A 131,318-nucleotide genomic window follows, 5' to 3' on the forward strand; every position below is an offset into this window, starting at 1 on the left:
GAAAAAGTATTTTAATTCTGCATCATATCTTAGTGAATTTAGCTTGTTTCCCATCTTTCTTTTCCCCATCATCTGTGGGTACAAACAACTACTTGTATTTAATACAACTCTCAAAACAAATTCTGAACACTGTTAGTTGCTTTTCCAAGTGGTTTGTTTTCAAGGATAAAACTATGAATTGCAGAATATGAAAACCCACAGCAACATGTCAGTAGTATTTTCTGTCAATACAATGTTTTGTTGTTGCAATCAGGGGGATGAGTTACTGTTAACAATAGGAATCTTATTAATGGGACAGAAGAGTTTGCATTAAGGTAGAGCCCATATACATGGAGCTATATGTTCCTACATGTGATTTCATGACAAAAGACACATTAATTTAAACAGAAAAGTGTGAAAGGGAAAGTAAGGGAGGAGATTCATTCCTTTCCTTTTCATTGCCTGACAGATGTCTGTCAGCAACCTGTTCCCTTTCTGATGACCATCTTCCCATTACACTCAACTTGATCAGTGAAACAAATACAAATCCTGATATGTTCAATTTAGATTCACGTGATCTAAAGCACTTCACAGAAGCCACTGAAATCCCAGCTTGTAGCTAGCCTATTTAAAGTTGGACATGCATGTCAGAGCGCCGATATTTTAAATACACCATAAATAGAGAACATTAACTACTGGTAGCCTGTATGCATTAGTACAGTAGCTGCCATATAGAGAAAACAGGGTTTTGTTCTAATATGGACAACAGATCTTTCAAAGAGGAGTGCAGCAGATCCTGTAATAAACAATTCTTACCTGATTATTGGGATGCGCCTTGCTGCCTCTTGTACAATCTGACCAGGTCAGATTAAACGGTTTTGTTCCCATTTAATTCTGAGAGGGATTTTTTAGGACCGTCACAATGTGACACAAGCACGGAGCAAGACTGAACCCCTCCATTAGAATATCCCGAGCCAGGAAGTTCTGCCTACATGTCTGCAGAACATTCCCAGCTCAAAGACAGCACTGTTTTTTCTCTTGGGGAGTATCTGAGCTCAGATGTGGTGTTTTGTAAATGCAGCAATAAACCCAGTTACAAAGTGGCTCCAAACCTATGTGGTCACATTTACATTGTGTTGCATGTGAGCTGCTCTAACCTGCTGGGTCTATGCCAGGTAAGGGATCTGTGGACACTGGCTTGTAGGTGGAACGTTTTTTTTTTGTCTTTCCTCCACAATAGAAAGAAGGCTGCAGCCAAATACCGTGTGCTACCAAGGAAGGTTTTTCTACTGTGATGAGTCGAAATCACTATTGAGTAACTGGAGGTTTTAGGTCACGTGTTCCATCAAGCATCTTTTTTCAAACACAGGAAACATACTGTGATAGCAGCTTTATTTGTTAAGTAAAAGTTTTCTAAAAAGGAACAGAGTAGTGCAGCTACAAACACCCCTGTAACTCCCATCCCATTGTCTGACCTAAAAAGACTTGAAAAGGAGAATCAGGGTTCTAGGAACACACCTCACTAGCCATTATGGTTTGTATCAGGCTCAGGTTACTCTCTCATGCAAAAAAGCAACTGGGGCCACACAGCCCAAGTGCACAAAGGAGAAGAGACAGAAAGGCAAGTTTTGTAGTGACACTACCATTTTAAATAGACGGTTTTCCCATATCTGTAAATTAATTACAGAGTTTGTAATCTATGCTCATGTAGCTTCACAGTGTAGAGACCACGCAGAGTTCAGAATCAAAGCCGTTAAAATCCCCCATCCACAGCGGAAGGTGGTGAGATGGACTAGCTGGCTCGGCTGCAAGAAACAAAACGTCTTTCTAGTCAGCAGGTTCTCTTCTTCATAGGCCTATATTGGACATAATTAGAATAATTTCTGAACAGCACTTCCTATATCAGAAACATCATCATATCTGCAAAACCCTCCATCATATCTGTAAACATCCTAGGAAGAAATTAATTATTCTCTGCTATCAGTTTTTGTAGTGTTCACTGAAGTTTTTGAGGCAGCTTTTATTCAGTCCTTGTTCATGACCACCTGGGTAAAATTAGAGGTTGGGGAAAAGGGGAATGAACGACATGAAGTCCTTGTTCAACAAAAAGAAGTGTGATCTTTCTATATGTAACTTGTAACACACACACACGCACACACACACATATTTATAAATATGTTCGTCTTTTTTATTTATCCATTTCCCTAACAATTTTGAGTCATACATAAACAATTTTATTCATTTAGTATTTCATCTCTTTGAAGCTTATTTCCACTTCAGCAATGTCTAGGTATCAAAACAAGAGTTCCAATGGCATTCAGACAAACATCCTGGCCAGAGATAATATAATTTAGCATTTGGGTATTAGCCAGCAGAAGTGAGAGGGCTAGGTAGCAGCAAGGCTACGACTGCCTTTATTGGTACTCACAGCGCTTCCCTGCAGGCAGTCACGACTTTATCCAATCTCAGGCAGTAATTTGTTTTCTCTGTGGGCTTCTACAATGGCCGGTCTGACCGAATCACACAATAATCTACCGCAGGGTTCCGAGTGATGGCATTTGTTAATTTGAAATGCCTTCAAAAATACGTAAGGACCTCACAGATCAATGCTGTAATAGCTATATACTGTTCATGCCTGAGTTGAACGTTTTAGGAAATTAATCTTAAACAAACTGTAACCACAGTTGTGGCTGGATGGTCTGCTAATGTTGTGAACAAATTATAGTTGCCTGTGTCGTGGCATTCATTATAGGTGAATGAGAACTGATTGTTTGTAGGGGAAAACTTTGGAGAAGCTGGCTTTGGAAGGGAAGAAACTGTGTAGTTTTCATTTAAGGTTTAGATCTGGATCAGTTGAGGCTTAGGGATCAGTGCTGAGATCTTGCAAGCTCAGCTCTTTGTACAGTTGCTTTCACTGCTTAAGCAAATTTACGCATTTGCCTCTTTTTTTTTTTTTCCCCCTCCTCAAAATTTTGGCTTTATTCAGATAGGAGGTGGTAAATACATGCGTTCCAGCTTGGGCTTCATGACTTGCTCCACATGAAGCAAACACAAACCTCTCCAAACATGCTCAGAGCAACCTGATGTGGTTGGAGATGTCCCTGCTCCTTGCGGGGGGGTTGGACTCGATGGCCTTTAAAGGTCCCTTCCAACCCAAACCTCTGCCGCCTTTCACTTCACTCGTCGGGGCGATACAGTCTCGGCGAGCCACGCTTTAGCCGAAACTGGACGTGCCCGCCCTGGACCTGGGGTGCTTCCTCTGAGCTACCCGCCCGCCCCCCATCCTCGATGTCCCAGTTCCAGCAGCTTCATCCCGCGCTGGCTGCGTTAGGGCTTGAGCACACACTGGGAGGCGCGGCCCACTGCGGGCTTCGGCGGGGCGGGGCCGGGGCCTGGCCTGGGCCGAGGGCCGAAACTGGCGGCGGTGGCGGAGCTCTCTGCTCGGGCTCCCGTGAGGGAACGGGCGCTCCCTCCAGCCCCCGCCGGCCTGCGCGAAGGCGAGCTCGGCTTGCGCAGTCGAGCCCGAGGCACGTAGTCTCCAGGCGGCCCCCCCCCCCCCCCCCCGGCCGTGTGCGAGGCCTGTAACGCTCCGGTGGGTGGCGGCGGGGCTGCTCGCCCGCTGCCGGGGCGCTGGCAGGGCCCGGGGCCGAGCGGCCGAAGCTTCCCCCGGCTCGGCCGGCCGGTCAGTGACGGCCCGGGCGCCCCCGCCGCGCAGGGAGGAGAGCGCGGCCTGGCTGGCCTGGGCCGGGCCGCTGGTGGGAGAGGGCCCGTCGGAAGGGGCAGGCACCGCTGCCGGGATGAGCGCTCCCCGCCCTGTCCTGCGTTTCACAGCACCCGTTCCAAAAGCCCGCTGCATCCCCTGCTTGGGGGACGGGGGGCCAGGGCTGAGGGAGACCCCGGGGCCCGGGCTCGGTGCCATCCCGGGCAGCCAGGAACCGTGAAGAGGAGAGGTGGCAGGGGAGCAGTCAGGCGCAGTCACCGGCATGCGAAACAGCCAGGCTGCGAGTACCCAGCGGTGGGCTTGCAAGTGGTGGTAATAACGCCTAACAGTAACTTTCGTACAAAACAGGGTGGGTTTGCCGCCGGCTGTGGGCGAGCTGCACCATGGGGCGGTTACGGTTATGCCATTCCTCTGTGTGTTTTCTGTGAAATTGCCATAGCCTCCAGGAAACATGAGGCTGCCAACTGTCATTGCTAGCCAACAGAGAACCCCACGGGCACCCTGCTTACTTCCCCACCGGGAATTCGGGAGTTACAGGCAGCAGCAGCATCTGTGAGCTGTACGCACTTTGATTGCCCCCCATCTTCGGACTCCGACTATTCTTGTGTTAGCTGTTGGGCCTCATAAAAGTCAGCTTTTTGTACACGTGCTTAACGATATGTGAGAAATACTTTTAATTTCAGTATTGCTAATATTAAAAATACTTTCTCCTGAGAAGAGACACAGGACTGCCATTTGTGTGTTAGACCGCAACAGTAGTGGTATCTATTGATACTGAACAGATGTTGGGGAATTAAAAATAGAATTGGTGTTATATATTGCCAGCCTCTTTCATTCACCCACTGGAGCTGGTCAAGGGGCCACACAATCTCGTAAAAATTTGCATGATATTTTCTCTTTTGTAAGCCAAACTGGAAATGGAGAAAAGTAAAGAAGAGAGGCAGTGTGAAGGGGCAGGGAAAACACCAACAGCTGAAACAGAAAGTTAAGAAAGAATACAGAGCTCCAGATTTATTTTTTATTTTCCACATAGGTAGATTATTTAAATGTGAGGCAAACTCCAGCTCGTAGGACCAACCCTGAAATGCAGCTGAATTTACAAAACCTGGTCTCTGTCTCTCCCTTCATCAGTAATCCGTTCATTCCCTCAGCTCCTATCTATCTCATTTGTTTAGGAAAACAGATTAAATAAATAAAGCTGGTATGGAAACTTAGCTTAAAAATTGCTCAAACAGTAGACACTGGAATGTGTGATCCTGATTCTCCATCATAATAATAGTAGTAGTAGCAGTATTGTTATGATGATGATGATATTATTACTGCACCCCCTAGGAGCACTAAGTTGGGATGCTGGATGTTATTCAAACACAAAAGAACAGCCCGGCTGCTGTCTGAAAGTAGGCAGCCCTGGGAACACAAAGAAACAATGGCTAATGCCACCCCAAAACCAGTGGTCCTAGAGAGGAGTTTGAGTGCAACAGCTGACTCAAGATGAGGGCAGAGATGAAGATCTCTGAGGGAGGTCATGGCTGAGCGTGTTGATGCTGACTGATACGTCAAGGGCAACAACAGCAGAGGGCTAGGGGTCTGCTTACTTAGAAACTTTAGTCACAGCATCTTGAGAATCGCACTGAGAAGGCAGACAGGAGAAATTTTAAGAGCATCAGCAAGGGTATAAAATACTTTTCAGTTACAGATGGAAGAGAAGAAGGGCTGGTAATTATATTAGCGAGAAATTGTTTTGGTTTGTCTTTTAAAAGATGATCGTATTCTTGAGTTGGGTGGAAAACAAGACAGATGAGGTGAGAGGTTGCCTTTGCAGCTTGTGTGGTATTTACAAGATATGCAAAGGCCAGTCCTGGACAACCTTTCCCACTGACACTTTCCTCGGTGGCAGTAAATACCTGCTTAGCACGTAAGGCAGCAGTTTGCTAGCTCGCCGTGGCAGTATTTTCTCTGCTGATACAGCTTCCTTGTGCGGTTACAAAATGCAAAATCTGTCCCCTTTAGCTGGCAATGAACAATGTTTTCATCCACTGCTAGGGCAAGAAGGGAAAGGCCCAGCATCTTCAAATTAAGTGGCTGTGGACGTTAGCTAAATAAGGAGGGAACACCTGTTACTTCTGAAGGGGAAGTGGCCATCTTAATGGGTTACAGCTTAGTCTTTGCAAAGGACTTGAAAGTAACAGGAGGACTTTCATCATTTTCTTGGTTTGGGGGCTAGTTTCTGTTGCTCACGTAAATGCAAGGGTACCTGTTAAATCGTCCTAACAGTAAGTTGCCTGTATCTATCACCACATGACTAAGTCTGAGAAATGCAGGGGTGTTTTTGCAGCATAACAGTTGGAGGATGCTGGTTTTCCTATCCAGCCTCACAAGCCGGGACTCATATAGTGGCTCTCATCATCTCCCTCCCTGATTATTACTGTTCCCTTTCTGTTGGCCTCAAGATCCCCTCCCCAAATGTTGCTACAGAGATCTTCTCTCTAATCTGTCACTGATACTTGTGTCCTGCTAACTTACAGCTAACCACCCCACCACCCTGGAAGGATTTAGGGCGTACAAGTACCCACAGAATGAATCAGTGCATAAAGGGCTTACATAGCCTGCAAGAAGACAATATCCTATCAACAAGGAACACTGGCAAATGCCTTGAACATACCAAGGTATTGGCCCTGTAATGCGAGGCTGAGGCCAGCGCTCGTATCACTGTGGTTGTCCTGGAGGAGAGCTGTTATTCAGAGTGGTTGCTTGGGGAAAAGCTGCTGGTACGCCCCAGGCAGTGACGTGAGGGCACACAGAGTATGAACCTGCAGTCCCCGAATGGTCACTCCATTCTTTGCAATGGCTTTTATAGATGTACCAGCCGACTGTCTGACAGATTAAAGCAAATAAAGACATTGGGGCATTTATTAAATTAGCAACAACGACGACTAACTTGAGGCCAGATTCCTTGGCTATGTTTGCAACGTAGGCTTTACTGCCTGCCTCAGAGGGTGTGAAATGGCAGGGAAAGGGCTCACTTCCAGCTGCAGCAATAACTGTGGCAGAGACTATAACCTTTAGAGGTTTCCTGTAAAGGGAATGCAAAGTAATATTGGGCAACTGAGCATCAGTTAGTCCTCTGTAAGCAATATTTCATTGCAACTCATGCTGCTGTCGTTTACACGCTGTTTTTATCATTATTTGTTTTGGCTTGTAGTGTTAGGTCTTTGCTATTGACTGCTTAATTTATGCACGTGAGACGGACAGCAGTGACGGACAATGATCCATATATTTACTCAACCGCTTGCAGCCCTATTACAGTGAGAGAATTGTTAACAGATGAGAGGAACTTTTGCAATTTTGAGGCAGAAGGTAGCTGTTGACAGTCTATAGGGCTCTTTTTCTGTCTCCTTAGGGGGATTGGCTCTAGAAGTGTTTTCACACAGTCAGTTTGTCAGTCTTTGCTGGTTATTTCCTTGCTGCTGTCTGAGTAAGGTTCAGGTGTCAGAGGGCTTGTGTGAATTAGCAAACCTGAAAACGAGCTTGAGCTAGCATTGGTTGTCACAGCTGAAAGGGAAGTATGAGACAAAGAGAGAGAGGGCGATAAAACCACAGCAGCAACTGTCTTCATTAGCTGTTCATGGGAACTTGCCCAGCCTTGGGATATAATATATCCTGCAAGGATATTCACTTGTGCTCTGGCTGCATGGGATTGCAGGGTAGAAATCTCTTTGGTCTGGAACGGTGGAGAGTCTGTGATATGAAACCGGGCTCTTGCTGTGCCAAAATGCCCTGCTGCTAACACTGGTATTGACAGCTATATTTTTGGCCTGTGAACTGCAAAAAGATGATGACAGTTGCCCTGTCCCAGTTCTTTCCTATGCCGTTTCTGCACCCAGGAACATTCCACCTGAATTTTCTCAGTGCTCTCCATCATTCAAAGAGAAACCTTACAGAGCTGCAGTGCAGTCCCTGGACTTTTGCATGGTCCAGTCTAGCTCACAGGAGTGTAAAAAGACAAAAACAGCATAAGAAGCCTCTACGCTTTGCTTCAAAGGTGACTTGACCAAAGATGTCTCTGCAGTCCATTTGTTCTGAAGGCCATAAAACTCATGGTGAATGGTATTTGCATATTTTCCGGTCTTAACACCAGTTGACCTAGAAGTACAAACCAAAATCAACCAAAACCTTATTTTCAGGGCACTTTGCTTTGTAAACTGTTGCCAGAATGATAAAGCATCAGTTCCAAGGGAGAGAGATGACCTGACTCGCCCTTGGCTGGCCTTCCCCTCCCTCCCTTCCTCCCTCTATGATAACGTTCAGCAGGGTGGTTGGGTGTTTGAGGGGGAGTGAGTTTTTTTGGCCATTTTCCTCATTTCTGAACAACAGAAATGAATGTAGGGTCAACTATGTTTTAGAAGAAAAAAGTGCGTAACACCCACACATACTGAAATACTAGAACAGAGTAACTCATAAATTTTCTTCATTGTAGAGTTTAAAATAAAAATCATTAAGCAGGGGGAGAGACTATTATGAGGCAGGACCAAAATAGTCTGTTTGAGCAATGCAGATGTGGCTACAGCCCTGCTCTATTTGCAGTGGCAGGGGAAGCTGCAGCTGAATCATGTTACGTGAGATGCGTGCTGCACTGCTTGAGCTCAGAGTGAAGCCCTTGTGCCTCTGCCTGCACTTGCAGCAGGCACAAGCACTTGCAAAATTGTCGAAAAGATGGTGGGAACTGGAGATTTTCGGGAAACTTGCAGAGCTGGGGAGCAGGAAGGAGTTGGGGAGTGCAGGGGCAACAGAGGGAATTGGTAGAAGAGGATGAAAGCAGAGAAACTGGTGGTAGCTGAGTGGGCAGAGATGTGCAAGTTAGCCAGGCAGAAGGGTACCGGCGGAAAGGGAGGGAATGGGGTTAGTGGAAAGCACTCGTAAGCTTTCAGCAAGTCTTTCAACACTTTGCCACTCTACTGTAATTAATTTTACTGCTAGTCTGGGCTGGTTTGTGTGCAGTGAATGTAAATGAGACCAGCAGGTTGTTAGGGTCTGTATGAAATGCAAAAATGAACGTGTGGCTCGTAACAAATAACCAGTCTGGCTTGTGTCTGTGGAACTGACGCTGTTGTACACAGTCAGACATGAGGCTCTTGATCCTGCCAACGCTTAAAACCATTAACATCTTAATGTATGCTCCTAACTTCCTATGTGCGTATATACCTATGTGTTTGAGGTGTCAGGGCTTACACCTGGCTATGAATTCTACAAAGAACTCATTGAAAGATGAAAAAATAAAACCAATCAATCAACAGTAATTTGCTAAGAACACTCCAAAATAGAGCAGGATCTTGAGAAAAAGTGCCATAATGACACCCTGACATTAGTTCTTGTTTGTTCAAAAGTACCATGTGTTTCATAGGCAGCTTTTTGTTTGTTTTTCTGTTTCTAATTTGGTTTAACCCACCATTTGAGGACTTGCTGTGAATCCTGATTTAGGATCTGCCGACAACGCCGATTTGTCACCAATGAGTGGAATGCAGCTCACTTAAAAAAGAGAAGCAGCAATATCTTTTATTGAGGTAGAATAATAACTTGACAGAGTTCAATACATTAAATGGAATTTAATAAGGCTTAAAGTTTTACTAAGGTTCAATAAGTTTGATGGCAAGGTTCACCTTCTTAATTACTGCATGGAAGAAACATACAAAGGAAAATTGAGTTAGAATCAAGTTAGAATGATTCACACAGAGGCCGGAGACAGGGGGTAAGGAGGATCCTCCCATTGAGTCACGAGGTTCAGAGTGGACCCCCTTGCTTTCTAAACTCTTTATGGAGCCTAGATGCAGCTGGATCCAGTCTTAGTCTCAGACTTGGGCAATGGTTATGTCTAATGGAATTATCTATACAAAGTTTGTAATAATTAATATTGAGTAGCTACATGGATTATTAATGTTTCATTAGTGTTAATTCAGTCCCTTACCGAAGAGTTGCCATTGGTAAAAGGTCTCTCTGCTTCAAGGAGTGACCCTGAGAGGTGTCCCAGCTCAAGGGAAGATCATTGCCAGGCTGCTTAGCAGGGAGAGCCCAAAGAAGGCTCACTTAGGCTGACCTATTTATGGAACAAAGTGGTTGGCTTGTAGTCACATTACATGGAATGGAAAAGGTATGCATGAGACTCCTTGTCCCCACAACTAACTTTGTTCTTTGATGAATGAGTCTTGGAAAAGCCATTTGCTGTTCATACATTAATCGCATGATCAATGTTCCAAGCTCATATGCGTCATTGTTCCCTGTGTCACTCTGCTCCTTTGTGGGTTTTCAGAGAACAGGTTGAAATTAGAGGAGTTCTTGACCCGGCTGTGGCTCAGGCCTGTACCTCCTTTGGAGCCTGCACCAAACTACTGCTGGTTCAGTTAAGGGGTCATGTAGATCTATTTCAGGACTGAAAGGCAGAAAGTCCCCACCCAGCAGAGAAAGTCTTACAAGACTGAAAAGAGGAAGACCTATTTTGCAACCAGGGTGGTTTCCCCCAGCACATACATCATGGTGAACAGGCAGAGTAGCATTTTTATTGTAGGTTAAAATTTACGAAAACTTGGATTCCGTTTGCCTGTGCGCATACTTTGCAAGTATGTACCAGGGAAGGAAGGAGGACTAGATGAGACCTGGTACATATCAAGGTCTTACTTGAATATATTATCTGGATATGACCAGGTGCCATGCCCCTTCCAGAGCCCTCTTCCAGTTTCTGAAATCAAGATGAGGCCAATGGAAACCAGAGCTGCCTGGCACCTCAAAGGATCAGGGTCCTTAACTATAAGACTAACTACAGTGGACTGGAAATCAAGGCAATTGGTGAATTAACTAACTGCTTAATTCAGGTAACTACATATGGGAAGACAGAGAAAATATATAAGAAGGGAAGGAAGACATGCTGAGCTCAGTCACTTTGAATTGAATTCCTAACTGCTTCCCTTAGTTGAAGCAGTCATTTTGGTAATCCAGCAACAACTGGCCTTTCTTGCCGTCAGCCGAGCGTTTTTCATTTGAATAGGGAATTTATGGAACTGAATGGAAGGACAGATCAGACGTCGGTCCACTTTGTAAACTCAGGTACAGCGTAAGTTCAATAGTGCAAGTCACACAGACTGCGCTCCTGTCTTTACTGTTGGTGTCAGGAGTGCGAAGACATTCTTATCTCTTCTAGAGTCGTCTCTGCATATTAAGCTAGGACCAAAGGTTATTGTTAAAGGACAGCCCTAATGGGAGAGCTGCCTATAGTGTTCAGATCCAGCTGGAAGTGGGAATGGTTCTAGTGGGTGCCCGGAAACCTCGGTGAGCGTGGGTGGTGGCAGAGCTGTGCCAGAGCAAGCACGAAAGCTCATTTACTTTGGCATCCGGCAAATCAGGAGCTTAGTAAAGATGGGAGGAAGAGTTTTGTGGTGACAATTGGCCCTCATCAATGAAACATAGAGTCCCCTCAAGTCCTACCTTCAACCATTCGCTTCCATCCCCCGCTGTCTGCAGAAGCAACCTTGAGATGTCCCTGCCTTTCAGAAAACCTTGCTGGTGCTACCGCAGCAGAGTCGTGGTGCCAGATAGCATTGCCTGAACTGCTGAGTACCATGTGCAGTTTCCCAAACACAGATGAGGAGCCACCTTTTGTTTCCAGGGCAGGTGCTTTGAAGCCAGCAATTTGACAGCAAAATAATTGATTTATTGTGAAAGTGACCCCTTGCCCTGCCCCCCAAGAGAGAAAATCCCCAAATACACAGAAGGAGGAAAATTTTCAGCGAGAGGCCCAGCTGATAGCAATGGTCAGATTGCAAGCAGTGGCATTTGGACACAGAACAGGACTGTCCTTTAAGCTCACCTGTAGCCTGCTGCCCAAGCCGCCTTCTCCGGGTGAATGAGGAGCACTGTGTGCCCGGCATAGGAAGCTGTGGTGGTGTCACAGCCACAATTTTCTAAGAATTTAACACAGGCTTCGGTTTTATATCTAATGTAAGTGTTGTAAAAGATATTTTATTAAGAAGAGGTCTGTGTCTAAGGTGGCTCACCAGTTAAACCACTGATTTGAGGAACTTCTATAGACCAGGCAAGTATTTGGAGGAAGGACTTTACTCCTTTACCACCCAAGAAGACAGCAGCATTGACTTAAAACAGTACCACTGACACCCCTCTGTGCTTTGCCGAAGAGTAGGGAGGACTCAGGCTATGTAATTTCTTATATTTGTATTCAGCGCTATCCATTTCACTCATGTATCCTAGATTTTTTTAAAAACTTCTTATTTAGACCATGACTGATAATGCATGGCTTGCTATTTTAGCAGGATTTTATACAACAAACCTTTGAAAGAGACTGAGAAGCTCTCACCTGCTTATTCTTTTTTAAGTTTTAGGAAGGCAGTGGTTTAATAATAAGCACAGAATTCCTTCGTCTGAGTTCGAGGTGACAAACAACCCCTGGTACAAGTGTGCAGCAGGTCAGGGAGTCTCCTTACAACTGACTGAGTAAGGAAAGATCCCTGGAGGTTTAAGAACAAACATGGCAAAGTAAAAAACACACCCTCCAAGACTCTTTACGTGATAAATATGCTGTCTTCATTAGGCCCCTTGCAATTCCTCTTCGCACACTTTCTGAGAGCATAGAAGTCTATCATATTTCTGTTAAAATCAAAGCAAATTATTTCAGTGCTCTCTGCACAGGATGAGAGCCTTATTATTATGTTTCAGTAGCATTTTTTTTTTATTCCATAGAAAAAGCTTATTTAATTCTGCCTCAGCTCTATTCTGATTTAATAGGTGTGTTTCAAACAGAATTATTTGGATTTATATATGGCCCTTCTGAGGGAAAGAACTGAAAAATTCCCCACCAGGAGCTGATCTTCGGTAGCATTCACTGACTGTGGCTTCCTCCCCTTCAGATGTTGACGTGATTCATTGTGTGATTTAACAGTTCACAGAAACTTATATTAATAAATATAAACTGGTAAGCTGTCCTTCTGAAGTAGCATAGAGTGCTTGGATAACATTTAAAAATCATGTGAATGGAGAACACATCCTGTCTGGCAAGCTGAGGTGTACAATATGCTACATCCAACCAGATGGCTACACAAACTTGTCTGAAGTCGCAGGAGGAGGCCACCACTTTCTTCTGTGACTATAAGAACCTGTCAGCGAGGTCTTGTGCTGTGTGGGAGCTCTTACGGGGCTTGGCTGCGGAGTTCAAAAGGCAGTAAGCAAGTGACTGGGCTGAACAGGAGACACATGGTATACTAAACTGTAGCTTTTCCAAGGCTTTTTGAACTTGTTTTTTCTTTTTTTTTTTCTGCGCTGCTGGTTTTAATGCTTTTTTCCCCCTCTGCTACTGATTTTAAAAGTTTTGGTTCTTTTTTTTTTTTTTTTAAGAACCTATTACCTGTAATGTACATACAGAAGTACTGTGCTGTGTATGGGTGTCTTGTACACATCAGAAACTCTATTCATAGCTATTCCAGGTACTGCCCACATGATCTTTGCTTTCTCAGAGCAGTTTCTCCATCAAAGAGGAACAGCTGAACAATAGGGCCAAAAGCACTGTATCCATATGAGGATGCTTCAGAAAGTACCCACTAAATCATTTAGCAACAAGTTTTTTCAGTCTTGAAAATCAGAAATGGCAGTCTTGAAAACACAAAACCTCTTCTTGTTTGGATCCCTGCACCATGAATTTGAGGACATGAAACTGAGAGTGCTTGAAGCGGTTGAGCGATGGCTCATGTGTCAGGTGCGGGGCTTGGTTTGACTCTGCCCTTGTCATCCTCCCCACAGATGGAGTGGCGGTGGCGCTTAGAAATCCAGGTGGTTCCTTTACAGTTTTCCACTTTCATAAAGAGGAACGGCTGCTTTTCAGCTGCCTGCGCTATCTTCTGGATGAGATGTTTATGCTTGTATTCAGAAGCCTGAAAGATGCTGGTGCACAAAGATTTCTACTCGTAAGGAACAATCTTTCCCAGTCACCTTTCCCTAACCCCACCTCATTCCAGAGACTGGCTGTAGCAAGGATAAGCTGTCTCCTAACAGCAAGCCTTATACTAGAATGCTTTATTGTTTAATAGCATTAAGCTTTATCAGTGTGAATTGACTCCCAAATGCACATGGCTGCCTATACCCTTCAGAAGTCATTATGATGAACAGGGGGATAAAAGCAGTTAATTGAGGGGAAATCCCCTCACACAGACAAGGAAAATAATTCTCTGCTAAATTGCCAGCATGCAGAGGGCAGTGCACACTTCCCTAAGGTAAAACTTGACTCTTTTACTCTACCACAGTGCCAAAATAATTCCCAAGAAGCAAAGGGATTTGTGTTAGTGTAGCTGAGATTAGAAGCTGGGCTGTCCTTTCCAGACTCCAAAAGGAAAAAGAGATCCAGTCTTTAAACTTTGTATTGAATGACTCCCACGTGCTTGGGAGTTAGAAATTTTCCTTGTTAAAAATGAAGTGTACTCCTCGTGGATCAGCTTCTGAGTTGCTGATGCTCTGCTTGTTGAGTGTGTCAGCTAGGCCCTCAGGTCCACAGAGAAAAACACCTATTCTGGAGCTGTTAAGAAAATGAAAATACGGTCAGGACCTAGGTATGGAGCAGCTGGATGTTCTTCATGTAAATCAGTCTCATGTTCTGTAGGTGCAAGTGTTTTTTTTTTTTTCTTAAATATAGGAACTAAAGTAGAACTGGAGATCTACCCCTTAAAACTTGTAACCCATTAAAACTTACAAGGCACTTACTGCTGCTTCTAAAATGAATGGTGGGCTACATCTCAGCTCAGCAGAAGTCAGTAAAAACAGGTATACTGACGTCAGTGGAATCAAGGAAATAGAGCTTCAAAGAGCTTATGGCACAAATTCTTGAAATGAACTGTTCTGTTTTTTCCTACTAATTTTCAGTTCTCAGCTAAAGGTCATCTATATTCAGGTTTTGTTTTCTGAAGCAGAAAGTATTTTTGGAGTTATTTAGACATCACCTGATATTCCTATCTATTTCAGCTGGAATGATGGAGTATGTGTTTTCTAAAACTTCTGCTAGTAATTAAACACTCCATGAAGTACTTCACCAAAAGGGGATTATTATTTTTTAAGTTGTAGGTTGAAACAATTTGTTCAAGACCATAGATCGTGTCCATGGCTGGAATAAGAATAGAAAATACTGGGAGATTGTTAGAAAAAAAAATTGCTGCTCAAACTTTATCCGTCAAAGGAACAAGATTGTACTATTATGGCTTTCAGATAGAGGAAGTCCAATTTGTATAGATTTACCCAGGATGCTGCCCTGCAATAGTTTTGAACTCATTTTCCCAGTTAGGTCTTCCATACAGAGTTTTCTGTTTAAGGCCTGTAATCACATCTTTCTCTTCTTCGTGATGCATTACGAAGTGAGTGGCCTGTGGGAAATGAAACACAAAGGACAACGTAAAGACAAAGTTAGATATGACAGCATTATGTCCTGTTAAAAAAAAAAACAAAAACAACCAAAAGTCAATACAGACTGAATTATTTCCAAACCGAGAAAGTGGAATTTATGGTGTTTAGCAAGGAAAGCTAACATTGGTAAAGTCCTGACTATCAGTGTCTGCCTCCCCCTTTTCCCCAGACTGGGCATTCTCAAGAGTTAAAGCTATGAAGCATCGAATACAGCAATTAAACACATTTATTTTGCAATGAACTGGTTTAATCTAAGAACTGTGAAACAAAGCTGTAAATTAAAACAAGACTTTCCCTTCAGGTACAATAATACAACTCCCTTGGCCTTAATTAAGTTCTGCCAATTTGATCTCTGGAACGTTTGATCCATATGAGGAGTTCTTTGTTCACCCTCCCTGTGTAATGTACTCCTTGACCAGCTAAGCTAAGTAGAGCCAGGAGGAGGAGATAATGTGCTTAAGGGCATAAGTTCAGGACTTGCAGAGTTCTGCAGCACTTTTATATGCCAGGCAACTTTCTCCACAAGCAAGAATTGTGTGACTTTTCTTCTGTCCTTCCTGTTTTTCCATCACCTATGTGATAACTTCCTACCTACTCCAACCCCTCCCTGTCCGTGTAGCTGAGCTACAGCAATTCAGGCACATGGAGAATTTCGCAGCAGTGATATATAAGTGAAATAAAACATCAGTAAATGTAATAAAGTGAGCACCTTTCCTGACTCAATCATACATTATCAAGTGGCTCATGGAAGAGCTCCTGCTTTGTATCCCTACACTGACCTACATGCATGGGATCAGACAGAGAACTGAGGAGAGTCCTGAAACATGCTGCCATTGCTCAAACCTCACGCATTAGCTTCTCCAATCTCAAATACTGTTAGAGATACTTGCATGGTCAGCTGTGGTTGCTGCTGTGAGGAAAGACTGCTTCCCGGAGTGCACAGCCGGAGTAAACCAGAGAGGAACTTAGAATGCACAGTAGCAGCTGATCCCTTGTAACCTCTGATGGGTAATACCTGTCTGCATTTGAAACCTCTGAGAGCCAGATGGAGGCCAAGGATAAGCACCCTTTGAACATTTATCAAAACGTAACATGCTGACATCAACTTCGGTGCATATGGAAGTGGTATTTTCCACTGTGTTGTTACCTGAGATTCATCCCAGCCTGTAAGGTAGATGTTATAGCTGAGAAACTCTGCGTTATTCCTCTCCTGCATTTGAGTCTCCAGAGATTGCAAGAGGTCAGCAAACCATTCAAAGGCGTGAGTGTCCCTGCAAAGCCAGTAAAAATAGATCTGGAAGAGACAAGAGCGAGCTGTCAGGGGACAAAAGCACTTATGGTTTCTGGTTTTACGTGTGCTGACAGAATGAGGATTGTGGAGTTCTTGTAGAAATTTCCCATGTCACTTCAGTAGATGGGTAGGCTGGTATCAAAGCTATTCAGGAGTTTTGATGCTGAGAGGGTTGTGAAGCAGAATGAGTGACCGCAAGAACAAGGAAACATCTTTCTATTTCTTTTCCACCAGCGGGTTACATTTTTATTTCATGATGTTTCCCTACTTACCTCCCTGTAAAAGAGTTTGTTAGGACATAAATTAATGATTTAGAGGTAGACTGTATGTCCCTGTCTGCTGACGGGCAAAGTAAATTAAAGCAGGTAACAAAACCAGTTCTGTTCTCTGAATATGACTGTAACTGCGGAGTGACCCTGTGCGTCTGCACAGGGAGTTTCCAGGGGCAGGAGACAAGAGGAGGATGGTAGCAGTGCTTTTCCACTGATGTGAAGTTCTTCTCTCTGTGTTTAGGGAAGGAATGCAATATTTGCATGGGCTATACTAGTGCCTTTGACTTTGCGTTTCTCATGCAGATTGAACACTGCAAGTGGAAATCCCCAGGGCCACAGTCAGGATTTGCTCGTAGGCTGTTTCTCTTTTCATTATGTTTTTGCTTCTGACCCTCCCACTTCCCAGCCCACTGGTCTTGTGAAGTAATTGGACTCTTCTCTTAGGACTCATGCAAGTCTGGAGCCAAAGCACCTTCGCTGAGCCTGTTCGAATTTGGGCTGTTGGCCCTTGAACAATTACATGGGCTCTGGGCAAAAGGACACGCACCTTCTTGAGTTTTAGGTTGGTCGCATCGTGGCAGTATTTGTACCAGACAGACTTGAGTACAGATGCAAAGGGGGTGACCCCTATTCCAGCTCCAACAAGCATAACAGTTTCATATCTGAATACGTCTTCACTTGCTGTTCCAAAGGGGCCGTCCACAGCTATCCTGAAATTGAAAGTACACTTAACAAATTGATAGTGAATATTAAATAGTGCCATTTAAAATAACAATAAAAAGGTAAGGTATTTGTCTGCTACCATGCACATTTGGGCTGAATACTAGTCAGCAAACAAAGAGGTGAGGTTGATAGGACGAAAATGGAAAGAGCCATCTAAGGCCCACATCTATGATGGAAGTAGTTAAGGATTTTATCACAGGTACCACCAAAGTGGTGGAGCAAAATTTAAACTGTTGGAGGTGTCGGTTGACTTTACCATGGAGACTCTTTGTACATACTTGGGCAACTTCCATGCATCCTGGAATTCTTGCTTATCGCATCCGCAGGCATTAAACAAGCCCTCTGTCCAGTCCCCTACAATACGGACGTGAATGCTAAAGTAATCCTCTTCTGGAGCAGAGGTTAATGTAAATGGATGCCATTCCAGTTTAGACACTGCTGGGCATTTGACAAAAATGTATTGCCCGACCTCCATCTTGAAGCCCTTCTTCATCATCTGGAGCTCAATTGTCTTGAAGGGATGAATGACCACCTACAGTGAGAGGGACAAGGGGAAAAAAGGGAAAAGAAAAAGTCTGTCTGCACTGTTCACTGGATGTATCTACAGCCTTCATCACTAACATCATCCTCTGCTATGTGAGCAAGGAAAGCAGGTGAAACTTTGTTCCCAGCAGAAGTGGGAGTGAGGCACAGCACCTGACAGCCAGATGAAAGACTGCAGAAGATGCTGAATTTTTGGTTGAGGTATTTTTTCACACCAGGTTTGTAGTTACTCCAAAACGGACAGGTCAGACGGGCACGCCTTGTAACACATCACCAGATCTATGTATGCACATTGTTAATTCCAGATGCACCTTACACAGTGGCAGAGAGTACAGTGTTAATGAATTTGACTGTACATATAGGAGCAAAACCATAGGGCTATCATACAGAGAGAGAATTGGATAGAAGGTACCACTGGAAATGGATATTTTCATGTTATAGCTGGGTGGGAGCTATAATATGGGCATTTGCATTCGTCCTACCTTTAGCCATGAATAAATATAAGCAATATTCTAGAAGCAAGGCTAGTATTTCCATCACTATGATTTTTTAATCCTTAAGTGTCTGCCAAGGTTATTTTCAGTTTTCAGAAGAGATTTGCAAACGAGAGAATAAAATCTCTCTATCTATTAATGTAGGTATTAATAATAGTGCTTAGGGTTGTGGAAGAAATTTTCTGCCAACAGAGAATTAAGCAGACACATGGTGTAGAAATGGCTCAGAGATATTTCTGTATGATTACCAAAAATCACACTAGTGCATAGGAGCCTTCCAACATGTCAGCATTGTGCCAGGGCACAGTAGAGACGTCTAATGTCACCCCCTAGATCCTGCTACGATGGAAACAGGGCATGTCCACAAGATGCAGCACAGTGCCATATGAGGAAATTACGTTGTGAAAGGCCAGGGTAGTTTTTATACATTCGAGCTTAGTGCCATGTTAATTTGGCTGTCAGACTTTCAGAACCGGTGTTAATATCTCTGCAACACACCACGGCGAATGGAAGCTCAGCATTAGCTTGGGCTGCACAAAATAGGCACCCCCTAACTCTCCTTTTCAGGAGTAATTTGTTCTGCTGAAAAATCAGGATTCCTAAATGTCTGGGTAATTTTGAAAACAAAGATTTGGTACCTTAAATACTCTGAAGGCCGTGGAATTTCTGCATTGTGGAATTTTTCACTCAATGCAGAGAAAATTAATTTATCTTTCCTGAGATTCAGTCCTGTGCCTTAACTAACTTCCTCCTCTTGCTCTCTTTTAGAGACAGGCTACATTTAGATGTTAGAGGTTGGCATTATGTTTGCATGATAGCAGCCAGAGCATTCCTGAGAGGCCTTGCACTGATAACTTCATCTGTCACGTAGGAGCCCTTGGCTTTGCTGTACCACTTGGAAAAACTGGTAAACTTTCGCCCAGTATTAAGCATAGCATCAACACATACCTTTGTGATAACAACCTTCTGCTGTGACCTCCAAAACCGCACCAGCCTCTCACACAGGTACAAAAACATGGGACCTACTACCCACTTCCATGTCTGTAAGCAGAATAAAATTAGAAGTCAGATGATGAAGATGGCAACTTAAGATTAAATTGAGTCCTGGAAATACCATGAGCAGACATGAAATGCAAGTAATGTAGGGAAGCCTTAAGAGATAGAACACCTCCAAAATTCCTTCTGAAAGAAAGAAAGAAAATTTCCTTCTCTGTTGAGAGTTGCAGATGGCTTTTTAGTTGCTACTAGACTTACAGCAAGGTATTTTCCTATGAGTGGTTTTGTTTCTGTCTAAGAATTAAGGGAACTAGTTGAAATGTGGAGAAAAGCTCTGAATGCATTACTGACTCAGGTCTGTATGAGTGCCGGAAGAGATGTGGTTTCTGTTAACAGATCAGTCAGAAATGTGAACAAATAACCAGCCTGGTTAGTCAGTGAAAGCTGAAGCTTCAGTGTCGCCTTTCCAGAGGCATTCATTTTCTGTTAATGATCATTAGTCCATTAATAATGTGAAACTAATTATTATGTGCATTATAGTATTTTCTAGAAATCCCCACAAGCCACAAAATACATTTTGGGTAAACAGTTCTCAGACATGATTTGCACTTTTGCTTCACCTGTTAATTGTGCTCATCTTACAGCACACTGGAAATGGGTTGTCTGTCTGCTGTAGTCCATTTCTGGTTATGATCCATTGTGTTGAAATCTATTGCTTTATGTAAAGAAAGCTGCCATTGAAGAGCACTGGAGGTTACGTAGATGCTTTTCTACAGGAAATGCATATGTTATTTAACCAAAAGAGTGTAAACTCAAGACAACTGTTCTTACCATAGGAGGATTCCCTGAAAACTGGGGGATTGGGCAAGCCCCCTTCTTTCCCCAGTGAGTGAAGTTCTTGTAGCAAATCTCTGGATCATGTTCATCCAAACTCTCAGCTGTCTGCCCTCGTACAATACGCCTGGAAAAAAAGAAATTAATCATTAAGGCAATTAAATGAAAATGAAGGTATCTGTCCCTTATTGTTATTGTATTTATGTAGTACTCCATGTGGAGTTGTGAACTTCTGCAGTGCTACAGCTTTGATACAGCTTTACTGCTCTAAAAACCCCACAAAATTGCTATTAAAATGATAAAAATGAGGAGGAAAGTTTGTAGGGGAAAATACTGACTACAAGATCAGGTGAGGAACTGAGAGGTATGTCCGTTACCATTTCTAGGAATTGGTCACCATAGGAAAGCTTATTCTTTTCAGAGTTATCCTATATTTTTATTCATTAAAAAAACCCCAAACAATCAAACAAACAAAAAAAAGCTGGAGTAGGCAAGCTAATCAATTTCCCAGTGACCAGCATAGAAATTATTTCTGTTGTTGATCTTGGAAATTTGGAGAGCCCTTTCCAACGTACATGCTTCCTTTGATGCTTCCTCTCCCTTTAAAGCTGTGGAGTAGCTGTTCAGTTGGTGGGAATGAACACAGACCGTTCTGACACAAGGCAGCTATGCCAGCTATACCAGCTTATGTCAGCTGATTCTCTGGCGTCTATATTCTTGCTTGGTTAGGGTTTGTCATTGTTGATATTTGTTTTGTTATAGAGAAGCCTGACTGCTACAGTTGAGCTGTATTTCCAGTAGCAGAGCTAGCACTGAAAGGCAGTTTCACTTTAGAGTGGGAAAAATGTAGTCTGATCTTGTTCACTTATGCGTGAGAGTCCCAAAACTGATGGTAATTGGTAGAATGAGGGTCATAGTAGAGAAATTCAGATTAAGATTTTCCCTAGAAACGGTCTGATTTTAATCAGGCTGTTCAGTTTTATAGCAATATAATTCTGTTGATATCTTCTTCCCATGACTTCTCTTCCTGCTTCTCTAGCTCATTTTCCATGAACTAAAATATGTTTCTGATGTTTCAAAAAAATGTGGTATCCAAGTCATACGTACGCCTAGCTTTGCCTGACAGATTTATCAGTGGATTATTAGAAAGCCTGTGCAGTCTTGAAAGTTAAAAAGATTGCACTGCTCATAAATATTACTAATGAACCTCTTCCTCATTAAAGGTTTGATTAACATCCTGTGTGAAAAATAAAGGGAAGGAATGACACTGTCCCAGGAGCATCACGAGTTGCAATTTGCAGGGACATCACCAGTTGCAGTTTACTTCCCCACTAGTGACAACGAGTTCAGCTGAGCTGCCCTCAGGGATGAGTTACGGGAACAGGAGGAGCCCATTTCCTGTCCGCACCCCATTGCTTAAGAGAAAGTGGGCCTGTAGGTTTTTGCTTTGCCCGGTGCTCTGTTCAAGGTTTGGCAGTGTCAGTACTCTGGACAAGAGAAAGAAAAGACTTGTTTTCCCTTACTCCTGAGTGTAGATGCTCTTCTGGTAGTGGAATTAAGCTTTCAGTAGTATAGCCTTCTAATTACTTCATTTTTTGCCTGGAAGTTTTACTTTCACTTCCAAGGCAGGGTGATCTGAATCTCTGTACTCTCTCCTCTTTACATCTGTTATGATGGGATCTTTGGGGCATTTATCTGTGACACGTATCTCATGCACAAAGACCATCAGTGCTATGGAAGGGCTGTGACAGCTTGTAACGGACAAGAATCTGCCCCTTTGATTCTATTCATTATCTTTGGTTCAGTTTTCTGTATATACATGTATGTATGTATGTACGTATGTATATGTATGTATGACATACAGCCTTCTGTCTCCTGAAATAAAGGGACGTCTATGCCTCTCTTTAACATGTTACTTTGCCAGATCATACTCTTTCCATAACATCCATCTTTGTACACCTAAGATGCCCTCCTTGAGTGTAAAAAGCCTGTCCAATATTTTTTTGTGTATTACTATATTCTCTAAACTCAAAATGTCATTCATGCCTCTAAGGTCAAATAAGCGAGGCCACTGAGTTCACAGCCAGAAAACATCCTTCCCTCTACAGAAAATAATATTCCTGTGTTTATCATCTCCTTCAAAAGGATAGCTGAGGTTCTCTGACAACCACTTTCAACCCCACTGCTGTCCAAACTCTTGCATTTTCAGTACAGTACAATTAAAATGGTGGAAATATACTGAACATCCCAGTAAATAAGAAGTCAACTTTTATGAAATACATGTGTCTCACTGACCTATAGAAAGAGCAATGCCTGCTTTCTGATAGCATTGTGTAGTATGGGAAGTTTGGACATTTTGTTAGCAACTATACAATATTTGTTGCAGGAAACATGAACCACGTTCTTTTCCTTCAACAGATTTTGCTCAATCCTTCTCCTTCTTGTTTTGGAAGTTGGAATGGACAAATATGCGGGTGGCAATTCTCATCTGCCTTCTATTTTTGTTCTTCCTGTTGTTCTCTCATTTCTGTCTTTTTTTTCTGGCAGTACTGGACTGAGAGGAAGTTTTTTTAAATTGTCATTTTTACTGGGCATTTTTAAAGCATACTTTCTAGCACACCTAGAATTTCCTTTAAAATGGACAATATGGTGTAATTATGAACTATGAAATGTGGTTTGGGTACTTTAGCCTTTTTTTTTCTTTATGAATCAGTTCTGAGGTTTTATAAAATGGAACTAAAGTTAATTTTTCTAAGTGCTCAAATAGTGTTTGTGCAGAGCTAAAATTGTTTAATTAGGGTTTTCAGCTGTTTTAGAAGAAGATAGGGAATGAACCAAGAATGGAAAAAGATGTTTGGCATTTGGAATTTATAAAAACTTACAATTGCCTGTATTTGAGCTGCAACAGCTAAAAATCTATTCTGAAATGCTGCTGATACTAGAAGTTCATTCAAGTTTGAAAGATAAGTCTGGGTTATTACAGTTTTCATTTACCCAACAAAATCGTATACTCTATATCATTTTTATGCTGAGGGCTCCTTACATGCATGTGCATGATGTGATTCCTTTTAGGAGAAAAAGATAAATTAACAATAAGAACAGGAATCTTGGAAAAGTGCTTTCCATTTAAAATATCAGAAGAAGTTGAGTATCGCTGAGCTTAAGTATGCCAGAGTCTCATAAAGCCTCATGCCTGTGAGTAGCTTGTTGCATATATCAGTCTCTTGGCTCTCAGAGCCTGTATTGGCCCCTCATTATCATAAAAAAATAACTGCTGCTTACTAAGTCCCTATACTTATCTGTGTAGAGGGCTTTACATTAAGATCCCGTAGTTATCACATATTGTATCATAAGTGGAAGTACTCACCCAGCACCATGGATGACAAGGCCAATAAAGAAGATGACAAAGAGATGATGGGTGTACCAGAATACTTCGAAATACGACCTTCGGATGGTTTTGGTGGATGATGTGATGATTAGTATGAGGGCCAGCGTGATGATAACACCAGTGAGACCAGCCAGGTACGTGAAAGCCACGTAGAGCCCTCCCACAGGATTCTGTGAAATAATTGCACACATTGGTCTAAGGAAGGGGTTGCATCGAAGCAGAGCCAGGTGTGTCTCACTCGACAAATCCTTTACCTTGTAAGACTTTAAGTAATCCTCTGTGAATTGTGTGCCAACAATGCCAAAATCCCACTCCATTTTTGTTGCACTGCAGACTTACCTTTACTACAGTAAGTGGAAGTAGAGAGAAAGGGTTTTCCACCGGTTCCCACACCGAACGTTGTTTCTTACTCTGCCACTGCGCAGCAGTACAGGCTTGGGGAAGGGGAACACATCTGCACAGCTCTGTTGTTAAGAGCTGGAGTCCTACATGCGTATTTCGGGAGCTAAATGAAAGCTCTCCTTTTCAGTGGCATTGTGCAGCTGTGAGTCTCGTAACTTATACAGAGATTGCACACTCAGTGCTTCTGAGGAATGGGGAAGTTCCTTATTTTTGAGGTTTTTTTAACCAGAGCATAAGTAGCTCAAGTTCAAAACTTTTGCCTTCATGTCTGAGTATCTTTCTGTGTGCCATGTCTACCTTAGTCAGAAGATGGCTTTACAGGGTATTTGTTTTCACATGATGTTTTAAAACTACTTTGAAATCCTCAGGTGAAAAACTTTAAAGTACTACCAAAATCCAGCAACAGTATTACTGACAAATATAGAAGAATGATTATATAAGGTTTTGCTGCAGAGGGGCCCAAACCCAGATTGTGCACACCAGAAACAGGCACTCTGCATGAATAGTCTTTTATGATCATCTAAACAAATACAATAATGACTCTTCACAGTCTGATGTCGCTTACCCCGATAGTTTTTCTAAAAAAGTTGATATAGCTTTCATTTGGGTTATCACCAAGGCTAGAAAGCACGGCTGCCAGAGTTCCCTTCTCTTCAACACGGGCTTGCACACTCCACTCTACGTTGAATAAGTGTGCGATGGTGTGAATTGCTAGGAGTGACGGGAAAGAAATATTCAGAGTTAAGCACAAGAGGAATACTCTGTGGTTTTAGGTAACATTTGAAACTTCGTAACATTTGTCAACTGCAGCTTTAAGACCTTTGCCACTCTTACCCTCTTCATCTCAATTTCAGGCCACTGATGTGTTTTACTGTTAAAGCTTTACCATCTGAAGTTTACATCTTTTGGGGTGGGGGAAGGAAAGAAGTAAAGGCTTTCAACAATTCAAGTAGTAGTACCTTAATACATGGGAAACTGAAGCATGGGGTGACTTAAATTATTCATAAGGATCATCCGGATTTCTGTAGAAGAGCCAAGAAGTGAATCTGGATCTCTTTGGTATCACATTTGCTAGAACTGCTTTGTTCTCTGTATTGCTAATAATCACCAATAATGTCCTTGCTGAGCTGGATGTGTCCATAAACCTGCTACAGCTGAGGTGTTTCACACCACTTCCACTACACATTATTGCAAGGGGAAGTCGTACAATGCTTTTCAAAAATTTTCCCCTTTTGTATCACCAGCTACGTATTCACCTTCAAAACAGGGCCTGATGGGTACAGATCTAACACCCCCAAATAATCCGTCTCCGCTGCAGACTTCCTCTGTGGCCTTGTATTAACTGCATCGCCCTGCTCGTTTTCTATGAAGTGGTGGTGAGATTTCAGCCACAGCTCAGAAAGGGAACCTGCTCAGGTCAAGTGCTCTACTGATACGAACACTGTTCTAGGATGTATGATTTGTAAAGGTACTTGCATTGAGAAGTGACAAATTTGATGAAAAGAAAAGAAACGGTAGAAAACTGTTAGTTTAGGAAATGAGAGATAAAATATGAAAACATTTCCGTGGCCTGTCCAAGCTTTTTATACCTTTTTCTTTCATAATTTCTATTATTTGTTTCAGAGATGCCAGCTAAGAAATAAGTCTAAACAAGAATTAAAGCCAGGGTATCAGGTTCTCAGGGCGTTGCTACACCTATATTAACCAGTATCATAAATGGTGCTGATGGTTCAAGAGGAAAGTATTCTTTCTTATTTATCTTTTGCTCTCTGCCAGTTGCAGAATAATATTTGGAAATTGATTTAAACCTTGGCATACACTGACTCCTTTAGGTTAATGACATCAGATTTTTGCCCGTTTCTGGAACTTGAATCCCACCTAGATTCTGTGTAAGATGCCTGAGAAAGCAATAAACAAAGAAACACTCGAGTACCAACCAGTATGAAGGGCAATCATCCATGCCACCATTTTGTGAAAGGTGAGGTTCCTGTCCAGTTGTCGTCTGACACGGGTGGAGCAGCACTTTGGATTTGAAGAAAAAAAGTATGTGAAGACTATTTGTGATGTCTATGCATACTTATTTAAATGCAGTGACAAAACCAGAGGCCCTGAGCACAACCATTGGTGGCATTGCTAGTAAAAATCTAGAATTCCTAAATGTAGATAAAAATATTTCCCCCCATACTTCAGAATACTGGAATAACAGATTATGTTTTAACATGTTCCATTGAAACAAAGTATTTGATGATGAGAAAAATCTTAACATCTATTATAACAAAAATATGTATCTATCTTATATGTGTTAAATTACACATTATAAACAGAAGGAGGGATCACAGTCTGCCATGGTAAGGTGACTGCTTTGATAGGGTCCCAAGTTGCCACCTAGCATCAGGATCCTGTTGTGGTTCACACGGTAGAAATGGACTGGAAAGTTTGAGTAAAACCATCTCAGGGAGCTCCTACCCCAAATGTGCTCATCACTTAGGGTTGGTAATATGAAGTGATTCCTTCCCCAAAATACTGGATGTGCGTGCTGGATGTTCACTTATAATTTCTTGTTGGAGTTTCCCGAAGAGAAATAGAAAGAAAAAAATCTCTGCTGATACAAACTGAAGAAGCTGGTTCTTAAGAAAAACAGAATTATATTTTCATTAAGAATGATGACAAGTTCCTAACAGGCCCCATCTAAATTGTGCTGTAGTCAGTGGGAGTTTTCCTGTAACTTCAAGTTCCTCTAAAGCTAGCATTTGCTGTCTCCATGCAGTAGAAAGCACAATTATCCTGTATTGTATCTTTGTGTAGCTTTTGCTGACTGGAAAAAGGAAGAAAACTCTATGCAAACAAACACAAACATTTCTTCACAACAACCATGTAGATGTTTCTACACACAAAAATTAAGAGAGATTGAAATATCTTCTCAAGTGTTTGCCGGGCATTAACTTTGTAGATGGCAAGGAAAAGTAACGTATCTTCTCAGCTAATAGGGTGGAGCTGATCATCGAACCATCCAGGAGTGAAACAGAGAAGGGATGATGAAACACCAGAAGAATTTAATTTCTGATTTGTTGTTTACTTAATGGATATATAGCAGCACTGGCCTTGGTCTTCTATACCAGTCTTTTTCTAACTATCCCATGAATATTAACTGTACAGATAAACCGATGAGCAGGAAGCAGTTCTCTCCTTGGGTTATCCTCCAGTTGTGACATTGATTAAAGGGAAAACTCTAACACTCTGGAGCTATTGCAATGACTTCAGTAGACTACAACAACAGCCAGGAGAAATTTGGCCTTCTCTGTATCGTGTATCTTGAGACACAATTAAAAAGATTGTAGAATAAACTGTAGCATAGCAAGGAAGTGCCATCTCTGCTTGACTGCCTTGCAAAAACCACTTGATCATTCTGTTTAAGAAGCAAAAGGCCAAGCAACAGCAAAATGCTGTAGCGAGGTTCGGTAGTGAGGCTCCTTCACAACAGTGATGAATCCAGCAATAAAGGGCACGCAAAGACAATACAGTTGTTCCTTCAATTAATAACAAATAACTTTTTGTAGCATATGATTTCTGGATGGCAGGATGTAGAGGGCAAGAGTTTCCAGCGCATTCCTATTGAACAGTGGGTTTGAATAATTCTCCCCTCCCTTTAACCCCAATGACATTACTGTTGGAAAGGTCACTACCCTTTCAATGAGTTATCTGACATTTTAAAATCCTGATTTTTCTTAAGAGGTTCTCACAGGTGTTACTTGCAGTGCTCATTAGAGACAAAAGCAGCATGAGCATAAGCAGCTGTCCCCCTGCGCTGAGGCCACCACGGTCCTGATGCTACCACTGGCACGCTGGGCTGTGTGTGTTTCGCTTAGGATATAAAGTTACCTCCTTCTGGAGGTATAGCTTTATTGCAAAAAGCAACAGAAGTTAAACAAACACCAGCTGTCTGAAAGTCCTGGTTTTTTTCCCCTCTCTCCCCTCTCTGCCCATCCTTCGGTTCCTTGTACAGCCTAGCACTGACAGCAAGAGAGCGGGCTGCAGGCAGGCAGCAGAAGCGGATTTGTAGCTCTCTGCATGGTTCTCACTTGCAAACTGGTCGTAGCCTGAGCGACTCTACCACAGCGCCCAAGGCAGAAGGACTTACTCTCTAGCATGAATACTGAGATAAGAGGGACAGCTTCATCAAGATCCTGGTTAGAAAAGTGAAGCTGTAGATGTTAGGAGATGAACAATTTGGGACAAGTAGATAAAGTCCTGGCTGGAGTACAATTCTCAACCCTCGGAATTGGTTTTTAGCCTTCCCGTAACGTCTACAAAAATGTTTTCAGCTCTTTCGTTCCTTTGACCTCAGAAGACCTGTGCCCAACCTGCTTTCAGCTTGACTCCTGTGGAATCTATTTCAGACCTCATGAAGGCCTTGTATGACCAAGAGCTCATCCGTATTTTCCAGTTGCATTCATCCAATAGCAACATTAATTTTTGCTAAATTTATGTTCATTATTGACTTCTGCAGTCTGGGGAGTCAGCTCTGAATTTTAGAAAGGTACTAGCTGATTTTTCTCAGGGCAGAGGAAGAACAACTTTAACCCTACAGTTTTACTTACTGTTCTTTTCCCCCTTACCTGGATGGAGGGTACAGCTGTCTGCTTTTCTAGCATCCCAGAATCTGAAGGGGTACAGCACATGACTGAAAGCCTGATCTGTGTAGTACCAACTTTATATTTCTAACAGTTATGCCTTAAAGAGGCAATTTAGGAGCTTAATGTGGCAGACACATCTTGTTTGTGTGTGACAATCAGCCACACTGATTGTCAGAATAATTGTACTGGATGGATGTACAACCTGGGTTGTCTCTGATTATTTTTGTATTACTTTGTATCCCACTCTTTCCCCGTGAAGGACTCCTGAAACACCGCATCTGTTACATTGCTTCCTCTTTTGCTCTGCTGTTTCAGGCACTGCAGGCTGCCTCATTTGAGTGAAAGATTTACAAAAGATTTACAAAAGAAAATAAACTTCTGTGAACTGGTGGTGTTGACCATGTATATGTTAAAGAGGCTAGAAAGAAAGAATGAATCATTATATATTTGGAAAGACAGTTCATGAGCTTGAGGAGACTACTGCTTTTTCACTGCACCATGGTATGCGTTGCCTGCATTATTTCTGCTGTAACAGCCAGAGATCTGGATTTCAGCGGTGTGGTACAGTCAGTGCTATCACAGGAAGCCTCTCCAGCTGTCACCTAGAGTCAGTTGTCCTTTTCAGAGTGGTGTTTCCTGGTGCTGTATATAACATTTGCATTTAGGAGCTAGAAATGGTCAAAAGGCTAGCGGACTATTTCATCCTGAGATGGAAATGCAACTCGAACAAGAAATAATGTAATTTATGAACCAGCTGACCAGAAGTCCCCTTCTGAAAGTCTGTGAAAGACTGCATTTACTTTAAGAATGGAACATGCAAAGACAGAAGACATGGTCTCGTATCTCCTGCTATAAATGGGTATTGTATCCATGACGAACAAAGTAAATGTGTGCAAGCACCACCTATGGCTGCTGCCAGCCAGAGGAAGGACTTTGCATCCAGGGCAGCATCAAGCCCAGGAGGCAAGCAAAAAGGGAAGACACAAAGGAGGCTAATTCAAGGCTAAACCTCTCAACAGGGCTCTAGATGCACCATTGGCATATAAATTTCAGTCTTACTCATAGCAAAACTCCAGGATTATCTATTTCTTAAAAGAGGACATCCCCAAAGTACAGTATGTTTGGGGAACTTGGATAAAGTTGCTTGGTGTATTTGCAAGCTTGCTTGGGTTATTATCTTTCATAAAGTCTGAAATTCTTTCTTCATCTTACCGCACTTGATCCTCTGAGGAAGGAGAGCAAGTTTCGACATACTGGCAGCAGAATCAGCATGCAGTTGAAGTTCAGACAAGCTGCAGGGGCCCTTGCCAGAGCCAGAGCACGCTGTAATTGGAGAGATACCATTATTAAATTAATTACCTACAGCATTATCCAGGACACGGATAGGCACAGATTTCATTTATGCATTATATCACAACTTTTCGTGAGTGTGAGATCTAGAGTTAATTAACAATGTCCACATTTTAAATTAGTCATGCTCTGGCCAAGTCAGAAGTTGTATGCACAGAACATATTCTTCCAGAGGCACACCTTCTATTTCCAGTTTTGAAATGGTCAGGTTGTATGAAAAGCTCCCCGTCATGTCTGACAATCAATGGCCAAGCACAGATGCGAGTCTAAGCCCTTATTGGAGTTTTCTGTCCCAAGTCTATAAAGAAAGTCTCACTGCTTTTGTTTCAGTTGCCTGGGGGGTTATGGTAGACGGAAGAACAGCTTATGAGGGAAGTGGTTTTCTGTTGTTAGTAAGGGCAGTCTAGGGAAATTTGTTGCCTCATCTTTTAGGAGTATGTTCCCTCAACGTAGCTCTTCACAGCCTGAATGTTTTGAGATTTTGACAAAGACTGTTTGAAAGAAGGGAATAATTAACATATTAATCCAAACACACTGAAGGGAAGGAAGAGAGAATGGTTGCTCTCCTTGCGTTGATTGGGATCCTTTCAGGTTTCAAATCACAGTAATTGACTCGGGGGTACACTGAGATCTAGCTATCCAGGCACAAGTCTCTGTGACTTCAAAGGCAACAGCACCATGATTGCAAAGGACAGAATTTGATCCACAGATCTGAATCTGTATGCAGAACGGGATTTCATTCTTTGTTGGATTAAACCATGGCTTTGCAAACCTTTTACAAAGTGCCAAAGTTCTGTAATTTGAAGCTTAGACTGATTTTTTGTGTCTCTGATCAGGTATTTAAAATATGTGAACAAATGAATTTTTTCTGTCAATTGGTCATGACTCACGGTAGCTTTGGTAGCAAGTTTGTGGTAGGACACAAAATGCTGCATTAACCAGTTGGGTTATATTGAACAGCCCAGGGTGCAGGATCACTTCACTACTTGACTACTATTCACACGCTTGATGATTGCTTTTCATAGCTAATAGGTTTGAAACTATTCATGCTATGAAAAGTAATTGCCTGAGGAAATGATCACACAATAGTTCAATGGGAATATTTTATTAGTCTTTTACTTAATAAAGCACTCATGATGCATGTTCACTTTAATTACCAGAACCATAATAGTTACCTGAAAACATTGTTAGAATGGGTTCTCTCTATTTTGCTTACTAGCTTGCTATTGAGAAGCACTAGACATCTGTCTGCATTCAGTTATCTGCACACGACTTTTAACCCCAACATGAACCTGCTGCTCCAGCCGTTTGATCCTGTTTCAATCAAATAAAACTCGGGAAAAAATGCTATGTGCTCAGTCTATGCCAAGATAATACAAGTTTTGTACTTACGCCAAGGAGCACTCTGGTGTAGAAGAATTTTGGTGGGATATCATATGCAAGATAGTACCACCAAAAGAGGAAGACATTTAACCCCAGCCACACAAACTGAAAGATAAATGAACGTGAATCTTTAGTGTGTTATTAGAGATCATGCATCTGAATTTACACAGTTCAGGCAATGGTCAATTAGTTCATTGTGGTCCTCTTTGCACAAAGAGTCATACTCTTGTATGTCATGGCTCTGATATGTGCACATAGGAGTACAGGAGTGGCAATAAACCAAAATACAGCAATGGGTAGCTGAAACTGTTGCATACCTCAAAGGGTTTAGATGTGTAGAAGTGATGCTTAGGGACATGGTTTAGTGGTGAACTTGGCAGTGTTAGGTTTACAGTTGGACTCGATGATCTTGAAGGCCTTTTCCAACCTAAATGATTCTACGATTATATAAGGACCATCATATTACAGGTGTTTAGCTAAGTCTGTGAGTCTAGTTGAACCTCCAAACATCGTTAGGGCTTCTTCCAAATGGTGGTTCCTCAGACATATTAACGTATGTAAGAGGAGAACTTAGGATCTGTGCCAAAGGACAGAAAGATTGAGATTTAAATATGGATGGCCTCAATTACACCTAAGCCTTAATGTCTTCTTGACTAGGAGGCTCTGAAAGTCTGAAATCAGCCAACAGGAAATATTCAACACAGGCACTTTGGCAGTGTTTAGCTGTAGCACGGTATTCTCTCACACTTGCGTCTCCTACTGTGCAAGTTTTGTTAGGGAAAGAGAAGTTGTTAGCCTTTCTCAAAGCTAACTAAGGCAGCTACAAGCCTGTCCTGCCACAGAGATCATGGTGAATCTGGCCAATTGCCCTTCTGGAGCTGGTTGGCTGCTTTCACATCCCATAGTGAAACCAATCTATATCTGTGCACCCTCAGTCTAAGCAGATTTACTAGGTGGTTCATGAAAACAGAGGAGAGAAAAATCTGAGAACTGGGAAAAAACCCAGACTCTTGTTGTAAGGATGCCAGAAACTGTGACATTACAGTCTCTCACCCCTCCTAACCCATCCGTCTTGCTAGTTCTTTGGCCTGGTTGATACTGTAAAAAATCTGGGATTAGTTTAGATCTTGAAAATGTCTTACCCTTGTGGCATAAATACAGGGAAATAAAGGGATTTCCATCAGGGTAAGGCAGTATATGGGAAATCCCCCAAACCTCATTAAAAAACTAAGCTTGTCTCAGGATTAAATGCTTAGGATATGTATTTAAAGCGAGAGTGTGCCACTCCCATGTATGGTAGCCTGACAGCATGCCCAGAAGACCAAGAAGCTTGGCATGATTCTTGATGGTCTCTCACCGTTCTTCCTGGTGTCGATCCATGCGGAACCCATGGAGCGTTTGAAAAACACTGACACCCTCTGGCAACTTGGGCTGAGTTGCAGAGTTAGCAGCCATCCGTGCTCTTTAGCTAGGGCCAGAGAAGGCAGCATTGGCTGGGGTTAAGGCTGCCATGTTTCTGTTTTATTGGGGAAAATAAATAGAAATTGTGGCTGTGCTGTTTCTATCAAGCGCTGGATCACCCTGTACCTAGTCAGTGTGGAGTAAAGCTGTAGAGGACAACGCAGAACACTTTGGTGAGGCTTTCAGTGAACTGTCCTTTTAGCTGATTACTTATCAGAGACTTATTTAGTTTCCTTCCCTATTAGCTGAGATTATGTTAGCTTTGAGACTCTAAAACCAAAATCCTTATTTGAACAAAATAAGGGCCTCTTACTTAATTCTTTCAATATTTTAGTACTGGTGGAAAAAAATATGCCAGAATTCACCTCTTGGCAGTTTCAACTTCCTCAAGTCTCTGAAGGTGACAGCAAACACAGTTACTCCTTTTCAAAGCCCTAAAGTTCCAGGGTTATGTTCCTAAACCAGAGCTAGGCATCTAGAATGTACAGGTAATATGTAAGTATCAACTGTTCATAGCAGCAGAAATACCTTTCTGAAGAAAGATGTTCACATTTCACTCACCACAAATATGGAAGTTCTATCTCTTTTTTTTCATCCTCTCACTACTTACATATACTGACCACATTTACCAACAATCCCTTAACTGGTATTACATTTCAGTGTTGCATATGTTTTTATTTAGTTATCTATATAAAATAGTTTACCTATAGCTCTTGTATCACACTGCGAAATGAAAAAAAAAGAAAACACTGAAATCTGCCTCAGCTTTCTCCGAGGAGAAGCCCTGCCTTACTCTTTAGCCCTTTAAATGTGACTGGGATTTTCAGTACTTTTAAATCTTGCTCAGAATGAATTTAACCTATTTTCACAGCTATTCTATACAAGTTGTCTACAAAATCAGTTCAAATACTAGTTTTCTTAATGAAGGATTCATGAATCTCTGCTCTAAATTCTGGAATCTGACTCTAATACAAATTTTATACCATCAAGACACTGTGCTTTCAGTTACACCCACTTTTGTTTATAAAAGTGCAAGAAAAGCTGCTTGTCGTAATTGCTTTCTCTGTTGAAGCACACATGGTTAAGTGAGATGTAATGATGTTATTTGTTTTCTTTAAGTCACTGCTGCATCCAAAAACCCCAGATACTTAAATATTCTAACAAAGCAAATGAAAGTTACCATACAATCATTTCTTAGTCAACAATGGAGCCTACAGTAATCGAGATACCGGACAGAGCTCCTTAAAAATTATTCTCTGGAAGCATTTCACTGCACTTGCTGCCCTGGCTTCTAAATAACCAGATGCATCCTTCACTGGTACAGTGAGATCTGCTCAGTACAACTTTCTGTAAAACTCTTTACTAGACATAAATCACGATAAAAATTGTACTTACAACGACAAAGATGGACAGTCCTTCATTCTCCACCCAGTTACCCATGACTGCCTGAGACGAGCGTGCACAACGGCCCCGTTCTTTCTGGGACGGCGTCTATGTCTTCTCTGACAAGGAAGTGAGAGCAGAAGCTTGCAGCAACCTGTTTCCTTTCTCATTCATTTAGGAAATAAGTTAACCATTGAATCATGTCCATAGTTCTGTTTCAGACACGTTTCTACCATCTTTACATATACCTTTTCGTAATTCAAATATATATATAAACTGATGAAAGAGACTATTTTTTCCTTATGATACACAGGATAAAATAAATAACATAACTGGTCAGATTTTCTGCTAAAACTATTGCCACTTTGTATAATTTCAATGTTTAAATGTAATGCAGAAGGCACAGAAGAGTTCTCTCTTCCCAGCCTTGTCTTTTTTTAATCACCTCAGGTCTGAGTTGCCATTCTTGCTGATCCTCTTTGATAAATAATCACTAGGATTATTTCTTGTCCCGTAATCCAATGTCCACTAGTGTAATCTAACACTCTTCTTGTCTGGTACACGCAAGCCTTGCCTGGCAGCAAGTCCTCTCTTCTTGGGCCAAAACTGAGGACATGTGTCGCTAGATGGGCTGTTTTTTTGTATTTTGCACTCTCGCAGAGTCCCCAGCCTCAGGAACCATGTCACTATATAAGAAAAAAATTAAAGACAGCATTTTGCTTTTCTGATTGGAGAGAAAAATATGGGAAATTGCCCAAAGTATTTTAGAGCTTACAAGCCAGAGGATATTTATCCCAAGTTTATTTAAAAAAAAATAAAATAAGGGAGTGTAATGATTTCTGAATGTTTTGCCTCTGTAGTATCACAATTCCCAAATGTACAATAAAGAGTGCAAAATGGTAGCTTGGAAGAAGCTTTGGGATTAAGAAGGACCATCCTCTGGCAAGGTCCAGGCCCTGGGGAGGAGGAAGGTGTCCAGACATGCCTCCCTCTGGCTCGTTCTCCCATGTCTTCCACCCAGGAATACAGATCTCCTCCCAAAGTGACCGACACACATTTGTCTCCTTTCCAAAGAGGGGAAGTGTATGTAGGTACCATGTTCTTTAAAGATCTTGTTAGACTTTAGGAAGTAGCAGAAGGGCAGTTTGAGTGGTGGGGTCTCTGCCAGAGCTGTGACACCCTGTTGGACCCTGCAGAATTTCAGGGTTCTGAAAAGCCCAAGCGAGCTGTGTGACTGAAGTTTGCTCTCCAGAGTAAATGCTGATCTGATCTGTGACTGAAAGCAAGATGCTGAACAGCTAATGAGAGCAAGAGGTGGAGAGGTGGGATAAAACCTGTGTGACTCATAGCCATCAGAGAAGAGACTCAGCACAGTCTACCTTAGGCTGGACTCACTTAGAAACAAGCTTTCTTAGGGCCTGATTCTGGCAGTGATGAGACATTTGGTGACGATGTAAAGATGAGGATGAGGGGAGCCAGGGTAAATATCTGTGTTCTGGCTAGCAGCACTCTTCCTACCTCTACTTCCAACATACGACTGCCTTCATTAAATTTCTCTTGGAATATGGCCTCTGTGAGGTGACATAACTGGGACATGATCAAAGATCCATTGCAAAAAAAAGGTTATATATTTCTATATTTTTCTGAAACAAATAGACAAACAAGCTATCTGACTGGTACAGGTGACTTGTGCATTATTATTCCCTCTTGAGACGTACAGAAGTAATGGCTCACACGTAGCCCAGGGACAAAGAGCCGTCCTTCACCTCCTCATGCAGGCAAGACTGGCAGTGCTTTTATCATCTTCCTCCACAGAAGCCTCCCAAGCTTCAGTAACGGAAAACCAAAATGAAGTCTCCAAAACCTGTTAAATGGGCTTTGTAGCAACCTCATTTGACAGGCTCTGTGATGGGCCAGGCTCTCAGGTGGTAATGAGTTGCTTTGATGGCTGTTCCCAGTGGGTGTCAGCAGACATATGTACCGCCCCATATTTCTGTTAATGGAGATAGCCTTTGGGAGCTAGAGTAGTTGGGGAAGGAAAGGAGGGGGGAAGTTCTGATTTGTGGATGTCTATCCTTGCTATGAAGACAAGCCTGTTCTCCCTGCCCATAAATGGCAGTGCTCTCGTGGGCTTTTTCTTCCCCTCGGTTTAGACTGAGTTACTTACAGCTTCTCTGGGGTGAGCAAGTGCAGGCATCCAAGATGCTCTAAGCTTTGGCAGCCCTGCCTTGCTTGGAAGCTCCTCAGGCACCAGAGCCACTGAAACAGGGATTTACTGGCACAGGAGGCTTCTGGCAGGCCACAAACCTGGTAGGGGCTGATCTTAGATCAGCAGTCACAGAGTCTGACATCCTCTTAACAGCCTGAATGCAGGCATGAATCAGAATTTATTTCAGCTGCTCCCAGCCTAGCAGTTATCAAACACACATAGCTGATCTCACTGCCTGAACTCAAAAGAAAGGGTCAAGGTGTTGGACCCTTCCACAGCTGGTGAGTTCTGGTGCTCCCAGACTTTTGTGAGTTTTCCCATTAATTTAAGCTGTGACGGGACAACACACAGCAAACTTTGCCTGGGTGCTGCAGGTGATGGGTGTGAGTAGAGCTGGTATCAAAACCACCCACGCGTCACCCCTGATTTCATTCTGGTGCTTGCACCTTCTGAATGAGTGAAACATCTTTACTATAGTATTACAAAGACTTGCCTGTTTTGTACTTTGGTCTAGTTTGAAAAATACATCCTGTACAAGAAAAGGCAACATTGGCAGCTGTGTATTAATTACGTAGGAGTGTGTGAAACTGGAGTATGAAAAAAATTAAACACTATCTCATTCAGTTTCTAAAATTTCTTTCGAGCTAGCTGATTACGCACAGCATTTTTCACCTTTTTTTTTTTTTGCACTGGAAAGTTCAGTGAACAGTGATCCTTTTGCAGCATGACAGTTTTGCAGAAGTATTCGGGTCTCAGGGTTCTTAATTTCCTTGCAATTTTACCCCTTGCTTAGGAATTAATTTAGTTCCTCTCTTGCTCTGTGCAATAGTGTTCTGTGTATTCCTGCAGAAATTTAATGCCAGACAGTTGCAATAGGTCTGGGTGTTTCAAAGCTGCCTCCTAAAACTGACAATGTAAAATTCTGCAAGTATAAACCCCAAAAGACAGAGTGATAGGAAGAACAGAGTGAAAGAGACCCAGCTCCTGCATTGCTGAGAATTTTGCTGACCTGAGGTTGCTGAGCTCCTTCCCGTGTAGCAGGAGGAAAGCCAAGGAGAGACTTCGATTAGCCTCTTTTATTTTGTAGGCTGAAATCTTTATTTTGAATGCTGTGCTTGTTTACCAACCTCCCCTTGATTCTACACCAAAGAGGAAGAAGCAGACGAAAGACTTGTCAAGCTCCCTTTCCTGAAGGGACTGCCTTCACACGGAGCCTGAAGCTGCCACTGCATGCACTTGCCTTCACTCTTGGGAATGACATACTCTGAAACTTCAGCTCCTTGTTTTGTTTACAAAATAAGTGATTGCATGCTGAGACGAGGACAGAAAAGTGGATAGATGTGAGCCAGGGAAAAACATCAGTGAGACTCCAGTAAGGATGGCAGATCCTTCTATGTCTTTGCTTTACACTGTGACACTCAGTGTAGTTCCCTGCTCCGGTACTTCCTCACGCTGCCTTTTGCAACAATCATGAGAACCCCATGTGCTGTATTCAAAAAATCCATGTATGATCCAGATGCTATTTGCCATATTAGTCTTGGCTTGAAGTCAAACGGCACTGTCACAAAACAGTCCAGAATGGCTGCGCAGCACTTGAAAGTGTTACAGGAAAGAAGAGCCACCACCAGCAATGTACTCTTAAGTACAGATAAAAATTTTGTTACATTAAGCTGGCAGTAGTTTCCAGGTAGAGCTGGAGTAAAGTTAGGATGCTGTAATCTCCCATGCATAAAGGCAGAGGTCAAAATAACCTGGCTTCATGTAGGTCTGAGGGAGAGAGAACCCAGCTGGCAGCCTTTCGGCAGGGTACCAGGCTCTATGATCGCTAGTCTGGCTCTGGGACTGGAACACAGCTGTCATCTTTTTGCTTCTCTTCCCATGGCTTCAGTTCCGCTTTCCTTACACATACCTGTGGCAGCCCAGGGTAACTCTTCTCTGTCTGGAGAGAGGGACTTCACGGGAAGCTGTGGACCAGCAGTCTTCCACTCAAGAAAACACCTTAGAAGATGTGAGAGGGAGTGCAGTTTTCTCCTATGCTCTTCTGCATCGCACAGAAGACATTCAGCCCAGCCCAAACAGACTGGAACTCCATCAGAGGAGATGCAGTGGGGGAAGCTGGTGGCTCAGCAGCCTGGGGCTGCATGGGGAGCTGGGAGCGGTGGTGGTCCAGGCCCAGCGCCTGCAGCTGCAACCGCAGATTGTTCATGGGGTACAGGTACAGCTGAAGGAGATGGAGGAGACGTGCCCGTTCTGTCCCAGACCTTCCCACTCTATGCACCTGCCCTTGGGTCCCCTTTTCTATCACGTCCCTGTTAAAAAATCTCTTTCCTGCTTTTCCCCTCTCTCTTTCAGTGCTGGGCTGTCAAATCCTATTTCTAATTAGCAGCTCACAATCAGAGTCTGGGAAAGGACCTCCAGAGATCAATTAGCCCACCTCCGTGCTGCCAAATAGGATCCACCAGAGCTGTATCACTCCTGACACCCGTTAGCATCACCACTTCTACAACTGGAAATAAGTGAGGTGCCTCACAGCCTGCCGTAGCTGTGCTTCAGGAGCTCATCACTGAGAACGTACTGCGAGAAGATGAGTCCATTTAAAAACGCATGAGAGGAGAGGTCTGCTCAGATGGTGTTAGCCAGGGCCAGGCACTGGGGAGTGAGATCTCTGTGGGCCTGCGTGTGTCGCCTGTTGCACTGGTCCCTGGACTGATTCTGGCTGTGACCCTCCCGTGCTTTTGTTTGGGGAGATACCTTGTTCCACTCCCCAAGGGATCCTGGCATAGCATGCAGGGTGGCAGGCAGCGGTAAAGGATGAGGCAGGTTTTCCTTAGGTGTCTGTGGGGGCACTTTTTCCTTCATTAGGTTAGATGCAGTACTTTTAAAGACACTAGGGAGCCTAGAAAATTTTTCTAAAAGGCCTGTAAAAGCTGAGGAAGAAAACAAGCCCGCTGTCAGTAAATGTAAGTTTACATGTTGTATTAAATGTTAATTTACCATTAGCACTTCCACAGAGAAATATTTCAGGTGATGATAAGACAGAAACAAGAATGAAAGTCACTGGTGTGAAACTTAGGTAAAATTATCAGCACAATGTCAATTGACTGTCTACCATGGCCTACAATCTCCAGACAATGGCTTTTTTTTTTTTTTTCTCTTTTAACTAAAAATGCCACTTTCCCACTGTTTCCCCCAGGATCCCAGCTTTCACTCACGTGGCCCACTCCTGATTTTTGCAGCTACGTACTCCCTGACGGATCTAAAAATCGAGCAGAGCTGGCTCATCACAAGCCTTCTGGCGTTAAAGAGAGGCAAGCTGCATCGTGCTAGGATTTCCCTATTGCCCAACATCTATCGCCTATCTCTCATCTTTGGCTTTGAAAAACAATTTCTGAAAGTGGGTCTGTCCATTTACTGCGTTCGCTCAGCGGCTAGAGTTGGACCCATGACTTGACTGCCTGCGTGTTACGATATTATACAGGGAGGCAGCCTGGGAGCACACACATGCACACAAAAGCCATCACTTCACAGAAGGGTCTGCAGCCTCAGGTCCAAGGTAAATGTGCACCATGCCCCAGTACAGCTTTATCTGTTGGCTGGCAGGGTGTCTTAGTGTCTGCGTTACAGCAGTGGAAGAAATGGCATCAGTGTGACTACACAGCCATGGAAGTATTCCGGCATCCCTGTGCACACCCAGGTGTGGACACCATTGTGCCTACACTCTAACTACACAATGGTCTTACCTAACTTGCTGCAGTTTGCCTTATAAAATAGCAAGGAGTGATGTGATTTTTTTTTTTTTGCTGATTTTTCTCTCTCCCAGTCCTCAGCATGGAGGTGACGGGGTGACCCAGTTCAGTTAGCAGATGCCAGTCCATGACCAGACACCTGACAGAGAAAGCCTCTGGCTCAGTCCTGTTTGTACCGAGAATTTTTAGTTTCCAGCAATATCACTAGGAGAAAGGCTGAGGAATGATGTCATGTTTCATGCACATGCCTAAATAAGATAACATGACACAGTTTGAACTGTGGCACCAAAGCGCAGGCTTCTGCTTAAAGCTTTTGCTTAAAAATTATCCTTCAGCTCAACTACTAAAATGTCCTTCATCCCTGTGCCAAGACTCAGCGGGAAGCCTATATGCTGCTAAATCATACTTAAACTGCCTCTTAATATAGAATCACACTGCTCCAGCCATACAACCACTGGATTTACACGTTTCCCTTCGCTTACTTGTCGTGATAAAGCTTTTGTACTTCTGGATTTGCCCTGATAACTGTGACACTTGTCTGAGAGTAGCTTGCAAAGCCTTACCTGGCTTAAGTTACACTCAAGAGAAGCTCGGAGGCATCCATCCATCTCTTTGGAAAACTTAATGAAGACACAAATGACACATAACCTGGGCTTTGAACTGGGGAGACTTTCTTCCAGGCTGAATTCCCAGTGGAGTAGTAGCTACTGAAGCCTCCTGTTGCGAGACTGTTTACAGCACTTTATAGATACACACGTACCTTCCTCCTGTAATACATTTTTAGCACTTCCAGAGAAACCGCTATCAAAAATGAAATTAAAAGGAGTGGATTAGGTTGGGGAATACAATTTCCACAATATTATTTATTCATTCTCTTTCTAGCTTTTATGACCTTTGAATATAAGATTTGATGGCTTAATGATATTCTGGTACTTCCATTGCTCAGGCTTTCATGGGAATAGCAATAGGCTACTGAGATACCTCAGTTATTTTGCAGTTGGGTTTAGAGATCCTTCTCTCACATAGTTTTCTGCCAAAGCTAAAAGAGCTGTGTCCACCTTGATAAAAATCAGCTTTTGACTGCTAATTACAGTGACCTACGACACTTTCTTTTGTGTTCTGAGACACAACCCCACCTCATTGAGACATCTGCTACCTAACAGGAAGGGTCTGCCAAATCATGCTTCAATCCTTTGCCATATTTTTTTTCATACAAATATGATCTTACACATACTAAAATTGCATTTAGTTTTCTAGTACACTGGAATTTCTTGTGAGTGAGTGATACACTTAAGACCAGAGATAGTTTGTGGTTTTTAATTTTAGATCTCCCATTAGTAAATCTTCCCTTTCCCTTGCCGTATTTTTTTTTCTTTCCTTGCTTGAAGCGACAACTGCTCATTTGCTGTTGTAATCTGGAAAGGAGAGTGATGTATGGTTTATTAAGATAGCAGCTCCAACACATAAGCCCTTGACTGCCATAGGACAAGTGATTTATAGGTGTTCAGTAATGGATTCCTCCTTGAGGCCCTTGGGGCTTTCCATTTCATTTTGTTCCAGTGGTGAATGACGCTGAAGAGTCACGTGTAATTGGCAGTGGAGTCGTTTGATAAGTTAGTGGTACAGCACTCTTTAGCCTTCCCTGAATTTGCCTTAGTAGCAGTCTTTATGGCACAACATCAACATCATTACTGAGGTCCATACTTCACGGCAAGGCAGAAGTAATTTTTCACTTCTTACATTCCTTGCCTGTTCCCACCTGATAACCTGTCTCCCCTGCAATGTTTTCCCTTTCCTCTTCCTCTGAAGCAATTTGGTTCATTTCTGATGTACACAGCCAAATCACCATGAATAAAACTTGTCGTGTGCGATGTTTTAGGTTTCTCCAATCGATTGTATTTTATCTTTCTGTAAAGAACAGATACTCATTTTTCAGGGCCTCACATCTTGTCAGCTGATGAAGAAAACATCATCCAAGCAGGAACCAGCCAGCTACTGCATGGTGTTAAAAACTCTCTAATATATTGCACTAGTCATCATTTTTCTTTATATGCCTAAAGAAGGTGGAATCAGCTAAGCAAACTGCACCTACAGTGTCAGTGGTAATATTTCTGTTCTGACTATTAGCACAGAAGTAACCTATTTGTGCTGAGATGCAGAATTAAAACTAATGCGTATACGGCAACACAATGTATATAATTAAGACTATGCTGGTATTACAACAAACCACAAAGAAAGACAATTTTTTTAAAGAAGTGAGGCTATGTCTAGATCAAGTAGACCTTCTTAGTTTCTGAGGCTGCGTATGCTGCCTGGCAATACCCAGGCTCCTTACTGGGGCTCACACCACGCGCCTTAGAAAGCACCTGTGGATAAATCTAGGTGCACCCTTAATGTAACATCTTTCTGAGTTGCCCCATACATTTCTACAGGTTTGCAATGACATCGTATTTTTTTCATAAAATATTTCGTTTTCTCATGTTTAGCCTTTTTTCTCCTTGTTGCTTAAAAAACAAGAAGGAAAGGGCCAGGCGGTGGAGAAAGCCCACAATAATCCACAAACACAATGAAAAAAAATGTTCAAGAAACACCTAATTACTCTGCGGTTGTAATGCTCCCTTTCTTTCCTTGTAGTTCCAAAGTTGACGCTATTCCTTTTGGAAAGTCTCCTTCCCATTCTTTTTTTTTTTTTTTTTTTTTAATGACACTTGCATGCTTTTGAGTTACTAAGTTTGAGTTACACTATTATTAACATTTGCAATGTGCCAATGAAGAATCATTGCACTCCATGAGTTCTGCCTTTTTCACAGCCGTGCAACCTTGGTTCTGAAGAGCAGCCCTACTGAAAAATGCAGCCGAGCGTTTCACTGTGCCTTGTTTCTTCACTTCTGTTTAAAATAACGACCATGAAGCAGCAGAGAGGAAGGAGGAGGAGGAGCTAGGACATGTATTCTAAAGAACATAACGGGTGTTACGAGAGCCACCAACTGCAAAATTAAAGCAATGGCAAGCATCTCTCTTTTCTGTTAGCTGCGGAGTTTAGTGCACATCTCACTACAACACAGATTTACAAGAACTGCAAATCCATGCACAGAGACAACAAAATGCAACACTAGTACCACATCTGTAAGGTGCTGTGCTACTGTTTTGATATTTAGCTCCCACTCAAGAAGCCAGACATGAATTAATCTTCATCTTGACTATCTCTGGCATTGCTCTCCATTTGAATCCACCCCTGATCATTTTCCTGAAAGTATCTGTGGCTGATTAAAGCTCTGTACTGACAGGGCACATTAATCAGATGAAAAGAATAGCTGATGAAAAAACTTTCAGAAGTTAGTATCTGTAACATTTATTCCCTGTCACTTCGTTTGCTCTGTCAAAGGAGGAACTTAAACAATTATGAATGTGAGGGCACAAAACGTGTTTAAGACGGGCTGTTTCTAGTTCATTAAATCAAGTCTCACCTTCAGGGCCAAAAAGTTACAATGGTTACGTTACTCCAGAAAAATCTCAGTAAGCAAAATCCAACTAATTAGCATCTGTCCCCTGCTTAGAGGTGTTTACTCATTAATGCTAATCTGTGATTAGAAGCCTTTACACACAGCAGCATTCACATCTGAATTTCACACCTGAAAGGCAAAATTTTCATACCTGAATACAGACATTCATCATTTCTTTAAAATTCAATTTCAGTGGCAAGGAGTCTTCCTTATGAGAAATCCAGAAAAGGATAAAACTGTTCTTTTTTTTTCCCAGGATATAAAATTGTCATTTGTTCAAGGGAGAGATTCAGTAAACTTGCACATTGTCATTTTGAAGCACTTACCTTTCATTTTAACTTTAGTTTTGGGGTGAACCCAAGAGACCTAACAGCTTTATTATACTTACTTTTCTTGGTCAGTAAGAAATAACATAATCCTTAACACCTTTCATTTTTCAAGTCTTCCATCTCCAGTGAATCAAACTTACCATCTCTGCCAAATTACTACATACTCATGTTTCTGTGATGATTCCTGAGGGACTAGAGGCAGTTACCTCAACTGCATTTTAAAATACAGGATTATAAATATGCACTATGATGTCGGGCTTGCAAATATCTCAGTTCAAAATTCTGTTTTCTTTGGTACGTAAGCCCTTCATACAGACAGGAAGTAACAGAAAATGGTTTGTTGTTTTAGACTTGATATTATCAGCTGCTATGGGGAAAAATATAGGAACGACTGGTGAATTTAAAAAAAAAAAAAGAAAAAATAAAAATTATATTACAGTTTACCAACCCCAAATATTCACCAATTCTGAGCTAGGCTGCAAATGTCACCAGACTGGCTTGCAAATAATCTCTCTTTTAAAAAGAGGGTTCGTTTGAGTTGTCATGCATTTTTCAGGTCTAAGAAAACCCTGTATTTTATTAGAATGGTTAGAAACTTACTTTAAATAAGTTGTTCTGCAATCAATGGAACAACACAGAAAGTATAATGTCCTGTAGAGTCCATACTGCATCCTTTAAACTGAAGTGACTCCTATTACCCTCCGTGACTTCATGATCTTCTCCTCCTCTTACCCTCTGTATCTCTTCATCCCCACAACTTCTAGTCCTCTTTCATGCTAAGGGCAAGAGGTAGCAGGTATGTGGATCACTGAGTGATACACAGGTTTGTAACACCTAAAGTGTTCCGACTGCTTGGCTTGCTAAGTGATCAGCAAGAAGGTTGAAGTAGATCGCTCACGCTGAAACCCTTCTTATCAGTAGGATCATTTAATCAATTTTCATCTTTTCCTCCCGGCAGCTGACAGACTTCACAAATCTTGTATAAACCTGTTTTATTTCCTCAGATATCTGCCCTCAGAAAGATTTAGTTTTAATGTGTTCAATGAGTTTGCTGTGTATTGGGGAGAACAGGGCTGACAGAGAAACAGTGTGGTTACATCAGTTTTTCTTTAAGGAACCATGCTGGAAACAGATGTTATCAACATTATGCCTCAATCTGAAATTTTTCATTGATGTTTTAATCCACATTTGATTAAAAAAACATATGCTGGATACTCATTTAAAAATCATCTCTTGAGACTAAAAAGAACGTATGTAAGAAAGCATTAATTACTTTCTATGTTTTAGGGTGTGCAGCTCTTACTAGCAGATAGAGGTGTCCACCACCAGCAGGACTTCTAAAATCCTTTCTCACTGCTCCTCATGTAAGTGATGTGCACACATTACAACTTCTTACAATGTATCTATTTACACCTATAGTTATAAAATACGTGCCTCCACAATAGTCCTCAGCATGGATTTTGCCCGCTATTCCCAAGGTCAGAGACAACAAGCACATGGTAAATCCAGATGAACATGAAAGAAGTGTGCAGAAAAAAGTTGAAAGACCATTTATGAGGTAATGATTTCATTCGGATTTCCAATGTAAACCAACTAAATATTCTCTTCCTGACAATAAATAAATTACACTGATCTTGTTCTGCAGAATACTGGTCTCAAACTGCCTGCCTCCCACAAAGTTTTCTGTGGAGACCCCAACCAGCCGAACAGCATTGGAAGCACTGGTTGGAGGTAAGGAATTCCCAAATCAATCACAGATCATTCTTCTGACAGGTCTGCTTGAAAACACATCTGCTGCTGCAGAGTAACAGATGAGGGTATGCTACATACCTTTACCTTGGATTTCTGAAAGCAGCAGGCTAAGAACTGATACCACAACTTAAGGGAGTGTTTCAAGATTTTAATTTGTGTTGTTTTACAAGTATAAAAGAAAGCCTGTGTATCAGATCTTGCATACTCTTATACAAGTGAATGATCCTTAGTGAGCAGTCCTTTGTGTGACTCAGGACTACTCAAGTGAGTACAGTTTTTAACAGTAGCCCTATACCCTTCCATTGAATACATACACCTCTAACATTCACAGAGTAAAACCACAATAAACCTGCAGCAAGAGATCACTCATTCACACATATACACCCTTTGTAGCTAATGCTATCCCCTCAGTGCAGCCACTGGGTGTACTGCTAACAACACTGTCTAGTCTGTCATTACCCTGAGAAAAGCTGCCTCTCCTAGCATTATAGCACACACCAGAAAAATAAGCTTGTCCTTTAAAACATTGGTCTTAACAGAGTATCTTTGTCTTTATGACTCCCTCTCGTACCTTCTTTCTACCAGCAATGGCAGCACAGCTAGATCAAAACATACACAGAGCAGCAATACTGTCCGTTAATCTGCACTCCATGCTGCGGCGACATGAGGCAGTGCAAAAGTAACGGCCCTCACGCTGACGGAGTCTCTAAACTGTATTTGGTTAATCTGCACAACTAAGGCAAAACCATATGACAGTAACATAACCCATACAGACCTTTCTTTTCTTTTTTTTCCTCCCCCTCATAACAGTGATTTGAATATTCAGTTCCTTACGCATGCACTTCAGGAGACTGGTATAAAAACAGCAAGTAGTGTGACACACTCTCTAAAAATATGCATATACAGTTGTCTTCATCATTGGTATGTGAAATTAAATGGTACTCACTATGCACACACACTGGACTCATTGCTGCATAATCCTCCTACTGTTGACTTCACTGTAGCACAAACACTTCACTGGCTGGAGTTTGTGAAGCTTCCACTGTTTTCAAAAGGCAAAATCACAACTGCACCATTGCTTACAGTGTCCAAAGTCTGCCTTAAGGATTTGAGAACTCTCTCTTTAGATATGGAGTACTTCTACATATAAAGCCACTCCCCCTCCCCTACCCCGAGACTAACATTTCAGATCTAGATACATCTGTAGATAGGCAACAACCATAACTCCCTGATTATTCATGAGTATTCAACTATAAATCCAGATACTCAGTTTTAGCTAAGAACACCTGAAAATCTGGCCCTGTGTGCTGGACCCTCCAGGTTTGGAAGCAAGGGCTACATTCTCAATTGCTCCTTTATCTCACTACTGAAAAAAAAACCCCAAACCTGGAATAGTCTTCTACATCTAGAAAAAGACAAAGAAATACTATACTGTACTTCTACATGCAGAATTACAGAGAAATACTGTAGTGTCTTCAAGGAATTACTTCACTATTCTACGCTCCTCAGAGAGAAAAATTAGAACTAAAGTGTTCAGTGTCTTCCCCAGATATGTGAGGTTTGCCATGGCAAACTCAGGCCAAAAATTCCCTTTACCACCCACCAATAATTTAATGAGATTTACATACACATACCACACACCGACACATATTAAGCAAAATAAAAAGCATAACTCCATTATAAAACTGAAGTATGAAGACATTCATTTACAGTGCAGTAAAGAAAAAAAACAACTTAGCTCTTTACAGCACCACATGTGACACATTTCGTTACAAATGAGCTGTGGCCTGAACTTGAGACACTTCTGATACAATGATGCTGATGTCATCCCTGCTGGAGAACTTCACATGCTCCACGAGGATAAGATGGAGGAGGTTAAGCTTAGGACTCTAGGAGATGCTTTGGGTCATGAATTATTTGTTTCCACTAGCAGCCATAATGTGTAACACTCAAAAGAAATGCAAGGTGCTAAGCAAATAAAGTGCAAAAAGATTTCACTTAATTTTGAAAATATAGTTGGTTTCCTGTATTTCCACTAAATTCTTGGATGTTCATCTGCTAAAGCTTTCTCAGCAACGTGCAAAATACAGAAACATTTTTATTTGTGGTGATATACTGCATAGAAGAAAAAGTCTACGACTTCCATTTCCTCTTTCAGATTTAAAGCCTGTGACACTCCTGAGGTAAAGAAGTCACAGGGTTTTGAACTACTGATATTAAACTAACCATAACATGTTACAGCCTCAAAAAGAGGGACTCAGTGTCTTCTGTCCCTATATAACAAGTCACTGAGTTGCCTCCTTAGTGTACTACCAGCCACCTGACAATCAGGGTACTGCTCATTTCTTAACTTCAACCATCTAAAAGGGAGATGGAGAGTTAAAATTAATTGTCAAGGCATCTGGTTAACACTGAGTGACAGGTCTCCAGAGAATGACTCATATCACTTGCCTCAGAGGACATTTTAAGATGGGTTGAATAACTCCCTGGAGATGTGCTCGGGAGAGCACCTACATGGCTAGTTCACACTACCTGCCCAACTTCTAGATATTTAAAATTCTATAAAGTGAACACCATCCTAATAGCAGAACATCACAAACCAAGTATTAGATAAATGATAATGTCAGAAAAATGAGCTATTCCAGCACAGCACAATTAGTGTGTTAAATTTAATTCCCTTACTAACAAGCAGCAAATATGTTGGGTAAAACAGTGCAAAGCCAATAACCCCTCTGCCCGTCCTCAGTAACAGTCACATTTCAGCATTAGTGCTGGCTAATTGGCTGTTTCTTGGCAACCTAGACTACAGTGCAGTGCAGAAGTTCAATTCTGATACCACAGAGAGAAGTATTATCTTATTACACTGATTAGAGTGTAAAAAAGTCTGCAATTTGATCAAAGCAGACGACAGCTACAGTCAATATATCGTCAAGGTTTATGCTGTTTCCATGCTAGGGTGGCATGCCACAATGACATCCTATCTCAAATACAATGCATTTCCTTCCATCCTCAGATTTCCTGAGTAAGATGAGCATCAGGCCAGTTTTTGAAGGATGTCTCCTATAACGATTTAAAAATAAGCAGGTGATAATAAACCTCATGTGCAAAAACCTCTGAAATAGAAGTCTACAAACAAAGACTGCTCTCCGTACACAAACACACAGATACACGTACTCATACACTAAGTTTTCCACAAAGGTAGGCTTGTCAGTCGTCATGCAGAGCTACACCTGTCAGGAAGAAGTCCCATCCACAAGACACAGTGTCCAAGATACACCACATTTCCAACAGGTGATCTGCCACCTCCCAAAGGCACCTACTTCCTTCCAGTTGTACTAGGCATTGGAAGAAACACTTTGATGAGGATTCCCTTTTTGAGAATCTATTGTCTTGCTACTGCCCCATGCTTCATCAGTATTTTCAGAAGATTTCACCTCTGCCTTGTCCGTCAGAATGATGGATTTGGAAGGCTTGCAAACAAAGCAGAGGAACTTGAAACAGGACAGCAAACCTTCGGAAACGCTGGATGAGAAAAGCTTTTTGCACGGGTGGCAGAACTGGTAGAACACCAACATGAAGAGGACGGCCATGCAGTAACCTATTAGGAGCTGCAGTACCAACAATGGGGCGCAGACGTACAGGTAGATATCGGTTTTATAGATGTACCACATCAGCAGGAGGAATGCGTTCTCGATGAATCGCAGCATGTAATACACGGTCAGTCGGTACCAATTTTGGGATTTGTTAATTAAGTCAGGATCATTGAGCTTCACCTGCACTGCCGACCAGCAGAACATGTTAATGCCAGCATACAGGAAGGTAAGAAGGCACAAGACAATGGTAGTGCCGACCCTGCTCAATGCCTTCTCTATGTTCTCAGGAAACGGGGACTTGCTTTGCCAAAAGAGAATCCATGGGTAGAAGAAAAAACCAAAGAAATTCACTAGCACAACGGGGAGAATCCAGATTTGAAGGACCGAACTGAAAAGGACCAACACCGTAACCCGCGTAGCAATCTCAAAGCTCCTCCACAGGAATATACAGAGGTAGGCAGCTGGTTTCACGCTGACATCATAATCATCATACTTAATCTTAATAGCCAGGATGTTGCAGCGTAAGGCGCCATATACAATTGACAGGAGTGAAAGGACCATAAAAATACCTACAAAGAGAAAAGACAAATCAGGACCTTTAGCTTAGCAGAAGTTGAAGACATTGCATCACAGTAGTGCACATGTAGTTGTCTTCACAGCACTCCCGGGGTTTCCCAGCAGGGTGTAATGCTAAAAAAAGGCATTCCACTTCTGAGTTCTTACTCTAACCCTACCTCCTATTTTGGTCCCCATTTGTTACTTTTCCAAGTAGCTAGAAAGAAGAAAAGGTTTCATGGCATTTAAATTCTGCAGAAAGTGAAGACAGAGGCCAGTTGTTACCTGGCTTCCTCTCCAGATGCACAACAGGGGAAAAGCTTTCGGACACCGCAGAAGGGAGTCGTGTCTTGCCACATTAAGTAGGTACAAATGTACAAGAACTGTGGATGCATAGAATAACCAGTTACTGAGAAGTACCTCGATGTTCAGGAGTGCTAACTGCCCATGGTTTTGTTAGTATTTGCATACTTTCTTCACAATTTTTACCCACTTCAGTAGGGCCTGTTTGACAGGACTAGGGGTAATGGCTTCAAAATAGAGGGAGATAGATTCAGACTGGATATAAGGAAGAAATTTTTAACAAAGCCGGTGGTGGAACACTGACACAGGTTGCTCAGAGAGGTGGTGGACGCCCCATCCCTGGAAACATTCAAGGCCAGGTTGGATGAGGCTCTGGGCAACCTGATCTGGTTGGAGATGTCCCTTCTTCTTGCAGGGGGGTTGGACTAGATGACCTTTGAAGGTCCCTTCCAACCCTAACCATCCTGTGATTCTATGATTTCATGACTCTGGTTTAATACAGTAGTCCAGTCCTGCTCCTTTCCCAAAAGCTCAGTACTGTCACCAAACCTTCAGTTCAAACATCACTTTTAAGTCTGTGAGAAAGATGGTTTGAAGCAACCACAAAGGGAAATGTGGGAGGGTGACATTATTGTTGCTTTTACTCATCCTGGGCAGGCAAAAAAGTGAAAATTTGAAAGGCAGAGTATCTTCCCCTGAACAGTTCGAAATCCCATAACAGTCCTTATAAAGTGGCATTTCTCCCTTCCTACTCCCAGAAGGCTGTAGTTTTCTTACAAATCACAGAGTCATTTAGGGAGGCACTGTTACTTTGTTGGTTTTTTTAATTATGTCTTAAGTTTTTTCAAGACCTGGTCCTTCCCACTTCAGAAATTGCTAAGAGAGTTAATTTTGCTGTAGATGAGCTACATCACAAATACTGAAATCTTACATTCAGCTGCAGAATCATAAGTTATCTATTATATAAAATACAGTTTTCTAAACTGATAATCAGAACCCTTGAAAAATAAGGGCACTTATTTTGTTACTTAGGGCAAGACATCTAGATACAACTTTTTTTTTTGCCTTAAGATATAATTTCAACACTTAGAAACAACTATTAATACTCAATATATGTTGTTCAAACAATGAGAGAAGTATTCTGTGGTCAGAGCTTAACTAGTTGAGGAGGAGCAACTGTAGAAGCATCTTAAGACACCTAGTAAGACCACATGCAAAGTCCAGTCATGGACATTAGGAAAGTGACACTGCAAACACTAGTAAGTTGAAAAAAACCAACCAAACAAACAAAAAACAACCCCAAAAACCTCATAAAACCAAAACTTCTGTTCTTGAAGATGAGAGTCACTGCTACATTTTTTTTTAAAGTACCTTTTTCAGCAGAATAATTTTATTTTTAAATGGTAGGAAATCCACCTTTTGAGATTATTTTATCACTGCAAGCAACACTTGAAAAAGATAACTTGAATGCTGTTAATGGCACAAAAACTTTAAACTTACAAAAAGATTACTCTTTAATGGAAGCAGATGTTCCACATTCAATACTACACACTGAGAACTGTCCCTTTTTCAAAGGTAAGGGGCCAAGTCACACATCTCCCATCTCCAGCTGGCTGTTTTTGTAATTAAGGCTAACTCAGGTTTTTTTGGCACCTCCTGGCCTTGTGCTTCTCCAGGTCGTACTACCTAAGTGAAGAGGGCCTGACAGCATTTCTGTACATTTCAGACTAAACAGTCACCGAAGCTTTATGTCTTTCATCACTAACCTAGAAGCTTTGTCCTGCCTTTGCAAGTTTCTTTAGTTCTCTTGATCTTATGTTCTTGGTAGATGGTGAAATGACAGTTTTGGACAATGCCAGACACTGGCAAGAATCTGACCATCCAGAAGAAAACATTCAGGGAAATTAATGAATGCCATGAAATACACAAGAAAGATGCAGCACGGCTGCGGTTGACAAAGTGCTAGGGAAGGATGCATTCTCTTTTCAGAGCTGTTGAATTCAATCCTGGAAGCAATAATGAGTTTCAATCTGATCTGAAAGGGACAAACCATGCTGTGCAGTATGATGGTAAACAGTTTTAGGTTCATAGGTGATATTGACCTCATTACCACTGATCAAGCAGAATTTACACAGAATAACAGACAGGGTAGCGTAGGAATCCAGAAAAACAAGAGACTGATGAAGAGACAACACAAAAACCATGGAAATCAAAATATAAGAAGAAGAGAGTGATAATTGTAACAGAGACAACTGGAAAAGAACGTGCACTTTGGAGGACCAGTGTCAAAGAACAGGGAAGCTGAAGACATCTGAAGTGTGGAAGAAGAGCTGGACTGACTGTTAAATTAGTTTGATGACATTTTAAGATCAAAAGGTTGAAGTCATGTCCCTATGTATGATAATCCCTGTGTACACATAACAGACCACGCTGAAACTGTGCTATGCATCATTCCTGTTTACTCTGGAGGCTGAATAATACTGGTGGACAAAAGGCACTACTGCAGAAATAAGCTGGCTAAAGAGACTGCAGAAAGTTTCAATATTTCAGAAAGTAAAATACACACAAGATTAATATGGTTAGGACTCTTGTTTCTGATGAATGAGCTCTAACAGACATTGCCACTGTTCCGATGTCACTGATTGAGGGAAAAAAAAAAAAAACAAACACACCACTTTTTTTTTTCCTTTTATTTTCTGTATTTTAGAACTACACCTGCTATGGAGATGGCTCCTGGGAGACACAAGATGACTACTGCATTTGCTGGTGAGTTCACTGAACTTCCTGGTGAGCCAGCTAATCTCTGGTTGTTTAACTTCACCCACAGAAGGTCAATTATCAGTCTGTGATTCAGAATTTATCTCAGCAGTGACTGAGAAAAGTCAGAAGTAACAGGGCATTACAAATCACTATTAAATATCCAGTTCTCTAATAAGTGCTCAGCACTTCTCCTTGGCAATCACAACCAGTAGGAGAAGAAATATATAAGAAAGGTGACCTTTCTCAAGCAAATGCCATCTGCAGGAAAGTTATTGGAAATTTTGCTAATTGCACCGCTTAGCAAAAGATTCTCATCCCATGTCACAGATGTCATGGTTGTCTGAAGAGCATACCCTAGCTGTGAAGCACTCAGAAACTGTCGGGAGCAATGTCTTTCAAGTAACTGCTGCTGTGACCTTAAACAAGTAATTTTGTATAAAGACCATAACCTGTTGTAATAACCTTACGTGCTGACTCACCCTTTGGTATGCTAAAATTTTCCATTCCTTGAGTTGAGGGGAGATCCTTGACGTTTTTATAAAGGCTTCTCCAAAAATCTTAGTTCCTTACCTTGGTACACTGCCCACCACGGCACCAGAACTGAAGAAAGTGTTCAGATTCATAACGCGTCACCCTAGCCTCAGCATCCCTAGCTGTGAAAATCCCTTGGCCTCTCAGGGCCTAGGAGATACAACAAGAGCTGTTTTGTATTTCAGTGGAAATACTCCTCCAGTTCATAGAGGTGCATAAGTCCTTTCTTACACTGAAAAGATGGTTGTCCTACAACAAGCTGCAGTAGGTTCTTCATTTAACAGCCAGCCAGCAAATAAAGGCTTTATTTTTTTTTAAAGGAGCTGGAGCACATCATGGAACAAGAAGCGGAGTGCCACGGTAAGGGAGATGTGTGCTGGTAAGTATACACGGTGCAGCACTGCTTGATGAAGGCTTAACAGCTTGGGTCCAGAGATGAGATGGCCACATTTGCACACCAGCTTATTGAGTCCTGCCTTTTGATTCCAAATTCAGAGTCTGGCACAAGTAAAGGCAGTTCACGTCCTCAGTCCATATTTGAAACTGCATTCCTGAAAGTACACCTTCCTTAATGCAGGATGGCAAAACAGGCTCTGCAGTGTACTCCAAGGAATCTTTCAGAAAGCTTGCTCAAAAACCAAAATGGAACAGAGGTAAAAGGTTTTTTTCCTCTTCATGAAGACAGCTCAGTCACTCCAGCTGCCCCTCTCTCATGCCATAATGGCCACTTTATCAAATTAGTGTTTTTATAGCAACCCAAGTATGCTATAGGAAGTGTTATAGTCTAAAACATGATGAGATAAGCTTGAGAGCAAGATAAGCTGGAGAGCAACATCACCATCAAAAGCTGTCAGGGAGATGAAACCCATTGCAATATGTTTGGTTCTTGTACAGGGCAGCTGGTACACCTGACTGCTGACCCTTCCCCTCTCCCTCCCACAAAAACGCAGAGGTGATAAAAACAGCTCTACCTACTTCTGGCAGCCGTGATCTCCTGCTGCAGGACACAGATGTAGAGCTGGAGCGTGAGCTGGGGTGCTGAGCCAAGGAATGCCTGGATCACAGACGCCCTGCTGAACGCAGACCTGTGCGTACACAGCTTGCCTTCAGCCTGTCCCACTTCTTTCTCAATTTCTTCTGAGTACCCATCCTTGGGCATCTGCCTCTTCTTTGTGATGCTGACATAGGGCTCTTCAACTCTGCCAGCACGGAAGTAAATGTAAAAGACTTCCACACACCTACAAGCAAATCAGTAAATAGAGTAACAGGAAAAAAAATGGAAGAAAAGCATAGGTCTCCCCACTCCTTAGTATTTTGAAACCATCACATACTAAGTCCTAAGTCATCTGTTCATAGAACACAGCCTACACATTTTCTCTTCCTGGTAGATTTGGAATATGACAGATTTCAGTCTTTAAAATATGAACTACATATGACTAGAGGGCAAGAATCTGGCAGTGCCCTTTGGGCTGCTTGTAGTATTTGGACATAGGAGGCAGTTTAATGTCTCCTATGAGCTGCCCTTGCTCTCTGCTGTCCTATTTAAGTTCTTAAACTACTCAGGCACTACCATGTTCATAAGCTGCCACCACAGACCCAAGTTGGAAGTGTTTCTTCAGATTCTCATGTCTTTCTCTTCTTGTTATCCATAGACTGGACATGGCAATAAAACCACTTTTCATACCTTTGCCTTAAACAAAACATCTCAAAACACTGGAGAGAAGCTCAGGGTACGAGCAGGTGCACACGCCTCAGAAATAGCTGGACTGTAACCTTTGCTTTACCAAGCAACAGAAATAGGAGCTTTACTCCCTATGTTTGCTTATGTTTATTACACTGTTCAAGCAATATTAAACACAATCTTGCAAAAATATTCTTACGAAGAAGACACACTGTTTCCAGTTGTTGCAGCTCTTCATACTTGAAAAACAGGGGGAACTAAACCCTCTTGCGTATGTAGGTCTAAGTTACCACAGACTAACTTCCAAGGAACCAAGTGGTGCCAGCACATGCACGTCTATTCACAAATTACATATTGTTGTGCTACTTGCTGCCTCTACCTATGCACAGAGAATAATCCATACATTTGGAAGGAAACAGAAAAGGACTGAAGGGGTTGGCAGCAGCAAATGCTGCAGCAACAAGCACAATCTAGCTCCTTGAGTATTAAAGAAGATAATACAGCCTCAGATAGATTGCTGAAAGGAAAGGAAAGTTTCTGAAACTTCCTTCCAACAACTACGTTTAGACTGGCAAAAACTTTAGAAAAAACTATTCCAAGAGAGTTGCTTGGGTACGAAGGTGTCAAGGGTGGGCTTGGGCATCAAGCAGGACCCAAAACACACAAGTCAGCCTTGTTTGGGAAGTAAAAACAAGCAAGACTCTACTGAGGTACAGGTGAAGTCACAAGCTGAAGGTGAAGGGAGAGGAAAGAAAAACTCTATTTCTGTCATATTGGATAGGGTCCTAAAAATACAGAGCATGCTCTGGACCAGGCCATGTGCAGCAGGATAAATGGCATTGACTACTGAAAAACAAAAACCCCCAAAAGCCCAAACTAAGCACGGACACAACCTGTCTTCTCTTTTATGCCTAACACTGGTACAGGCTTCAAGAAGAAAAACAATTGTAGTGTGAGCAGCAGAACTTATGAGGGCTGGTTTCAAGCCCAGAGGGAAACTTTGGGGAGAGAAACGCCCACTACAAGGGTGACCTGTGATACCAGCTCTGGCCTCATCTCCCATGACCTGACACGCATGGCATCTTCTTCTTACTAGGCATCATACTCTGATGAGGACTAAGCTGCCTTCTTTCCTTCCATAGCACCTGCTGGGGTTCATCTCCTCCACCCGGTTGCCTCTGCAGGTAATGCTTGCTGGAATGCAGCATCTCCAACTCTCAGACAGGTCAGATTTGGCCGATGAGTTTTTGTAATGTACAAATAAGGCTCATCTTCTTTTAAAAGTACCTCACAATTACAAAGCACAGAGCTGCGCTTGTCTTAGACTTTGAACTCCTGTTTCCTGTTCAGCTTGACTTTTTTTCAACAATTGACAAGTCAAAGTCTATCACAGCCTTTTAGGGGAAAGCTCACAGATTGAACTGTAAAGCAGCACTGTTAAAAATTCAAACAAAAGCATACTAATTTTTATTTTAATAAACTTAACTTTATTTTTTCGTGTAACTGGACCACTAGCAAGTTTCAATTGCTCTAGATGGAGAGCAGTTTTAGGATCCTGTAGTACTATCCTTGATTCACCAGGCTTCAGCTACCATTATCGCTAAAGCTATTTGAAGCGCCTGATGTGCTGGAGGCTCCATTCACAGTGGTGACCTTCTGTTTTCCCCTTGTTAATCTTTTCAGTCCCTACCAGTCTTGTTTCATGTGAAAGAATCCACAGAGTCAAAAATAAAGTGTGAAAAATTAATAAAGCATAGTAGCTTGTGAAGCCAACAGAGATTCTGAAACCAACAAATTGATTTTATTCCAAAAGAAAAATCCCAGAACATTTTTGTCTCTCTTAGTATCCACAGGCATCTATTCCTCCTGAGCTGAGGGCAAGTCTGAAACTATTATGGAAAATGAGATCTCAGCATCAGCCTCTGAACTCTTGCCACGTGTGATTAGAAGCAGATATAGTCTACGGACCCATCTACAAATATGCAGTAATCCCATAAAAGATATAAGATTCATAAGACTACTGATTATAGCAAACATTGTAGTCAACAAAATGTTGAGTTTTGGAGCAAACATTTGATTTGTATTTATTAGCTAGGTATGAAGAAGCAGTATATTGTTTGCGATGGGAAATTTTATGTCCATACAGAAAAGCGAACACAATGTGAAATGGTCTGATGAGCAAACCTTAGAGCCAAAGGGGATGTTTACCAGTAAACAGAGTAATAAAAACAATACGTGCAAGCACTCAGATTACATCAGTAATGATGCCCATCTTTTCCTAAGCCCTGCTGATCCCATGCAAGAGTGTCTCCGGAGATCATGCCTTCTAGGGCAAGTAATAAATGCACTCAAGACTCTGTCTGGTGCCACTGCCCAAGAAACTGCTTCAAACAGGAGCAGACTGGCAGCTGATACACTAGAAAGAAAGAGCACCAATCTAAATGTTTGAGTAAGGGAGTGTAAGGGGGCACAGGCACTTGAAGAACCATTCAGGTGAGAAGGGTTCAGAATAGTGACCAAGAATCAATTCAAATCACACAACCCGTGCCAGGTTATGACTTTGTCGACGAAGTACATTCTGAAGAGCTGGAAATCTTGTCTTTAAATGAACTGGTTTGTTCTTTTTTAGTATGAAAGACAACAAAGAGATAATGCAAGAAGGAGATTGCTTTCATGCAGCTTTCCTCCGTAGTTACAAACTACTACAGAACAGGGAATTCCCCAGAAGCCCCAGTTGCTCACTGCTCATCGCTGCTCCGCTCCAGAGGAACAGGAGTGAGAGATCCCAACTTCTGCACAATCCCTTTCCTGCAATGCAGTGATGTTTAGGGCCCTTTGAAGAGATCCATCAACAGCAGAAGGCACGCAGCTGGCCATTTTCACTGTATGTAAAGCAATGACCAGATGAGCTCTGAAGGAACTAAAATTACCCTGAAGAAAAAAATGTCAGATCTACTCTCTACAGTGAAATTTAAGAGCTGAGAAAGAGATGGTGCTAGTTTCTCCTCTGCTGCCAAACCTTGGCAGAGGGAAGAGCCGTTCTTTTTCAAGGATCTGATGGTGCCTACAAAGAGTGATTCAGCAGCAACACATTCATCTTCTACGCAGTTAGTAGGAGGAACAATCCTATCCTTCTATGTCTGCCGAGAGTGAGCACCTCATTCTCTCTTTTAATCATGGATGTGGGGGATTTAAATACAGGCAAGATAATGGTGGTGTGAAGAGGGAGCAGGCAATGAAAACAGGGAACTTCCCACAGCCAACAAGCGCTCCAAGAGCTACCTGAGACCTATCCAGAAATGCTCACTGCAAATGTACAAGCAGATTTCTCTAATGACTCCATTTTCCATAATTCCTTTTCTTTAGAGAAGTGTGCAAAAGAATTATCAGTCCTGCAGATTTACCTACCTGCGTCAGGCAAAGATTTGTTCCTCACTCATTGTTCTACCTTCCATCGGCACTTACTTTGTGTTCATCGCATCATGGACACCTAACACATCTGCTCAAGAATAAAGGAAAAAAAAAAGCCTGAAGAGGGTCTAGGCATATTCTTCCCATCTGGAAAAGATGGGGATGCATGAAAAGTTGTAAAGTTTAGAGCTAGCAGAATCTCCTACAGTAAGGTCTGCCGATGGAAGTCCTACAAGGAAGAGAGGTTTTTAGACCTGTGCTATTCTGAACTATAAAGCAAGTCACTAGGAAAGAGAGGTTACCCATGAGAGACAATGCTTCTGCACAATGACTGCTACCTGCACCGTTAGAGCTTATTAGATTAGATTTCAAACTGCAGAATTAGGTACTCAAAATATTAATCACTGATAATTTCAGCCTATAGGTGTTTTGTTTTGGGGTTTTTGTTGGGTTTTTGTTGGGTTTTTGGGGTTTTTTGTGGTTTTTGTTTTTTTTTTTTACTTCCTGCAGCTCACAGAATCTAACTTTGTCTGTAATAGCAGCTCAGCAGCTGCTGTCAGTTTGATGCAAAGTTCCTACTGGAACTGGTATCAGAAGGAAGCACTACCAAAATGACACCAGTCCCTTCTGGATGTGTCATTTCAGTACTGTCTTCAGTAACTCAGATGGGAGGGAACCACCGCATCCAGCAGACTTACCGTACAATACCACCAACATCCCCTGCTCGTGACAGTTCCAGTCAGTTTGTCGGAAATCTGCACTCCTCACTTCAGCTTCTGACCTACTCATTGCTTGCAGAATAGAAAAAGGCAAGCAAGTTAAGAGTGGCTTCTCTGGCACCCTTCATGAAGGGCTATTTGCACTTTGATTGAATCCCTAAGTGTGGAGCAGTACACTAGCAAAGATACACCCAGTTATTATTTATTGGAATTGTACCAGCACCTAAAAATCTCAAGATAGTCTCAGTGCTACAGGTGCCATCCAAATGATGAGGGAACAACGAGACAGTTCTTGGCTCAGGAGCAGCCAATAATGAGCCAAAAAGCTCATCATGGTCTTCTCTAATGAAAAGAAAAATGTATTATATCTCTCATTGACACTGGCTATCCTCTTAAGTAATTTTTGCATTATAATTTCCTTTATGTGTTAAAATAATCTCCTTTTACAAAAAAAAAAAAAAAAAAAAAAAAAAAAAAAAAAAAAAGAGAAAGTATCCAAACATATTTTCTAAGCATCCAGACAAATCAGTGTGCTCACAAGGAGTGGCACTGACCTGAAATGCTGCAGGAGTATCCCACGGTGCCTAGAAACCTGCAGTCACTTTGTTCCAGCCAACCCTCTGCAAAGTCTCTGGCATGCTTACATCCTGGGGATCAGAGCCAGACCACTGAGGGAGGCAGGAATTTTAATCTACAAATTGCTCCAAATTTAGAGAAACCCTTAGGGAGTGGGAGAAGGAATCAAAAGAGGGTGCTCTCCCGGCAGAGCAAAAGTCCTCCTCAGGAAGAGGGATGCTTCCTAATTTTAGTGCTTCCAGTGGCAGCAGCAGGACAGCAAGTGCCTCCTGAACAGGTGGAGTGTGGGTGTTTGGGGAAGGTGGTGGCATCCAAGAAGGTTTTATAAGAGAATGTACTTTTTCCCTGTCACACAGAGGACTCAAAATAGGCAGGATCATTTGGTTTACAAAGCTAAATACCCTCCTTCCCTGCCAAGATATTTCCAAACCATTCCCCAAAATTTAAACTTAACTTTTTAAGGGAAAAGGATGGGGAGAAAAATGTCTAGCTCTTAAGACGATGAAGAAAATTCACACAACGTACATGGACTGTCTGTAAAGCAGTGCACGGATATTTGAGTATGAGTCCGAACAGAGAAATACTAACTACCCTGTATCATGTCACAAACCCAACAGAGATGGTTAAAAAGCTAGCGTTAGCTTTTTTTTAAAGCCAGTAGAAGCAGACTGCCCTCTGCTGAAACATGCCATCTCACACAGCCTAAAGGCTCTAACATTTCATTCTGATGCCACAAGCAGACAGAGCCTGGGGCTGCTCTACTGTCTATGTGTCCCACTTCACCTAATTGGACCCAGCCCTCCCTCAAAGGCCCTGGGCTGTGCCAGTGATATGTACGAGAGACGGAACACAGGGATGGAGTGAGGCTTCATACTGGGGAAGCAGATGACTAACAGCAGCAGGAATCTGGCGCAAAGGAGGAGAGGTTTGCCTGAAAGGATGGGACAAAATGGCTCCAGGACAATGGGCCCTTTCAGCTTACTATGGTTAAAGCCACAGTGAAATGATGATACAGCCAAAAAATACTTTGTCTTCTAGCTGTCACCTCAGACTTGTGTGTATTCCAGTCCACACAGGACAGTAAGCCTCCTGTGCAAAGTAGAGCAAGGTAAGGTATTTCATGTGCTGAAAACACTTCAACTTTTACAGTGCAGATCGCTTCCCATCAGGTGTAGATTGGTTTTCTCTTCTGACAGATACAACAATGTCTACTGGCAATGGACAGGAAGGCAAGGAAGATATTAAAGGTCTCTTTTTCTCTATCTCAGACCGATCACTTCGCCTTCCCACACTTTTGTATTGTACCCTACAAGTAGACACATTTACCTGAATCTAAAGAGAGGTTGTTTCCTCTGAAACTTTTCCTCTTAAATTTGCATAATCCCTCCCTTTAGTAGGAAATAAGTTTTTCAGGTGGCATGAAAGTATCACCCTCTTTTTATTAGTAATTATAATTCCAGTTATCTTGGGTCAAGAGAGAAGTTAACATTTATCACTTTGTATTGTCTAACTGATGCCACGGGGACCGCGGCACAGGCATGCTGCAGCACTTCGAGAACATCTTCAAACCTCCTGGAAACACTAAGTTCGTAAATCTTTGAGAAAGGCAGGAGTGCAGAGCTGGCGACACACTTACACACTGCAGCATCACGGAGAGGAGAGGAGCGGGCTTCTCTATGCCCGCTAGTTTACAGCGGGAACTGCAGCTGGGAGCATGCCAACACAGAAAAAAAAGTGTGTTCTGCGCAAGATGAGACTTGTGTTGTAAAAAGATAAACTTGAGATTGAGAAAATAAAAGTGAAATCATATTTGGTGGTTAAGGTCAAAACAGAAGTCTATGTCTCTTTCAGATAATTAGAAAGAAAATCCTCTAATTTGTTGTTGGTGGTTATAACCTTTGTTGCTTCTTCACAGCTTGCAGCTTGACAGGACAATCTTTCCTTGTCTGACCTCAAGAAATTGATTTAGAATGACAAAAAAGTAATGAACATGATTTTTATTTTTGATAGTTGCTTTCTCTTTGGTTCCACTCTTATTTTCCAAAGAATGTGGAAGTATTTTGTTCTTAGCTTTTAGAAAAATCAGAGCTCTTCAAAAACTTAACTGTTAAGCCGTAATGTAAATCTCTAAAATATTACCAAAACAAACAAACAAAAAATCCAGACATGGTTACAGAGGAATTCAATGTTTTTGAAGTGCAAGATGTTTTGTAGCATCCAAACTGTTCGCCCTTATTAGCATGAACACATCTTCCTTTCCACACTGTCCAGGAATTTCAAAAAGTTGGGGGTACATCTCCTAGACCCTACTACAGAGACACTTTCTTTAATTCCCTTTCCAATAAAGATTTGCATGTAAATTTAAAATGAAAGCCCCAGCAAATATTTTGTCACGGGGTTGTACCACCTCTGTAAGTTTTCATCTCTTTGGTTTGTTTGTTTGTTTGTTTGTTTTTCCCTAAGGACAGAAGCTGAAAAATCTCCAAAGCAATTCGGGGCAAGAAGCTCCGTTTTGGCAAGAAGAGAGAGGCTAAAGCACCGCTAGCACTTCCAATACGCACAGCTGGGATGTGTACTAACTGTCTTAAACCGAGTTAAGTCCTCCTTTCTCTCTTGGCAGTAACCTCCGAGTAAAGCGTGACGGATAAACCAGCAGCGAGCCGGCACGACCGTTTGCCAAAAGGCACAGGGGCAGAAAACTAATCGGCCGCAGAGAGCGGGAGCGGGGCCCGCCCGCCACCTGCCCCTCGGGAGGGGCCTACCCCGCCCTCTCCAGCGCCGGCCGCCCGCCGAAGGTCAGCGAGCACCGCGCCCGTCGCTCTGCTTCTGCCCGGGGACCTCTACCAAGGAAATTATTCCTCCCGCGGCCTTTCAGAAACAAGGCTGGGAAGGCTCAGGTCGCGGCTCACACCGGTGCGGAGCCGCAGCGGCACCCGCCCGGCAGCGGGTACGGCACAAAGGCCGGCGCTTGGGTCGCTCCGGGCGCCCCTGCGGGCAGCGAGGCCGCTCCCCGGGCTCCCCCGGGCCGAGGCGGGAAGGAAGGGGGAGCGGAGCGGGACCGGGAGTCACTCACCGACCTGACGAGCGGCCCCAGCTGCAGGAGGTGCAGCAGCAGCACCAGCGGGCGGTCGCGGCTGACGTCGCGGTGGATGAAGACCAGGCTGAGCTGCACCAGGGCGCAGGGCAGGAGGGCGAAGAGCAGCGTCAGCCACTGCCACATGCGGTCCCCCGCCGCGCGGTACGCCCCGCTCAGGCACAGGGCGGCCACCGTCTCGGCCACGAAAAGGACGAGGGAGACGAGGACGGAGCCCGGGAATTTCATCGCCGCCTGCCGCCCTCCCGCGGGGCGCGTTTTCGCCGCGCCGCACCGCACCGCAGCCGCCCCACGCCCCGGCCCGCCCAGCAGCCGCTGAGGCGAGGGGTGGCGCGGTGCCCGCTAGGGGGCGCCGCTGTCGCCCTCCGCCCGCGGCCTCCGCCCGGGAAGGGCCGGGGGTCGGCGGGACTCCGAGATGGCGGCCCCGGGGCGGGGGAGCTGGGCGCTGCTGGGGCTTGGTCCTGGCAGCGGCGGGGCTGGGGCGTAGGTGGAGGAACCGTCCTCGGTGGTGGCGGAGGGGGAACGCCCCCTCATCACCTCTCCTGTGGCCGTAAGATACATAACGGAGCCAAAGTGGGGGTGGGCATCGGTCGGTGGAAAGGTGGGGCTGCTCTTCAGGGGGACCTCGGCAGGAAGGAGGCAAGGGCAAGGTCCTGCACCTGGGTGAAAACAACCCCGTGCAGCAAAAAAAAAAGGCTGAGGGACAGCTGATTGGAAGAAAAAACGCGGGAAAGGAGCTGTGATGTAACACTGCTTAGGAGCTCTGTAGGTGAAAAGGTCACCCTCCCCTAATGCCCCCAGTTCAGGGACCTCCTCACCGAATCAGCCAGCCTGCTCTTGCCACTTTGTCAGGTGGAGGTCACCCTTGCTTGTCAGGCCTTTTCCCTCAAATGGAATCACCAAACCCAAAGCCCCTCTGTGACACCAGCTGTTGGCCAGCAGCATTCACCTGCTGTCCCTGGGCTTTCCCCTTCACCAGCAGGAGCCGGGAGACCACTCCCACGCCTTCCTCCCTGCTCCCTGGGAGCATTCTGGATATGCGTAAGGTCACCCTGGCGGTATTGCTGATGCCTGCATGGACAAGCAGCTAAAAGATGATAGTCCGAGGGCAAGACAAGCTTTTGCAGTCTCTCCACAACATCCTGCATCTGATCACCTGGCAAGAACAAAAAAAAAAAAGCTCCTGACGTACCGAGTCAGGCTGGCAGATGGTGTCTGTCTCCTGCACAGGGGGAGTCTCCAACCACCACCACTTGTCTCCTCCTCTTGGTGCAGATACTTGGTTTGTGCTCAGCTGGCTCTGATGCCTCCCCTGATCTGGTTTCTCCTTGCCTGTTCCCAGGTTGTTCCAGATCTGTGTGTGGAGGTTAGCTACAGACCTGAAACCTACCAGGAGCACAGCAGGGAGGCAAGATACAGAGTCTGAGATGCTACTAGCCTATTGATGGGATAACACTAACAGCTACTTCTGCATGTCTGCTACTATTCTTTAACACAACTTAAGTTGTCACCACATTTAAACAAAAATGCCAACAACACTTTGTTTGGGCCATTTCTTGAACTGCAGCATGGGCAAATCTGGAGTCCCATCGCTTAGCTCTAGTTGAGCTCAGCTCATGATGGCAAAGATGGAAAGGTGAATTTAATGCTGTAATGCTCCTCACTGGGAATGGAGGGGTCTTTCTGGAAAGAGAACAAGCCATGTGTACTGAGATTTAAGCAGGCTGAAAATAAACAGCTAAGTGGGTAACTTTAACCTAAAGGCCAAAAGCAACTTGTCTTCTCCTGTCTCATGGGAAACTCCCATGAGGTGGTGTGGAGTGGTAATCATTATGAGCACCCTAGATGTTTTACCTAATTCTCAGATGAATGATTTTACTTTTGATAACGTACCACTGAAAAGCTTTTGGAGCCCCGAGCTGTGACTGCTCTGGAAGGAGGAGTTGCCAGCACTATGAAAGAGAGCTACAGAAATAAGCAATCCAATACAAAATCATACTGCTCAAGGTTGGGCTTTTATTTAAGGCAAAATATAATCACAGCTTTAATATTCATAATATGGATATACACAGGGTTTGTTCTGCCACTATGAAGCTTAGTATTATCACTGCTTTTAAAAAGCTATAAAATCTAGTTTCTATTATAATCTACAATACAAAACTAATACAATAAGCACATTCTGAAAGATCACAGTGTTTAAAACATTAGAAGAGCACGGGTCCTGCTTTTAAACAATAAGGTGCATTTTTAAAGAATCAAACCAATCTTGATTCTATAGGGCCTGTACCATATTATGGCTGCTAATGGCTGTTACACTGAGAAACCAATCTAGGGTGCGGCATGTACTCAAGAAATGAACACTGTATGTTGGAATATATTGAATAATCAAGTGTCACCAACACAAGCTAGACATGAAATAATGCCATGTAAGTTCCCTGTACTTTCTGTTGGTATTGGCATTCATGTATATTGCAGACATACTGAGGGAAATGGGACTAAAACTGCTACCAAATAAGGCCCTGCACGTGCAAACACCCATACCTTCCTCTTACTAGATGAACAAGCCTTACTAATTCCATAGGACTTGTGAATAAGAAAGTTTGCAGGCTTGGGGCCCAGAATGATGCAGTTTTGCCCCTATTTCACACCTGTGGAAGGACCTAACCTTGCATGCCTGAAATCAAGTGGAGATTCACCACTGAGATCAGCAGGTGGCATATCAGGCCCTTAAAATGAGCACAGGAGGACAAATCAGTGGCAAAATCAGACCATTGTTAGAGGAAATCTTTCTTCTCTCATGTGTGGTCATGGTAATGAAGACAGAAATAGAGTTCAGTTTCTGGCCAGACAGCCTTTCTCTTCTATATGAAGTAGAAAGAAATGTTTGAATTGGATTTGTTTTCTATTCACTATGGAATATAATTGACTTCAGGACTTCATGTAAAATTTTCTGGGGAGTATGCATGTATAGTCGTGCAGTACTGTTGCTGAGTATCACTGCATTATAAAGTATCTTTTATTCAAATGTCATTATACCACCAGGCAAAATGAGTTTTTAATTAATTTTCTGCCATTTGAGTTGGTATTGCTGTACTTGACCTAAATGCCTCCACCTTCTCTTTGAGTCATGCAATGAACAAAGTCAAGGGACTCCCTTCTAAGTATTAAAAATAAATATAGCCTTATGTATTTTCAAGCAGATTGCTATTTATAAATTGACTTTTTTTTTTCTGAGCAGGATTTACAATTTTAAAAATACAGAGTACAGGACCAACGGCGACATCAGTGTCAGGAGGTTTAATAACTCAATGGCATGTTGAAAAGTTTGTGCATGTTGGCCTCTTAGATCTATTTTTTTAAACTGCCTAAGCATTGATTGATAGTATACATCACTTCTGTTCCATTAAATTACAGGGGTAGGTAGGCAGTAGGTTCAGCTACAGGCAACTCCTTCACAGGCAGACTTTTATCAGCATACGATGACTTTGCTGTAATGGCAATGAAGCGCTGTTCAAGGCAGCTGAAACCTGTACAGTGCGCAATGCACCACTATCTGTGCAATGAAGCAAACGGTGCTGTTCTCTTGGCAAATGCCTATTCACATCCCTAAATTGCTGTATTGTTTTGTGAGCCCTGAGCATTTTTGGCTTATGGCTTTGAAGTATGTTGTTCCCTCAATAATGTGATTTTTGGTCATTTTCTTATTTCTTTTCAATTTAGCTTTCTGCTGCTTACTACTTAGTCCAGGAACATATTTATAGAAACTCAAATGTCTTCTCAGAGCAATCTAGACTGTGCTGTTAGCCAGCAATTGCTCACCAGTGTAGTTCTTCACAGGAAGATTACTCTTTAAAATCTACAGGGCAATTCTCATTCCTGATATACTAATCTTCCTACAGATTAGAATATGCACTTATACCAGTGAATATTCAAGGTATGTAGGAGATGACCGCACCTGAGATTTACTTGGCAGACCTCAGAGACACACTCTGTCCATGGATCTTATGGGTCCAAGTAACAAGGATATACTCTCAACATGCATGCGTATACTAAAATAGGTCTGTGGTTGCATAAAACATGCAGTATGTTGGCAGATGCTGTAACTGTATGTGCAGATAACTATGTAAGTACAAAAATTTGATTGCATATGAAAGTTTCCACTTGCACATATTCACCTGTATGTTTCTGCATGCATTAGATACCTACATTGAATTTTTCCCACATTATTTTAAAAACTAATTGGTATTCATAATTATTGTTAGAACATCAAAGTGGCATTACTTAATTTCACAGAGTAGCAAAAACAGTGACTACTTCACTTGCATTCCTTTGTGCATATTTCCCAGAACTATTTAAATGTGTATTTTGGGATGTTTAGCCATTTCACTTGTTTTTGATTGTCTTCATAGAGTTGAGATACTAGAGAGGTGAACATGCTCCCTAGAAAGTCTCTCTTTGTTTTATTTAAAGATGTAAAACATCAGTGACAGCTGTTACACAGTACAATGATTTTACCTTAGCAGGTGGGAAATGGCAGAGCCAGTGAGAAGAGACCACCTGGGAGCGTAAAATAATGTAATGGAAGTAAGTGGAACACCCCTCTTAAGCAAAATTAATCAATCTTATTTTCAAGAACAAAAGACCTGGGCTGCTGCTTCAGCCTTCTGAAGTTATTCATAGGTTGGGGAAGAAAAGCAGTGAAACTGAAGGAAACAACGATGCAAACAAAGCAGCTACTGAAAGCAGTGGCACAGAACGAATACGTTATCATGCTGAGAAGTTGTGAGTAGCAGAAGAAAATTAAGATAGGTTTGTTAGAAATGTACTGTTGATGAAACATATTGCATCTGACTCTATGAATCCTGAGATCACTAAATCTGGACATTACAGATCTAGTTTCCCTCAAAATTATTCCATGACAGTAATCTATGGATGACCTACCAAAAGTCACGAGTAGTATACAGCTCCTTAAACTGATTTGTAGTCTACAGCTTTACTCACAAACAGCACTACACAAACACAGGTACATCACAAATAAGCACCAACACCCACACAATGCATCCTCTTTGCTTTAACAGCATAATCAGAAATACTATTATATCACTTCAATTCCTATTGCCTACACTTTAGAAACTAAACACAGTCAAGAAACTAATGTGCAAACGTGACGTAGTAACTTGTGGTTTACACTTTGAAAGAGGCTTCTCGAGTTTCTGGTAACACAGTCTTGTCACAGCACCATGGCAGAATCTGTTCAGGAATACACTTTTTCAGTCTATTAGGGCCTGATTTGGGAGCAGGAGGAGACAGAATCCTGTTGAGAATGTCCAGCAAAGGCTGCATGATCGATTTCTCGCAGCAGGAAGTAGGGAACACAAAGGACCTTATATTTTTATTACACTGGAAAGTGCTGACGGCTCTGCTCGGGTTGCTTTCCTGACAATGTCTTAAAAGTGACAAATAAAGGTTGTAACAGGATATATAGTAGAAAGGAAAAAAAGCAGATAGACAATTAAAAGGAGGAAAAAGATGAAAAAACCCTGCTCATTTAATGACTGGCATTTTCAGAAGAGCCCTGGGGTATATTTACACTGTGTTCAGAAGCTGTGACCACAGCACATCCAGTAGCCACCTTAACGCAGCTAGGTCAGGTAAGAAAAGCCACAAAGCCCTAAGAATGAGCTCAAACTGCCATGTCTGATGAAACAGATGAATAATTATGTTCCAAGATTTTACAAGATGTATCCCATGAGACTGGATGTTTATGTTACTGTTACTGATCTTAACTGTCAGTAAACAAAGTTTGCGTGCTGCCCTTTCCCCTGTCAGTGCCGAACTAGCGTAGCTGGCAGAGAGATGTTTGGGACCTAGACTTTGAAAAATGGGTAGTTGTGTGGGTTTTCTCATTGTTGAATGGAGTAACTCTTACTCAGATAACTACTTACTTTCTTACAGGATTAGTATCAAATGAAGCAAAACATGTGGCTTCATATATGGAGAAGGGTTGCAGAGTTGTTTTGTGCGTGCTGTTGAGCACAACACAGTCTCCTCTGAATGTAAATCAGAAGGTATTAATTCTACAGAGACACAGAGGGAAAACCACTAGAAAACTGACACTGAGTTCTTAATGTATATTTTCTGCCATTTATGCAGAATTACATTAAAAGACAGATGCAAACATGACTGTTGGAAGTTAAGCGTATAAAATGGAGTAATTTTATCTACTGCTACTATGGTAAATTTTAACATACATGTAGGATAGGTTACAATATCAGCATTCATAATTTGGTCAGGATCTAAGTTACTGTACTGTTTTATTGTGCTCTACATTTATTGAGGTTTTGGCAAAGTTTTTCTTCTTCAAGCATCTCCTGAGAAATAACTAACTGGAAACAATTAAATGTTGCAGCCCACTGATAATTAAAAAGTAGGTAGGCACTGGGGACAAAATCAAAAGGTCATGATTACTGTTCTGATATGCGTAGATTCTGTTAAGGCTTAAGTTTGGAGCTGTTTGGGGGTTTCTGATGGTGTAGTTATCAAAACACTATGTGGTTTTGGTTTATGTTTGCATCTCTAAATAAAATGATTGGCCATAAATGTAGGATTGCAACAGCTTCAGTCTAGATCATGGCAGAACCTATTTAGCTGTCTTACAATAAGACAAAATCCAGCTACAGTAGCTACCTAAATGCTATGGCACAAATGTTGTTACCTACATGTTTTAGCTGAGTGACATTACCCTACAATAAAGATTGAGACTGAAAAGCTATTGACCACAAGGAAAAAGTGGGTGGCCCAAGTTTTACCTTCCTTAACCAGTTGTTTAAAAAGATTCCCATTATGATCTACATGAGCCACCCGTACTACAGGAAGTAGCTAGATAAAAATCCTAATGGACTCAGGATCTTCACTACTGACAACTGACTTTGCTCTGATCTAACAGGAGCATTTCAACATGGGTGGGCAGAGCACGCGCACATCTGCGCTGACTTTTTGATTTAGCCTCACATGTATATCTCTCTATGAAATACATCCTCCTATATGTACATGTTTCACTGCTCTGAGTAACAAATAATGGCTTTCTTAAAAGACCTTTTATCCCACAAATAACAAACACAGAGCAACTATATATTGAATTTTAACATTTCCATTCACCAAAAAATCCCTAAATTCTTGACAAACTGATACAGAACTGCATTGCTTTATTCACCAATGAAATATGGTTACTTCTGTGGTTAAGTAATTCATTAGAGTTGCACAGTGCAAGACAAAATAGCATTTTGAATTCCTAATGTACAGCTCATAACAATGCAAGCCATCTCACTAAAATAACAGTGGCAAGAGTAGCAATGGGATTACTACATTAAAGTGCAGAAGGATTGCAAGATCTGGCTCCAACTTACAGCCTGATCAAGGCCCACTGAAATTAAATGGGAACTTTAATCCATTAGGCATTAAAAATAAAGAAATTTTAATCTCCTCCAGCTGAGAATGGAGGAAGAGGGACTGCATTGTTTGGCAGTGCATGTAGGTCAGCTTTTTCACCCTAACTGCAATTTTTGACGTTCTGGTCTTCCCAATCTGTCTTTAAAGCTGATTGCATTACATGATTCCAATGTAAATAAAAATAAATAAATAGTAAATATATTTTAAATACAGATACTGATTTTATATTTTTTTTTAGTACAAATCTATGTTTTGCATTTTCTTTAGCTTTCAAGTACCATGTCATATATATAATACATACAAAACAGCATATAATTGCAGCCTTAAGTGCTAGTGCAACTAGGGTTGAGCAACCCATTTATTTCAATAGCTACAAATCATTTGGGCATACACATTATTTTGTTAACCAAGAAAAGAAGTATTTTTGAGTTGTGTTATCAGGTTTTTCTTAAGATCAGTATGCCATCCAACGTTTGCAGGGTTTGTAGTGAAGAATTCACCACGGAAAATAGATTTTCCGTTCTCTGACATATGTATGTTCTTGTTCAGAAATGCTGCTATAGGTAATTAATTTTTAAAGGAAGCTTTTGTATCACTGAACAATACTTATCCAGTAATGCTGTACCGTGAAGAAAGCATCTGCCTGCTGTATCTTTGTTAAAGAACTTTTTGATCCAAGTCTTCTCCATGGCTCCACTCATCTTCCCTGTGACAGGGAAAGCATTGACAAAAAGTGACACGGTTACAGTAAATCAGTAAGGAGACCAGCTCCTCGCCACAGACAGAGCTCTGAAAGGAAGGGTCAAATTCAGTTCTCATTTACAGACACGAACCCTGCTAGCTGAAATGAACCATTGAAACTGCAGGCTGAATATACAGCTATTTACATAACTATCATTATATGCATATGAAGGTGAAAGAGCTCCAAGACACAGGTATTTCTAATACACGTTACTAGAACTAGTAGATATGGTTTAGGTAAAAAAATCCCAGATTTTGCCTTTGTGCATTGTAGTGACACGTCTATGACACCCTCCCCGGTAAGTGCATCGCTGCACGAAGACCTGTTTTTTCAGGTGTCTTTTTAAAACCTACTGGATGCATCACTGTTTCTTCTTTGCATGTCCCTGTAATTCTAGCCTGCCTTTTTTTTTTTTTTTCCTGTGTAACCACCAAATTAAAAGTTTGATAATGCCCCTTTCTCTCTCACTTGAATAATTAGATTTTGCTTCTTATTACAGCTAAATATCTACCCCATTGGATTAAATCTCTTCCCCTTTTTTTTTTTTTCACGGGACCATTTTTTTTTGACCACTCACTTCCCTCCCAAAGCCCCAGTGTATTTTCTTTTTCACCTGACTCCCAGCTGCATTAAGGCTAGCATTAGTGGTACCACTGGCTTGTTTTGGAAATAGCCTCTCTTGACAAATAAGTGAAACCGCAGGCACCCTCTCCCATTACCACCAGGAAGTGGCCCTGGAGAATGTTACTCTCTAGACAAAGACACTGAAGAGAGGAAACTCGGCTTCGTTGGGTTGCAGCAAGTCAGTCAGGAAACACACTGTTCCCGAGAAACCTTCATACAGACTATACACACTTTCTAATGCCCGGGAACCAGCCTTAAATTCTTCTGTAAATAAGAACTCTGCAAACCTAAGAGAAAAAAAAAATAGTTTGTTATTATTTTATGTCCCTCTGTGTCTACTTACTTGTTGTTTGAAAGCATCATTCTAATAACATTCAACAATTAGAAAAAGCAGAATGTTCATTATTTAACCTTCTCTGCAGATTTTACACTCTCTGATTTTCAGATGAAAGTGAGGTCCACTAGATCTAGAAGAGGCAAACCTTCACAATCTGTATGTGCATCATGCTTGTTTAAGAGCTATAAACTTTTTCTGACTTCTGTAAGACATATCATTAAAAATACCTTTTATTAACTTTTATCTTGGTTGTTATTTTAGCAGGATGCAAACAATGTTTCACATTGATGCAACAAGTTCTGTAATGCTGAAATAACTATGAAAATAAAATATTCTCATTTCAAAGCAAATGACTGAAAATAAGTCATCCTAATTACTATACCACTTCCCCTCACTACTCTATGCTGTAAGGAAAATAGTAACAAACATTGAATACTACCTTTTTAAACATGTACAGTAAATTACAGAAACATAATTAAAGATAATTGTGATGCTGTGGCAGTATTTTCAGTGGACCATACTCGCTTGCATCAGGACAAAACGGAATTAACCCCATTAGCTAAGCCGAACAGCACAATGTCAAACTGGCTAAAACTGGGAAGGATAAATTTAAAAACTGTAAAATAACAGCAAAGCAGGTCTATAGTTATTTTCCACTTTGATTAGTAAGGGGCGTTAAATGCTCTGAAAATCAGAACAAATCACATTTTGCTCTGCTCCTGAACTCGAGTGTGCAGCTTGACTGGTTTCTGACCTCATATCAGGATGAGACCTGGATGCACGCCGTTCTTCCCCATCCACCCCGCTTCTTTCTGAAGGAGGGCAGGCTCTCAGGCAGGGTGGGGGAGAGGGAGCCCAGGAGAACCTGATGCTTCTCCCACCGCAGGCAGCCTGGAAGCAGGACTGCAGGGCTCCCCGCAGAGGGCGGCTGCCCCACAACTTGGAGCTAGAATTGCACCTGAGGCTTAAACGCCAGGCTACATCTGAGGGTGATGATCACAGACTCCGAGCAGCTTTATAAATGTTCTTGAGACTTTCCGGCATTACCCAGAATCCAGAAAGGTGGGGATGCTAACCTTTGTGCCCTGTATATGTATTTTGAGTTTCCAGTGAGCCTATACAGCAGCAGGAACACATAAGCACTACCAGCCACTCCATGGCATATTCCAGGTCCCTTCTTCAACAGGCCTTTCTGCCAAGTTAGCTCTCCACAGCGGATGCAAGTGTCCAGATATTGAGGCTTCTTGGAAACCAGGTAAGCTTTGGCAAACAGATATGCAATGCCTAGAAAAATAGCAGGGAGATTGTCTTTTGTCATAAGCAGGCCAAAGGTTAAAGATTAATACACTAAAAAACTGCAGTCTCATGCTCTACACGTCAACATTACTTATCTATGTGCTACATATGGAGGGGAGAGTATCTGGTATGCTAAAAAGCTTATGGTAAGATGTACTCCCGATCCACTCCCTGTGACACCACCACTTTCAGTTTTTTTCAATGCATTATTGAATTCCAGGGTTTACTCTAACATCTCTGTAATTCCCAGTCCTTCAGCAGTCACATTTTTGCCTTTAAAACAGTAAACTGTTAGCATTGTCGTCTACCAGTTTCAAATCCCCATTCACCTCACCTATTTACACTGACAGAAACACAAAGCTGGGAAAGATAATTTCTTACATTGGCAACAGATAGCATTTTTTACTGAATGAGAAAAAGGAACTTGCCCTCTTTTCAGTGGGGCCCATGCTGCTTTTTTCTACTTATGAAGAGTTATGCATGGTGCAGCTTAAACTTTGATTCAGATGAGGGGATTAAAAAGCTATTCTGAAGGCTTTCCCAAAACTCACAGATGGGTCTGTATCTGTGTGCTTTCACATACTATTTCTCAGTCCAGCTCTTTGAGGTCTTGTCATGAAAGAGAGCAAAAGCAGAAAATATAAAGTCCAGGAACACCAGAATTCTTTCAGCTGTGATCACCTACGCGTTTAAGGCACGAAATATGCCTATCCTTCCAGCTGCTTCAGCAATAAATAAAACACTTCTAACTGGAAGAAAAAGCCTAAATAGTTTGCTTGCACCTCGTAAAATGTCAAAATTGGTCAAATTTAACCTGACAGTATCTTCCACATGGAATCACCTAGCATGGAAAAGCAATGTGATCAGCATCTTGCTATTCATAGCATCAGTGGGAAAAGAACCTGGAGCTCCATGACACCAGTGTACCAGCTCGTTCTCCCGCTCGATTGTCTCTCCCAGCTCAGGAGGCCAGTTGCTGTTCTGCTCTTGGTCCATAAGAAAATCAACGCTCTGCCACACAAGCTCCTGATCTGCTGGCTGCAGGTACTCATAATAGGAAAGCAACATCTGAAGGATTGATGAAAGCCCATGTGCTGCACCTGTAAAGAAGAGAAACAGTCAAATCAGAGATTAGCTTTAGGTCCTACCTCCATCTCGTGGCAACTTTCCCTTGGGACTGATTTCCTTGTCAAGTACATGGCTCTTTCATCTTCTTTATGCATATTAGAATAGTGCTTGGAATAAAAGCTTTTAAGGTGCACGACACTATGATTTGTTACTACTTCTGTCATTTCCAGTTCCCCCAGCTATGCAAAAATATGTATGATTTTTTTCATTTCTTATTCTGATATGAGTGAAACTCAGTATGTGAAATTACACTGAACCTAAACTGAATACAGTGGCAAGATGTTATTCTTTTTGACACACTACTGAATCTGGACCATTATTCTGAAGTCTTTGTTGAACTTAAATTGAAACTGGACCATAAATGATATTCCCAGTTACTGACTGACAGTATCGGTCAGCTAAAACCTGAATTTCAGTGCAAGAATTGTCTGTACCTGCCAGGGTCTGTGGAGCAGCACCAATCAGTGACTTCTGCCTCTGCTCCCCTGCCACAGAACTCACTAACATCTACAAACCAATCTCTCACTTTCTGCAGTGTGATATTGTGCCTTGAGACCCGACTAGGGACCTCTCAATGACCTTTCACCACTGCTTCAGATGAGCTCCAGATAAGCTGCTTGCGATGGGCAGGAGTGGCACTGCTTGAGTGGCACTGCTACAGCCAAAAATGCTCTGCAAGTCCCTGCGTGGCAACAGCAGCTTACAAATAACATTCCCTGACAATTCTCCCTGGTGACCTTCTCCAGACAGGCATGCGCACCACACCTCTCACTGCCTCCACCTGGCAAAGGCAGATTTACCAGGGCAGAAAGGAGAGGAGGGAATGAAGCTGCTGCTTGCTGCTCCCCTTGTGCATTCCCCAGTGCTAGGCTGCATTAGTCCTTCCCTCCAGCTCCTCAGTCCTGCTTAGCAGTTTTAGGAGGTTGGATGGTCCCAACTCAGTTAGGAGAAACCACCCCCTCCCCGTAAGTTTTATGTATTTTATTTCTGAACCATCTACTGGCTCAGCATCTACACACAGCATCACTTTCAAAGTAGCTGGTGTGTTTTACTCACCAAGATACTCTGTTCCATAGTAGGAATACATGAGTGGGAATGGTTTCCGTTTCTTCGCTGCATACTGCTTTCCTGATTCTAGTATGGCCAGGCAAATTGATTTTATTTGGGCTGGGGTCAGCACCTAAATAGAAACATCAAAACAAACATCAAGTCTATTAAAATAATTTTATTTTTTAGACATTTTTCAGGACTCTTTTTTTTTTTTTGCTGGTGCACAAGACAAAGTATCGCCTTTAATCTTACGAGCATGCTGTAATGTACAGCATTATTAAGAGTTCCTTACATCAAACAGTCAATTTACATAATGCTTCTCAAAAATAGAGTTTCATCCCATCTCAGGAAAGTGCATGTCAAATCTTTAGCTGCACAGATGAGGTGAAAAGAGGCCCACTAAGAGCTCCTGCCTTTCCTTCCCAGAGATCCATCACTCTGATGGAAGCTGACAAGCACCAGGCAAGCCACAGAACAACAGCCTTCAGACTGGAGGAAGAGATATTATGAGAAGACTACAGACCTAGAGAAGAAGTAAATGTTACAGGCTTTATTGGGACATACTAGGCTAGACAGATTTTTCTCAGACAATATAAAAAAGAGGAAGGAAGAAAAAGTGTACTAAATTTCAGTGCAAATCAATAAAACATACGTGGGTTCAGAAACATCTTAGCAAAAGAATCAAGCCTTCTTACTTCAAGAAAATGCTAAGAAAAATGAAGTGCAATGCAGGTCTCTATGAAGAGAGGCTAGCTATGTTTATGGGACTTTATCATGATGAACAGGTCAACACTGGCTTTAATGCAGTCCTAAGAAATTACTCTTAGTGGTGTCAAAAGTAAGTAAGGTTAAAAAATCATGTATTTCACCAGACACGAACTTTTCTAAGTTACTGACCTCAAGCATTCAGTGAGAAATCGGTTTTACAGATTTTAACTACAGCTCTAATGACATGCAATTCACTGCAATCATCAGCCATTTCCTCTGTGTCAGCCACACCTGTACGTTACTGACCAATACCTAGGTTATTAGTGTAATTCGGCTGAAGCAGTGTTTTGGGTCTAGGGGAAAGCCTGTATGGCAGCTGTACTTTGCAAAAGTGTATTTCAACTTACAAAAAGAGAACTGAGAAAGAAAAAAGGAAAAATGAGGCAGAAAAAAAGAAAAGGGTTATAGAAACAGCCTTGACAAGATAAATAGTAATGCTAGAACTAACTGGAATAGGAGATAATATTGTTAAAATATTTCTGAACATATTTGGTTTTGCTATAATTTGTATTATCATAGCATTTTCAGTTACTTCTTCAAGTTTAAAAAACACTGTTAGCATTAAGTATGGAGGCAACATCTGTTATAAACTATAGTCTCTCATTTGGTATGTAAAAGATGCTATGGATAATTAATGTCACTTAGAACTTGACTGAAAACTAAGGGCTGAAAAATGTTTTTTGTCTATCTTACCTTGCTCCCTGATAACAAGGCATTTTATTACAGCTGCTCCAAATGACTATGATATTTGTACAATCTGGAGAACAACCTACTTTTGATCTTGATTAGTGTTCTTTAATGTTACTGCAGAATAAGTAAATAAGCTGTTAACATCTGGAGACTTCACTCATTTCCAGTCATTTTTAAATGACTTGTTTTAGCTTCACTGAATTTAGAGAAACGGTTTAAATCCTAAGCAAATGAGATCAGAGACATGGCGAGACACACAGCATTTTCTCCAGAGCTCTCATTCCACCGTCTTGCAGTTTAGTCCTAGTCCTCCAAATCCTGTACTTTGTAAAAGGATTAGTAAAGTAACCCTTTAAAAATAAAGGTGAAGGATAAGATTTCCTAGTTGTAATTCTGGAAGGCAAAGGCACTCTGATTAGAAGAATCATTATCAGTTCATTTTCTGTATGTAATGTTTCCTTTACTTAATATATCAACTGGCTTTCAATACAAATGATGTTTTGCTAAGCTTATTTTTAAGTTCAGCTTGTTTAGTTTTTAAATTGAATTAATGTCTATTTTAAAATGCTGATTGTGTATTTTAAACGGATTTAAACTTCTACCCAAATCCAGCCTTTCACAATGTTGCACAAAAAAGTAACAGCTAGCAAGAAATGCATTGCTCATCATTTTTTAATATAAAGTAAGTGTAAAAAGTCAAACAGTTGAGCACTATGATCACGTAAGTTTATACATAGTATATCCTTTTGGCTGGCATAATGAAATACGCTAATTAATATAATTTCTTTTTCAGAACGCAAAAAGAGCCCACATACAAAGCCAGATGAATAATGATTATTTAAAATGATTATTAGAATGCATGACAGAAATCAACCCATCCTGACCTACTTCCACATTAACACAGAAAATATAAAAGAAAATAACCCGTATATCTTGAAAGCAACCTTCGCTCTGGCCATTCGGACTGACCTGTATGCTTAAGGCAGGTAGAAGATGTGTCCTAACTAACAGCTAAACATGAACATTTTTGTGCTGACTCCAAATATCTCTTACCAAGTGCCTTAGTCCACAGCTGCTGCCCGTTTTCCAAAACACTTAAATACGAAGGATTTGGGTTTGTTCCTTGTTCTAGGAAATGGCCGGCTGTAACAGAGACCCTCACTTACCATCATTATTAGTGGGCTCCCAAAGGCTGAATGACCAGGGATCACATTGAAGATCTCCATCAGCTTGCTACCTTTTATTTCAACCAAATCTGTGTTAAAACCTCTTCAGATTTCTTTCATCTCACCAAGAAATAAAATCTGTGGCTAGTCTCTCTACACTCCCTCACAATATCTTTAATAAAACAGCTAAAAACTTGCAATCAAAACAACAATCATAAAACACATTAATCATAACCGCAGCTGGTGTAGTCATGGTTCTACAAAGTTCAATTTCATTTCAGGGTGGTCGCAATGCCTCCTTGCCCCTGGGAATTACTGAAGCAATAAGTTTAATTAGGGATGGCAAAGAAATCATCCCAAAGGCTTTGAAAAGATAAATTGCATATTGATATCATGTCCCCTGGTGAAAGCTGTCAGATGCTTTGATGAAGAAGAAAGCCACTATGAGAATAAGCTACGCAGAAAAAAATCTCATGCTTGAGGAAGCTACATTTTTTGAGAAACTTCTTGAACGTCATTTAATATGAGCTGGCTACACAGTAGGTAAAACTTTTCTTTATCATGTCACTATTTAGTCAAAATACTACTGCCACTCAGAGAGATATTGCTGGTGGTTTAGTACTTCAGCTAACTCTTTTTCTATTTTTAAAGACACTACCACTTATCCTATCACATTAGAAGTGTTCATTTTAGTCTCCTCTCTCAAAGTTTGGAATACATGCATTCCACATCTCCCCTGCACTTTCCATATCAATTGTCAGTGGAGATCTTTGTTTTCTGTTTTAAACCATTTTACGGTGATGCTGTGTACTGTTAAATAACTGTTCCGCTCACACCGGTGACAGCTACGTTCCCTTACATCTTTTACTTTAAGCGCAACACTTAAGCAGCTCTATACTACTTAGTATTTGTACTACTCCCTGTGCCTCGGAGCCCTTCTTACAAGAAAAAAGCCACTGTGATTGTTTCTAAAGTCTCTCCATTTTTCTCTTGTGCCACCGCGGACAATATGCCTTCTCCCATTAAGGCACTCCACAAATTTGTTCATTATTTAAGGCAGGTACTTTATCCAGTAAATCCCTGTTAAAAGTTTTGTTGTTAGCAGTCTTTCTCAACCTGAGGTGGTTTAGTGGGAAGTAAATAATTTCACAACTCCTTTTAATCTACTCAAAGAGATTTTGTAAGGTATTGGTTATGACAATGTTAGGCCCTAGACACGTGTTTCAAAAACTGTAGACAGAAATCTTGACCCTGAGGATTAGGTAGAAAGAAGCAAGACTAGCTCTTCTTTGCTTCTAACTACAACAACATTTTCAGCACTTCATCGTTCCTCTGAATGCTTGCTACAAGCCCCTTGGCTCATGATTTGCCTTTTGAAAATGACTGCTACATAAAATTGCATACTGTATTGAGTATATTTGAGGACTGTAAGCCTTAAATTATTTTTAAAGATCTGTACGTATTTCTTAGAGCTCTTTCCTGTATGTAAGTAACAGAAGGCATTACTGAATGCCAAGTAGCATTACCTTTTCATAGATGCATCAGTACTTTTAGGAGGTAACAGCTACACTTAAATTATTGTGGAAAAAGCCTTCCTCTATGCATATTAAAAAAATTAATATGCATCTAACACATCAAACCTCTCTCTGTCAGACTTTTAAAAAGCCATTTACATTAATTTGATCACACACTTTTTCTGATGCTGTAGGAAGTGTCAAAAATAAACTGAAAAAAAATGGGTCAGTCTAGAAAAAACCCATCAGGAGCTTTGCCATTGGTCTCCTCTGCTGGAAGCCCAGCAGAGGGAGCTTGTGATTTAGTTATAATACTCAAAAATGCTGTAAAAAAAAAAAGATATAATGTATGTGTTCAGCAGGACAGCTGACTCAAGCGGAAAGATGCTGGAGCCAACTTGGTAATTTAATGATACCTTACTGCACTGCGTGATGTTTAAGTTCACTCCTTAAGCTGATCTTTTTCTACCAAAGACACAGGCTGGGATAGTTCTGGGACCCTTCCATGCACTGACATGGTCTTTTTTCTTTTTTTCTCTTTCAGAGGATGCTAGCACCCGAAGCCATGGAAGAGTAGCAGGTACAAAGACAGAGGGGTTTGCTTCCCTTTAGTGTTACTTCAGTTTGATTCATGTACTTCTCCTGCCGCGCAGTGGGAAACCCAGCTCCAAGTGCACAGCAGTCTCCTTTCCTTACAAGCAGTGTCAAGAACATCCTTCTTTAAATAAAAAAAAATTTAAATCTCCTGAAAACTTTTTCAAGGCATCAGATTAGCTTCTGAAGCACTACTGATACTGTTGCTAATGCAGGATATTTCATGCTGTAACAGCATCGTGAACAGTACTTTCTAGAGAGCACACTTTCCCAAATTTCTCATATTAACACATGACAGTGTGTATAGACTCAGCACAAACACTAATACGGTTGTGTCACACTGTAAATTCCTTGTCATATTGGAAAATGGTACTTGACTGCAACCTGGAGTAAAGCAGACCACTACAGATCCCATTGGTATTTCTTGTTTTTAACATGTAATTTCAGGGGGTTTTGTTTTTAACATGTAAATTTGGGGGTTTTTGAGACTTGCTCTTTGCTTCAGCAGCATTCAAACAGCAATGTCAGTCCTGTCCTGTTTTGTGGGTCACTAATCATGAGTCCAGTCAGAAACGGAAGGTTGCATTTATTCCTGATGAATCAGATTGTTGGTAAAGAAGACAATACAACACTTTTGTTATTGCTAACAGAGTAAAAGATTTCCACAGATCTCGCTTGCCAGGACTGAGTAGCACTAAACCCATCAAATTCTGCTGTTAAACCTGTCCATCAGAAAGGGAAAATTTCAGACATGGCTGCAGATGAAGTGTTGCAGAAAAAGGATGGAGCACAACTGTTACTGTAGCTAGGAGGGTGTCTTGAGAGCAGCTGGTGCCGCTACACAGTTTGTCAAATGCAATGAGTTTATGGCAGCTGCAAATGAGTCAGAGATTAGCACTGCACGGATACTGCTTTCATTCTATCTATGCTCCCTGCACAGGTAGGAGGAAGATTATTAATGTAAAAACCTCTTCATCAGTAGGAAATCCTTTGACTCTGTTTAGTCTCAGTCAGAATGTACATCAGTACACGAGTCCTGCAGTTACCTTGTGCCAAAACTGCAGCACAGAGCTGTCGTATCCTGACGGGAGATCTCTCCTTCTGCACTCTAGATATGTGTCCCTGACAACTCTGCATAATGATGATAAACGCCTTCCAAGCTGGGCACCTGGCACTCTGGTTTGAGTAACAGGCAGCCCAATGTGTTGTGACTGTGCTGCCCCGGGATCCCATCTCATTTTTAACACCAGTAAGCAAGCAACATCTGCTCTGCCCATGTATTTTGGATCAGCTTACTTCCCCTTAACAGCGGGTCTGCTGATTCATTGGAAGTGGATCCATGCCTTCATCTGTTCCACAGGCCCTTCTTGTTGTAGCAAAGTGGCCTCAGTGCTTGAATGGGTTGATGCACGCAACCTACGTGAAGGCATAAAATACATTCTTCCAGCTCCAGAGCAGCAGGAAATAGGACTAATTTCTGCCTTTGCAAAAGATGAAAACTTTGTAACATGGATGAAAGACCTTCCCCAAATATTGCACTGACCATAGCAGTGCCTTTAGTCTGAACTCAAAAATGATACAAGCCAAGTTTAATTGGGCACCACCATTTGCTACTGGGAACTTAGGCAGACTCTCCTTGGAAAAATGAATTTATTAGTGTTTGTACACATCTGCAGGTCAGCATGAGATGGGCGGAACTTGATCCTGAGTCAGTCAGTAAAGGCTAATATTTTCACAGGGAAGCTGACCTAAGCTTAGAGTTCTACAAATGAGAATGGCTACTGTATCTAGAAACCAAAGAAAGTTGATAAGCACTATTTTAAGATGTCCTGAAGGTCTCCAGAAAGAACTGGACACTTCCATTCCTTCTTTCTTTTACTTCATCTGGAAGGGAGAGCACTCAGCACCTGAAAGCGCACTGATCTAATAAAATGTAACGTATTTACTTCTGAGGAGTATAATTGTGCAGAGATAAATGTTCATGCTAGGACCTCTTATGATTATGAATCATATTGCTGCCTGAAGACATAGTTAATTTTGAAGGTACCACTACAGATAGAAGTTAAATCACGCACTGGAAAGCACTGTTGCAAAACGTAAGAGGAAACGAGGACACCTCTGGTTCATCTCCAAAATTTAAGCTCTGAGAAACTTAGTCTAGTTTTCTATGGGAAACCGATGAAGTTCCTTCAAACTGATGCTTGGTTAAGAAAGACAAAGGGACAAGAGCACTGTGCATCACTTCGTGCATCTGACTTAACAAAACCTTACTCCTGCAGTGACCTCTCTCAGCAGAGGCTATGTTCTTGGTGGCTGGTGAGCTCTCGTACTCCTTTTCTGGGCTGGGAAGGGCCAGCTGGGTGATACATTGCAAAAGGTGCCACAAAACAGAGATGAGTTGGCGTAATTGGCCCTGGGACAGCCAGAAAGGGGCTAAAGAGAGAAAGAGAGATAAAAGACTGAAAGAGCTCCTGGGCCACGCAGACCATGTTAACTGTGTCTGAAGAGAATGGTCAACATCCAAATTCAGTGTGGTACTGGCCTGGAGAAAACAGTCAGCAGTTTGCATACAGCACATTTGGATAACTAAATGTTTTTCTACCGTACCCTTCGCTGAGGCATCTCTCTGACCAAATAACTGTGCAGAATCCGCATAGTCACAGAACCTTCTATTGGTTTCCAGCTCATCACAAGTACCATTTTTATGTTGCAATTGTATATAAAATAAAAGCTTCACTTGTTTCTACAACAGTAATAGTGTTGTTCATGTGAGATCACCAAAAAAGACAAATAAAACTAAAAGATAACACTGAAAGCAACTATGTAATACAATAAATAAGAAATGTAGGACAGGGACAGAGAAAGATTAATTGCTAGGTTCTTGACAATATCTCCAAGACTGTTCATAGTTCAATTCATCTTAAGTAATACCGTCATCTTAATCACTTAGAGTGACGGAAAAGGTAAAGAGCCTTTTCAGTCTCATGCACTATTTATTTTTTTCCATTTGTCAAAGTCATTTAGCCTATTAAATCATTCCTGTGGCTTTTAATATCAAAGTCCTCTTTGACCTAAATGGGTCTTGACTTGGGGGGTGTTACCTCTGGCAAGTATTCTGTAGGAAATGCTGGAAGTTCTACTAGTTAGTGTAATTTTTAACAGATATAAAAATGCAATAATATGACCCCTAGGAATGGAGTCCAGTAATTCACTTAGCAACCAGGTCAATAAACTGGGGTTTCTATGTCATGTAATTATTCTTGTAAATTCTTGTTATTCCATGTCTTGCCAATAATACTATGGGGCCGGCTCACAGTTTATTGAGATCAATAACAATTTTGTCTGAGGTAGTAGCCTTTAAAGATGGAGACTACAGGAATATAGCTTACTTGACAGAGTAAAATGCTGACCTTGCTCGCAGAAGTTGAGCAGAGAAACCTAATAGACACAACTAAGCAAACATCTAACTCTTCAAGGACTGATCCTACTCTCATTTTAGTCAGTTTGAAGGGAAGTGACCAGTAGATACATTCTTGTTCTTCGCTCTACACCAATGCGGAGTGCATTACTTATATGCAATAAAAATATTTGGGTTTTTTAAATAATTTTTGTCTTCAATTCAAGGCTGCGTACACTCTATGCTTCTACTGAATAAAGCTGCATTTATAAGCAGTAGTTCTCGCTGGAACTCCTAGAAGAATTTTGCCTCATGCTAACAAATATTCTCAAGGAGATTGTTCCTCGTCACAAGCTGGGCAGCATACCGTCTTCCATATCTAAATGAAAGAGGATTAAAAATTTCAGTCAAGGTATGAGTCACCACTCCCCTGCAGCTAGAATTCCAAATAATGTTTTCTATTTTGTGTTGAGGCAGAGCTTTACACTCTTGATGTAAAGCTTCTTTCCTACTGCAAAATACATTTTTTGAGGAACTAAAAACCTAGCAATAAAATGAAATACTGCTGTTTATACACCCAGCATCAAAATGTACTGGACAGAACTATCTGATCTTGCCCTATATTCAGTTTGACAGGAATTAATTTGTCTTTCAATTTGTCTTTCTGCTAGGTCATGGTTCACAGATGCAGCTGTGACTGTAGGACACAGGTCAAATTTCCACTGTTTTCCAGGAGGAAATGTTTCAGTAAGGATTACAGGTTTGGGCCTGGAGTACACCTGTCAAAAACATTTTATCACTTTTCAACTAATCTAGCATTACAATGTAAGCAATTGCACATCCTTTTACTTACACACGTGAAGTGGGTTGCTGGGTATTAGAACTTATTTGTTCCTCCATTTTTTGGCCTCCTCAGAGTTTTGTTTAGTATTGTTCACATGGCTGCAACTCAAAAAATATGCTGAGTACATTTGAAACACAGGAAGATAGAGACTTCATTCTATATGTTATTAAGCAGTCTTACATTTTTTCCCTCTTCATGTTGAAGATACTGAACTCCTGACCTTTCATCATCATCCAGTCCTCTTATCTTCCTCATGCAACAATTCCCAGTCCACCTCTAATGCCTTTAGGCTCGTTTTCCAAGCCACACTGGGAATTCCACTCCTCCCTCTACACAAGTGAGCATAATTCATTCACAGGCTTAGCAAACTCAGTAAGAAAACAGATATGCCTCCTCAAAGCCTTATGGCAGAAGTGTCAGAACCAAAACAAAAATGATGGGAGAGGAGAATGGCTGAGAAGAGAAGCCGAGCCAGAGCATCCATTTCACACTCAAATCCAGACTATTTCCCTCTCAACTCAGAAACAATTGTATTGAATGCTAATGACTCCTGCTACAGAAAGCAGCATTTGGAAAACTATCCAGAAAAGACTTTATAGCTTGTTACGGTGCTAAACTTGCAGAGATGAACTACAGAAGCATAGTAAAGCAAAATACTATTCTTTTCCTCATCTGTTTCAAATTATGGTTCAAGAAAGAGAATATGGTTGCTGCCAGTGATAGAGGCTCCCAACCACAATGCTTTCAATGTTGTGGGTTTTTTTTCCCTGTTTAAAAACAATAAAAGCTTGGTTTTACATATTAAGATGCTATGTAAGGATGCATGGAATCCTCTGATGGTGGCTGTGTAATACATGCACAGTTGTAACAGTACAGTACCTTAGAGGAGTCCTTGACCTTCTCAAAATCTTACACTCATGGAAGAGAAGGACCTAGACTATAGGTGACAACTTGCATAGTGCTGTAAACAGCTCAGTGAGAATCTCTCCTTAGTGTACTGCAGCATTGTAGCAAGCAAACCAAAAATGTTAGGATGCATGAGTAATACTGAAATGGTTATTAAAAAGCTACTTTAGTTGTCATTGCTTTGTTCTTTCTTCTGATATTTCTCCAGGTCTGTTTTCCCATTATCAAAACAAAATAAAATAGAAAAAATCAAGCAGAAACAGATATTTTGGAGACAAGCAAGAGATTCTCCTAAGAAGTGCAGCTAAAAAAACCTCTGGACAGGAGGTAATTAATGTGATAAAGAACACAAAAAGTCCATGCTGTGCTGTATGTAACTCAGTTCGAAAACCGTTACTCAAAGCTGTTCTGCCATTATTGTGTCTCTGCCATGCAGGAACAGTTTCTTTCCATGCTTACACTTCAGGTGACAAGAAAACAGAGTGACTTTGGAGCCCGGAGTTTGGAGCACTTCCCTCCAGGCTCTACTCTGAAGAACATTTGAGTGTTTTATAGGGGTAATTTCAATCAGAGCTGCAGTAAGAGAGACTTGCTGTAGCCATCAGCACACTTGGCTTAGAGGCATCAGCTTAAATTCTTGCACTGTGTCAGAAAAAGAAGGGATGTGAATTTGAATTACCAGGTTAGTGATGAAATCTCAAGGTTCCTGCATATAAAAAGGAAGAGACTATTACCCCCACGTGGACTGTAATTTGCTCAGAGCCCAATTTGGTCTTAAAACCAGTAAGGGTGACAAGAGGTGAACACATTTTGTCCTTGCTAATGGGAAAAGACACGATGCTTAGTTCACTTTAACTCCACAGCAGGCTAGACCTTGCCTGGGGCTTTGTGAGAAGAGCACCTCTAGCAAACCAGGAGAGACTGGAAGAGGGAGAGAGGAGCTGGGTGGGATGTGCTCCCCAGCTGCAGTTCTACAGCCTCCTTTGGAGGAGGTAGAAATGAGTTACAGCAGGTGAGAGGGAGTGCAGACTGCTACTACTGTGGGAAGGCAACTGGAAGGAGTTGCATAAACACCCTGGAGAAAAGAGAACACTATAAATCTGTACCAGAGCTCTATGGATGGTGAGTGATGCAGCTGTTGGCTTATGACTTTTGGCGTGGCTTACGTGCCCCACAACACAGCACTCTCGGGTTTTGCATGCCTATCAAAAGACGCTCAGCAGACTTCAAGGGCATAAACTAGATACCTTGGACAGTTAGGCACATCCAATCTTAATCAGCAGGGGGGAAAGTTTTGGCTAAAAAACTTTGGGATCTTGGCATTCAGAGTGGGGTTTAGGCAATAATGGAAAGGCCTGAAGAATCATAGAGTGAATCCATAATATCTCTGTTGGGTGACACAGCCACGTTGGCAGTCCAAAATTTCATTGACTTTCTGGATGCCATGTTGTGTTTAATTCTATCAGGACTGGTTATGACTTTTCACTTACAGTAGCTGTTCATTCCCATGCAGAATAAATGCAAAGAAACATAACGTTAATTTACATTAAAGTAAGCACAGGACTCTGAGGTGCTATCGTGTTAAATCCAGATGTACAAGCAACGATGCAGCACATGTGCAGACAACATGCTAACACTCACGCAAATTAAGTAAACGAGTAACTCAAGCCCTGTCATGTTCAGCTTACTTGAATCTCAGTTTTTTCCTAGCAAAGAGGATAAGTACTATAGATAATTCTCCCCAGATACATGTACTCGTACTGTTAAAAATAAACTTTATTTTAGCTCATTTTGAGCTGTTTTCATACTTTCCCTCTGCCTGTGTATGGTATTTGGCACCTGTCTCAGTTTAAAAGCCAAAGCAATTCTTATCCAGTGAGCTGCCTCTTCTGGATCATTAATGATGATAATACATAAGGCCAGTTCCTACATCAGTCCTTTATTAGGAGTTATGATTGGCTTTGCTTGTGGTCTTTCAGCCAATTCCAAATCCACAATGTTCCCATCCCAGCCAGCATGAATTAAGTTTTCAGGGAAGATTAACTTTGACACTGCATCAAAAACCCTATTCAAATGTAAACAGGGTATTGGCTACTGCTCTTTCATCAGCCACTAATTTTATAATTCTGTTATTTGCAACAAGTGATCTTGTTTGTCTCGCAAGCCTTCTTTATTCTTCTCAGTCATGCTACTTTATATGCAAAGTTCTATTACGCAAATATTATGAGGCATGTGACATCCAGAAGCACGTCTAAATATTTGCTGCTAAGGAACAGCGTGGCTACCCATGAAATTAGTTAAATGAGGTAAACGACACAACAGCATCATTCACAGGCTAACAGAAGCATAAATTAGTCACTTTAAAGTAGCACCAGCATTGCTTTCAAGCAAGGGTAATTCTAGAGAACTGGCATGATGCTGGCATCATGTCACTTTTACTTTGCGTGATGATCTGCAATTTGTGCCATGCCAATAAACCACTGAATGAAGTATCAACTTAAGCTCCAAGAAGAATGCTGAAAACGTACCGCAGGAAAACCAAAGGTGATCGAGTCCTCTGAGTCATCTGAATTTTACTCTACTCTTAGACTGTGGTAGCAGTCTGATGTAGTAAAAATCCTAATGATCTGTGTGTGGCTCCTAGATCCTCCCAGGCACATTGACAAATGTGACAAAGACAGTTCTGAAGCAAAAGACAGTAACAAGTTTCCAGTGGCACATAGTGCTATTAGCATTGCCCAGAAATAAGCCCACAACTCCAATACAGCTTAAGTCGTACTTCAGATACAGACAGTCACTTATAATTCAGTACTGCCACATTTCAAAGGCAGAGTAAGAGTCATGGGATTAATTTGAGATAGTGTGGGATACTGTACTCTTTAAAATGTAGCTTACTTGTTAAGTAATGGGATCACTGTCTGTACTTTCCTCCTGGTTAAAAGATTGCCACTTGGTACTATAATAAAATTAGGAAAGGGTTACCAATCTTCCCTTTGCGCAACTTATTCTCAGTTGTGACTGTGTATAAACCAAGCATGCTTTGGGAAAAACAGACTGCTGTGCCAGAAGGCACAGTTCAGATTACTCTAAAAGAGTTCAAGCCTCACGCAGAAAGGAGGAAGAGAAGTAAGAGCCACACAACAAATTATACTACTACCACTAATAATAAACAAACATTCACTGCACTTAGCCATTACTTTGCATTTGAAGATCTCAAAGCGCTATATATTACCTAATGGGAATTACTGTTACCTCATGCTAAAGATTACATCTGGGAGCACTCAACGCCATGCTTCTCTTTTGCTGGATTTGTCATTTTACACGACTGTTCTCTGCAGCCCTACAGGAGGAACTGTGCAAAGTGAGACAGGAAGGCCCAGCCAGCTATTTCTGGACCTACAGATGACAAAATGTGTTTTCCAAGCCAAGCTTGTTAAGTTAAACTATATGTATCTGAAATTCTTTGCCAGATGCCTTTCCTACCTGTGCTGTGTGCTTAATATTCTGATGCCTTTGGAGTAAAGCAGCTTCACTTCAAGGGCCCAGAAGGACATGGAAGTCCTCTGATGTCTGTCTTGCAAAATTTGAAAAACATCTCATAATTCATTTATCAAGGAACAAAGAAAGTTGTGGGTAACAGGAGTCTCATGCATACCTTTCCTGTCACATGTAATTTGACTGTGAGCCAGCCACTTTATCCCATAAATACGACAGCCTAAGCGAGCCTTCTTTCAGTGCTCACCGCTAGGTAGCCTGGCTGCACGGCGGTGATCTCCCCTTGAGCTGGGACACCTCTCAAAGTTGCTCCTCCAGGCAGAGAGACCTTTCACCAACGGCAAATCTTTGGTAAGCAACTGATCTCACACATAATCCTGTACTGTGATAACTTCAATTTTGGATTGGTAACTTTGACTGCATGCTGACTTGATGCTAACGAAATATTATCTAAACTTTGCATTTATAATCCTTTAGACATAAACCGCTAAGTTTGGATCCAGCTGCAGCCAGACTCCTCTCTGAGAAGTTTAGAAAGCAAGGGGGGCCATTCTGAACCTCATGACTTAATGGGAGGGTCCTCCTTAACCTTTGCATCTCTGGTCTCTCTGTGAATCATTCTAAGCTGAGTGTAACTCATTTTCCTTTGTATGTTTTTCCAGGCAGTAACTGACAGAGTGAACCTTGCTGTTGAACTGTGTTAAGTTGCACTTTTGCAACACCATTGATAGTGGTTCTTTAAGCAATTTAAATCACTCCTTTCATGTCAAACTGGCGTAGTTGGCAGGATCCTAAATCAAGATTCGCAACAAACTGGCAGAGTCGGCAGGATGACGAGTAGTATCACTAATTACTTACAGAAGCATGGAAAAGTCTGAGTCCCAGATTCTCAGAAGAATGCGCTTGTGATAATTGCCATGATTGGGAAGGTGTGGAAGAACAGCTAAAGGTGGCCAGAGGGCATACAAAAGATGGAAAAGGGAAAGGAACTATTTGCAAAGTGCTAGACACTTGTTTAGAAGCTGCTTATCACGATAGGAAGAATAACAATAAAAGGGACTAGGACCTAAAAGAAGAAATAGAAGGCAAAAAGGCAGTTGAATTAATACTATCTTTGGAAACTGAGCAGCTGCAGAAACAGTTACAGAAAGAAAAGGAGAAAAGACAAAAGTTGGAAGAAAAGATCGAGAGGATGCTCTTGTGGGCCTTGCATTCCCCTAACCCCATGCAAATTAGGAAACTAATAGTGTCCTCAGAGGATCAAGATGGTGATATTTAGGGTGATCCTGATGACTATGATGAGGAAAAAGATGACCCCTTGTTCCCCTCAGCCAAGCACTATATAAAGCAGAATACATTCTGACTCCAATTGGCCCACAATGACAACTGGTGAAACTTGTAATAGATACGGGAGCACAAATTTCAATACTAACACAATAGGATGCTGAGAAGCTGCGTGTGTGACCCAGACAGCAGAGAGTTAAAGTAACTTGAATAAACAGAGCAAGTGTTATTTGCCAAACCGTGAAAGTCAATTTATGGCTCCCAGGGAGAAGTGCATGTGGTCTACTTGCTTTGTGATTAAAAAGCACAATGAAAATATTTTAAGTTTTGATGTTTTAAGCAGACGAAAGTGGCACTTGCCAGATGGCAGTGTGTGGCTCCTCAGTACCAGTACGAACCCCAACCCTGGCAGAAACTGTGAGGCTACAGTGCGTGTACTCCACGCAGCCCCTGCACTCACAGATTCTAAGATTACTAATGTCTCGCAGTATCTGACTTCTGCTGTGGTATGAACTGGAATCTCTGACGTAACAGCAAATTTGGAGTAATGGCATGTTGTTTCAGAACCCACTCTCCATACAATTCACCTGTCTTGCAACTCTGAAAGCCATATGGGAGACGGTGTCTGACAATCGGTTACCAGCACTTAAATGCCAACACAGCTCCACTGACGGCTGCAGCACCTAATAGCACAACATTAGCAGCCACACTACAAGCAGCCGCGCGTCCACAGACGGCAGCGCTAGATGCCAGAGATATGTTCTTTATGGTCCCCTTGCAGGAAGAAATTTGCTTTTACTTGGGAAGGTATATAACATACTTTTAACAGACTCCCACAGGGGTATAAACACTCACCCACGATGACTCACGCTGCGCTGCTGAACTTTTACAGACAGTCTCACTTCCTCAGGATGTTAAACTGTACCAATACATACATTATATTCTAATCAGAGGGACCTCCCCTGAAAAAGTGGGGGAAGTGGCAGCAGCAGTGTGGCAGGCACTATACAAAGCAGAAGCTGAAGTTCCACCTGAAAAGTGTCAGGGACCAAGTAGAGAAGTAAAATTATTTGGTACTTGGTAGATGGCAGGTAGTGCAGCAATGCCACTGGACACCCTAAGTAAAATCAAAACAATTGCAGATGCCCCAGTCTAGGAAAGAATTACAACAGCTTATGGGTACCTTAGGGTACTGGAGGAAACACGTACCTGGATTTTCTATCATTGCTCACCCACTGTACTCACTTTTACAAAAAGGAAAACCATGGAAATGGAACCTGTGTGGAAAAAAACCACCGAGACTTGTATTTACCAAAATTATGGGATGTGACTTTTAACTATTCAGCTCCTGTCACAACCCACCAGTTGCTACCATCTAACTACACACTGTATCAAGACTCATTGCCTAGCCTATTGGAATCAATCTCAAGTGAGAAAACTGTTGCAACATGACTTGAGTCAATTGCTAAAACGAATTCTGGACAACAGACAAAGAACCCTGATTACCGTCCATCATGATGCAGAGAAGATACACCATGTCCTAGAAAGGGTGAAGAAAGATGGAGAACACCACTGGTGGGAAACTTTTTTGAATGGTCATAAACAGCAACTAGAATTTTGAATTTGAGGCTGCATCCAATTTTATTTTTGCTAGTTTTGACCTTATTATGTTTACTGCTTATAATCATTGGGAGAGTTGGGGCTGTTCAGCCTGGAGAAGAGGAGGCTCCGGGGAGACCTTATAGTGGTTTTCCAGTACCTAAAGGGGGCCTACAGCAAAGATGGGAAGAGACTGTTCAGTAGGGCCTGTTGTGACAGGACGAGGGGTAATGGTTTTAAAATAGAGGGAGACAGATTTAGATTAGATATTAGGAAAAAATTTTTTACAATGAGGGTTGTACAGCACTGGAACAAGTTGCCCAGAGAGGTGGTGGAGGCCCCATCCCTGGAAACATTCAAGGCCAGGTTGGATGAGGCTCTGAGCAACCTGATCTAGTTGGGGATGTCCCTGCTCCTTGTAGGGGAGTTGGACTAGATGACCTTTGAAGGTCCCTTCCAACCCTAACCATCCTATGATTCTATGATTCTGTATATCAAAGTTTGTCAAAAAATGAAGCAAATGACATCAATGCAGCATGAAAAACACATACAATCAACTGATTCTGTATGTGAAGTGGTATATAACTAACATTTAAACTAAAGAGCTTATCAAATAATTGGACTCTTACTACTGATCTGCAATAGGCCACATTTTTACGACACAGAGGCAAGAGGTAACCGTACTGCCACTCTATGAGTTGATAAAGCGGATTGGTTGTAGTCACGGGGTGGAGTGTGACAGGTGCACTTGACCCCTTAACCAAGCCAGCAGTAGTTTGGTGCAGGCTCCAAAGGAGGTACAGGCCTGAGCCGTAGCTGGACCAACTCCTCCTCTGTTTTCAACCTGTTCTCTGAAAACCCACAAAGGAGCAGAGTGACACAGGGAGCATCGATGCGCATGAGCTTGGAACACCAATAATGCAATTAACACATGAATAGTGGGTGGCTTTTTCAAGATTCGTTTATCAAGGAACAAAGTTGTAGGTACAAGGAGTCTCATGCATACCTTTCCCATCTGTCTACATTTTGTCTTCTGGATATCTAGCAGCTGTATAAACATAATTCCCAAGTATTTTTGCTGGCAAAATAAAAAATGTGTATGTACAAAAGCAGCAGCCTGGCATAAGGAAGCTCATGATTGATTCAGCTGCGCAAGACCAAGAACAAACAAATCAATATTTATTTAAAGAGCCTGAAGAAGTTTGTTTTGCTGTTCTAATACTAAGAATTTTCCCCAAGTTCACATTTGACCAACTTATATCTAATAAAATTTAAACAGCTACATGTGGAACATGTATCTTGGGGTCCATTGCTATTATAACTGTAATTTTGACTGATTAATAACTGGCTTAGCCTTAGAAAACTAAAACAATTAAGTGAAACATTAGCCATTTGACAGATGGCAAGTAGAAATATCTAGAGATGTGGAGCTTTAAAAAGGGATGAAGAACCTTAGTGAAAATAGCACGCTTAGAGTTCTATGAATATCTATGGCACAGGTAACGCTTCCAACTCCTGCCTGTAGTATTACTTTACTACAAAACAATCTTTGCTTTTGTTAGGACAGTTCTGGTAAGCCAAAAATCCACCTTTGGTGACATTGGATGAAGCTGTAAGAAACTTTTATAAAAATAAAAGCATAGATTTCCATTGACTCGTGCTGCTGGTGAGTCCAAGAATACATAAAATGGCCCTCACTGAAGAGGACAAAACTAGGGAGAGAGACAACACTGAGCTTTACCTTTATGTTAGTAACAAAAGTAAATCACAAGAACAGACTAAGTTTAACCTTCAGACACTTCTTCAGATTTCACTAATCCCTTGATTTCTAATGTGGACAAAAATAATTGTCTTAATATGGTCCTCTCAAACATATCGTTCCAACTATACTTCCACAAAGGAACCCTATCACTTCACAGATGTCCCCTGAGTATATAACAGCAGATCTGGTGCTACAACATAGAATAACATATTCCCAGTTTTAACCACGGAACAAAGGAAAGGAGATTCTCTAGTTGGCATTAATGACACAAAGCTCCTCTGTTGAAGAAGCTTCTCATTTTGCGTATCACAGCAGAGCTTCTGCGGTTCAATGACTCCCTGGCTTTACGTGACCCCTACCTACTTCAGCTGTTCAGAAGCTTTTCCTAACAAATACCTGTCCATGTAGTAGCGGCTCATTAAAATACTGCTGGATAATAGCAGGTCATGAGCTGGATGTGAGTCAGTGTCACGCTGGTGTGAGATACAAACACCTTACTGAGCTGTATTAATAGCAACAAGACCTGGAAGAAACATAAAGTTATTTCTCTGCTCAATTAGAAAGGCCCGTGCCAGAACTATGCGTCCAACTTCCGGCACTCTTCAGGAAAGGCTGGAGGGAGGCTGGCAGAATGCAATGGGAACAACTAGAGGAGTAGAAAACATGTCACACATTGGAAGACTGGGAGGATTACAATAGTTTATTTAGAGAAGATTAAGGGTAGAAATTATAACAGTCTTGAAATATATTAAGAGCTTCTGTAAAGAGGAACAGAATTTCTCACTATTTCTCAACGGACAGGACAAGGAATACCAGGCTTAAATCACAGCAAGATTCAGATTAGCCATTAGGTTAGACTTTCTAACAGGGAAGTTAACAAAACAGCGTCTCAGAGAGTCCAGGCAGACAGCAGATCCTCCATCACTGGAGGAGTATGAAAAGCAGGTCAGAGAGAGGCTGTCAAGGGTGACACAGGCACAAGTACACTTGCCTGGGCGCTAGAAGGCAGCCTGAACTACCTCTCAAGGTCCCTACCCGTTCTTTGATTCTGGTAGGGATATCATTTGGTTATCAGGACTGAGCAGACAAACTGCAGAACACTGCGAGATGGAATATGCAATACCCACCATTTTCCAATCCTGCACTGACCCACCGGTGGAGAGCTGCTTTGTCCTCTGCTGATTCTAGCCCCAGGTCCACACACTTCTAAGATCAGCCTCCACTTTCTCTACATTGAAATCAAAACCTGATTAATTACATTACAATTACATTAATATTGTACCAATGAGGGACTAGAGATAGTTTGTGAAGAAGATGGGCCACACAAAATAACTAAATGCCTCAGACAGCTAGAAGGTGTATTTATCTGCCACATTTTTTCCCCTGGGTCGTTCAGTACTATCTAGCATTCATTCCATCTCACTCATGATCCACTGTTCTTCAGCAAGAGACATTAAGCCATTAAAATGAGGAATTCAGGAATGCTGATCTGATGCAAAAATAAATGTATGGTTCTACTCTCAGAAATCAAAATATACCAAGCTGAGAAATGCCAAATGACTCAGTAACAGCTTGGACTGCTATTAAGATACTTCTTGATCATGTTTGCCTAAAACAAAATAGCTATTTCAATTATTCTGCCTTGCTACTCCTACAAAAATTAATCATCCCACTATCACTTGAAAATAATCCTACAACACAGATAAGAAATAATTGGTTTTGACAGGGTATTTTCATTGACCTCTGTTGTAATGGAGTGGACAGAAGGTTACACAGCATCACTTGGTGCTTAATCTCATGCTTGTCAGTGGTCAAAGGACTGCATGACAGACACAGACAAAGAGGCATTTTGACAGACTGCCTTATCAAAAATGGTGACCTGATTGCATATTTGAGTTCTGATTTTTTAAAAAGAGGATAGAACAGAGAAGCTGGCTGATAAACAAAACCTCAAACCTCCAGTTATAGCAAACGCCTTACACCATGCTGTGATGGGATGCTCCCGCAGCAGCAGAGCAGGCTCATGGAGCTTACCTATCCTAATTGCCTTCCTGACCCTCTCTACAGAGCTCCTCTACTGCTTGGAGGCGAAGCTGAAGGCAGCGGTTTACTGGCTGAGTAAACCGCTCTGCAGTCATTAGGGTGGTAGGTTGATTTTAAGACTGCCCAGCTGAATTAACAGAAAAGTAGGGTCTACTGATTTAATGGAGGAGAGAGGAAAGAAAAGGATGGTTTCTATATTTGGGCTCTGCTAGTTATGGTTGCATAGCTGTGCTATGATTTATGTACAAGTCTGATGATCTAACGATCTGTATTAAATGACTACTTAGAAACTTAAGTCTCAAGTTTATCCCTCCATTTCAGTGCTGTAAAGTGCTGGGGATGTTACACTTTCATTGGTAATTGTTGTTAGCCTCATGCCCTTTTCTTCCTCTCAGGAGGAGCTCAGTCTTTCACATTTCTGCTTCTTTAGCCTGGTACCAAAGTAAGGTTTACTAACAAAAGCATTACCATTTAGGTGACATACTAATTCATAGTATTATATGCATGTATTTGGAAAATGTCAGTGCCAGAAGTAGTACAGCAACGTTCATGAAAATGCACATATTTGCTTCCAGACATCAAGTAGTTATCTCAGTTATTCCTTAGAGACAGAAAATACAGAATATAAGACGTAATGTTGCACTCTGAATTTGCAAGCACTGAATGTGACGACAGCTATTTTTGTAAGTGTATGCGCCTAAGCACAGAGAATATGGTGACAGAAGAGTGACAAAAACCAAACAGACAAAAATAGTAATTTTCCTCAACGAAATGTAGCTTACTCCTTAACCCATTTTTCCCTCTCTCTACTCTTCTGTTGAACTTCTGTCTTATTCTAAATCGAGTACATCAGTCATCAGATTCACACTAGTTTGCTAGAGAACATGATTTTAGTTTTAAATCTCTCCTGCTCCAGTGTCTATGTTGTTTCTTGCCTTTTCCCTGTCATCTTTGAATTCTGCTATCCCTCTGCAGCCCTCCATTTTTATATTTTTACTGGTAACTTCCTCTTTTGCTTTTTAAATATTTTTTATTGGCTCTTTGTTTCTCCTCTCTGTTCAGCGTCCATCAAATGTCTTTTTTTCCCCATGCCTGCCCATTTCTCTGCCTTCACACACTCCACCATACACACACTCCTACACACGCACTCTTTCTTTCTGCAATGTCATCCAGTGTTAGCTGTGAGTTGCCACAGTTAACTGTGACTTTTGGTGCTTTGTGAGAACTGTGCCAAAAAATCACTATCAGCCTTTGTCATTGAGGAAAACATAAATGTCAAATATAGTTATCTGCAGAAACACAGTATTGTAATGAAGTTCTTTGACATGTGTATAAAATACAACATACAAAAATCTGAAAAACATGAGGCAATAGATTTGAGAAACTTCTTGCAGTGTGCCACCAACTGATGACAACTAACTAACTCGGCAAAGAACAGTAGCTTCCACCTAAGCCCTGTACCTCTCTGCTGGAGAGATCCCCTGCCTCTCTGCTTCAAACACTCCGATGGCTCCAGATGCTTCCAGAGATTCAGTCACTAGATACGCTCCACAGGTCCAAAGAACTGCTCAGCACCTTTTCCACAAAGCCACCCTCGTTCCAGTTCCTGCGTTTTGTTCCTCAGATCTCACCTTCAAGCCAGGAAGACCACAGAGGCAGCACTCCCTGCTCTGCAGAGGACAAAGACACTTTTGTGTTCAACACCTCTACTTCTAGCAGATGAAGGAGCAGCATCGACATGCTCCAAAGGGTAACCTAAAAGTTCCCCATGGTAGTGATGACGAAAATTACTCAACTGACAATGTTTAAGAGTTAGCTTCCAGTGAATTTTAAAGGAGTTCGAAGAAGGATGGGAAGGTAGAGATCTACTTTGGACACAACAGATGCCCCTGGAGAAATATATTTCTTATTTTGTTAAAGATTGGTATTATAACATCAGTATTACAGCTTGGGTTGCTTTTTCAGCAGAGGGATGCTGCTGCGTAGGCAAACATTCTTCCAACAGTACAAAGCAGTACAGAGATATGACACTGCTTTTGTACAAAACTGTCTTTTTAGAAGACGATGGCAAATTAACACCGCTCTTCAGCTATAAGCTCTTGAAATCCATATTTCTGCAACAGAATACATAATGTATGTAGCTAAACCTGTGTCAGTCAAACCTCCAGTCCTGGCAGGATCCACACCAAAACTTCTGTACTACAGTGCTTTTTACTGGCAGTTAAACAATACACTTGAAATTCAACATTTTCAACTTCAAATTTTCTACTTTATCTCTACAACTGAATATTCAGCATCCACTGTGTTGAATTGAATCCAGGTGGTCATTATCAAGGTATCTCCATTTCAGAATATGAAGGCTGTTTGAAATAAAAAAGATTTGTGTTGCCCTGCTGAAAAGAAACAAATTCTGAAATGTAGACTCAAACTATTTCAGAATGCTTTCTGAAAAAATTCCCTTTGTTTCACTGTTTACTTTAGAAAACTGCTATGTTCAATCCCAGTTTAAATTAATCAACGTAAGCAAATTAATGCAAAATCTAGCCCCTGTGTCTGTTTTGGGAAACCATGGCTAGAAGAATGTACATTTAAAAGAGGCAGGCTAGGATCAAAAGCTTTTTAGCTTTACTGTTATCTCATTTTAATCCTCTGTGGCAAAAACCGACATCCTGACTGTGTAATGGCCTGTGTAAAATGAAATAATGAAATCAGTACAGCTCCAGCTAGCACCATGGTATTTGACATTTCAAACACCACAATGTTTCAGATAAACTGGCAAATTCTTCCACAGAGAGAAAGGACTTTAATGGGCACAGAGAAGGAATGAGATCTCACCTCAAAGGACAACGTTTCCCTTTCAGCTGCAGGTGAGATTAAAAGCTTAACATGGAGACCCTGCACTACAGCACTCAAAGGTGCAGCTCTTCTATCGGGATTTTGCAGATCTCCCTTTCTAAGAGCAGTCCGTCGAGCGTCTTTCATAAACACTATGTTCAGCATTAATACATTTACAGTCCTCTTTAAAGAGTTGCAAATGAACATGTTCTAGGCAGGATTCAGGAAGCTACTTCCTCTCACACTTTCAGAATTTTTTTCTAAGAGGTTGAAAAAAAACCCCAAAACGTGAAGCGAAGTAACTTACAATAGTCTTTAAACACTACCTAGAAGGAAGACTCTAAGGAACAAGTAGCATCATCTACAGTTGTCTCAGGAGTTGAAAGAAAATAATTTTCGTTAATTTATGTCATCTCCCATAATATTACAAAATACACTGGCTGGACTTGTCAAGTCCCATGCACTGCACATCAGTCTGTTCCACTGCCTTTTAAAGCCAGTCCTACCACACACCTTCCTTGTTGTGGCACCCTGAGCCCAGACATCACACAGCAATGTTATTTCTGTTTTTCATGTACCAGGTGAAGTTGGCCACCTTGATTTGCAATCTTGTGAGGTCCAGGAGAAAAGAGGCTCTGGTAACAGACAGCAGCCAGAGTAAGTACGGATTGCAGCAGGGCTCTACACTCAACAGAGTCCTCCCAGAAAGATCAGGAAAGGAAATTGAGATGCCCCTCTGCCACAAAGACAGAAAGCTTAATCACAGAGTGGCATGAAAGAGCTCAAGGTCTCTGCAGGCTCTCAAGACTCGCTCCAGTGGCTCAGCCCCCAAGGGAACTGGTTTGGTTGTGTTGCTGGCATCGTGTGCTGGTTCAGCTTGTCACCACTGCAACTGCAGGCAAGGGTCTCTTATGGTGTCCCCAACGTCTTTCAAAACTACGGTCTCTAAAGAAACCACAGCATCAGTGAGTCATGCAAAATGCTGCCCTGCCTCCTACGTGGTACACTGCTATCCATCGCTGCCTTTTCTGCTGCAACCCAGAGCTAGTGGAAGCCAGTCAAGCCCATCAGTTCAGCCAGTTATTAAAAGAAAATCTGAACTGTGCTAAAAAGCTGTAACATCTTAGCAGATGGTGATGCAAGAAGCCACGTGAACTTCTGTACCTTTTCCTCTGTCATCTGACAGTTACATTGCCAGAAGGAAGTGCAACTACCAAGACACACCATGCTCCATCCATCACGGAATGGGACAGAAATATCACTGAGAAAAAAATGAGGAGAGGACAAAATACCACCCGAATAGGGGAATGATATCAGTATTTTAATGGTATCTTACTACTGTTTGCACAAGCAAATAGAGACTGAGTGAAGATAACTAAAAGCAAGGCTGACAGATTTCCCCAAGAATAAGCATCAGAAAAAGAGGTACTTGAAGAAGACAGAACAGCAACAAAATTTCCCCTGAACAGTGGAAACACAGCAGTTAAGGACAGCCAAAGTACATGCACCTTACTTATATGGACCTTATACAAATGACACATTGTTTCTGCCAAAACAATATTTTACCCATCTCTACCTGGGAAGCACCAACTACAATGTAATGGAAATTAAAGAAAGGATGAAAACAAACATTTTTCCTAATGCACAGGGCATCATGAAAGTCAGATCCTGTTAAGCCTTGACTGTTGAAGTAATCCTTACTCATGCAAAAAATCCCAATTAATTAATCAGGGAAAAAAGCTGTATTAGCCTAAAGCTCTGAAAACCAGCTGAATGCAAATGCCTTCTTTACATGAGGTCAATGTTTTTCAACAGACAGTCCAGGTCCTCAGACCTCCTGAAGAACATGTGAAGCTTCAAAACACCGAGATCCTTTAGCAAGAAACTGAAGCATCAGGGCACAGCAGCTGAGCTTAATTGGTGTTTACTGAAATAAAGCAGCCTCTGTCCTTCCCTACCCGGAAAAAAAACAAAAACCAAACCCACAACATAAATTGTAAAATTTGCTTGAAAAGCTTTTCTTCAAGGGCAAGCAATTTCTTCTATATAGGTCACCATTTGACTTCTTCAGAGGAAAAAACAACCATATGGGCAGAAGCGGCTGTATTTCAGTGTAAGGAATGGATTTCACTTTGTGCTGGAAATGTTTGCACAGCATCCTCAAAAAAAAAAAAAGTGGGAAACAGGAAAACATGCTGCAATGAGCCATGTGAGACTGTGCACAATCAAATTACAGGAGGTAGCATTTTCCAGTGGTTTGAATCACAAGACATTGCTTCTATTCTGGGATGTACCTGGCTTACCGTTTGACCTTGGGTAATAAATGACATGCACTCTCTCTGGGCATCCCTTTCCCCATTTGTAAAAAGACGCAGGGTCTGGTCCAGCAATGTACTAATTAAAATAATTCTGTATTAGAATGGGAACATTTGTCAAAGGATCCAAATTTTGCTTCAAGCATGAGTACACACAGACTAAAAATCACTATCATCTTCCTCATTAAGGAGCAAAATATTATAATTGAAGGTTTTAATTTTTGTTAAAACTAAAAATTAAAGTTGATTGTATTAATACTTAACAGTTTAGATTATTTTGACTTATTTCTTACACTGTACACTTAAAATTACAATGTGGTGACAGAATAAATAATATTATGGAAGGATGCTTACTGATTAAAACAATAGCAAGGGGAGGCAGAATACGTTTTATTGGCAAAACTAACCTCTCTATGGTTGTACTTAACCCACCTGCTAAATGGAGTCCACAATAAGCGTATACCTGTGCTCATCTGTGGGATGTTTTACTCTTCACAGCTGTGTAAAGTATAATTTTTCAGTAAGCAAGCAAAAAAAGAGAGGAGAGCTTTCCCCTTCTTTGAACTGCCTGTCAGAGGTGATTGCACCTACTCTCCAAACTGTTCAGCGATTGCTCTCAAGGATGTAAGATAAATGGACGAAGGAATTAAATGAAGCAGTAGCATCCAGAGTGCTACCTCATTCAGCTGGTATGTCACACCACCATCACTAAGCACTGACATGGGTACTAGACACACTCTCCCAGTGCAAACTGCACTAATAGGGATAGCTTATTCCTGTGTGAGGAACCATCCTCTCAGACTGGCACTGCTGCATGATGCGTGAAGGATTATGATGCACCTACAAAATACTCCTCATATAGACAGTGCTGTCAGAATAAAAAGTTTGGTTATGTTATGGTTATGAATAACACAATGATTTTTATGGTTATGGTTCTTCAGACAGAATCCTGTACAAAGAAACAGTTAGCATGTATGGTGTGCTATTTCAAATGCTCGGTGCTGTAAGAATTTTTGTTCAAGGCAATCAAAGCATTCAATTGACTTAGCATTCTTCTAGGCTTCTCTGGATACCCTGGAGCCTCCTGACTCCTCCATTAAATGAATTTCCTTGGACTCTGATTGCAGTAACCGGTATTGGATGGGGCAGAGACACTTGTTTTTACATCATTTATTTACTTGTAATAGTTGCTTCCTCTCCCAGGAGGAAAGCAAGCCAGAAGCATATGAACTTGCAAATCAGTGATTAACAGAGAAAACACAAATTGGACCTGACAAGAGGACAGGAACAAAAATCTAACAAATGCCTGCTCAGATACCACACTGACCACTTAGTAACGAACACCAGAGCAAACAGAATCAGTTGCATTAATTATTATGCTGTAGCCAGTGAAAGCTCTGAATTTTCGGCACTGACAATGACAATATCCGAGGGTGAAGTCCCAACTGCTGAAACCAACAGCACGTTGAACCATAATCACATCTCACACTTCCAGGAAAAAAAAAAAAAATCTCTCATTCACGAAAAGCACCAAAATTCATGATCAGATTTCCAAAAGACTACCAGCTCATGTACGCTGGGGTTAGGAAAACCAAGTGCCTCTGAAGATCTGGTTCCTTGCTTGCAAATTACAGCACCACTTATTATTATAAGTATTATGAGGCTCCTCACTCTGTTTTACCCAATGCTATTCCTTTTCACACCCACTTCATTTTACGGAAATACTCTTGAAAAGCCCGGGGTAGCTCCTGCCAAATAATCCACCACCTGGCAACCGGCAGCCCATCCTCTCGGCGTGCCCGGGGAGCGACCCGCAGCGGGGTGCAGCGCCCCGTTCCCTTCCCAGGGCCCAGCCCCAGCAGCGGGACGGCATCCTGCACCCCGCACCCCCTGTGCCCCTCACTCCCTCTTGCCGAAGATGCATTCTTTTTCCTTTTAGGAGAGGAGCGCTGCGCAGAAATGGCTCCTAGGGAAAGCTCCCCTCTCCGCGCCCCTCCCGGGAGGCTCTTCCTGAAGCGTGCCCTCGAAGCGCAAGGTGGAAAAGGAGCTTTTTTTTTCCTTCTTTTTTTTTTTTTTTTTTTTTTTGAGAGGGGTACATCCCCCTCTGCGGCGGGCCAGGGGCGAGGGCACGGCCCTGCCTCGGCAGCGGTGCGGGGCGGGAGTCCCAGCCCGAGGCACCGCCGCCAGCAGCCGGGGCCGTCGGGGCCGCTGCCCCCGGGGGTGACCCACAGCCGTCCCCCTGCCCCACCACCCCCCGCCCTTACCTCCATGCCCAGCCGCTGCTTCAGCACCAGGGCGGCGCAGAGGTAGCCGGCGCGGCCGACGAAGAGCTCGTCGGAGCCGCACTCGAGGAAGGAGAGCGGGGCGCAGACCTCGCTCAGCTCCCGGAATTTCCCCAGCGGCCGGGCGAAGTCGGGCAGCCCCAAAGCGCGGTAGACCAGGGCCGCCACCGCGTACACCCCGGCGCCGCCCAGCAAGAAGGCGGCGCGGGTGTCGGCGTCTGCCTCGCCGCCCCCCTCCTGGTAGCGGAGGCAGGCGTCCACGACGCGGCGGGCGGCCCGCAGGTAGGCCTCCCGCGAGGGCGCGAAGAGCGGGCACTGCGCGACGTGGTAGAGCATGTAGGCCACGCCGGCCACGCCGCCGTACAGCCCGCCCTGGCAGCCGCGGGGGCCGCCCAGGGGCGGCAGCTCCCTCAGGATCCGCTCGATGGTGGCCGTTACCAACGGCACCGCTGCCTCCCTCTCCGGCGCCGCCGCCGGGCTGCCCGGGTAGTCATCGAAGCGGTTGGCGAAGCAGCGCTGGCTCTCCATGGCACCGCCGTGCCCGGCGCGGCGCGGCGCTCTGCGCAGCGGGCGGCAGCCAGCGAGCGAGCGAGCGAGCGGGGAGCGGCCGGGGGAGGGAGCGGGGAGGCGGGAGCGCGGGGGGGAGGCGGGAGGGAGCGGGAGAGGCGGGAAAGGGGCGCCCCCGCAGACGCCCGCCGGCCGTTGGGGAGGATGCGCGGCGGTGCCCGGCACGGGCCCAACCGCCGAGAGCGGGGCTGGGGGCGAGGCCGGCCGGTCGCCCCGGCGGTGCTACAGGTCCCTTTCCCAAAACCCCGGAGCGGAGAGGCCGCTGCCCCAACGTGCCCGCAGCGAGCACTTCCCAAGAGGTGGCTGTGACCCAGCCGGATTTCCAGAGCCCCGGACCGAGCCGTGGGGGAGGCCGGCCCGGTCGGGGTGTCCCGCCGGGGTTGGGGAGGGGGGGGGGTCCTCCTTCCCACCCCCCCCTGCTGCACCTTTAGCCGAAGATCCCCGAGGAATAAGAGATTTATTGGGTTTTTCATCCTCTCCTCACCCCGCTGCTGCCGGAAGGAGCCAAATATTTTGCTGAGCCTGCAGGAGAGATCCGAGGGCAAGCAGGGTGGCCGGAGGGCTGCCGAGTTATTCCTGGTTGTGGAACAGCCCCTCGAGGTGGGGTGTAGCCAAATCCAAACGAGGGCAACCCGAGGACAGTTTACATGGAAAGCTGAGCAAGTCCTCAGCAGACCAGCGGTGGCACAAGGCCATCTTTGGCCCTTTTCCTTCATGCATGAGCCAAGCAGAGCTTATGAGGAACAGATAATTTAGGCCACTGAATAGATTCCTAGTTAAAAGAAAGGAAAAAAAAAAGAAAAAGAAAAAGGAAAATCTTGAAGCAAATACGAAAAGCAACTCTTACATTATACAAATACACAGTTGTCACATCTTCCCCAGCAATGTGAACTTGTGCAGCATCATCAAAGATCCACGACTTCTGGTCGCCTGGTGGTCTCTGGTACTTTCTCTGAAGATGCAGCCTCTGTAATTGAGGGCCTCCCCGAGGGAAGGTGGAAGGAGCAGCTTGCTGGAGGCTCCAGCCAGAAGCCAGCAGCTGGCACAGCAGCGGCAAGAGCCAAAGCATTGTCCCTTGGACACTGAAAGACCTTTCTAGAGTTGTGGCTGGCTTCTCTCTGCTTCATGCTGGCTGCTTGTTTTAGCCTGCCTCCTGCCTTCCCCTCAAAGTACCTTCAACTCTGTGTAGCTCCTCACTTGCACTTTCACATCCAGTTTTAATTTCAGCTCACCTGTCCTTTTTCTTTCCTTCCTTTTTTTGGGGGGTTTATGATATGCTCAGAGGCATTTACTTCCACCAGCTGATTTTGGTTTCTACGCTTACCTTCAGTGCATTTTTGCCATGTTTATGTGCATTCCAGATACCACCCAGTAGTCTGTTTGTACAGTGTTCCTTAAAGCCCCATTTTCTGGCTTATTCACAACTGTACCATCTATGGTTTCTACCACACAGATGTTGGCCATCTAGAGCATTAAAAATGTGAAAATGCCCTACCAATGGATAGGACATCTCATTCATGTATTATTTTCTGTCATAAGCTGTTTTCTGTTGGCCTGTTGATAGGGTTCAGGGTGTAGCTAAGGATTTTCCAGCATAATTTCTGTTGATTGTAGAGAAGTGCTCCCTAAGTGCTCTTTTAAGTGAAAATTTGGGAGTTTTATTTTTCATTCTGACACCATTTATTGCACATTTTGGGGATGCTTGCTTCATCTTTTCCATCTTTTTTTTTTTTTTTCAAATTAAAAGAGCTGGTATTTTCCTGTGATCTTCTGGTGTCCCAGACATGGTTTTCCCATTGATGTGAAGGAATCCTCTCACTGGAGATGCTTGTCTCCCTGCACTGAAAGTAACCGAGTAACCTTGGCGCAGGCACCTCTTTCTGAGAAACTCTGCAAAGGGGTGTGGATCTCTGCCAGTATCAGCAGCAAACGATTTCAGAAAAACACAGACTTTGTAAGAAAATCAGTTGGGTGAGCAGCACTTCTATATGAAGGTCAAATAAGACTGCTACAATATTTTTCAAAAATGAGTCAGTAATGACATGCCGAAAAGGAACACCTTCGGTGTTCTGGAGAGTCTTTTGACAAAGAGTGCTTAGCCACTGTAGGGTTAGCAGATGTCATACAGCAATCAAGCAAGAAATGAGGACGACAGTTTCTGCTGTACTTCTTTTGTGTAAGAGTATTAAACCACCAAAGCCAGAAGGAGAACTAAATTGAAATTACATGTGTGCTTCTTATAGCTGTAAAAAAGATAAGTCTGAAACTGCTTATGTTTTCGTGTACAAAAGCTTCATACTTTTAAACGGGATGTATTCTCTATCTTTTTCACTCAACCTAGCACAGATGCAGTCCTGATACAAACGGAAGAGAAGTAGGGCTGATTCTCAGATGTAGATCAGAAGTCTCTCATCAGATCATCCTTTGAGGTTTGCCCTCCTTTTGGGTCCCAGAGTAAGTGTGGGCCTCCAGTGTATGGCTTCATGTGGATTACCCCCCCTCATCCCTCTGCACTGCTGCAGCTCCCCGGTTTGTGTTCCCTGGGCATGCCGTGCCTCCACTTTGGCTCTGTAAAGCTGATGCAGCAAGCCAAGGAGTGGGAAATAAGTTACAGATTATACAAGGAAAGGATATGACACTGGCATGGTGGGTGGAGGTAACAGTGGAGGAGGGAGCTGGAGCCTCAAAGCTGTTTCTTCTGTTCCAGTAAATCCATCATTATAGAACGCATCTTCTGGAGATATGCCCGTTGCATATTGATAAAACCTAGAATCGTGGAATAATTCAAGTTGAGAGGGACCTTAGGAGGTCATCTAGTCCAACCCATGCTCAAAGTAGGGCTTCTTATTGGTCTACTTGTTCCTGTGTGCTTGTTCACTTCTACTTGTTTATTTACATACGCCTGCAGGGAATCCATGCCATCTGATATTCCCAACAGAGCACAGTAGTCTGTCCTCAGTCCCTGTAGGGACTGGAGGCATTTACTAACAAATGTCTTGTGCGTTACTCTGTTGTTTGTCTTGTATACTTTTTACTGATGTAACAATTCAGCATGCTTTCAGGATCTTTGGATACCCACATGGGTGCCAGTTTTGTTCTTACCCACTATTCCCCATCTCTTCTGAGTTGAAGGTGAAGCACTGATTTCCCAAACACAGGCTATCAGTAACAGAAGTGGTGTGAACACAAGTGTTTAGTGGTGTGAACACATTGGCAGGGTTGCGCTAGAGGTTCTTCAGGCTGGTTTGAGCACACCAGCTGTTAAATTCAAAGTTAGTTCCCACCCTACCTATTAAAATCAGCCATCGGTACCCTTACTGCCCAGTGCTGCCCTTCCCTTGCCCGAGAGCTTTTCCACTGCAGGTCGGCTTTGCAGCTAGCTCCTTTCTCTGCCTATTTGGGCTTTGTCCTGGGAATCCACACTCCTAAACGAGTGGCTCTGGGGTTTACAGGGTCACCTCTGTCCCTGCACTGTAATCAATTCATATTTGGTAGGCAGCTGGCCTTTGGGCATTTGACAGAAGGGAATGAATTAGGCAGAGCTGTTTCATGTCCACATTAGAAAAAAAAAGTACCTGTATTCCCTGTATGCCCTTCTTCTACCTTCCCTGCCATGGATTCTTGAAGATGAAATTATCACTGTGCTCTGCAGAGACCGTGCTAGTAGCCAAAATACAGAGGGGTCTGACCAGGAGTCACGCAGCAGAGGCAGCCCTGAGGATTTCATACCATTCTCATTCGGCAGCCACATTGCCCCAGCAGTCTCTGGTTGTTTAGTATATTCTGTTTTCTTACCGTAAGTGTTCTTCTCATTTCTCAGGTTGAGCTGTCGTGTTCTTTATGGACTCCACTTACAAGGCTACACAAAAGCTTTTGTGTTTTTTGTTCTATGATGACCAAGTGACAGTGACATGAGGACCTGTTTTGAAAATTAAGTGCTTCTTGACATTACACAATGGAATCTCCTTTCCTAAGTCAACCTTTTATTCTGTTATTTGTGTGTAGTTGATAATACAAACACAATTTCTGCATTACAGAAGTGATACAAGTTTTAGTGCATGTATTGCCAGTTAATCACAAGGAAAATTACACATAGGAAGATAAAGCACGTTATTTCACAGACATTATGTTAAATATTGTGTCAGATACTTAAATTATCCTACCTCATTTGAATTCCAATAGGTATACAATGAATACTCTTGTGCTTTTATGCAGCAGACCTACACTCTGAGACTTGCGTGTATTTGTTGTTAATCAAGCTGGTCCATGATCAGTGGAACTAATAAGGTCTGGTGTCTGGCTGATTTGTTTTCTGCTTTCCATTATCACCATCTTATCCGCAGGCCTGTTCCGTGTTGGCGTGTCTCACCTTGGTCACTGCATCCCAGCCATGCTTTTCCCATTTGATGGGAAGCATGTGCCGTGAATGGCCTGGGGGGCTTGGCAGGTTCTGCGGCTGGTGAGCAGAGCTGAGCTACAATTGGCCCATGGTAAGGGGCTGCACTGAATTACTTTTTGCTCCAAGGGCACACCGAATTTCTGTCCACTGCTTAGTTTCGTGAAACTTAGGAATTGAACAGGAGTTTAAATTCTTTGGGACTGACTTTATTACCAAATGTGGCTGAAATTGGCCAACAGATGCAAAATTACGGGGATAGGGGGAAATGCTGAATAGGTACTTGGACAGTCATGCATGATCATGCAAACCTTGCTTCCTTAAGAAACAAGACTAGAAAGTTTTTGGGTTTTTGTTGTTTTTTTTTTTTGTGAGAATATACAGTGAACAACTTAAAAGGTCTTGTAAAAAGATACTGAAAGTGTGGGTAGAGGTACTCATTGCTTACAGAATCGACTCTGCTTACAGAATATCCCATTTTCCATTTGGAAGGGTTTCAGCTTAGATGAATACATCGCGGCTGTTATGAAGTCTCTGAAGAGAGTATTACATTTTTCAGTATCTCTGTGTAGACTTACTTGCTATGAGTGAATCGCCATTCAGCTGTTGACAAATGCCAGGGCTTTCTGCAGAGCAGGAGGTTTGACATTCTGAGTTTTGGTTTAACTGGTAAAAATCTAACTTCAAAATACCAATACCCTACCCTAAGCTTTTTCCACAGGCATTGTTATTCCTAGCATTCCTTCCCTTCTCTTGAACCTACTCAAGCTAAAAGGATGGTGGAGCTCTTTTCTGCAGACGTCTGTCACAATCCACAGTTTCTTTGTCCAGCAGATTACGTCCTTTTTTTTTTTATGTTCAAGGTGATTTCTAATGAACCGCAAGTGCTCTTATATGCTTAGAGAGCAGTAGTTAATCTGCAGTTCTCTGCATAGTTCTGAGATTGTCTAACAGCATAAGGAAGCAAAAAATCTCACTGAGCACTCCATTATTAATGCTAAAACAAAATAGTTATTTTTGGCTTACTAATTAGTCTGTCAGTACAACATATATTGTAAATTCTAAATTTCCTTAAGTGCATCTTTTCTACAAGTGATGTCAGTGTGATATCTTAGATATTAATTGTAACATTTTTTGTCAGAGCTGAAATTTGGAAGCATTTCAAAATACAGGAACAAAAATCAATATCTGAAATCAAGTAATGTTTTTACGTGAAAGCAGCTAACATTTTTATCCATAATGTTTTACTTGAATGTTTTTCTCTGTACATTTTGCTATTGCCTTTGTGCTAGCTCATCTCAGTAATTGCTGTGATGGAAAAGTTAGACTTTTATTAATGAATCATGCTTCTGCTTGCCAGGCAGGGACCTCACCCAGTGGACTTCATCCCACAGCACCTGCAAGTGATGAAGAGGACACTGAGGAATAACGCACATTGTTGGAATTTCAAGCTATAAGACTGAGTCTGATAAGAAAATGTCCTAGGATCTTAAGTACAATTAATGATGATAATGATAATAGTGTTTTTATGTCCTTGAGGAAAGACAGCTTCTCTAGAAACAAGTTACCCTTTACTGATATGCTAGGAAGTTAGATATATGAGCATGGAATATTTCCAAGTTCTGAATCATCAAAACTAATGCAGCATTTGACCTTTTTTGAAATTTCCATCTTGGCCCTGCATATTGACCAGGTCTAAATCTCTTAGCTTAACATATTTGAGACATTCATAGTGCCAGGTGATACTCTGTGTGTTGTAAGATATGTACACATGCACGGGCACACACACATGTGAGTTGTTAGGTTGGGTTTTTTTGGTGGTTTGTTTGTTTGTTTTTTGTCATACTAACACAAATATTGGATAAGGCTGGATTTACAAAATGAAAACGTTAATATGAAGCATTTTTCTGAGAACTTTGTATTCCAGCTATTTTTAGCATAACCTAAGGAGTAAAGTACAGGTCCAGCTCTGTGCAAGTGGGAGCAGTCTGGTGTAGATGCTTTCATGAATCTGCAGAATACTGACTTTTTTCCATGGGATGCTGACGAATTATCCCTTACAACTGCAGACCTAGGAAAACATAAAATAACCTGACTTTGCCTGTATAGTTTTGTCCACTCAAAGAATGAAACAAATGGCTTAATTTAAGACATTGAAAATGGATGAGCTTGATACTCAAGAAAACTGCAGTCTCATCAGTCATTTTTTTTTTTTATTGACATATTTAAAAGCACAATTCTCTATATATTCACAGGATGACAGAATGGCTGAGGTTGGGAAGGACCTCTGGAGGTCATCTGGTCCAAGCCCCCGCTCAAGTAAGGTCACCTAGAACTAGCTGCCCAGGACTATATCCAGGCGGCTTTTGAATATCTGAGCATGGAGACTCCACAGCCTCCCTGGGCAGCCTGTGCCAGTGCTTAGTCACACTAACAGTCAAAAAGTGTTTCCTGATGTTCAGACAGAAGCTTCTGTGTTTCAATTTGTGCCCTTTGCTTGTCCTGTCACCTGGGCACCACTGAGAAGATCCTGGCTCCATCCTCTTTGTACCCTTCTTTCAGGTATTTCTTATAAGATCCCTCCCTGAGCCTTCTCTTCTCCAGGCCGAGCAGTCCCAGCTCTCTCAGCCTTTGCTCATATGATAGATGCTCCAGTCCCTTTATATCTTAGTGATCCTTTTCTGGACTCTCTCAAGTAGCTCCCTATCTGTCTTGTACTAGAGAGGCCTAGACGCAGTACACCAGTACCATTCTTGGTCTACTAAATTTATTTAGGAGTCCATAAAAGTTTGTTTGTTTTTTATGTGGATGTTGCCACTGAACTTCAAATAAGACTCAGAAGAGAAAATAACTGTCGTGGCTAGAGTTTTTAGTTCTTAGGCATCCTGGAAGAATGCATGGAGCACTTTTTTTTTAAATACAGTGATAATGTTTATTGGGAAAGTGCCAAGAACATTTAAAGATCAATTTCTATTCACAGTCTTTTATTGCTCTTGCACTTAGTACACTGTCTGTCTTCATTTCATTGTTTCATTGCTATATGTTAATCTGATGGGATGCATAGAAGCTCTGCTAGACTGTGCTCGATGAAGATTCATCTGTAGCAGTTCATGCTGGTTTTGTTTGTTCAGTGTTCAAAGGGGAGGTAGCAGAAATATGAAATATAATCTGTTTTGCGGTTTGTTTGGGTTTTTTTTTTTGGTAGGAGCAAGTTTTGTTAGTGGTTTGAAGTTATAAATTAAAATAATATGAAGTTATTGGACTTTGAACAAAAATATTTTGCTTTATTTTTGCACCCTCAAATGTGTAAGCTGTGATCCAGGAAATATTTACACCTGGGATTTATCTTACATATGTAAGTAGTCCCTCATTGCTTTCAGTAAATAGTCTTTGCAAGAACATGGTCTAAGATTGTTTCAGAATGCCATTAAGCATTTTTGTTTTTCTAGGCTTCAATTTGCAAATGCCTTTAAAAAAAAAGCTGGAGGATATATAAAAATGATTCACAGCTTCATGAATTATGCAGAGAGACATTCCAGTTCACTGTTGATGAGGCAAAATATTCAGGTACTAAGATATAAATTTGGATGGGATATTACAAAATCAGGCTCTGATTCAGTAAACCATATGGGTCAGAAGTATTGCTCACATACATTATATAAAGCACATGCTCAAGTGGATCAGACCTGTACTGCTCTGGCACGGGATTTGGACCTTCCAGGTTTCTGTAAATTGAGATTTCTCTGAAGCAGGCAGAATTAAGACTGTTTAAAGGGCAATTTAAACCACTTCACACTTCACAAAGTGACACTAGTGAATGACAGAAAAAAATCCCACTGCCTTTCCATACAAACATGGTTATTATAAGTTCTCTATGTAAGCCAAATGATTCAAGTCCTTTAATGAAAAAGGCAATGTAGATAAAGGAAATTAAATATATGTAATATTTAGACACAGACTTACATTATATGTATATGTATAAGCTCATGTTTCAGATTTGAAACTAAAACTTGCTTTAGTGAGTCTGAAAATAATTTTAAAATGGAACCATTCCTTTCTCTGATTATTACCTTTATTGTTGCACCTCACTAAAAGCAAATGACTCCAGTTGTACCTACTAATTTACTGCTTGATTTGTTTGCTGGTTTCCACACTGCTGCTGTGGAAGCTAGCCTTTTTTGTGTCACCCCCTTGCTTTCAGCACTTGTGCAAAGAAGAACCTCAACACTACTTTTTAGAATCACGACTTGTTTAGAAGAATTTGCCTGCACTTGCTGCTTTCTGTCGCTGTCTTTCCTTCCTTGTTCCCCTCTGTCAGAGTCAAATTGTGAAACAAAGCCATCAGCTCTCTGCAATTGGGCATTAATACACAGTTTGGTGAGAAGCCTCTCCTTTGAAAAGAGTGCTGGACTCGATCATGAGAAGTCACTGCAATGAAAACTTTGTCTTTGTGCTTGGAAGTGCACCTGCTGATGCCGACAGAGCTGGACTGGCTGGCTTTCTGGATGCCCCACATTTAGATGCTTGTTCTTCAGTGCATAGTGACTTTCACCAATGTTGGTGCTTGTTACCTACTGTGGAGAAACCAAACTGCTGCATGTTAGCCAATGTACAAACTGTTCCCTTTTTTTAACTTCACTTTGCCTTCTAGCGTAGAAAGGCTCAGAGACACATGCTCGGGTATTTAGTCACATTTTTGCATATTCACCTTTAGATTTAGTTATTGTTGTGTTCAGGAGATGGATTTGAGTGTTTCTTCTGATTGGAACAACTCTATCTCAGCAGGAGATCAGACGGATGTTTTCAGTGGACTTGACTCCCATTTACATTAAGGTCCTGGACTCCCATTTACATCAAGGTCCTGCTCTTGGATAATGCTTCCTGGAGCTGTGCCTGGATCAGCCTTGGCTGTCACTCGAGTTGCTTTTCACTGCTTGGGCAGTTAAAAAAGATGGAAACCCAGTATATCCAACCTTGTTATGCATAGGAATTTTCTGCTGGCATCCTCCCCACCATTACCACAGAGGGAGTTTCTGGGTGAGAGAGGACATGTTCCAGGCATTTTATGGCTCTGTGATGACCTCTTCCTAAAATAGCACCTAAGGACCATTAATTTCTGGAACAAGGTAATGACCCTCCTCCTCTCCCACACATATCCCTGGCACACACGTCCTGGAGAGCGTGGGCACTCGCTGCTCACTGGCAGGCAGCAAGTGGAGTGTGAAAGAAGCTCTGTGGCACTCGGGCAGCATTTTGCTGCCAACATGTTAAGTCCTTGGATCCCTGTTCTTCACCTTATGGCCCACAGGCGTGACTGTTAAAAGTATGAGATTAGGAACAGAGGTTTACATCTGTTGGCTGAAAAATTATTAGTTAATTCATTGTAGCTTCCATGCTAACCCTTGGCTGAAAACAAAGATTTCTGAAAAGGCATCTCTGTCTCCAGCATGCAGCAGAGAGAAGGCAAGTTCTGCAGAAAATGTCTTGCTTGGTGCAATCACCCCAAACTCTCTCTGCCTGGCTTTGTTAAATGCCTACCCTCTTTAGTGCTTGCCTTGCAGGCCCAGAAAGCTCAGATTTTTATTCTCCCAAAGAGATATATCCAATGCACAGGGTGGGAAGGCACTCCGATCACGGGGCAGAGGAGGTGGTACAGCAGCCTGGAAAGTGTACTGTGAAGTAACTCTCCCTCGCTGAACCTATTTTCTCCTCTCTTGTTCTGTAGGCTGGAGGAATAAGAGATGGCAGCTGGAGCAGGTGGCTGCTTCTGGGAGGCAGGTTTCATCTAGAAGGAAGAAAGTTTCATAAGAAGGAAGACATGTAAAGCATGGCAAACAAGTGAGATGTAGCCATAGCCAGGGGAAGTGTGACAGGGGCCAAGCGTATTAGCATCACTCTCGGTGTGTGAGACTTGACAGGTCTTTCATATCAAAGGCACAAGGGTCATGTGTGGTTTTGGAGCTTGTCCCTTAGGGCAGCGTAAGCAGGATTAAAGGCTTGAAATTAAGTCAATTTAGTTTAAATAAATTCAAAAGATGCTTCCTTCTTCCGGCACATTCTCCTCAGTATAGGTTGGGTTTTTATGATATTAGGAATTAGTAAGAGTAATATCACTTCCAGCATGTAGCATAGCTGAGATGAGTTAAGAATTCATAAGTGCATTTGGAACAAACAGCTCCATGTTACTGAAAATAAGATCAGTTATGTGATTAAAATGAATGCAATCAAATTTGAAGCTTCAGGCACTGCAGCTAAACAAACTGATATCTCTAATCAGCAAACGATGTTCTTTTAAGGAACATTATAATTTAAAATGGAAAAACTGCTTTAAAACTGTCTTCTCTAGTGAACAAATGACTATGCAGCAATATTTACATAGTTGTATATAACATCTTTTAAATGGAATTCATGAAGATTTTCTAATTGGAGCTCCACAAAAACTTTGCACCTAAGAATTTGATACAAGGGAGACATCTGGTGAGACATTCCCGTAATGCCGTGTCTTGGCACTGTAGGCTCACAGCAAGAGGAGCTGGGCTTAGCTCGCTCAGTACAGAATTCCTCAGCGGGCCTCAAAGGTACCTGTATATGAGACACATGGAAAATTCTTGCGTCCTGGCGAAAACCCAGTTTCTCTGTTATAAATTCTCAGTTGAAGTATTTATAACATTGGCCTCAGGGACTTACAGAACTGGGGAAGGTGCGGGAAGGGAAAGTGCGGGAAGGGAAGGGAATGTGCGGGAAGGGAATGTGCGGGAAGGGAATGTGCGGGAAGGGAAGGGAATGTGCGGGAAGGGAAGGGAAGGGAAGGGAAGGGAAGGGAAGGGAAGGGAAGGGAAGGGAAGGGAAGAAGAAGAAATAAAAAGAAAGAAACAGAAAAAACCCAGGAATTTCTGTGTGTTGTATTTTATGCTTCTTTTTGACATCTGCACACACAAGCAATTCCTTATGATTTTTACAAGTTCCCTGTTATTCTTTCCCTTGAGACATTTTAATTAAAATGCCAATGATGTTATAGGGTGTCATGGTTTTGTTAGTGGGGGGGGGGCCTAAGGTGGTAGCTTCTGTAGGAAACTGCTAGAAGTTGCTCCCCTTTGTTCAGTGGACTCGGCCGGGCCTAGGGCGGACCCGCTGCTGGCCAAGGCCGAGCCAATTGGTAGCAGAATGTCCTGTGATAACGCCTCTGCGATAACGTATTTAAGTAGGGGAAAACAGAAAAAAAAGGAGAGAAGATGTGAAGCAGCTGAGTGGGGGGCAGAGAGGGGGAGGCGTGAGCCTTGTGGGCCTTGCAGGCCGCACGCTCTGGCCTCCCGCCGGGCAGCCGACTGGGCCCAACTCAGCCCAGCCCAGCTGCAAGAAGTGGAGAGGAGATGAGAAGTGAATGAGATGTAAAAAGGATCCTGAGAGGCATCTGCCAGCCTGTTGTAAGGAACGGCTGCAGATGCCAAGGTCAGTGAAGAAGGAGGGGGAGGAGTAATTCTGGCCAGAATTCCCCTGCAGCCTGTGGTGATGACCATGGTGGAGCAGGTTGTCCCCCTGCAGCCCATGGAGGTCCACGGAGGGGCAGAGATCCACCTGCAGCCCGTGGAGGACCCCACGCCGGAGCAGGTGGAGGCCTGAAGGAGGCTGTGGCCCGTGGAGGGCCCGCTGGGACAGCTGTTCTGGAGGGACTGCACCCCATGGAAGAGATGACCCACGCTGGAGCAGTTTCACGAAGGACTGTGGCCCGTGGGAGGGACCCCACGCTGGAGCAGAGGAGGAATGCCAGGAGTTCTTCCCCCGACGATGATACAGCGGCGTAAAACAACGTGTGATGAACTGACCGCGACCCCCATTCCCTTCCCCCCCCGCCGTGCCGCTCGGGAGGGGAAGGTAGTATAGATAATGTTAAGCCCGGGAAGAGGGAGGGGTGGGGGGAGGTTATCTCGTTCCCTGTCTCATTCTCCTGCTAATTTTAGAAATAAATGAGTGTTTTTCCCCAAGTCGAGTCTGTTTTGCCCGTAACAGTAACTTTAAGGATTTCTCCCCATCCTTATCTCAAACCTTGAGCCGTTTTTTTCCTATATCATCTCCTCCTATTCTCTCGGAGGGTGGGGGGAGCGAGAGAGAGACTGCGTAGTCTGGTCCCGATTGGGGCTGAACTACAACAAGGCTAGTGATGCTCTCCCGGAATTAAAGATGCGTATTGTATTTTCTTTAAAGCCTGACATGTTAAGTGCTCTTTATTCTCCATGCAGACTCTGGTTGTCTTGAAATTTGCTGTGTTTAATGGGGACAGAAATGAAAGTGTATATTTCATTTATTCTACACTAATGCCTTTTTACTCTAAGTAAAAGCTCATGGAATGAGGTAAAACATCCACATTACTGAGCCAGGCTAATCCTATGACTGAGAAGAGTCAGGAACATAGACTGCGTCTCAGGCCTGTCCTTTGGTGCATCCTGCTTTTGGAAAGCGTTACCATGCTGATGAAATCACTGAAGGTGACTCCAAAGAGTTTTGGTCCTGCTCCCAACCCTTCTTTTCATTTGCAGAATGAACAGAGACGTGAATTGATCCTCTGTGGGAGAGCAGCTTACCTGTTTGATAAAGCACAGAGAACTGGTATGCCTGTTTTCAGAGCTGCCATCCATGAAGATGTCTATGAGACCATACTCAGGTCTCTTGATACATGAGACTATAAAAGTGTAAAACTTTAATAAAGATATGTAAAGCTAATAATACTTGATTATCATGACAATAGTCCTATAAGCATTTCCTTGGAAGTTATATTTTTACTGTTGAAAAATTCCACCTGTTTTAACACATATTTTTGAATGCACATCTTTGACTGTATGCCTCTATACAAACACAAAGGTGGAGTGAAAAAAACTCCTAACTTTACTGTGACATTTGTGTGAGAGACTTAGATAACTGGTTTTCCTTTTGTTGCATTTTCTACTTCTGAATTGCTGGAAAAAATTTTGGTAAACACACATAAGAAATACTGTAGGCACTATATTTTTTTTTGCACCCACAATTAGAAATTGAGCAACTCAGTGGAAATTCACCAGAACTACTTATTCTGTGCTGCAGACATATCTGTTGTGAGATCTGATGTCCATATCCTATCATTTACCAGAAGTCCTGTCTAATTGGGGCAGGACAACCAAGTGATCAGACCCAGTCAGCATGAGTTTATGAAAGGCAGGTCCTGCTTGACCAACTTGATGTCCTTCTATGACAAGGTGATCTGTTTAGTGGATGAGGGAAAGGCTGTGGATGTCATTTACTTGGATGTTAGTAAAGCCTTTGACACTGTTTTCCACAGCATTCTTGTGGAGAAGCTGTCTGCTCATGGCTTGGACAGGCATACTCTTTGGGTGAAAAACTGGCTGGATGGCCAGGCCCAAAGAATTGTGATGAGTGGAGTTAAATCCAGTTGGCAGCTGGTCACAAGTGGTGTTCCCCAGGGCTTGCTATTGGGGCCAGTTCTGTTTAATATCTTTATCAATGATCTGGATGAGGGGATCAGGTACACCCTCAGTAAGTCTGCAGACGATGCCAAGTTGGGCAGGAATGTTGATCTGCTTGAGGGTAGGAAGGCTCTGCAGAGGGATCTGGACAGGCTGGATCAGCCAATTGTATGGGATTCAACAAGGCCAAGTGCCAGGTCCTGCGTTTGGGTCACAACAACCCCATGTTACAGGCTTGGGGAAGAGTGGGTGGAAAGCTGCCCAGCAGAAAAGGGCCTGGGAGTGCTGGTCGACAGCCAGCTGAATATGAGCCAGCAGTGTGCCCAGGTGGCCAAGAAGGCCAACAGCATCTTGGCTTGCATCAGGAACAGTGTGGCCAGCAAGAGTAGGGAAGTGATTGTCCCCCTGTACTTGGCATTGGTGAGGCTGCACCTCAAGTACTGTGTGCAGTTTTGGGCCCCTCAGTACAAGAAGGACGTTGAGTTGCTGGAGTGCGTCCAGAGAAGAGCAACGAAGCTGGTGAGGGGTCTGGAGAACAAGTCTTATGGGGAGAGGCTGATGGAACTGGGATTGTTTGGTCTAGAGAAGAGGAAACTTATTGTTCTCTACAACTCCCTAAAAGGAAGCTTTAGCGAAGTCAGTGTTGGTCCCTTCTCCCAAGTAACAAGTGATGGGACAAGAGGAAATGGCCTCAAGCTGTGCCAGGGGAGTTTTAGATGGGATATTAGGAAAAAATTATTCACCAAAAGGATTATCAAGCATTAGAACAGGCTGCCCAGGGAAGTGGTGGAGTCACCATCCCTGGAGATATTTAAAAGACATGTAGATGTGGTGCTTAGGAACATGTAGATGTGGTGCTTAGGGACATGGTTTAGTGGTGGACTTGGCAGTGTTAGGTTTATGGTTGGACTCAATGCTCTTAAAGGTCTTTTCCTACCTCAGTGATTCTATGATTCTCTTGTAGCAGTCTAATGTAATGATTAGGCTCAAGGTGAATCCTCACCTGAGGCTCATTTGACAAGTCCAGTTGTCTTCCAGATTTCTTCCTATGTATAAATCTCAAGATAGAAAAAAAAATTAAAAATTAAATGACCCTTATGGTGTTTATTTATAGTGCTGTCAGACTCTGGCTGGAGTGCTCCATTTGACTACCCTTCTGCCCACAAGATTTCAGTTTTCACCTGGGATGCTGCCCAGCCTTCACTTTCCTTTCCTTGAAGCCGCACCGCTTGCACTGTTGCTTCACCTGGCTCTTCTGCTCTTCCGAGCCTTGAGCATTCATAAAGTGTAGAGGCATGCACTACCAAAGGTCCCCACAACACTTATCATGTCATAAACTAAGTTTCCACAATGAGAGGTGCTGATCCTGGCAGATAAGACTGGCCATTACTTTAATACTCTGTTATCTGTTATAAACACAACAAAAACTCGCAAAAAATTATCAGCAGACCTGTGTGCGCTCTTTTCATTGTGTCTGATAGCCCCTGCTGAACAGAGCCTGCAGAGGGCTGCTAGTTAATATTTCCTGAGTCTCATAAGTGATGTTTGAGACCATTCTCTTTAAATGTGACATCAGAAAAAGATTTTAGCTTCATACTGTAATTGAATGATGTTTACCTTTCCAGTCACCACTGATTTTGTATAGGCGAGGGGGAAGTGGGCACTTGTAGCTCTGCTGCGTATTGGCTACTGAATGGCAATTTCTGTGTGGACACCGTTTACTTCAGAAATTGTATTTCATCATTGGTTGTCCAAAGAATGGAAAGAAGATTTTAAGGCTGTCAAACTCACCTTAAGGGTGTAGTATTGGCCAGGATATGCACAAAACCAAAGAAAAATGCCCTTAGAAAAAAATATACTGCTGTGCACTGCTCTTTCCTCTACCGTTTTTCCCTGCTATACTGTATTTTTATTTTCAGAGTGCCTAAACCAATAGATTTCAGACCCCTGCTTGTAGTTTCCCAGATTGTACTGCAGTGCGCATAATAAAAATGGAATATTTGCTACTGGAATGAAAGTTACCTAATCAGATGGCTAGGATACAGATTCACAAATCGGAGAAACTACTGTGTGCCTTCAGTGGCTCTGGCAATTTCTCAGATACAGAGCAGGGAGATTAGGATGTATTTTTCATCATAAAAAGAAGAGCTGCTCAGTGAAAAATATCCTGAAATCTTACTGTGATTTAATTATATTTTAATTTCCCATGATAAAGAACAATGATACCTCTAAATTAAAAGTGAAATATTATTGAGACATATGAAAGTTAAATTTTATTTTTACTAGGACTTATTTGAATGCCTCTGGACTTTAGTATTGAACATTTTCAAATAAGATATATGAATCTACCACTTTCAGTTGCATATTTAACCTTCGTAACTTCATCGAGTAATGACTGAACCAACCAAAGAATGATATCTCATACTTATCTGCAAACCATCTTTTATGTGTTTGTTGCAAGGAATGCAAAGATTCAGAATTAAAACTATAAATAAAATTGTATTTATTGTGTTTGTCAAATACACACACACATATGCACACTGGCCTTTTTTTCATCTCTGCTGTTCTGAATAAGCATAAGCAACAAACAGTTTGGAAAATCAGAAAAAGGTAAACGTAAGAACCAAGATAAAATCATAATTATCACATCTTATATAATTATTTAATCACTCCAGAATAATTGCTTCAGACATTGTTGTATTCATGTCCTCAGAGGGTGCAGCACAGTTTTTCTGCTCACAGGCACAAGCCCAATGTCGTTGTTCTTTTTATTCTGTGTAAGGGAGATGAGTTAATATTTCTTCCAGATGGAGAATTCTGAATCATATGCGTAAAGTTGTCGAGAATGATAACATCAAACAACAGTATAAAATAAATAACATAACCCACCTGAAAAACAGAAAAGAGAATTTTTGCTATATTGCTATTCTCTTTTAATGAAAAACTAGTTGAGACTTTCTAACCATTCGTGTTTTTCAAATGACTAATTTCTCACTGACGTGGCCAAACAATGAAAATATTGCAAATCATCCCAACCTCCCCAGTATTTTACGCCACTGAAAAATGAAATGTGATTTGCTTTCAGACACTTTTCATAACTTGGTTAACAGAGCTCAGATCAGATTTGGATCAATAGTTGCTCTCTCTCAGAGGATTGTTTACTCCCCACCTTTGATTGTACGACCTTATGAAGCAAGGGCAAGCATCATCTTTGCTGCCTGTTCCTGCTGAAGCCAATCAATTCGCCTTTATCACTGGCCAGAATTAGGGACCAAACATACCTATAGCATGGTCATTGCAGCACTGACCTGCTGACAGAACAAATGCGTTTGAGTCATTATGTCCATTAATTTTTAAGTATTCTATATGAAATGGACAGCTTCAGTGAGAATTTTCAAGGCCAAGTATTGCAGCATAAAAGGAAGCACGCATATCTGCCTCCTTCAATTCCTCTCACTCGCTGCTAACCGTACAGCTTAAATTGAGGCCAGCTCCAAATTATCTGCAATGTGAATTATGCCAAGTGAACTCAAACTGCCTTTTCAGTTCATAAAATGTTCATTCAGTCCCAGCTGGGACTGTAAAATATCAATGTTTATGATGTTGATAACATACCCTTGTCATTCTCTTGCACATGTATTAAGGAAATAGTTATATACCTGATCATAACTACAGCAATATGATAAACTATAGCTCTAAAAAAAAAAAAAAAAAAATTACCTTCTCCATCTCACTCTGCTGGAAGCCCATTTGACACTAGAATCATCTGTCTAATCCAAATGATAGCCATTACAAAAATGTTTCAAATTTTCACCTTGCTATAAATTCCTACCATCTTCCTTCCCTTCATATCCATCTCCCATGTGGGAAATTTAAGTTCCTCAAAATTACCTTCTCCTGACAGTTGATATCCCATATTGGACAAGTATTTGTGGTAGGATCAATGCAATGCAATTCAGAGCTAAAGTGCTAATGGAACAAAGAGCTTTGGAGTCTCCCAGAATATATATCCACTACACTAGTTTAGAGAACTGGAGAGTGCTGACATATACAACTTTAAACACAGAGACACTTAATGCATAGAGGAGTATTTTAGGACACATTTGAGAAATTTTGCCTCTTGGTTTTTCTCTCTCATTTTGATTTACAGACAAGGATTAATGCAAATTTTTACACTTAACAGATATTAAAATATTAATCTCACAAAATGCTGTTAACACATTGTTAAAAATATTTAAAATACAACTTTTCAGTAGAAAATAATACACATCTATCTGTACGAGGTGTGTTTACATATGTGTAAAGTAGACAGTGTCATGACAAAATACATAGGTTTATTTACAAGGTTTGGGATGAACATGTCATCTTTACAGAGTCCAAGCAACTGCTACTAAAATGCTCAGAATGCTTCGGGATAAGAAGCCGTGACATAGAAGAGCAGGGATGAGTTTGCCTTGTAGCCCCAGTGTTTTGACATGAACAAGAATGACACAATGACAGATACTACAATTTAAGTTGGAACTGTATCCATCACTTATAAAGAGAATGAATGTAGTGTGCTGTGCGAGGTGCTAAACTTTACTATTTGGTCTTTATTGGCATCTTATTTATACAATTCAACAATTTGCCATTTGTCTTTGAATCAGAATAAGGTCCCACTCTAGATGAACCCAGTATTACCACATGAGTGGTAATAGGGGTACTTACATGCTACTTTAAAAATTGTGTTATGTATTTGTGTTGGTTTTGTTTAGTGGGGGGAGGGCTATGGTGGCAGCTTCTGTAAGAAGCTGATAGAAGTTGCTCCCCTTCATTCAGTGGACTCGGCTGGGCCTAGGGCAGACCCACTGCTGGCCAGGACTGAGCCAATTGGTAGCAGAATGTTCCATGATAACGCCTCTGCGATAACGTATTTAAGAAGGGGAAAACAGGAAAAAAAAAAAAAAAAGAAGGTGATGCGAAAAAGTTGGAACGGGGCAGAGAAGGGGAGGCGCGAGCCTTGTGGGCCTTGAAGGCCTCACCCTCTGGCCTCCCACCGGGCAGCTCTCTGGGCCCAACTCGGCCCGGCCCGGTTGCAAGAAGTGGAGAGGAGAAGTAAATGTAAAGAGATCCTGAGAGGCATCTGCCAGCCTGTTGTGAAGAATTTTCTTGTGAGAGGAAAGGCTGCAGACGCCAAGGTCAGTGAAGAAGGAGGGGGAGGAGTAATTCTGGCCAGAATTCCCCTGCAGCCTGTGGTGATGACCATGGTGGAGTAGGTTGTCCCCCTTCAGTCCATGAAGGACCCCACGCCAGGGCAGGGGAGGAATGTGAGGAGTTCTTCCCCCGAGGAGGAAGGAGTGGCGGAAAGTGACATTTGATGAACTGACCATAACCCCCATTCCCTCTTCCCCCCTGCGCCACTTGGGCGTGGGGAGAAGGTAGAGATAATGTTAAGCCTGGGAAAAGGGAGGGGTGAGGGGAAGTTTTCTTGTTCTCTTTCTCATTATCCTGCTTTGGTTTTAATAATAAACAGTTTTCCCCAAGTGGAGCCTGTTTTGCCCGTAACGGTAACTTTAAGGATCTCTGCCTGTCCTTATCTCAGACCTAGAGCCTTTTTTCCCTGTATTATCTCTCCCTATTTCCTCGAAGGGTGGGGGGAGTGAGAGAGAGACTGTGTAGCTTGGTCCCAAGCGGGGCTAAACTACGACAGTATTCTATTAGTGTTATATTTGGATCATCTCAAATACAAGCTGCTTGCTACTGCAGTTATCATATGATCTCTCTGTATTGGAGATAAAGAGCTGAGGAAGGGATGTATCCTGTTAGAATAAAACAAAAAATCAAGTTTAACAGCTAGTCTTTTGTGTTGTCTCTGTTGCTGATAAAGGCTATTTTAGACACAACTGGAGAAGGATTTAAAAAAAAAAATTACATAGAAATGAGAACCAGTTTGATCAAGAACTTTGGATATATCTGAAATGAAATGTCATACCATAGAAAAGCTTGTACAAGGAGTAGCAGTCATAAGAGTCTGGGTTTCTCCAACTTTTCTATCTAAAATGGCAAGAGAGAAAATTAAGGGCAGATACTGGACATGTTGAGTTCAAATGTATGGCTCGTTATCATTGCCAGAACAAAATTTAGGTCCCAGTCAGAGAGCAGATGCCTCACTGGCAGAGAAACTCTGAAGAGATGTAACGGTTGGTTGGAAAATACAAAGCACTTTTCTGTGGGAAGGGCAAGGTGGCTACAGGTGTCAGATGCACTTTCAGCAAACTGATGAAGAGCTTTAAGTTTCGATAAGTACTGTAGGATCATGCTTAAAGAATCCCCCTATGTGTCAGAGCCATATTTATATGTAGTGTCAAAACCCCAGTCCACTGGCCTTCTTTCAGATCTAGTAGACTCCTTTGTGTTCTTTGTAAAGAAGTTTCCTCCTAGGCAAGATCAGTCATGCTCTCACCCCAAGAGTCTTCCAGCCACAGTGCTGTGAGATGCAGGGTCTTGAGGTTTAGAGGAAGCCACTCTTCCCAGAATCTCTTTATTGGAAGTCTGGGACTTTCTAACTTTCCAGGTCATAAGAAAATTGATCATGGGACATTCCTGATCACAGAAAATTTTGTGAAGATACTGTCTTGAACTGTTTGTACTGACTTGGACTCTCTGTAAGAGCGGTAACGTGATCTGTAATTGGCAGAGGAGTAAACTGCAGAAAACTGAACAGGGATATCATACCCCAGATACAGAGTTTTGCTGCTTTTCGACAAAGGGAAAATGTCCTGGTACTTCCCTTCTTGCTATATCGAATTATCATTGGCCATCATTGCCTGGAAATGAAAGGAAGGGCTTGCACACTTTCCAGACAGCCTACATCTCTAGAACTGATAGTGGCTCTTTGGTGGACAAAAAATTAAATTTTATGAGGGAACAAATCTGTACACTATATTCAAGCCTTGAAGCATGTTCTACGGATTGCCTCAGTCAGAATTTTGTTTTGAAAGCACACTTCCTCCAACTACTTAGAAGTTCATGCTGCTACAAGAGATAATACAGTCAGGCAGGAGATTGACAAAGTGGTTGACACTGGGAGTCTCTTGGTAGGTAATCCAGAAGGAATCCATTTTCTGAGGGAAAAAAAGTCATTGATGTGCATTTCCTTCTTTCTGAGATGAGGAGGGCTGGTTGTCTAGCCCATATGCTAGAAGAGAAACCAGTTGCTACAGAGGTTGAATCTGGTGAGAAGGATGTCCAGAAAAGTGATGAGGAAGGTGACTGAGTAGAACAAAGAAACCAGCTTGCAGTCTCCTTGAGTTGCATCATCCGATACCTCAGCCTCTGAAATGGTTGATTCCAATGTAGAAAGATGCCAGGCTAATTGGTTGTTGAAAGGGATTGATAATGAAGATTAATGGTGTGAGGAGAGAGGACTGTATCCTTCAATACACATCCAAAGCTTTTCTGTAGAATATGAAGGTACGAGAGGATGCTAGGTATAAACAAGTGGCCTCCAGCAGCAGCGATGTCAAACTGAACCTTGGTTCCTCAAGAATGTGTTGATATGCTGTCATGGAGGATGACTGGCTTGTGGACTGCCTACATTAAAAGATAAACATAGTGTGCACTGTTACTTATACTTAGTGGTTCTAGATATTCCTAGAGATCAAAAGGTAGCCTTTGACTTCTTGAACAACTCAGAGTCCCATTGTTTCTGGGACCGAAGATCTCCAGGGTCTCAAGAAGACCTCTGCTGCCTGCTACTTTCCCCTTGACAATCCCTTTGCATGTATTTTACCAAGACGGAAGAGGCAAAGCATTAAATTGCTGTAACCATGGCATCCGGTTTCACATGTAAAATACTCATGAAAGTGACAGCTTGATTAAGGAAAAGATTAGGAGCTCCACCTTGAGAAGGATCATCAGCAACTACTGTCATTTAGACAAAGAAGAGGTGTGTATAAAGGGTGAAAAGAACTCCTTATTTGGGGATTCCAAATAAAAATGTTTGCTGTGTACAACCTTTTACTTCCTCTCTCTCCAGGCTTCTTGTATAAGGATTATTGGACAGCTGAGTCTTTTCCAAGGCTCCTGCTGTCACTTACAAGTCCAGGATAAAATGAATTTAAAAGAAAACTAATTTCAAGTGCAGAGTGCTGCTATCGCTGGCTCACATTTTGACTTAGGTGCTGCACAAGGTCCTCCAAATCAAGGCGGCTGTTTCCACCATGTTTGCATTGGCTGAGTGATCCACTTGAAATAGTGCATGCGGATATAAAATGAATGTTACATCGTGCTTGAGTCCTCGCACAGGGCAAACTGAGAGGACCTACTCTTTCATGTCATAACAGCCAGTGAACCTCTATAACTGTGTACCTTGGATGAACCTGCAAAGAAACCCATTCCTACCAAGGCAGAGAAGTAATAAGAAGGTCTGTTGTAGGAAGATGGCCCTAAGTGAGAATGTGCACTTATAGAATCATAGAATGGTTAAGGTTGGAAGGACCTTTAAAGGTCATCTAGACCAACTACCCTGCAAAGAGGACAGACATTTCCAACTGGATCAGGTTGCTCAGAGCCCCGTCCAACTGAGCCTTGAAAGTTTCCAGGGATGGGGCATCCACCAGCTCTCTGGGCAACCTGTGCCAGTGTTCCACCACCCTCATTGTAAAAAAAACTCTTCCTTTTATCTAGTCTAAATCTACCTTCTGTTTCAAAACTATTATGCCTTGTTCTATCACAACAGGTCCTGCTAAAATGTTTCTCCCTGTCTTTCTTATCTGCTCTGGCTTGGGTGCTGAGAAAATGTGACCTCAACTGTCCGTCCATACTATCTACCAAACAGGCTGCAAAAGGAGCTACTGCTAGAAGGACCAGTGTGGAGAAGAGTAAGGTTTATATCATACGGCCACCACACTGGAAACTGTCTCAAAGGAACTTGAGATTCATTCCAGTACATTTGGTTGGGGGTTTTTTTTGGCCATTGGCGTAAGATTTGGAGGGAGATGGAGGGAGATAGTGTGGGTGTGAGGAGCAGTCTGTATGCTCTTTCAGGGGCTGAAGAGGCTCTGGGAAAGAGCCTGGCCTAAGGCAAGGCCTTAGTTTGCCTGCCTGACTGGTGCCCCAGAGCCACATGTGGGAGTAGGAAAGAGGCCCTTTGGTAAAATCCCTTTCTGGGGATTCTTGGGGGTTTCCCTAGGGAAATCTGTCTGTCAGCCAGGTCTTGTTCTGACAGGCAGGAGAAGTTGAGAATAAAACTGTTGGTTTTGAAAAAAAAAAAACTTTAAAAGAGAATAGTCTAGATTCTCTTGAGAGATATAAAGTCCTCCTTAGTGCTTGCTGATAAGTCTCAGGGCTGAGGAAGTGCCTGAGATGTGCCCTGAAATCCAGAGAAGGAGATGCTTTTGTGGGTGAAAGAGAAGCCATCCATTTTCTCTTCTCTTTCATTTTCATAATATGCTGGAGACCAGCCATGCCAGTTTGGAGGCACTGATCAGGAAAGGGAGCCCACTCAAACCTCTTTATGTGCTCCAATGATAAAGACAGATCTCCTGTCACAAAGGTTTCAATAGTGATGGCGAAGCTACTTTCCTAGGCTGCTTTGCAAGTGATTGATGCCTCCTCTCTAGCCCTGCAGTTATGGTTGACAGAAATTGTGCAGTGTTGAACCCCTCTTGTTTCTCTGGAAGCCAGTGCTGAAGTTTCAGGAAATAATATACTTCCCGGGAACATACTTTTCTCTGAGGCAATAAAATCATACCTATCATATCTGCCAGAAAGGGGAATCTCTCTCCTGTAATTTGAACCCTACGGTATGTTTCTGAGGAGCCCACATACATACAAGGAAAAAAGTCCAATTGTCAAATGAAAGAAAGTAATGATGAAAACGAGTTCAAAAAAGAGTAAGGTCTTTTGTTTGAGGGCAGGAAGGAAAAAAAAAAAAAAGAAGTGAAGCCTCATTTGGCCAGTAGACAGGCAGTGATGAGTGTGCTCATCTCATAATTATTATGCAGCTAAGCAGGAGGTACATCAGTGTGGATGTTGTTAGGGCTAAAAATCTTGTCTTGCATGTTTGGATGTATGCACACCACAGTTTGCCTGCTCATATGGACAGTCACTTGAAGGGAAAACACAATCTGCCATAATGCCTATCTGCTAGACAAAATGTGCATGATTAGTTCCATATGGCTTTTCTTCCGGAAACAGTAGAGCTCCAAAGTGAGGAAAGATTTCAAACAGAGGTGATGATGTATTGCAAAATCCCAGTTCAGTAATGCACTTATGGGAGAAATCGGCCTTCACTGGGATTTAAACACACATTTGTGTGCTTTGCTGAATAGAGATGTCCTTAAACATCTGCTTAAAGACACGTACATACTAAGATGTGATCTTTTTTGGGGGGGGGGGACGACTTTGAATCAACTCTCAAGTGATTCACTGAATGGGGATTTAAAAGAAGATATCTGCAGTCTACAGAAGAACAGGATCTGTTTTCTAATGTAACATTTTCCTTTACTGCTGAGCTGCATTATCAAGTAGAAAAGTGTTAATGCTATTCCTCCTCACACAGTCACGTTTAGGAGATATAGTGCTTAATGGAAGGAGGCAACTGGTCTTCTATGTGCCTGGTCTTACAGTTGCAGGGGAGAGAGTCCCTCAGAGGACAAATCAGAAAATCCAGATGTTGCACTGCATTTTAACGTAACCCACTGCTGATGACCTTAAAGCAGCACCTGACCTTTAGTGCTTTGACAAGCTTCTAGGTGGGCTTTCTTTCTCCACACACTGTACAAGGGAAATGAGGCAGGCTAGTCTCCTAATTTAGATTATTTAAATTTCTTGCCTAAATTTAAGTGCTGTTAGTAAGTGACATAAATAACTCTTTTTGCACAGAATATTTTAGGGGAGACGGGCTCTGAAATCACTCTTTGTCATAAATACAAGAAAGAAAACAAAGCAGTCTGGCCAGCATGGCTGTTTGCTTTCAACAGTCAAAAGCACTTTAGCGGGACCTCAGCAACGGGCTGCAGGAGTTGCAATGTACAGGAGGTGGCACGTCTATTGTCAGCACCCGTCTTGCCGCTGCAAGGGTGGCATAGTGGGGTGACGGTCCCTCTCCATCAAAGACAGGAAAATCAGGCATCCCAGTGGAAATGCCCACAAGCCAAATTGCTGAGCACAGGGGAGTTTTAAACTAGTCAATCAGAAACACCGAGATGCTGTGTGTCTGAAACCTTGTCTTTGATGTTTCCCCAGAGAAAGAGGAACTCAGAGCCCTCAAAGCACTGTCTGCAGTATCTTGTCTGCCCTCTTCCATGGCCAGGGACTAGGAAACGTGCCCAGGAGGTGAGAGCTACATCCCAGACCAGCATCACCCTTGCCAATATTTGAACCAATGGCTCTGCGTTTCAGGAAAGTATGTTAGTTGCCATCTTATGGAGCATTTTGTATGGAGGTGATCCTCACCTCTCTTACTGAGCTCAGACTGCTGAGTTTGTGAGAGCAGACGGCAAAGGTCCTCACAGGGAACGGGATCAGTAGCCTTGGGTATATGCACTTAGCTTGAGGAGGGGCCCTCTGTGGTTCCTCAGGCTACTAAGAAAATGGAAACATAGGGCTTGTGAAAAAGACAAAATGTGCTAGAATAGGGGCCAGCCTCCTGCCCTCAGGGAACACATAGCCCACTGAGCTCCCAGTCATGGCTGCTCTCTGATGCTGCCATGGTCCTTCTATTCTCAGATGGCCCAAGAGTAATGGGGAACATTCCCACCCCAAATATGCAGTGCCTGGTGTTCAGGGCATTTTTCAAAGCTCAGGGAGGTGGAGGATCAAACTTTCATGGGATTAGAAGTACCTGAGGCACAGGTTTTTTGGAGCAGTGCTCTATGTTACTGGACAGAAGCAGGGCAGCATGTTTTGTGATAAAGTCATCTTAATTGAACTCCAGGGCCATTCAGGCTACTCAAATTAATTTTGAACAGCAGATCAGTCTCCAAACAGCTCCACAAATTAAGCATGCACCTAGCTGGTCAGCTCAGCAAAGCCAAGGCCGTGTATAGCATGCCTGTTGATGCTGTAGTAGGCTCTGATTGAAGTATCTCATGTGCATAAAACAAGGGAGGCAGCGCTTTCCTCAGCTAGCCACAGTAGGATAGGACAAGATCTTACCTTGATTCCCTTCCCTCTGGGAGCTTTGCAGGCTGTGCCTCCTTCTCCCCTACTTTATGTGATTGCTAGTAGCACAGGCTGCACGTACAGTGCTAGCTGAATGCAGTTTTATTTAGGAACTTCTATTTCATATATAGAAATATATGGCTTGTAACAAGGAATTGAACTGCTGTCACTTTTCCTTTCCCTCAGGCAGAGAAGGAAACTCCCTGCCAGCTTCCTGCGTGCTACCAGACAGCTCCAGTCATTGAATGGGGCTTTTTGCAATGTACATTTTAGATATAGACTCTTAAATTCTGCCTAAGCACCACTTTACATGCATAAATCTCTTTTTGGAGCTGAGAATTAATCTGTGTGCCTCACTTTGTCATCTGCAAAATGGAGAATTTCCTTACCTGACAAGAAAAGTGAGAGGATAAATATTTCAGAGCCCATGAAGTACTTCAGACAACTCTCTCAGCGCGGGTGACAAAAGCACCTTGGCTAGACAGGAAAACGGTGCTTTAAAATTCCCAGAAGAAGCGCACAGAATAGAGATGAGACATAACAACGTGGGAGGCCAACTGCCGCAAGCTGTGTGATAGATGGCATCGTTCACGGGAAAGCAAAATGGATCTGCGTGCGGGCTCCGAGCACGCTGTCTTCCCTTCTGGCGTGCGCTTCATCCGTGCACTCTGCCACAAAATAATGTTGTTCATCCTCCTGCTTTGTAATTAGTGCCTGCTGCATAAAGTCCTGCAGAAAGAGAACGGGGAAGAGGAGCTGTACGCTGTTTGGGCTGCGTGTTGTTTGGCCGTTATGGGACAATCTTTGCAATTCCAGTAGCGACCTAGCCTCAGAGCTAGTTTCTACAGAAACAGAAGATTTAGGGGAAAATGGACTTCTTTGACTAAATATTTACCGTGGGGAGGTCTCTGAACACTTTCTCCTCAGGCAGGGCATCACCTGGCCGTCAGCTCAGGCCAGTGAAAACCCCTGTGCCGCCGAGGGAGGGGAGTTGGCATCTCTGGCACCTCCAACTGCTCTTTGCAGGCTCGCCCCACGAGAGGGCAATGTAGGAGCATCCATTGCACTTCCCTGCCTTAAAAATACGGATGAGGCGCCTGAACAGAGAATTTCATTCTACAGTATACGAATTGTATTTATAGAAAGAGCATTTACTCTTTTAAAGTGTTGCTATTTTGCTTACAGCAGTAACATACAATGGGTATGCATTACATTTCTTTCATCTCACAGAAGCTAGTATGACCCTCCGCTGCTACCCAATCTAGGACAACTAAACGTGAGAAGAAAACTTTGGGTTTTTTCGTATCTCAGACACTCTGTAAGACAACTAAGCTGTTGCTGGAGGCTCAGTGCTACAACTCATCCTCAGGGGGTAGCCCGTGTACCAGTTGTTTTAATAGGACTAACAGGATGAATAAAATTATGTAGCTTCATGTCCTTACTTTCATTGATCATTCTGCAATTAAATACCTTATTTTGTATCTCACCCTCATGGCTGTAATCTCCCATTTTTAGCTGACAAATTTTCGTATCACCTCCTAAGTTGGCTGATCCAAATGTGCTCTTAGAAAGTGC

At 42.3% G+C, this 131,318-nt stretch overlaps 3 protein-coding genes across 5 annotated transcripts; all 3 read right to left on the reverse strand.

Moving 5' to 3' along the window:
- Positions 1–12,439: 12,439 nt before the first annotated feature.
- CYBB (cytochrome b-245 beta chain) lies at positions 12,440–54,672 on the reverse strand. 2 transcript variants are annotated; one of them, XM_086766624.1, is made up of 14 exons: positions 54,549–54,672; positions 34,309–34,457; positions 31,462–31,557; positions 29,932–30,042; positions 26,023–26,107; positions 24,651–24,796; positions 23,663–23,853; positions 20,293–20,422; positions 19,414–19,506; positions 17,707–17,960; positions 17,253–17,415; positions 16,290–16,436; positions 14,978–15,102; positions 12,440–14,264 (listed from the first exon to the last, which is right to left on the reverse strand). In XM_086766624.1, exons 2-14 carry the CDS (start codon positions 34,351–34,353, stop codon positions 14,138–14,140), a joined length of 1,713 nt encoding a protein of 570 aa, XP_086622750.1. In that variant the 5' UTR covers positions 34,354–34,457; positions 54,549–54,672; the 3' UTR covers positions 12,440–14,137. The 2 variants fall into 2 exon arrangements, with proteins under 2 accessions (XP_086622750.1, XP_010116149.1); XM_010117847.2 differs by lacking the exon at positions 54,549–54,672 and adding an exon at positions 34,742–35,084 and having other exon boundaries at positions 34,309–34,415.
- Positions 45,969–63,330, reverse strand: XK (X-linked Kx blood group antigen, Kell and VPS13A binding protein). The gene is made up of 3 exons (XM_086766644.1): positions 63,042–63,330; positions 54,553–54,815; positions 45,969–49,997 (listed from the first exon to the last, which is right to left on the reverse strand). The coding sequence occupies exons 1-3, from the start codon at positions 63,284–63,286 to the stop codon at positions 49,171–49,173; spliced, it is 1,335 nt and encodes a 444-aa protein (XP_086622770.1). The 5' UTR covers positions 63,287–63,330; the 3' UTR covers positions 45,969–49,170.
- Positions 63,331–69,174: 5,844 nt separating this feature from the next.
- LANCL3 (LanC like family member 3) lies at positions 69,175–103,706 on the reverse strand. Of its 2 annotated transcripts, none has more exons than XR_015261090.1 (5): positions 103,161–103,706; positions 75,691–75,814; positions 74,409–74,606; positions 72,965–73,494; positions 69,175–71,296 (listed from the first exon to the last, which is right to left on the reverse strand). XR_015261090.1 is itself a non-coding variant. In XM_086766584.1 (5 exons), the coding sequence occupies exons 1-5, from the start codon at positions 103,704–103,706 to the stop codon at positions 72,001–72,003; spliced, it is 1,236 nt and encodes a 411-aa protein (XP_086622710.1). In that variant the 3' UTR covers positions 69,175–72,000. The 2 variants fall into 2 exon arrangements, 1 of the variants encoding a protein (XP_086622710.1); XM_086766584.1 differs by having other exon boundaries at positions 69,175–72,160; positions 73,287–73,494.
- Between the last annotated feature and the right edge of the window lie 27,612 nt (positions 103,707–131,318).

This window comes from Chlamydotis macqueenii, chromosome 1 (assembly GCF_036417535.1).
Source record: "Chlamydotis macqueenii isolate bChlMac1 chromosome 1, bChlMac1.mat, whole genome shotgun sequence".
Classification (NCBI taxonomy): domain Eukaryota; kingdom Metazoa; phylum Chordata; class Aves; order Otidiformes; family Otididae; genus Chlamydotis; species Chlamydotis macqueenii.

Excerpts from the sequence above, each read along its gene's own strand:
- CYBB (XM_086766624.1), bottom strand. The coding sequence starts at position 34,353 with ATGGGTAACTGGGTGGAGAATGAAGGACTGTCCATCTTTGTCGTT. Across the intron at positions 16,437-17,252 it reads CCAACCTAAAACTCAAGAAG|ATCTATTTTTACTGGCTTTG; the intron begins GTGCGTGTCCTT and ends TGTCTCTTCCAG. Across the intron at positions 14,265-14,977 it reads ATTGCAGGGCAGCATCCTGG|CTCCAGAATAGGTGTTTTTC; the intron begins GTAAATCTATAC and ends TTTTCTTAACAG.
- XK (XM_086766644.1), bottom strand. The coding sequence starts at position 63,286 with ATGAAATTCCCGGGCTCCGTCCTCGTCTCCCTCGTCCTTTTCGTGGCC. Across the intron at positions 54,816-63,041 it reads CAGCTGGGGCCGCTCGTCAG|GTGTGTGGAAGTCTTTTACA; the intron begins GTCGGTGAGTGA and ends ATTTGCTTGTAG. Across the intron at positions 49,998-54,552 it reads GGAGATCACGGCTGCCAGAA|GTATTTTTATGGTCCTTTCA; the intron begins GTAGGTAGAGCT and ends TTCTCTTTGTAG.
- LANCL3 (XM_086766584.1), bottom strand. The coding sequence starts at position 103,706 with ATGGAGAGCCAGCGCTGCTTCGCCAACCGCTTCGATGACTACCCGGGC. Across the intron at positions 74,607-75,690 it reads CTATGGAACAGAGTATCTTG|GTGCAGCACATGGGCTTTCA; the intron begins GTGAGTAAAACA and ends TCTTCTTTACAG. Across the intron at positions 72,161-73,286 it reads TACATATACAGGGCACAAAG|GTTTGCAGAGTTCTTATTTA; the intron begins GTTAGCATCCCC and ends TTTTTCTCTTAG.